The following is a 138,068-nucleotide window of genomic DNA, read 5'->3' as shown; positions in this document are numbered from 1 at the left end:
CAAAATTTGAGGCTTGGGCCTTGAGTTTATGGCCCAGATTTAGTTTGTTGGATTTCTTTTCTCAATAAATTTCTGAGGACAAATGCTTTTTGAAGTAACACGTGTATCATCCATATTCCAGACACAACAATGAAAAATTTCTCCTTTCAAAGATTTCTCTTTGATTCTTGTTCCTTGTTCATAGCAATTTTTTTTTGGTATTCGAAGCTTAGGGGGAGGGAGGGTTGCCCCATCCCAGGACCAGGGCATAGCACAAGATTTCTTTAAGGACTTACAGAGGGGTTATAGCCCATTTTTTGGTTTTTACAGATTAGTCACCAAGAGGGATTGCTCGCAGCAGAGCTTGAACCTAACCCTGCTTTAGTGAAGAGAACAATTCTTACCAATTCAACAAACCTTCGTTGGCTTCCTCGTTTATACCATTAAAACAGATAAAGGCAGACGAATTCATGTGGGAATTTGCTTGTATATCCCTTACTTGAAAATGAACAAAATATAAAAATTAAATTAATTGTAGAGTGATCAAGGAGAAGTGTACATATTGCTGTTGATATCCACTGCCTAATGCATTAATTTCAATTTAATCCATTTGAAAATTTCTAACCCTAAAGCAGTAACACCTAAAACACAAAGTATTGCGACATAAGGCCATTTCCAATTTGGAGGATGAGCTTGATTTTTGATTCCTTCAAATATGTTTGCTATAGTTAGAGCAATTAGAGCGTAGCCTAAAAGATGATGGCATATCTTCACGTACTTATTGGAAAATCCTTTTTCTTCCTGCTGCTTAGGTCGCCAAAACATGGCAAGCATCTGCAAAACCATAGAAAATGTATCGTTAATTCTCGAAGCTACTCACATTTGACTCGACCCCTTCCGACAATAGTATTGATCTCTTTATTTGGGTTACAATTTATGAGAGAACTAAATCATTAGCTTATCATAATTCTGACTCATTTCTTCGATCACCCTTCACATATATATTATCATACACAAACTCGAGATATAGGTAAACTGTACATGCTTATTTGGTACAGAATGGGACGAACACAGCCGCCCCTGAGGGTAGCCGAAGTAGGCGGCCTCCTAGGGCACCCACTCCGGAGGCCCCATAATTTTTATTTATTTGTTATATATATACATATTATAAAATTTGTGTCTGTTCAAATAAGAAGTTTACAGACTTTAAGTCTTGTCTAGATACAATAGCATATTGGGCTGAGCACAACATTTGTAAGATTCAATTTTTTTTATATAATTACTTGATAAAAAACAACAAACCTGTTTTGTACATAAAATGTTGAAAATTAGATTATGTAACTTAATTAGTACATTGACATCTAAAAACGGGAGACATGTAAAATTTAAGTAATATTTGTGTATCTTTATTATTCTAATATTAAATTTTAATGATGTTTGATGTAGATATAGATTTTTTCATGTATTTAGCGATTTTTTTTTTATACATATTAATGTACAAAGAGTTAGGGGTTAGAGAACTCTAAGGCCCCACTTCAAAGGCTCACTTAGGACCCCCAAATTCTTAGGGCCGGCCCTGAGGACAAAACCCAACAAATAAAATTAAACACAAAAATCTTAAATTAGCGGTCCAATACTAGAACTCTCGAACAGTTAAATTTGATAAAAATGGTCTAACAATCGATTTCATACATACTGCATCTATCTTTCTAATTACATGATAATAACGCATTGAGTTAGAAAGACACATGACTATCTTATTAATTTCAACACAACCCTTAATTTAATCAACTACAAGGAGTTTGAGACTTACTTGTATGGCGGTGAATGTAAATATAATAATCCCAAGAGTGCGATGCGTTTTGTTACTGTGTCCCTTTGAAGAATGTCCAAGCAACATACCAATAAGCCATCCAACTGTGCCTACAACGGATCCACCGGTTTGACACATTATGTGAACTGAATACCATTCCTTGCACTTAAATGGATATTTTCTGAAGTACCTTGCAGCTATTGCTCCCATCGGCAACAAAGTCCCCCATCCTATAATATTTAGAACCCCATGCGTCTGTCAATAATTTCTTCATTAAAATGGGCATAGAAAAATGGCCGCGCGATAAAAAATAAATGGCGCGAGTAGAGATGCTAGTTATACAAATAAATGACTCTAATGAAAACGTTTAAGCCTTAAACCAAGCTTACATTTCTTAGGTGATGCTGAAAAGGAGAAGGATGTTGAGCTCGCCATGTTCTTAGATGTGCTGTGACTTCAATCTCTGCAGGGCTATGAGTGTTCCCTTGGTGATTGCATGATGAAGGGAGAGGAAAAATAATAAAACTGAGGATAATCAGGCTTGGATAACTTATCATGCTCTCTCTCTCAAGCAAAAGTTGTTTGAGGGGTGGTGAATCTGTCAATTTTTTGAAGTGATAACAAAGTAATGAGAAAAATCCTAAAAAAAGAAAATATACTAATTTCACATATTATAGAAGTCTGTAAGTAGAATTGTATACGACTTAAGATATGAAACTGTTTTGTAGCTTGAAATTTTTTCTTAAGTAGTGTTGGCAGTTGAGAATATGTGCTTTTCTTTGCAAATTAGGGAATCATGTTTGGCTTGTTTTAGTGGAAGTAGGAAAAATCAGATTTTATTCCCATCTTTATTTTCCCTGCTCCCTTTTTCTTTTTAAATGTTTGATACTAAGATGCAATTTTTCTGGGCTTAGTTTACTTTTCAAATTGCAACATGAGGGTTTCAGTTTCATCATGGGGTTAAATTAAATATTACGTAAATCTATCATTGATGTGAAACTGTGAAAGTGAGAAAAAGGGTCGGTTTTGCAATTTTTATGTTCTTTTACTTAGACTTTATGGTTGGAGAGATTTTTCAGTGTTCTGAGAACACGGTACGGTACATCAAGTGTGATAATAGTTGAAAATCTGAATAAAAAAGTTTCTAACCAATTATTTTATGATACTTGGTGCATCGGACTGTGTTTACGGGACACTGAAAATTTTCTCTTATGGTTGGGATACAGAATCAATGGAAGGGCAACTTTTCTTTATGCCCAATCTATTGATTTCTTCATAGAAGATTTTCAGTAATTTGTAAGTAGCCTTTTGAATTGAGACCATTAGTGCACCATACAAATAAAGCAAGACTTGTACATTCAGTTTCCAATTGTCAACTCCCCCCCCCCCCCCCCCCTCCCTAATGTTACTATAAAACCCAATGTCACATTGATTCCTGTTAAGTACCTCCTAAGCTCCTACCCCCAACAAAAAAAAAAAAAAAAAGGAAAATCACTAGCTTCTAATTTAGTCATGGCCATGAAGTTGATGAACATCTTCTTTACCCTCCTAGCAGCAATGGCCATTGTTGGAGCTGAAATTTTCCGCGATGATCATATCGAAGACGTGGAAATGCAGACAAGTACTGAAACAGAAGCAACTAAATTTCCTGAAATACCAGATGAAGAAGAAGAAACTACTTCTCTAAGAGGAGTGAGCCGTTTTCTTTATAATCATCATAAAAATATACCACTGCCCAGTTATAATTGCGACAACTTTCCTAGGGTTTGTCGTGCGAAGAACAGCCTGGGGCCAGACTGCTGCAAGAAGAAATGTGTTGACGTGAAGACTGATCGGTACAACTGTGGGATTTGCGGCTACAGATGCAAGTACACAGAGATTTGTTGCAGGGGCAAGTGCGTCAATGCATCGTTTGACAAGAGGCATTGTGGTGGGTGCAATCAGAAATGCAAGAAGGGAGACTTCTGTGTTTATGGGATGTGCCATTATGCATGATTATTTCACAGTATACTACTGCTATACATTTGAGTAAACTGCTATACATTTATTCTGTCATATTAATTATGACAAATTATATGTAAAGAGAGAAAAATTATTCTTATATTTATATGACCTAAAGCATTATTATTGTTATTGTAAAACCATTGCAATTAATGGTTTCAAAGTAACTCATATGCAAAAAAACAAAATTCTCATATTGTAATTTGAATAAAATAATACAGTCATGAGACACTGTTTCAGGTACACGGAAACATTGACCATGCAAGCGTGGTGTGTATCTACACTTTCTATTTTATTGTTAATTGTACTTCAATCCCGCCCATCAGAAATCCTCCATCAAGAAGGGAATCGTCCGGCAACAAAATTATGTCAAACAAATATCACATTTTTCAAGAGCAATAAATGATATATATACTTGTTCCATAATCTAACTAGCTAGTGATTGAAAAGTGCAATTCCCTTGTTGTATTGCTATGTGCATATAATTTGCTGCAAAGTCGTTATTTTCATGTGCTTAGGGAAGGTACGCAGTATCTTGTTGTTGCTTCTTTACTGAACACGCAGTCGCTTACCCCTAATGCAATCAAGTTAACTTGCTTTGAATTTAGTTTCTTTCTATAATTATATAATTATAATGAAAACAAAAATGCTACTCTTACTATATTTTTCATACCTTATTTGTACCTGTTAGATACCTAGTTGGACTTGACTAACATTATAAGTATCTTTAGTTGCCTATACGTTATAAACTGATTAAGGAGTTGTAAGCGTGGAAAACTACTTCTTTAACTAAAGATACGTGGATAACATGCAGCAAATGATAACTGTTTATCCACTGCTCGGCGAAAACTGCCGACAACCGCAGGAAACTGATTTCCACGGTAGATGGAAGTTAGATGAAGGCTGTGTATATATAATCCAGTTCCCTACCCGTGAAGAAATGTTCTGTAAATCAGGGTTCTATCACCTTTGGAACTTAAAAGTCTTAAACGAGTAGAAGAACTGCAATTTTCAACCAGAAGCATGACTGCTCCAGGTATCGCAACATAGTTGAACTAAATGTAATCTGGGATACTTGTTATATAATGAACTTACTGCATTAATGTTTAACTGCAAATTGATAAAGTAAAATATATATATCGGTTTCCAACATTTGGTATCAGAGCCAAATAACAAGTCCTAGATTCGGTTCACTGTTTTATTATTGTGATAAAAGTGTGATGATATGTTTGAAATATATTATATATCTCTCGAGTAATGCAGTACTTGATGAACTTCAGATATTCATCAAAGTGAATATTGTTATTGTATCTCTTGGCTATTAAAGGGGTCTTAAAAGATTCATGGCATGTTCATATATTTCTCAAAAGGGAAATATATATAAATTGCATGAAGGTTAATAAATTGTATGAATCATTCCCTGTAAAAGTTTGCAATTGTCCAGTCCAAAGACTTGATGTATTTTTGCGATTATGGAATATTATAGTCAATATATGCAATATGGAAGGCAGTTTATGATTTTCACTCAAAAGTGCGATGTAAACTTGCAGCAGTAACTGCATACTCTTTTCTTTGTGACTAACGTTTCCATGACTGCTCCAGTGAATTCATCTGCTCTTAGCCTTTCATCTGTTGAACCATTAAGTGGTGGCAATTTCAAACGGTGGAAGCAAGATATAGAGATCTTGCTAGGACTCATGGATCTCGACCTTGCGCTCCGAGAAGATGAACCTGCTGCACTGACAGATGTTTCAACTGCTGAAGAAAGACACAAGCATGAGAAATGGGAGAAGGCTAACAGGATGTCACTAATGGTTATGAAAAGGACCATGAATGACACTGTTAGGGGTGGAGTTACAGGGTGTGACAAGGCCAAAGATTTCCTTGAGGCCATTGGAGCAAAATTCAAGGAGTCTGAGAAGGCTGAAATGGGAGAATTGATGACAACACTTACAACTCTGAAATTTGATGAAGGAAAGGGGGTTAGAGAGCACATTCTGAAGTTGGTAAACACTGCAACAAAATTAAAGGACTTGGATGTTCCAGTTGATGAGGCTTTTGTGGTCCACATGGCATTAACCTCTTTGCCTTCATGCTATGATCAGTTGAAGGTTACTTACAGTACACAGAAGGAGAAATGGTCCATGGATGAACTGATTTCAATTGCTGCTCAAGAGGAATGCAGGCTCAGGCGTAATGTCAATCATGCTGCAGTGAACTTGGTGCACACTGACAAAGGGAAGAAACCATTCTTCCACTCTGGTAAGGCCCCTAAACTGACCTCCAATAGTAGTGCTGCCATGACTGCATCCTCCTCCAAAAGACCTGAGAATTATAAGGATATAATGGACAACATAAGGTGCTATTTTTGCAAACGAACTGGTCACATGAAAAGAGATTGTGAGAAATTCAAAGATCTGAAAACTAAGAAAGGTATTTTAGTAAAAATTTTTGTGTGCTTTGAATCTAATCTTGTTGAAGTCCCTCCAAATTCTTGGTGGTTTGACACTGGTTGTTCGGTTCATATCACCAATTCGTTGCAGGGTTTCACAAGAAGAGGTACAACAACAAGAAATGAAGTTTTTCAAGTCTATGTTGGCAATGGGAATAAAGTGGCTGTGGAAGCAATAGGCGACCTCAAGTTCAAGTTGTCTAGTGGCTTTGTTTTAGATTTAGTTGATGTTTTATATGTACCTTCTCTTAGAAGGAATTTACTTTCAGTTTCGAAACTTGTAAAAACTGGCTTTGCTTTCGATGGAGATAACGAAAGTGTCAGGATTTACATGAAGAATAATCCAAGAGTTGTACTTGGAGTCTGTTTTCTAGTTAATGAATTATGGCAAGTACTTTGTATGGTTTGCAATGAAGGTGTTTGTTTTAATACTGAGTCATTTACATCAACTAAAAGACTTGTCTTAAATGAAAAATCTTCCATGCTTTGGCATAGGAGATTAGGGCACATATCTAAAGCAAGATTGGATCGCATGATTAAGGATAAAATTTTGCCTGCTTTGGATTTCTCAAATTTCGAAAACTGCATTGAGTGTTTTAAGGGGAAAATGACTAAAACTAAGAAAAAGACATCAGTTCGAAGTCAAAAACTATTAGAGATTATCCACTCTGATGTTTGTGGACCTTTCCCAACTAAAACAATATGTGGGAACATTTATTTCGTGACTTTTATTGACGATTACTCAAGGTTTTCATACCTTTATTTGATCTCAGAAAAATCTCCAGTGTTGAATTGTTTCAAAGTATTTAAAACTGAAGTAGAGAAACAGTTGGAGTTGTCAATTAAAATTCTAAGGTCCGATAGAGGAGGTGAATATTATGGCAGGTACACTGAGGCAGGTCAATCTAAGGGGCCTTTGGCTCAATACTTAGAGGATTGTGGTATACAAGCACAGTATACTACTCCAGGCACGCCACAACAAAATGGCATGGCTGAGAGGAGAAATAGAACGCTGATCGAAATGGTTAGAAGCATGATGAGTTGTTCAACACTTCCACAGTTCTTATGGGGTGAAGCTGTGAAGATGTCAAATTACATCCTGAACCGAGTTCCTAGTAAGTCAGTTTGCAAAACTCCTTTCGAGTTGTGGACAGGGAGAAAGCCAAGTTTGAATCACATGCATGTTTGGGGTTGTAGTGCAGAAGCTAGGATGTATAATCCTGCTGAAAAGAAATTGGATTCGAGAACAATTTCATGTCACTTTGTGGGATTTCCTGATAAATCAAAGGGTTATAGATTTTATGCATCAAATCTCTCAAATAGAATATTTGAGTCCAATGCTGCCAAGTTTATTGAAGATAAAGAAGCACTGAGTGATTTTCGAGTAACATCAGTTTTGGAATTTGAAGAGCAAGGTGATATAAGTGAGGGTAAAAGTCACGGGGAAAATTTTGATTCACAGCAATCTGTGGTGAATTTTCATATTGGAGATTTTAATTTGCAAAGTGGCACACCTGTTACAAATGCCAACACACCTGTTACAAGTGCTGATGCAACCTCTACTCCAACATATGCATCAACTAGTCAACCAATACAAGCATCAGTAAATGAAAGAAAGGTGATGCCACAAAGAGTTAGGAGGTCAGCGATACCAGATGATTATTTTGTGTACTTTCAAGAGGTGGAACTGAATGAAGGCATATCGGATGATCCTGTTACTTATCAAGAAGCTATGAGTGGTACACAATCTGAATTATGGCAGGAAGCAATGTATGATGAACTTAAATCCATGCAAACAAATAATGTTTGGACTTTAGTTCATGCACCAATTGATATCAAGGTAGTGGGGTGTAAATGGTTGTTCAAAACTAAAAAGGATTCGACTGGAAGAATTGAGCGGCACAAAGCCAGACTGGTGGCTAAGGGCTATACACAAACTGAGGGAGTTGACTACTCAGAAACCTTTTCTCCTGTATCGACTAAAGATTCACTTCGAATTGTGTTGGCCCTTGTGGCTCATTATAACCTAGAACTGCACCAGATGGATGTAAAGACAGCTTTCTTGAATGGTGATTTGGAGGAAGATATCTATATGGAACAGCCTATTGCTTTCATTAAAGAAGGTGAAGAGAACATGGTTTGTAAGTTGAACAAATCGTTGTACGGCCTAAAACAAGCCTCGAGACAATGGTTCTTGAAATTTGATGAAAAGGTAACTTCTTTTGGTTTTTGTGAAAATAAGATCGATGATTGTATTTATCTAAAGGTTATTGGATCTAGATTCATTTTGCTCGTGCTTTATGTGGATGATATTCTCTTGGCAAGCAATGATCTTAATCTTGTGCTTGAAACTAAGAGATTGTTGTCTAAAACCTTTGAGATGAAGGATATGGGAAATGCATCATATGTGCTTGGTATAGAGATCAAAAGAGATAGGGCTCGAGGATTGTTGGGACTTTCACAAAAGTCATACATTGAAAAGGTGTTACACAGATTCAATATGCAAACTTGTGCCAATGGAGAAGTACCAATGGGAAAGGGAGACAGGTTGAATAAGTCTCAGTGTCCGAGGAATGAAATTGAGAAACAAAGCATGGTCAATAAGCCTTATGCATCCCTAGTAGGCAGCTTGATGTATGCACAGGTCTGCACTAGACCTGATTTGGCATTTGCCATCAGTGTGTTGGGAAGATATCAGTCGAACCCCGGTGAACAACATTGGGTTGCAGCCAAGAAAGTGTTACGATACTTGCAAAGGACAAAATCCTTTATGTTGGTTTACAAGAAAGTAGAGAACTTGGAACTAGTTGGCTACACAGATGCTGACTTTGCAGGTTGTGTGGATGACAGGAGATCCACGAGTGGCTACTTGTTCTTCTTGGCAGGAGCAGCTGTATCATGGAAAAGTGCTAAACAAAAGGCACTAGCCACATCAACCATGGAGGCTGAATTTATAGCATGTTTTGAAGCTACCAAGAGAGGCTTGTGGTTAAGAAATTTAATCAGTTGCATGGCTATTGTTGATTCAATTTCGAGACCACTAACCATATACTGCGATAACAAAGCTGCAGTATTTTTCTCTAAGAATAACAAGAAGTCTGAGGCAACAAGGTTGATGGACATCAAATATCTATCAGTGAAAGAACATGTGAGAAAGGGTGAAATCACGATTGAGCACATTGAAACAAATTCAATGATAGCTGACCCTCTGACTAAGTCATTGGCAGTAGGAGCATTCAAGGATCATGTTTCTAAGATGGGAGTGATTGAATCTCTAGAATCTGCTGAAGTGTGGGAGTGAGAAAAACTTACTTGTTTTGACGATTGAACATGAATAATTCGAGGGATGCAACTCGATGAATGCTCAGGATTTTCCAAAGATGATCCATGAAATGACTGTAAGTCATATGTATATTTCAAATATGAATTCGAATGTCACTATGTTGTTCAATATCAAGACCTACTGTGCCATATGCATTTATTGAGCCTATTGGTTTTCTAAGTTGCTGACTGTATACATGTATATATGTATTCTAGTGTTTTGACGATTGAACATGAATAATTCGAGGGATGCAACTCGATGAATGCTCAGGATTTTCCAAAGATGATCCATGAAATGACTGTTTTGAATGAATGAAGGAATATAAATTCATTGAAAAGTCTAAAATTTCTTTCTACATATTAATCTTAAGTATTTGTAGTTTCAGGGTGCTTGTGTTGTCTATAAACACATGATTTTCTGAAGTTCGAATACTTGAATTAATTATAGTAGATGAAAGGAAGTTAGTAAGCGTGAAACTCGATGTGATCACATAAGGTATCAGTGTTATAAAAGGGCATGACTTTGATTATAATGTTTAGTCTGTGTCCATGTGGGAGAATGTTAGATACCTAGTTGGACTTGACTAACATTATAAGTATCTTTAGTTGCCTATACGTTATAAACTGATTAAGGAGTTGTAAGCGTGGAAAACTACTTCTTTAACTAAAGATACGTGGATAACATGCAGCAAATGATAACTGTTTATCCACTGCTCGGCGAAAACTGCCGACAACCGCAGGAAACTGATTTCCACGATAGATGGAAGTTAGATGAAGGCTGTGTATATATAATCCAGTTCCCTACCCGTGAAGAAATGTTCTGTAAATCAGGGTTCTATCACCTTTGGAACTTAAAAGTCTTAAACGAGTAGAAGAACTGCAATTTTCAACCAGAAGCATGACTGCTCCAGGTATCGCAACATAGTTGAACTAAATGTAATCTGGGATACTTGTTATATAATGAACTTACTGCATTAATGTTTAACTGCAAATTGATAAAGTAAAATATATATATCGGTTTCCAACAGTACCATCTCTTTTAGGCACTTGAGCCTGGGACTGATGAAATTCGGGGGGAGATATGGAACCGGTCTAATGGAGATGAGATCCACATTTGTTAGCGAGTATACCTCTATTAGAGAGATAGTACAAATATGGTAAGTGTAACATTACTCAATTCCTAAAAGTTTTTTTTTTTTTGGATAAACGATACGATATTCATTGAATGATAGGGAATACGTACATAGTTGAGGATAGGGTGCACAAATGAGCCTTGATAAAAACCTTGCCGAAGATTTCAATCTAGTAGAAGAAAAAAAAAGTGTCCCGCACAAACAACTTGAAAAGTTAACTATCCTCAATGTATTACAATTGAATAGTAAATCAACTAACGGGATTTATCTTCAATCAAGATGTTCGTGACTAAAGTGTGTGTATATATAGGGCCAAATAGTATCCTCAATTCCTAATGTTAGGCACAAACCAAAGTAAATATATATATATATTGCCGAATAGTATCCTCAATTCCTAGTTTTAATTAGTCAATACACCCACATGATCGACATGTGATTCTTCTCTTTTCACCATTTTCCATCTCACATTGGAATTTTGGCATCAATGGGGAACGTGACATCCCCTACCCGAGTCACCGAGTCTAGTCCTAGTCCCTTGATAAAGATCCCATATCATAACGGCTGACAATTAATACACATGCATGTCTTCATATATGTTATTTTTCCTAATTCGTTTTTGGATGATGAAGAACTCTTTTAGGTCTTGAAGAATACAAGAATTTCACCTCAAAAATTGACAAAATTAAATATACTTTATTTTGTGTGGTTCCACATAACTACAATGATATTTTTTTTATGATAAAAACTCTTATACCTATGATGTTGACGGTAATACAAATTGAAAGACAGTATAATCGTAGATTGAGACTTATCTTTTTAAAATCTTGACAACAAGTAAATTCAGTACAGCTGAATCTCTATAAGTAGTTCCAGGACCCCTTGCTTTTTATCACATCTAAAATTTCTCGCTTTCTCTCTCTGCCTTCCTCACATATTAATTTGCCCTTTGTTTTCGGTCCTAAGTAATTTGCACTATAGTTATGTCCATGAAACTGCCCAAGTTTTTGTTCACATTGGTGTTGATAGCGGACATAGCCATTTTCTCCTCAGCAACTCCAACTATTAAAGAGACACATGGTAACACCAAATCACAAAACCCTAGTAGTACTATCAGTCGGTTTCTTGGTTTGCACGAGTTTGTAGGGCATCGACATCGACCAAGGATAACTTGTGAGAGGAGTCCAAGAATTTGCTGGGCAATGGGCAGCCCAGGACCTTACTGCTGCAACAAAAAATGCGTCAATGTGATGACTGATAAACATAACTGTGGAATGTGTGGAAGAAAGTGTAACTATTCAGGACTGTGCTGCAAAGGGAGTTGTGTGTATCCCTCTGTGGATGAGAGACATTGTGGCAAGTGCGACAACAGGTGCCCAGCGGGAAGCTTATGCGTCTATGGGCTCTGCAGTTATGCTTAATTAAAAACTTAAAACATAATTTTATATATAGTTAAGAATATGTGTGATTGTTACAAATAAGGCCAAGTTATCTGTACTCCTGATGGATTTGCCGGAAGCCGGGACATGGATAACGTAGTGATTCGAGCCGGTCGAGAGTACAAGATTACTAACCGAAGACTACAAGATGGGCCGGCCGAAGACCTGCTAGCGAAGGAATGCATTCTGTTTACTTGAGTTATATATTGTAGTTTAAAAAATAATGTTATCAATCTTCGATATTGTTGAAATACATTACGAAATCGGGACTAAAAAAGTGTGTAAAAAAAGCGTCGTTGGATATAGATATATATACACATACACACACACGGATCAAGGTATGGAATACGTAATGTAAGTAGTAAGATCATGGCTTTATTATCCGTATATAATCGAACAAGTTAATGTAACGACTAATAGGTGGCATGCGTGGGGCAATTTTGTGTGTATACAAATTAAGGTGAAAATTGGAAAAAAGTGCAACTGCATCTGATGATATGATAAATTGATATATTACATACAGGTTGGTCCAAACAATATACTTAAGTATTGCGTGATGATGGTAATAGCATTCTTTAGTTAGCAATTCGAAACGATGCTGCGCGCACGCACATTACAAATAAATGCTTGGATACCACGAAAAACTATTTTGTCATAAAACTACATAAGATCAGGAACCATTGAAGAAATGAAAATCTAGTCAATCAACCACCACTTTTTTTGCTTTCAGCTGAAATTTTTTCCAAAGCATATATATATATATATATATATATATATATGCGAAGTAAGATATTGAATGTCTCTAATTATATATTTGGAAAACCGAATTAAATGAACTACACATAAAAGATATTATGTTGATAAAGAAGCGTTAACTTCATTTTGCACTAAACATATTTGTACCATCATTTGTATCATCTCTCTAATAGAGATGGAACCCACATGTGTTGGTGGGCCGTTCTCTATTAGAGAAATTGTATAAGTGATGGTACAAAAATAAATGAGAAGTGTAACACTACTCATAAAAAAATGAACAATATTTGACTACTGAATTTTTAGCAGCCACTCCTACTTTCACCCAATTAGATTTGAACACGTGTTTAGTTTGTGTTTAGAATTTCAATCGTTTGAACATGCGTTCAAATTTGATTGGATAAAAGCAGGAATGACTACTGAATTTCAGCAGCCAAGTATTATTCTAAAAAAAATAAGTTTTAAATCGAACCATCAAACTACAAAAACTGAAGTGATTGAAATGGCGCAAAGAAAAAAAAATTGACTTGCGACCTAAAACCAATACAGCATAAAGATACGGATGAAGAAAAATTATTTTAAAAATATCTAAATGTACTACGGTCTAGTAATATTCCTCTTCGTTTAGAAGTGAAAGGTCTTAGGTTCGAATCTCGTGGATGACGAATTCGATACCAAATTAGGCTGCCCATTGTGTGGCTTAGCCGAACTCCCTCTCCCCCTGATGTAAAAATATTGATGTACTAAAAAAATGTATTGCTTAGAACTTTACACTTTAGAAAAACACATTTCAAACTCAAGTAGTTTACATATAGTTGAAATGTGTTTAAATGTATATTTTGTTATGCACAGAACCAAATCTAAGCTAACGAATTCGAATTGGATGGTGTGGTCACTCTCCTGGAAGCTTCTTCGTTCATACATATTGGTCAATGGTCAGTTATGTGATTCCAAAAGTATACTAAAGAAGCAGAAAATGTCAACATAGAGGCTCCACAAGTGCTTCTGTAACGGTTTCCCCTTTTGTAGAGTGGACTAACTTTGGTTTCTTGGACCCCTGAAATAACAAGAAGGCGGGCTTGGGCTCACGTAGGCACCAACATATATGCAATATTATGCATGCATGAGTGTGATCAACCCAAGCGAATAAGAACACCACAGCGCCTAACCTGCCTACTTTATCATAAGTAAATTTCTATCTTCTTCTCCATAAGTCCATATCCACCTAATTAATTTGGAGTACAAAGTTTCTTTGGAAGCCTAACTTTGTTTACTTAAACGCTTCGTAGCCCTTTGATTTAGACCAACCCATTAAGTAGATGAATACTCACACAAATTATGAAATTAATACCATCCATAGCCCCCTCTCATTCTTCTCTATAAATACTCCAACCCTATATGCTTCTTCATCCAAAACATTCATACATACCTTCATCACCATCTTCTCTTCCTTCAGAAATCTCTCCCTTTATACATAAAATACACCCGACTACGCAAACAAAACATCATGAAAGCCTTCAAGGTTTTTCTTCTGCTTGCCATGCTAATGGCTTTAGCCATTACTCTCTCCGCAACACCGGACCAAGAAGAATCGTTCTTGGACGAGGATAATAATGATACAGATGATGCAACCAAAAGCATGCAGTCAGAAAAAACTACTTCTCTTATCGGAAGAAGCCGCTTCCTTGCCTCTCGGGCCGCTGTGCCCACATGCGACAAATACCCTAGAGTTTGTCGGGCGACGGGCAGCGCAGGGCGAGATTGCTGCAAGAAGAAATGCGTGGATACGAACACAGACAGAGTAAACTGTGGCAAGTGCGGGAAGAAATGCAAGTACGGGGAGACATGCTGCAAAGGCAAGTGTGTGAACCCTAGGTCTGACAAGAAAAATTGTGGGAGCTGCAACAACAAGTGCAAGAAAGGCAGTTCATGTGTCTATGGGATGTGCAGCTACGCATGATAATTATGATGTCTTCATGATGCCATCAGCAGATAAATTATTCTACTCGATCTATATATTGCAATGATAGTGTCTGGGGGGTACAACTATACTTGAAATTCTTCAGGTTACCATATGGAGGCTTGGCCAATTAATTATTGTTTATTATTAATTGATTATTTCTTTTATTACAATGTACCTAATGAATACGTAATTTGTTAGAGAAGGAGGATCCGACCCGGATTCAGTTTCCTCTTAGGGTTAGTATTGTGTTTCCTTGTTCTTGTGTGCTTTGTAATTTTAGTATGTTAAGAAATCTTGCTTTGTACTCCAAGTTACTGTTTTAATAAATAAGTACAATTATTAAATTAGAAAACTTCATCTTAATCCTTAAAAAAGATGAGTTTTAGTCTACAACCTTGTGTAAGATTAAAATCTAATTTTAGTCCCCGAGACATTTAATCATCTCATTTGTTAATTATATTTTAATGTTTTATTTCCTTTTTATTTCCTATTTTTAATGTATTAATACATTTAATTTTCATTTCATTCATCATAATATATTTTGATGTCTACATTTAGGTAAACTAATTTTTTTTTATATAATATATTCCGATACAATTTGTGCAATCTTCATTTAGGTACATTAATTCATTTGATATATTTCAGTACATCCATCTATACAAATATATAGGTACATTACTTCAATATAATATGTTTGTACCATACTTGACCAATCCTAAAATTACTGAGTACCGGTCAACTTTATACTGTCAAGGACCCAGAAGAGTTTCCCTTCAACCAGGAGGCCAATCACAGTGCGACACGTGTCGACATCAGAAGCCAATCACAGCGCGATACGTGTCAACATTAGAAGCCAATCACAACACGACACGTGTCAATGTCAAAACAAAGCTAGAAACTCTCTTCTATAAAAGGAGATCATTCTCCCACAATATTTCGTAATGTCATTTGTACTAAATCATTCACTAGTACTCACTCAAGGAGAGCTTGAACCTATGTACTTGTGTAAACCCTTCACAATTAATGAGAACTCCTCTACTCTGTGGACGTAGCCAATCTGGGTGAACCACATACATCTTGTGTTTGCTTCCCTGTCTCTATCCATTTACATACTTATCCACACTAGTGAGTGGAGCAATCTAGCGAAGGTCATAAACTTAACACTTTATGTTGTACCAAAGTCCTCACTGATTTTGTGCATCAACATAATACATTTTGGTACTTTAATTCAATATAATACATTTTGGTACGTACGTTTCAGTACACACATTTCAATATTAAAATTTAGGTACATTAATTCAATATAATACATTTCGGTACTGTCATTTGTATACTTATGTATTTACATATATATGTGTCACTAATTTCATTTAATATTTTCTCATTTATGTTCATTTATAATTGAAATAACTAATATGTGCATATTAATAAAATTAAAATTAAAATTTTAATGTGAAGACATTAAATACCAGAAATAGAATATAAATTTTAATAAAAGTACACTTTAAGGGATTAAATTGAATATGTAATCTAGCATCATGTTTTTTTGAAATTCTAATTTTTTGCAAGGACTAATGTTGAAAACCCCCTTATTAAATTCTCTCATTTCTACCTGGTATTAGAGACCGGTTCTTACGAACTAAGTGGATCTCTTTCTCTCTCAATTATGAGGGGAATTATTATTTCCCATTTAATTAATTAAGTTCTTATTTGGAGATCATTTTCACCGCTCGATTTGATTAGTTTGGTACTGTACGTATGTTAATTAGAAGGAAATTAATTTGTAAGCCAGTCGGGCATCTAATTGGATGAGATCATGTCTATGTTGCATTGGCCCCCAGGATATGATCGAACAATGAGAGAGTTAAAACTAGTTAAAACAGCATATGCCAAAAAATGGGTATCCTTTTCGTTAAAGGACATGTATATATACCTATATGTTTTTAAAATTCATCTATGTACGTAAATATTTGTATTTATGATCAAACAATGAGACAGTTAAAACTAGTTAAAACAACATATGCCAAAAAATTAGATCATGTATATATATATACCTCTCTTGGATGACGATTTCGATAACAAATTAGGTTGCCCATTGTGTGGCTTAGCCAAACTCCCATTCCCCCTAGTGTAAAAATATCGATGTACTAAAAAAAAAGTATTGCTTACAACTTTACACTTTAGAAAATCTCATTTCAAACTCAAATAGTTTAGAAGAAGATTTAGTGGAAAGATTAGAATTTACTTAGAGCATGATTATAATTATATATATATATATATATATATATATAAAGCGTTTTTGTTTTTATATAAAACTTATAGTTGAAATGTGTTTAAATGTATATTTTGTTATGCGCAGAACCAAAAATCTAAGCCAACGAATTCGAATTGGATAGTGTGGTACTCTCCCGGAAGCTTCTTCGTTCATACATATTGGTCAATGGTCAGTTATGTGATTCCAAAAGTATACTAAAGAAGAAGAAAATGTCAACATAGAGGCTCCACAAGTGCTTCTGTAACGGTTTCCCCTTTTGGAGAATGGACTAACTTTGGTTTCTTGGACCCCTGAAATAACAAGAAGGCGGGCTTGAGCTCACGTATGCACCAACATATATGCAATATTATGCATGCATGAGTGTGATCAACCCAAGCGAATAAGAACACCACAGCGCCTAACCTGCCTACTTTATCATAAGTAAATTTCTATCTCTTCTTCTTCTCCATAAGTCCATATCCACCTAATTAATTTGGAGTACAAAGTTTCTTTGGAAGCCTAACTTTGTTTACTTAAACTCTTCGTAGCCCTTTGATTTAGACCAACCCATTAAGTAGATGAATACTCACACAAATTATGAAATTAATACCATCCATAGCCCCCTCTCATTCTTCTCTATAAATACTCCAACCCTATATGCTTCTTCATCCAAAACATTCATACATACCTTCATCACCATCTTCTCTTCCTTCAGAAATCTCTCCCCTTATACATAAAATACACCCGACTACGCAAACAAAACATCATGAAAGCCTTCAAGGTTTTTCTTCTGCTTGCCATGCTAATGGCTTTAGCCATTACTCTCTCCGCAACACCGGACCAAGAAGAATCGTTCTTGGACGAGGATAATAATGATACAGATGATGCAACCAAAAGCATGCAGTCAGAAAAAACTACTTCTCTTACCGGAAGAAGCCGCTTCCTTGCCTCTCGGGCCGCTGTGCCCACATGCGACAAATACCCTAGAGTTTGTCGGGCGACGGGCAGCGCAGGGCGAGATTGCTGCAAGAAGAAATGCGTGGATACGAACACAGACAGAGTAAACTGTGGCAAGTGCGGGAAGAAATGCAAGTACGGGGAGACATGCTGCAAAGGCAAGTGTGTGAACCCTAGGTCTGACAAGAAAAATTGTGGGAGCTGCAACAAAAAGTGCAAGAAAGGCAGTTCATGTGTCTATGGGATGTGCAGCTACGCATGATAATTATGATGTCTTCATGATGCCATCAGCAGATAAATTATTCTACTCGATCTATATATTGCAATGAGTGTTTGGGGGGTACAACTATACTTGAAATTATTCAGGTTACCATCTGATGGAGGCTTGGCCAATTAATTATTGTTTGTTATTAATTGATTATTTCCTTTATTACAATGTACCTAAAGAATACGTAATTTGTTAGAGAAGGAGGATCCGACCCGGATTCAGTTTCCTCTTAGGGTTAGTATTGTGTTTCCCTATTCTTGTGTGTTTCGTAATTTTAGTATGTTAAGAAATCTTGCTTTGTACTCCAAGATACTGTTTTAATAAATTTAATCCTTAAAAAAAATGAGTTTTAGACTATAACCTTGTGTAAGATTAAAATCTAACTTTAGTCCCTGAGACATTTAATCATCTCATTTGTTAATTATATTTTGATGTTTTATTTCTTTTATTTCCTATTTTTAATGTATTAATACATTTAATTTTCATTTTCAGTTCATTCATCATAATATATTTTGATGTCTGCATTTAGGTAAACTAGTTTTTTTTTATATAATATATTCCGATACAATTTGTGTAATCTTCATTTAGGTACATTAATTCATTTTCGGTATATCCATTTATACAAATATATAGGTACATTACTTCAATATAATACATTTCGGTACATTAATTCAATATAATACATTTTGGTACGTACGTTTCGGTACACACATTTCTGTCACATCTCGGCCCGGGTCAGATCACTTCCCGGGCCCGCTCCATCACCGTAGCATGATATTGTCAGCTTTGGGCCCCGACCACACCCTTACGGTTTTGTTTTTGGGAACTCACACGAGTACTTTCCAATGGGTCACCCATCATGGGAGTGACCTCGTGCGCTACTCGCTTAACTTCGGAGTTTCGATGGAACCCAAAGCCAGTGAGCTCCTAAAAGGTCTCGTGCTAGGTAGGGATGAAAATATACATTTAAGGATCACTCCCCTGGGCGATGTGGGATGTTACAACTCACTGGCTTCGGGTTCCATCAGAACTCCGAAGTTAAGCGAGAAGGTGGCCAGAGCACTCCCATGATGGGTGACCCACTAAGAAGTTCCTCGTGAGTTCCCATAAACAAAACCATGAAAGCGTGGTCAGGGCCCAAAGTGGACAATATCGTGTTACGGTGGTGGAGCGGGCCCGGGAAGTGGTCCGCCTCGAGTTAGGATGTGACAAAATAGTATCAGAGCCAATCCTGGTTGGAAGTGTGCCGACGAGGACGTCGGGCCCTTAAAGGGGGGTGGATTGTAACATCGCACATCGTCCAGGGGAGTAATCCTTAAATATATATTCCTATCCCTACCTAGCACGAGGCATTTTGGGAGCTCTCTGGCTTCGGGTTCCGTCAGAACTCCGAAGTTAAGTGAGAAGGTGGCCAGAGCACTCTCATGATGGGTGACCCACTGGGAAGTTGCTCGTGAGTTCGCAAAAACAAAACTGTGAGGGCGTGGTCGGGGCCCAAAGCGGACAATATAGTGCTACGGTGGTGGACCCCGGGCCAGGATGTGACATTTCGGTATTAAAATTTAGGTACATTAATTCAATATAATATATTTCGGTACATATATTTAGGTTCATTATAATATATGTTGGTACAAACATTTCGTTACAGTCATTTGTATACTTATATATTTACATATTTATGTGTCACTAATTTCATTTAATAATTTCTCATTTATGTTCAAAGAACTAATATGTGCATATTAATAAAATTAAAATTTTAATGTGGAGCCATTAAATAACAGAAATAGAATATAAATTTTAATAAAAGTACACTTTAAGGGATTAAATTGAATATGTAATCTAGCACCAGATTTTTTTGAAATTCTAATCTTTTGAAAGGACTAATTGAAAACCCCTTTGTTAAATTCTCTCATTTCTACCTGGTATTAGAGGCCGGTTCTTACGAACTAAGTGGATCTCTTTCTCTCTCTTAATTATGAGGGGAATTATTATTTCCCATTTAATTAATTAAGTTCTTATTTGGAGATCATTTTCACCGCTCGATTTGATTAGTTTGGTACTTTACGTATGTTAATTAGAAGGAAATTAAGTTGGAAAGAAAAAGCCAGTCGGGCATCTAATTGGATGAGATCATGTCTATGTTGCATTGGCCCCCAGGATATGATCGAACAATGAGACAGTTAAAACAGCATATGCCAAAAAATGGGTATCCTTTTCGTTAAAGGACATGCATATATACCTATATGTTTTTAAAATTCATCGATGTACCTAAATATTTGTACTTATGTATTTTTGTGTACCGTATGTCCGTACTTATAAACATTTGTGTAACCATATATTCATCTATGTACCCACTTGTTGTCTACTGTTACATAGCTCCATCATTTTGAAATTTGATTTGAGTATTGCTCATTTAATAACCATTACTCTCTCTGCAAGACCAAATAACCACCAAGCAGCGGCATCAAGAAGCCGGTTCCTGGCCTCGAAGACTCCGGCGGGTAGGGGAGGATGTGGCCAAAACCCTCTTGTTTGTAGTGCCACTGAAGGTAGCCTAGGGCGTGATTGATGAACAATGTTTGTACGGATATGAGGGCAGACGCACTCAACTACGGGGTTTGTGGGAAGAGATGCGAAATGTCAGAGATATGCTGCAACTCTCATTGTGTCAAACCAATGTCCGACAATCAAAACCGTGGCAAGTGTTTCAACCATTGCAAGATAGGCATTTCCTGTGACAAAGGGTTTTGCGACTATGCTTAATTAGAAATCATCATGACACCGCCCAGATCGAATACTTCTACTCAACAATAAGAATCACAATAATGTATGCACGTGTCTGTGTGCATCCCTATCCGTTACGTAGTTAATGGTTTATGTATTTAATTGCATGTTTTTTCTCTCAAATTACAACTGTCTGTACTTAGGTTAAGGTTATGAGTCTTTGTGTGAGTGCATGTGCGGACTCGTACAATGGCTAGCTTGCTAGTGATCATCGACATGGGCTTTGTCATTTACTGTTTATTTAGTTTTTTCTTTTAATGATGTTGTGTGTGTGTGTGTGTGTGTGTGTTTGGCTGATGCATGTTTCTTTCTATTTTATTAGTTGAATTTTCTCATTTGCTTCAATGTAGCTAAACAATTTTTCGGTCATTCTTAAACACAATCACGTAAAGTTACTATCTTATTTAAATTATAACACATTAACTTAGTTTTTAATAATATACCTTAAAAGCGAGATCTATCAATCATGTTGATACAGCATGACGAAGAGAAGGATAGCAAATAAAAATCTTAAAAAACAAGTAATAAATTGGATTCCACCAAAAACATGAAAAAAAACCTAAAAATTTATTGAATGATAATTGAAAGATGACAATCCTAATACCTTAACGTCATCTAAACTACCTACTAACAAAACTCTCTTTGTCAATCAAAAGTGGATAAAAAGACCAAATTAACTCTATCAACAAAACTAAAGCAAAATAACCAAAATAAAAGTTAATAGAAATATAGTAAATTAAACACAAATTAATTTTATGGGTTTTTTTTTTCCAACACTTTACTGCGAGGTAACCATATCAGTTGCCTCTTCCACTTTTTTTTTTCTCAAATAAAATAATCCCTAATAACAAAATAGTTATTAAGAAACAGTTGCTAAAGATTTGAACAAATCTCTTTGAGGACGAAAAATTGTTTGAAGGTCATCATTTTGGACTCCATACAACTTAGGGCATAATAGGTATTTGAAAAATATTTTAAAAGCTTGTTTGTAAAATTAGGTCGACTCATTATTTTGTTTACTTTAAATAAAAGGTCAATGGACCCAACTCAACAAGCATGATGTCATGGACTAAAATTATGAAATAAAGTCAACGGACCTAAAATCATTAAGCATGATGTCTTGGATTAAAACTAATAGCTGACTATTTTTTTTTTGTCGGGCTGACTAAATTTTTGGAGTTATGTCTAATTATCCCTAAAAAATACCTAAAGCGTCTCTAAAACTTAAACCCCTAAATCAAAAATTGTAAACTATGGGAAATTTCGGAACCAAGTCATGCTACTTTTGTGAGTTTGATGCACGTATTTATTCTCTTTGAAACAAGTCATGGATTTTTAGTACAAATTTGCAAATTTTATTTTTGTTGCCCTTATTTGTGCTATTTGACTAGATCTTTAATCAATTTTGCCATTTAATTTATACCACATATCATTCACCCTTATTAAAACATGTAGAATAATAAACCACACTATTAATTATCAAAAAAAATCTCCAACGTAGCCTATTCCAAATGCTAATTAGTTAGGTTCAATTAGTCTTTTCTTGAATGCAGTATATATATCCCCTACAATATCCAGTCTATGTATCCAACTCTTAAAATAATACTCTCAAATTTTATTTTCCTTGACAGTTTAAGAGATTATTATATTTCCTTAATTTTAATAGGCCTCTCTGATTTAATAATTAATATTATGGTTTAATGATAGTTCTCTCACTTATATGTGAGAAGCCTTCTGACTTTTGTACATGAAAAATCTGATACAAAAATATTATTATTAACCCATCGTATAATTTAACTCAAATCCCCCATTTTCTTCATGTAAATATATCATATTCTATTAGGTCCGAAATTTTTACGTGCCCCTCACCATTCACTGAAACATATATTCTTGGCTAAGAATTTTATTTCTTTACATAACATAAGCAGGACGGTATACATTACAAAAGAAAGTCCACCAGCCTTAGTTCGTGCAACCACGTCTTGTATAGACCCAAAACTCTTACATACCAAAACATAAACAAAAGCACTCCCTATTTTAATCGTGTGCACAATCTTCTCATTAGTCATCACCGTATCCAATTCTCCCTATATATCCTCCTAATTCTGTTCGTTTTCTTAATCAACTCATAATTAAGCCATGGCCTCCCTAGCCCCTCTCGTATTATTTCTCTTATGTTTTTTAACTTATATTGCTCCAACATTTCAAGCCTATTCCCCAGACTACTACACCACCCCCAATATCACTCTCAAAAACATCATGAACGTGGTAGACTCGTGTTGGCGCACCAAATCCAATTGGGCCACCAACCGCCGAGCCTTGGCCGACTGCGCAGTAGGCTATGGCAAAGACGCATTGGGAGGAAAATACGGGCGTACTTATGTAGTCACAACCTCAAATGATGACTCAGTAAACCCTAAACCCGGCTCACTCCGTTACGGGGTGATCCAAACGCAGCCATTATGGATCGTTTTTGCCAAGGACATGGTGATCACGCTAAAAAATGAGCTCATTATGAATAGTTTCAAGACCATAGATGGTAGAGGTGCTAAAGTTGAAATTGCGTACGGACCATGCATAACGGTGCAGGGCGTTAGCCACGTTATTATACATGGAATAAGCATTCATGATTGTAAGCCTGGGAAGGGTGGGAATGTTAGGAGCACTCCTACACATATTGGGAAGCGTCGAGGGTGCGACGGAGATGCTATTGCTGTCTTTGCTTCTTCGCATGTTTGGATAGACCATTGCTTCCTAGCTCGTAGCGCAGATGGCCTCCTTGATGTCACCCATGCTTCCACTGCCGTCACCATCACAAACAACTATTTCTCTCAGCATGACAAAGTAAGCATAAAAGGTTAATTATGAGGTTATGAATTAATTTCCATTAATTGAGCCTTTTGTTTTCTTTGCTCGACTTATGTTACATTTTGGGCTAAATGAACAAGTTATTTTCTAGCTAGTCTGTTCATGTATCTTGTTTTATTGTCAATGGATGAGGGAATTAGAGCATGAGACCTCATCCAACGTTGAATAGAGGATACAACTAAATTGAGAGCTAGCTAGTTGTTGTGTATCGAATTTAACTAACTCCCTTGTGCTTTAATTTCAGGTGATGTTGCTTGGTCAACAACAACAACAACAACAACAACAAAGCCTTTTCCCACTAAGTGGGGTCGGCTATATGAATCCTAGAACGCCATTGCGCTCGGTTTTGTGTCATGTCCTCCGTTAGATCCAAGTACTCAAGTCTTTTCTTAGGGTCTCTTCCAAAGTTTTCCTAGGTCTTCCTCTACCCCTTCGGCCCTGAACATCTGTCCCGTAGTCACATTTTCTAACCGGAGCGTCAGTAGGCCTTCTTTGCACATGTCCAAACCACCGGAACCGATTTGCTCTCATATTTCCTTCAATTTTGGCTACTCCTACTTTACCTCGGATAACCTCATTCCCAATCTTATCCTTTCTCGTGTGCCTATACATCCCACAAAGCATCCTCATCTCCGCTACACCCATGTTGTGTACGTTGATGCTTCACCGCCCAACATTATGTGCCATACAACATCGCTGGCCTTATTGCCGTCCTATAAAATTTTCCCTTGAGCTTCAGTGGCCTACGATGGTCACACAACACGCCGGATGCACTCTTTCATCCATCCAGCTTGTATTCTATGGTTGAGATCTCCATCTAATTCTCCGATCTCTTGCAAGATAGATCCTAGGTAGCGAAAACGGTCACTTTTTGTGATCTTCGCTAGATTTCTCCGGTCATTAGTGTGTATAAGTATATAAATGGATAGAGATAGGAAAGCAAACACAAGATGTACGTGGTTCACCCAGATTGGCTACGTCCACGGAATAGAGGAGTTCTCATTCATTGTGAAGTGTTTACACAAAAGCAAACACAAGATGTACGTGGTTCACCCAGATTGGCTACGTCCACGGAATAGAGGAGTTCTCATTAATTGTGAAGGGTTTACACAAGTACATAGGTTCAAGCTCTCCTTTAGTGAGTACAAGTGAATGATTTAGTACAAATGACATTAGGAAATATTGTGGGAGAATGATCTCGTAGCCACGAAACTTCTAAGTACCGGAGTGTGGTATCGTCTTGACTTGCCTTATCTGTCTCATAGGTAGATGTGGCATCTTCTCTGGAAGTACTCTTCCTCCATCCAGGGGTGGTATCTGTAACTGGTGGAGATGCACAAGGTAATGTATCAATTTCACTTGAAGCTTACTTGTAGTTTCATGCTTGGTCAAGCGCGATACAAACCATGTAGTAGGAGTCCCCCAAGTCGCCGAGCTAGGGGATCTGCTGAAAGAGATGACAGACAAGGTAAGCAATCAGAGCTCCGGCTGATTGTTCACATTCTCCCTATCTTGCAGGCAGCATGAAGGATAAAGAGAAGAAAAATGAGGAGAGATGATATGGGATACTTTTGCTTTTGAAGAAGTAACTTTCCACAGGCTTATTCTTGAACTGGGCTGGAGGGTTTTCTGGTTTCCTCCAGAGTATAAGGCCGACTGAAGAATTTGAGAGTCAAAACAAGTCCATCAAATCTAGAGTACGTTCGACCCTGCTGATATGAGATACTTTTGCTTTTGACAGAGTAGTGGATGTATCGGCACGTGTGCTGTTACGCTTGTCTCCACATGCTTCCTTGTATCCTTCTCACTTGCCCTATCTGTTCCTCAGGCAGATGCGGTATCTTCCCTGGAAGCATAAGATGTTGAAGATGAGTACTCGAGAGCAATGCCAGGTAAGTAATCAGGTAAGGGGTTCCACGCAGTCAGTTCCTGGCTGGAAGCTTGATTCCAAGTGCTGACTGATTGCTCTCTTTCTCCTTGTCTTGCAGGTAAGAACAAGGCCAAAGGAAAAGACAGGAAAAAAGCATGATATGAGATACTCTTGCTTTTAACCCTGATGATATGAGATATTCTTGCTCTAGTATAGCTTGTTTACAGAGGTATTATCGGGGGGAAAGAAAGCTGAATATTTCGAAAGGCTTCGTTGGGAGTGCCCTCTCAGATAAGAGAAAGGGTTGAGCATTTTTGCAGGTCTGCCTGTCCGTTAGGGATGAAGGTCGACATATATAGGAGTCTCCCTAACATCAAGTAATAATGTTATTCCTTTACCCTGCTTAGTTATAGCACGGTAGTGGGAGCTGCCAGCTTCACATGTTTTAACTCTGTCAGAGCACTTTGAAAAAGTGGTCTGTGGTATCTGGAAAGCTGATGTTGCGTGTGAAGATTACAGACAAGCTTTATCCAAGGAGATCCAGCTCTTGAAGTTGGGAAAGTGGTGCCTCTTCGATTTTTGAACAAGCAATCCTGTCGGGGATCTGGCTCTCGAGATTCGGAGAACGATGCCTCTTCGATTTTTGAGAAAGCAATCCTGCTGGGGGTCTGGCTCTCGAGATTCGGAGAGCGGTGTCTCTTCGATTTTTGAGAAAGTAATCATGTTGGGAGTCTGGCTCTCGAGATTCGGAAGGCGGTGCCTCTTCGATTTTGGAGCAAGCAATCTTGTTGTGGGTGTTTTCTCGAATGTGAGTAAAGGTTGGGCGTGTTTGCTAGTCTATCTTGCCACGAAGCAGAGGTTGACACACAGGGACTTTCCAATTATCCAGCAGTGGTACTATTCCTTTACCCTCTCTTCGATTTTTTAGAAAGTAATCATGTTGGGAGTCTGGCTCTCGAGATTCGGAGGGCGGTGCCTCTTCGATTTTGGAGCAAGCAATCTTGTTGGGAGTGTTTTCTCGAATGTGAGTAAAGGTTGGGCATGTTTGCTAGTCTACCTTGCCACGAAGCACAAAGGTTGACACACAGGGACTTTCCAATTATCCAGCAGTGGTACTGTTCCTTTACCCTCTCTTCGATTTTTGAGAAAGTAATCATGTTGGGAGTCTGGCTCTCGAGATTCGGAGGGCGGTGCCTCTTCGATTTTGGAGCAAGCAATCTTGTTGGGAGTGTTTTCTCGAATGTGAGTACAGGTTGGGCATGTTTGCTAGTCTACCTTGCCACGAAGCACAGAGGTTGACACACCGGGACTTTCCAATTATCCAGCAGTGGTACTGTTCCTTTACCCTTGTGGGTAATAATATGGTAGCTAGACCTTCAAAATTTATGTGTTTAAACTTTGTTAGTATTGTTTCTTTGCAATTCTTTTACCCTTCTTGGTCAGAGCGATGTAGTGGGAGCTGCAAGCTTCAAGTGTCTCAACTTTGTCAGAGAACTTTGGCAAAGTTATCTGTGGTACCCATGAGCTACTGTTGCATGTGGGAAGTGGGTGATTGAACAGTGCGATTCATGTGCTTTCTACTTCGTCAGAAATCTTCGACAGAATGCCCATAATTTCCGCAAAGCTGAGTGTGCGTGTGACAGGTGCTGACAAGGCTGGGAAAGTAGGTGCCTCTTCGATTTCTGAGATCGGCCCTCGTGGTCTCTGAGCAGCCCAGCTTTTGAGAAAGCAAGCCTCTTCGATTTCTGAGATCGGCCTTCGTGGTCTTTGAGCAGCCCAGCTTTTGAGAAAGCAAACGCCTCTTCGATTTCTGAGATCGACCCTCGTGGTCTCTGAGCAGCCCAGCTTTTGAGAAAGCAAACGCCTCTTCGATTTCTGAGCAAGCGCCTCTTCGATTTCTGAAGCTTCGTCGAGTGCAGATTTTTATAGGGGCTGACATTAAGTTCCAAAGCACACTTGAATATCCACCAGTAGAAGCTCCATTCTTGCACTTCTAAGATCTTGATTTGTCCGACCTCTTCTCTCTTCAACACCTTTGAAAATGTCTGGCCCCTCCGACCGTCGTTTTGACTTGAACCTTGTTGAAGAGGCAGCCCCGCCTTCTCCAGACAACATATGGCGCCCATCCTTCGTCTCCCCTACTGGTCCTCTTACCGTTGGGGATTCCGTGATGAAGAATGATATAACCGCTGCGGTAGTGGCCAGGAACCTTCTCACTCCCAAAGATAACAGACTACTTTCCAAACGGTCTGATGAGTTGGCTGTTAAGGATTCTCTGGCTCTCAGTGTTCAATGTGCAGGTTCTGTGTCTAATATGGCCCAACGCCTATTTGCTCGAACCCGCCAAGTTGAATCATTGGCGGCTGAAGTGATGAGTCTCAAACAGGAGATTAGAGGGCTCAAGCATGAGAATAAACAGTTGCACCGGCTCGCACATGACTATGCTACAAACATGAAGAGGAAGCTTGACCAGATGAAGGAATCTGATGGTCAGGTTTTACTTGATCATCAGAGATTTGTGGGTTTGTTCCAAAGGCATTTATTGCCTTCGTCTTCTGGGGCTGTACCGCGTAATGAAGCTCCAAATGATCAACCTCTGATGCCTCCTCCTTCTAGGGTTTTGTCCAGTACTGAGGCTCCGAATGAGCCCCCTCCGGTGCCTTCTCTTTCTGGGGCTCTTCCGACTGCTGAGACTTCTCCTAAGCAACCTTTGTGAAGGCTCCCTCTTGTTTGTTTAATTTGACTCCAGTATATGTACATATTTGTAACTTATCGGGGATATCAATAAATAAGCTTTCCTTCATTTCAACGTATTGTGTTAAATACACCAAAGCCTTCTTCGCTAAGTTCTTTGAATTTTCTTTTGTTGAAGCTTGTATGTTGAAGCTTTGTGAGTGGAGCATATAGGTTGAGGTAGTGTTCCCTTAATTTCCCGAGGGAGGAAAACTTCTCGGTTGGAGACTTGGAAAATCCAAGTCACTGAGTGGGATCGGCTATATGAATCTTAGAACGCCATTGTGTTCTGTCCTGTGTCATGTCCTCCGTTAGATCCAAGTACTCTAAGGCTGGCCTTGTTGAAAGAATGCCAAGGTAAGCGCAATAACTTACCTGCAACTCTTTGAAAAGAGAAAAATACATGAGAGTACATTGTTTAATTAATTTATGCCATTGTTTTTGTCGTGAAAAAAAAAGGGTTAGGTTTGGGTATGCGCACCTGGCCAACAATAGATATGACGAGTGGAAAATGTATGCCGTAGGAGGCAGTGCCAATCCAACAATTTTCAGTGAAGGGAACTACTTCATAGCTCCTGAAACTTCTTATGCCAAACAGGTTACAAAGAAAGAGGCTGGAGGCAGTTGGAATAATTGGAAATGGAGATCTTCAGGGGATGTGTTCAAGAATGGTGCTTTTTTTGTTCAATCTGGATATGGAAACTGCTATCCACTTTACTCTCGAAAGCAGTCGTTTAAGGTCTTTCCAGGAGCCATGGTTCCTGCTTTAACCTCAAATGCAGGTCCTCTACGCTGCTTTGTTGGCAAAGTATGTTAATTTGCTTTGCCATATATATATATATACCCTTTTCCAAACTTTTTTTTCTTGTTTTTGGTCCTACCATTTAAGTTTTCCGTAATTGAAGCTCTGTGCGTACATTGACTTCTTGGATCTCTATTATCAATATTGAAACTCTTTGTTATATGTGTTGTGAGTCTATCCAATTTGTGTTCCTACATAATGTTAGAGATGGCACAACATAGAGTGAGGAATTACTGAACTTTTTATTATTAGGATGCATGATATATCTCCGATCCAAGAATTTTGTTTTAGTGAGATGGCTAGCTACTGACATTGTCACAAGAAAATTTGACAATATTGATGAAAAGCACTAAGTAGCTATTGTCGCTTTTGCTTGCAGGTTTTCGTATAAAAAATTTGGGTGTTATAATATCAGTGCACGGCACTGTTGATATTTCAGTAGTAACAAATAGATACAAATAATATAACATCACTAGATTGTTCAAGCAGAAAAGTTACTCTCACGCTTCATTGGCTGTCTCAATGTTGTATATAAACAGGAAAAGAATCAAGAGACGTAGAAAAGCATGTCGATGTGCAAAAAGCGATTAAAAAAAAGTAGAAAAGGTAAAGAAAGAAGGCGGATGCTTTTACTTTGGTTTAGTGTCTTTAGAAAAGCCTATTCTCATTGCTCTGAACCCCACATGTTACTGGTGATTTAGCCCTCATTTTCTTCAAGTACCAAATTCCTGCTCCAACTCCAAAGGCTCCTGCAACTGTCACTCCACTAATCGTCCCTGCAACATTAAAAAAATAAAATCCAACTTATAGTTAAGCACACAACATCCAAGCTATATATACTTGAATTTATGAAATTTTGTTCGCGCTAAAAGCCTAAATCTCAGAAGCGAATCACCTGCAAGTACTCCATTCCTCCTATTCTGAGAAATGCTGTGATCTGCATCATTGTAATTAAATAATCAACAATCATAAAAATTATTAGAAGGGAAATTAATGTTTGATACAATGTAATGACTAAAAAACTTTTTTAAGTTACATCGGAGAGTTTCGAACCTGAACCTAGTCCACTCCTACCCATCACCCTATACACTCTAACAACAAGGCTAATTAAATGGCTCAAAAACGTACCTTTACAATACGTAGTGACATTTCCTCTATCACATAAGCACCAGAAGTTGAGTGTTTTCGTGTCAAATCCACATGTCCCGCCTCCTTTAGATGTGTCCTGACACTGAAGGCAACGGGTGGTCACCGGAATATCGAAATTGACACGAATTCCGTATTCAGGAACTTGATCATCCGGCTGATTTTCACCACTGCTTCTCCAATACACACTAGTATAAGTAGCACAATACTTCAACATCAACCTCAGAGACTCAGTGGCTTTGGGATAGTAAGAGCAGCAAGAACTTGTCCTCAACGCTGAGGCGCACTCAGGCAAGTGCCTGCAAAGATAACTAGAACTGTCACACGAAGAGTCACATCGCTCCGGAAACCTCTCACAAAACACAGGCTTTGGCTCAATGATCACATTTTGTTCACTACAATTAAAGAATAGGTAGTCGTTTTGAGGAGAGAGAGATAAATGCGTGCTCGTGTCGAGGCTAAAAGGTCTTGTGGCTCGGAATGTGTCACCGTCTAGGCAATTCCACATGAAAGGATCGATGAGAAGAATGTGAGGGTCGGAGTAGCTTATGGATTTAACGGGGTATCTTCCGGAAGGTGTTCGGAGTTCGAGTTTAGAGGATTCGGAGCATACGAGGATGTTTTTGTAGTAAGGACTCCCACAGCCCTCATCGATGCCGAAAGGGTAGTTGATGGGAATGTTGCCGCAAGAAGTTCTGCAGAGGCTGGCTTGAGGTGCCGTGAGGCTGACAAACGGAAGGGTAAGGAAAATGAGCAGGACAAACGGCATAGGAGTTGTTAGAGGAGACATGAGAGATGCTAGCTAGCTAGGTTAAGCTTGAGTGATGGTGTACATCCCAACAAAAATTTGGCAGTTTAAGCAAAGTAGCTAGATGAGTAAAGTGAAGTGTGATCTGAGTAGTAGTTGGTGGTGTTCACTTTAATGTCTTTTTCTTTTTTACTTTATTTGCTCTTATGTATGCTTTGTGACTGGTCTGTTTGTTTGGTGCTTTTGCTTTATGGGAATATTTAGTGAGATGAACATTTTGACCAAGTAATCATGATAGAATAAATCCCGGTATTGTATTTCATTGCAATTTAGCTTTTATTATCTTAATTACCACGAATCGTAATCCTTGAAGCTGAAGGCTTTTTGTTACCGAAAGATTTTTTTTTTTAATAAAAAAAAAAAACTCATCATGTTTATCTCTTTTAGAATATTCAAGAGATTATACATGTCAAAAGAATATCACAATCTTACAATTACAAACACACAAAAAATACATTATAATTATTCAATCTTGGAGGACCCTGAGCCTAAACCCTAAACCCTAGTTGCGAGAACTAAAACATTAATTGCAGGCTCGAGAACTATTGTAGAGGCTTCACGAGGAAAAGACTACACCAATCTCTGATGATTTTGCAATTGTTGGCAAAAAGCTCTACTATGAGTCCCCTCCAACAAACGTCAAGTTTCCTTCTCATAGTCCTTTGACGAGCACACAATGTTAGCATAAACACAACACCAAGATCATGCAAAGCAAGTTACCGTGACTAAAACACAAAACCATAAACCATAAAGCAGTGCACAGAGAAAAGACATACCTGTGGAAGAACTTGAACCGGCTGCCATGCTTAATCTCTGCAACAAGACACAGTGCGCCTTCTCCACTCTTCAGTGTTCAAAGGCTCTTAACTAACAATAGGTCTTAGTCCGGAGTTGAGCACACATTGCGAGAGCAGAGGCCACTATATATGTACTACATAATCCTAGCCTTCTTCCATAAGGATTTCCCTGTTAAAATCCATATAGAAAAACAATTCATATGAAATAGTAATTCAGCACCAATATGGATTCACAAATCCAATCCCGATAAGACTTCCTATTCAGACTTTAATCCTGTAACTAAGTTCACATATTCATACTTATGCTCACATTCTTACATTCTCCCACTTGAGCAAGTATGAACCAAGAAACCAGTTCGATTAAGACTACAAATAGGGTGATCACTAAGCCTTATGAGCAACATCATAAACAATCTACCTATGCATCTCAAAACAAAGAATCTGAAAACTCATAGTCACAACCATTATGCAACCGGCGCTTTCAAACCACTTATGTCCAATCTGCACATATAACATTATGATCATGCTGATACTTAATGGACCTAAATATCCACTCCCACTATTTCTTAACTTAATTCAAAATAATCAAGTTCATCACAGACAATAAACTGTATGTCCGCAATTCCTATGAATTCAAAACAATTACCTGAGTCAAATCACAAAGATTTCTCAAAGCATCAACTGAATCCAAAACACGTATATCCTTCTTATAACTTGTCAAGGATTTCCTATTGCAATCCTTATAGAAAACAACTTATGTTTTCCAAGCCGTATCAGTTCAAACATTTTTAACAGAATCATTCACAAACAAGGATTTGTTCACAGCTTCTCATAAGGCTTTCTTATTCTAATTGAACTTAACCACTCACCGTAAAAAACACTCAATCTCATGTTCATTTCTTACATTTTCTCCCACTTTAACATGAGATCAGTTTCAGACATGAATTTCTCCAATTAAGAAGTGATCACAGAGCCTCACCTGAGAATCCATTGTTATGACCATCATTCTATTACACTCCAAAACATGGAAACAGAGAATCATAAACCACAACCAAAATGCAGTATTGATTCTAAGTTCACACATATCCAGACTGCAAATATGACACATAACATAAACTGATATTAAACAGTCAATCGCATAATATGTTCCCACTTTTCAAGAAAACCAAAACATAAATTGATCTTATAGGAAAGCAACATAACATTGACTTAAAACGATTTACTAATCATAAGCTTAAAACAGCCAAACTATTTCCAAAGCATCAAACAAAACTTCCTCTACAATAAGACCACCATCCAAAACTACAAAACTTTAAAATTTTAAAGTAACAAGCCTTGGGAAAAGATTGTTATTGAAACATACACTAAATTACACTATAGCAAAACATACCATTTATTAAATGAGTACCAATACTCAGCAGCAGAAACATATATATATATATATATATATATATATATATCAGACCAATCAATTACAAAAATTGAATCTCTGAATGCAATAAACCTAGCTAACAATTATACTAATTGATAATTAAACTAGCTAAACATAAACTTAACTTTAGAGAAGAACATTACTGCCGCACTAGCTCTTCAAACTTCACAGTAGCAGCACTTCTCAAACTTTATTTTGCAATTGTCCTTAATGCAGTAATTGCTCTTTGTAAAACAGAATAACAAACTACTCCCACTGATCAAAAGACTCTTCACAGACATTAACTACCTCTTTGCCATTAGCTTTCAGATAATCCTTAAACAGTTCTGTTGACCCTAAAAACTACCAAGCCTACGTGGCGCGCATACCGAGTAATTAGTAAACTAACTACGTCATTCAGTTGTGTGCGGGGCGTGCCAACTCGACGGCCGAGCTCGGCCGATGAGTAAAATTTGTTGATGTTGCGTTGGGTGCGCAGCTGACTTCTGCGTCTTGCGATTGCTACCGAGGAAGGAACACGTCTCAGCCTCTTGGGTTCTCGAACCTGAAGACAAGGCTACTATTCTTACGAAGTTCACGAATCGTTGTCGTTGGATTCGGTCACAGTGATGGTATTCGTCAGAGTAAACTCACGCCGAATCGACACCAAAGTGTAAGGGCACAAATACTCAAAGCGGATATAAGTCTTAATGATAACGTGGTTCGGCCGTCTGAATGCCGAACTCTAAATCCCACTTGAGAGTATCCAATCATAAAATAACTCGGCGTGCAATGCGCTGAGCTCAGTAAGCTGTAACACCTCACTTTGCCAAGAAGGCTAATGAGATGACCTCGATCAATAAGGATTCAGAAATCCTTCTCAACCAAGACTTGGATAGGTAACCAACCACCATCGCCGCAGTGTTGTTGATGCCAACGGAAGATGCTGCGAGATCAGCTGATTCTACGGCGACAGAGCTATCTATGCCGACTAAAGATATCACCGGTTGCTTTCACAGTGTTGTTGATGCCAACGGAAGATGTGTCAGCGAAAAGAGAAAATAAAAATCTCAAAGTTGTTGAGAGAGTTTGCGCATGGCAATTGTGTGTTGAGTTGGAGGGCTCTTTTCGTTACCACATCTGTATTTATAAGACTGAAGTACTTGACTTGCATGGTCATATAATGTTGCAGAGTCTGACTGCAACTCTTCCTCGCAGAATGAAATCTGATCTGTGGCATAAGTTGGCTGACTTTTCAAACAAAATATAAAAACTATTTAGGCTTATCCCATCATGACCAAAGACCTAGCTTACCTAGGCTTCTCTCTCCACCATCAAATCCTAGGCTTATCACATCACTACCAAAAGCCAAGCCTACCTAGGCTTCTCTATCCGTGCATGCATTAGTCCATTTGCAGTTGTATGACTATCATCTGCATGCTTCCCTATCTAATGTCACGCATATCCCAATTTAATTTGAACTGTACCACTTGCTTAGAGATATAATTCGCATCTGTCAAGATAATTAAAAGATAATTATTATGATAAAAACCATAATATTTTCTTTTAACAACAACAAAACTATCTTCACTTTTCCATCCAACGGTTGAGAGCTATGCTCACTTAACGGCCTTGATTGCACATGTCGATGGTGTAAATTTGGGCCCAAACAAGTTCACAATCCTTTCTTAGATAACCTCGAGTTTTGCAGAAAAAACACTTAAGCTTGGCAACATTTTTAATTTTTGGTTTAAGATTGTTAGACCCTTTAGAAATATCAAATATTTTAGCAGAAGTACCAGTCTTATCAGAAGGTTTGGAGCACTTGAAATTCTTACTTGAATTATTTCCAGCATTGTTGAATTTCTTCCCTTTTCCTCCTTGCACAAAATTCACAGTCTCAACATCTTTGCCTCTTTCTTACTGTTGCCGAGTCTCCTCTTGAACACATTGTGCGATGAGCTCATCTATATCCCAACTCTTGTCTTGTGTATTATAAGACACCTTTAGCTAAGAGTATTTGATTGGAAGAGCCTGGATAATCATGAAAACCAACTGTTTTTCTCCAATATTGACATCCATTGAGTTCAACTTCTCAGCAGCATCGATCATCTTCAGTATGTGATCTTGAATTGAACCAATACTATCAATCTTATAGGTTGTCAGTAAGGCCATGTATTGACTAATTTCAGCCTTCTGAGACTCCTTGAATTTCTTCTCAATTGCCTTCAAATAATCCACAGCTAACTCATGTTTCTTGATCCCACCTCGAATGGTATCAGTCATACCACTCTCTAAGATAGAAACCGCCACCTTGTTGGCTCTTGACCATCTCTCATGATCTGCCTTTTCCACCCTTGTACTTTGATCAGTGATTACAGGCTTGGGATTGTCAATTGCTATATCAAACTCATTAAGAGTTAATAGAAATCCAATTTCCCTTCTCCACTTCTTGTAGTTACTACCACCAGTGAGAATTGGAATGTTGGCCAAATTTAGGGTCTTCATTGTTATTGCAGACACTGCGGAAGAAATCACAAACATGAACCAGTTAGGTTCCTGATTTCCTTTACAGTTTGCACATCACAATTTGCATCAATGATTCATACATATAGTCTTAGCAACACATCATTGATAAGCATACATAGAAAAACTGACTCATTAATAAGAAGATATGCAACAATAGATAATCATGAGATGTCTCATGCATTATAACCATTATTCATGGTTTAACATACAACATAAAGGTGCATTAGTAATCTACAGATTTTAAAACAATTGCAGATAAAACATGATCGAACACCCAAGGTCTAAGTTTCTGCATAATAGTTTCAATTTCAAAGAAATCCATATAGATTTTGTTATCATAATCTTATATATAAACCTTCGATTCAATCTGCAGACTAACTGCAGAAGTAGCCAAAATAAAACTTGCAATTTATCAATCGTACCTTGCACAGATCCAAATTTGAAGCAGCGCAGCGGAATAACCATTCAAATCAATCATATATGTTGCAAGATTGATAAAATTATAACCCAGAAACACATTTTGTTGGATATTATTCTTAATCGAAAACCCCAATTCGAAAGAAAACCCTTCGTATGGATTTGCAGAGAATCCAACAACAACATCCTCTTAAATTCCAACGGTTATATTATTATTATAATCAAGTTTTGTCGTTATTTGCAAGGATTAATACAAGAACCTGTGTTCGATTCTCCCACCAAGCAATGAAGACTTATTTCTCTCAAATATTATTTATGTTTTTTTGGAATCTACTGGTTTCAATCACATAACTTATAATTTATGAACCTTGGGCTCTGATACCACATGTTAGCATAAACACAACATCAAGATCATGCAAAGCAAGTTACCGTGATTAAAACACAAAACCATAAACCATAAAGCAGTGCACAGAGAAAAGACATACCTGCGGAAGAACTTAAACCGGCTGCCATGCTTAATCTCTGCAACAAGACACAATGCGCCTTCTCCACTCTTCAGTGTTCAAAGGCTCTTAACTAACAATAGGTCTTAGTCCGGAGTTGAGCACACACTGCGAGAGCAGAGGCCACTATATATATATACTACATAATCCTAGCCTTCTTCCATAAGGATTTCCCTATTAAAATCCATATAGAAAAACAATACCTATGAAATAGTAATTCAGCACCAATATGGATTCACAAATCCAATCCCGATAAGACTTCCTATTCAGTCTTTAATCCTGTAACTAAGTTCACATAGTCATACTTATGCTCACATTCTTACACACAAATCACAAACACCATTACCTCATATTTGAACAACAATCACCACTCGAAATCTGAGAATGAACAAACCATGACTAGGAACACAACCCCAAAATCTCTCCTCGACAAAGTGAAAAAGTGACCACAATCACGAACTGAAAGCTCTCCTCAACATAGAGAGAGAGAGAGAGAGAGAGAGAGAGAGAGAGAGAGAGAGAGAGAGAGAGAGAGAGAGACTACAAACTAAAATCAAAGAGGAAAAAAAAAAGATTAAGAAGGATTGCTTTTCTTTGGGGAGGGTTTTTCTCTTGCTTTTCTTTGGGGAGGGTTTTTTCTCTTGCTTTTCTTTGGGGAGGGTTTTTCTTTTTTGAAGCGGAAGACTTGTGTGTGTGTGTGTTATTATTTTTTCTTTCAATTATTGAAATTGAAGGTCTATGAATGATTATGATCCATTTCATTATTTCTATATGGTATCTACTATCAAGAAACCTAAGTTTTTTTTTTCTCTGTTCTTTGCCCTATACCAAACCCTAAACCCCAACCCTTCTAGTCAGCATGCATGTTTGGGAAGACAAATTCTGATCAGAGTGACCAAGTTTTAACTTGTTGTATGGCAGTATTATAGTAGACACTAGAGTAGTGTGGCACCACTAGACTAGAGTGACCATTTGGTTTAGAATCACTCTCTTTTTTGTTTACTTCCCTGCACAATCATCTTTGATTCTTAACGAAAGCCATGGGTTTGGGCTTGTCCTGTAATTTGATATGTTTGAGTAGATCATGTTTGAGTTTGGAATAAGATCATGTGAGAATTCATTATACAGGCTTACACATATAGTTAACTGTGGAGAGGCCCAAGTCTACTAATGACCATTACGTCATTGCCCATTCTCATTTTTCTTTCTGTCAAAAGACTATTACCCACTCGAGGACTCCATAATGTGGTCCTTCATGCATCTGACGAAAATAGCAGTAGACTAGTAGTCGACGTAAATTCTCATTCTTGACTGGCAGATGTTGATTACGTTAGCTCGACAAGTCTTGATAATGAGCATACAAGTTCAAATATCTCCTCTCTTAAATGAGAGACGTTTATAAAATGTCAAGAAAAGAAAAAATGAGTAGATATTTTTGACTCAATTCTATATTTGATTTTAATAAAATATAATAGAATGCATGAAGTTGGGTTTCTTAAGATGTTAAGGTTCCTTGCTGCCTACGTTAACTGACATCTTCGAAAGAGGAGAAATATCCGTTGGTGGCAGCCGGCGTTTTTATATATAGCCAAACTGTATATCTTTAGGTTGATATATAATATTCATACTCACAAAACTGGCAAGAAATTAGGCACTTAGTTATAAGCTACAGCAAAAATTGGGTATGCTTCTGTGCTCGATCGCGTTAATTATTCGTAGGTAAATTTTGACAAAAACGTGAGATATTTTTGTACTTTTATTCCATCAAGTTTGAGAGATGCCTTTATCAGACTGTCTTCGTATTTGATGACATGGCCTATATATGGCGATTTATTATGACAGTCAACATTATCTATCTATATAAGGGGAGAAGACAAAGATAAAAAACAGGTGAAACTTTCATAATTTCAAAATTATCCTCTTTCTATTAGAATTTCAAAGGAAAAAAAATGAAAAAACACCCACCTAGTGAGACTGGGTGGTTAATATTTTTAAAATACATTATTCATTGTTTTACATCTTTTTTCAAACAAACAAATAAATAATAAAATAATTACCACACGTGTAACAAGAGGGCTAGTTTAATTTCATGTGAAAAAGTAGAAATGATGGAAAAAGAGTGGACTAACTCAAGATGTTAGGCAGACAAGTGGTAATGGCATTGAAAAGTATTAGTAGCAGTAGTAAAGAATATACGGCGCAACCATGCATCCAATCAAGCCTCTAGATATATAGTTATGGTTTGATTGCTTGATCTCAAAACGTGCTATCCCAAACAAGAAAAATCTCCGGATACTTTGGCTGAAAATCTTGAGAACAAATTAAACCCAAAGAAAGCAAATCAAAGATATATCGGAACAGACAGTCTTGTCTTGAAGTGGGAATGAAGACATGGCCAAAAAGTAGGTCCCGAAATTTTAAAAGCAAGAAAATTGGTGTGAAAGGCATATATCTAAATTCGTATGGCAATTGGCACCTCCTTCTCTTATTATCAGAAAGTCTACAATTAAAGGAGTCCACCGTCATCTGCCCAATCGTCTACCCAAAGTCTACGAACCGCTGATCTTTTCATTAGAGAGGTCCAAAAGTACGCAAGAATACCATTGGCTTCAAAGACCCTTCAATTCTACTTTACACCCCCACTAATATTTATAACGTAGTGATTACTACTTTTGGGTGAGATTAATTATGAAGTTTTATGGTGGAACCTTAACTTTTTTCATGATATTAGAGCAGGTTGTCCCATATGTGAAGCTAAATGGCCACACATACTTCAAGTCACTTGTTTGTATTGTTCATGTGTTAGGCTTGAACATTCGTCACGTGAGGGGGTGTGTTGAGAATGAATCACACATTGATTGGATAATGACCTTGCATAGCTTATGAGTAAGTGGTGTTAATCTCTATATTGCCAATTTGCTTTTGGTGGAACCTCAACTTATGTTTTTATAGTAGGTTGACCCATATGTGAAGCCCAATGGCAAAATATGCTCAACATCACATGTTTATTTTGTCCATATGCTAGGTTTGAATATTCGTCACACGTAAGGGTTCGTGTTGAGAATGAATCACACATGGTGAGAGAATGGACCTTGCATGGGCTTATACATAAGTTAAGCTACTCTCAATTTTGCCAATTAATTTTATGATGAAATCTCAACTTTCTTCAAATACATCAAATTAATAAATTACTTAATCAATTCCTACTTTAGACCCAATATTCGTGTTGAATGTAGAGAAAATTCAGAACAAAGCAAAAAAAAATCCACATGAAACTCCTGCTAGCTTGATAAAGTCGAGAAAATGTTGTTACTTATAAGATCTATAGGTCATTGTATATACACCCGGTGGTGATGCATAACCTTTCATTAAATGGTGACCATCGCCAGTGCTAATCCTTTTAATGGCCTGCTACACCAATTGCATTATCTTTTGACTGAACAAGCTCATAAATCACAATATAGGATACGTGCCACGCTAAACATTGCATAATATAACACGTCCTTCTATATTATAGTGGTCAAATCAGATTAGTGAAATCAAATCATTTTCTCTCGCATTAGGTTTATCATGATAATGCAAGTCATTTTCGTATTATTGATAAGATCATTTGGACCTGAATCCTCCACCAATCGTAACCCCAAGCAATTTATCACTTCATGCAAGCCCCAGGCCAAGTGAGCTGAGGTGTTCGAACTACATCTCTATCAACTATATCTCTTTCAAAGTTAAATTTCATGATCAACTTGACCTTAACCTCATTTTAAGTTTAAAATAAAGATGACGGTAGTGTGCATATACATACATACATATATATATATATATATATATATATATATATATATATATATATTATAGAGAGAGAAACACGCAATTATTTATGGAAAATAATTTTCACTATTTTTTTACTCCTGCACAATCATGTTTATTGCTAATTTTTTAATCAAATAAAACAAAAAAAAAATCATAAAATAAAAAGTAAACATAAACAAAAACATTAAAGACCAACAAGTGTTTCTCTCCTTTAAGTTGCACAATGTCACTTGCATCATCAATTTAATCCAAGGCTTGGAACATCAAATCATGAAGCTATTCCAAATTATTTTTCTTTCGGTGAAATTCCAATTTCTTACACATATGATGCTGACAATTGACGACTAAAATCACGAGCGGTGGTGCTGCTTAAGTTGACAATGAATGATGGGTTTTCCTCTGATTTCATCCAGAATATTATACAAATTTGTTTGTTTGATCTCAAATTATTTATACCTGTAATTGTCACAGATTTGTCGGCCAAAAATGGGTTTGAAATTTGAGAGAAATTTGTTTGAACCGCGTTAATAAACAAATAAAATTATAACCAAATGAAGGCCAAGTTGTTGAAGAAGAAGAAGAAGACTCAAATTATTACTTGTCAAAACAAATTAAAAAATATCAAGGTAACTGTTGCACAAGAAGCCCATTGGAAAGTAGTTTTCTTTAAAAAAAAAAGTATTTCTATACTGTGTGAAAGGATACATCAATTTCGTACTAAATTTGTTTACGTAATGTATCACTAACAGAAAATAAATATATTAATTAATACTTAAATAATGATTTAAGCATTAACAACTATGTCTTGTAATTTATTAAATTTGATTTAAATAGAAGATCTCTCTAACATTACCATGTGTGAAAAACATCATTGAAATTATAAAGGTGTATATGTGCAAATTTTATTGTTTTAATCAGCGCCGTTTACAACATGATTTTCTAACACTATGTTTGGATGAAGAAATTTAAGATTACTAAGGAATTTCAAAATGACGGAAATTAAAATGACAAGATTTTATTTTCTAGAATTTGTAAATTTTATTGTTTGGTTAACCTAAAAGAATAATGAAATTGAATACGGAATTTGTTATTTTTAAACTTTTAATCATAGAAATTGAAAAATGACACATATTTACATGGAATTTGAACTTGGGAATTGAAGGTCCCAAATTCCAAGTTTTTTTTTCTACGCGGAAATTCTAAATTTTCATGTTTATAAATCCAAACAAGGGAATTTGTACATGTCAATTTATAAATGCTAACTTTTACCAAAATTTTAAGTTTATGTCCCTCGTCCAAACATAATGTAATAATCCGCTTTCCTTATTTTTTGAAAAACCCTAGCTGTCAAACCTAACCTTACAACAAGTTTCTACGTCATGCAAGTAAGCCACGTGGGAAGCATCCTATGGTCAACTCAAATCTTAGTCAACTATGTCTTTTTCTTCTATGTTGATTTCGTCTATTGATCGGCGGTGATCACCTTCAATTACTGGCAGTTTTATACTAGTTTAATGTAATCGTACAGAGCTAATTGACATTGGAATTGCCAGCTATTTTATGAATTCTTTTTATAGACATACGAGATCCTATAATATCTGATCTTGTGGCTAGAACAAGATGAGTTAGTAAACTCGATAAATTTAATTTGTTTGTGACTGCACCTTATGTTGATACGAATTCACAAGTTAAGTTATGAGTGAGCAATAGATTCATACTTCACAATTTCAAGTTATAACATTTATAAATATACATTTATTGATGTAGGTTGATATGCAACACATTTACGTGTTAATGTCACACCAAAAAATTCATTAACTAACTTGTTGTCCAATTTTCATTTTAACGAAAAGAAAGATTTTCACTAATTCGTATACTCAAACTTACAAGTTAAATATAGTAGCCTTGGGTAAAGCTTTACCATATCCTAAAGTTATTACAATCCTTTGATGATAAATACTTTCATCAAAATTACTTTTTTTTTTTTGTTGATAAGGAGACATAAGTCCAAAAGAAAAATTATATAAGCATATCACGAGGCTATGAAATTCCAGCTATATCTATAACTAGCAATCGACGACAAGAACGAGAAGCTTGTTCAAAAAAGATTGAACCCAAACTGCATATTAACCAAAACGAGCCAAATCATGATCAACAAGTCATCAAAATTACTTTAGTTTTTCAGTTTTGGTTTTAATTTTCCAGAACTTTAGTTTCTCGAAGGAAAGTGGGTTGAAGGAACATTCCACATGTTTAATATAATTAGTTTCACAAAAATATACTTTCACGCTTTGATTAGATTGAAGATGTCAACTTTTAAATCAGAACTAATTAACACAAAATTCTGCGTATTAAGACATTGCATTTTGCGCACAGATTCAGAAACTCAGAATTAGATCGACTAAGTACGTAGAGAATATAAAAGTAATACAGCATCTTTACATATGCATGCATCAACCACTACAATTACACTTTAAAGTGCAATCTTGATTTCTCTTTTTGGGCGCCGTAAGCTTGAAGTTGTGTGTTCTCTGTACACATCAACATATTTATTTGCCTTTTTTTTTTCTTCTTTCTCTGTGTTAAGTCCCCCCGGTTAATAAGACAAACCTAGCTGCCCATGCATGCAATTGCAAAGTAATTAAAGAGAAATTATCCACGACTCCATACGGATTCTTAATTAGTCCACTAACCCCACCCATGAGTTAGGCCGACTCAAAGAAAAAAGGAAACATTTTTTTTAACAAGACGATATTATAAACTATTCTATATTAGAAAAATAATGAGCAATAGGTCGAATTTTTATATAAAAAAGAATTATAAACTGTAGTTTTAGAGTTTGGTAAAAAAAATTAAAGCGACAAAGTCACTTTTGGTTTGATCTAGGTGATGAATTAAAAGTCTGGTATACAATAAACTTGGTTTTGCTATTTTTTCGCGGAGATTTGTTAGAACAGAGAGCTCGTGATACTTGCTATCCACCCTTCCTTATCTACTTTATTTCTAGATTTGGTGCAACTTATTGAATATATTATTCTACCCGACTATCGTAATTTACGTTTGCAACTGAACCGAAAAAAATGTTACAGCTGATAAATAATTTTAATAAATAAAGTGTAGTCATGTTTCCACATGGAAATATCAATTAATGCATGGTAATAGTGAAAGTGCATGGAAAGTCTTTAGATGATCAAACGTGCCGAGAATCCTTTTTTTGGCCGAAGACTAATACTTTTTTGCACGTTAAAAGCTTAAAGGAGGTTCAATGTTGAAATTTCTTTTTCAAAAGTAAACTCAATTGATCATAAGTCAAAGTAAACGAAAGGAAGCTGGTCGAGCGTTGGCCTTTCTTTTTTGGGTACACGATCGATGCAGTCATTTTTTCAAAAGAAGCATTTACTAGAACTAACACAACAGATCAAGAACGTTTGAAAATTGGTACACCAATCACAAAGTAAAGGGATTAGGTATACAAAATTAATAATAATCAACCGTACTTATAGGGGATGGATTTTGTTTTATCTTTTTTTTTTCTTTGATTTGAAAAGAAATATATAATTATATATTAATGTCAATGAATCATAGCTATTTAATGATCGTATTTTTGACCGTATCTTACCGTTAACAACTTATTATAATAAAAGTATTTGTCTTGTACAAAAGAAGACATTTATGATTGTTAATAAGCTTTGGTTTAAGTGAGATAATCATATGGATTTCGTACTAATCTTCAATCTTTATTTAATCACTTGATAATTTTAATAGTTGCCGTATGTTGAGATCAATCCATTAGTTTACTCAAGTTTTCAATGGAATTAAATGTGTGGATTTTGAATAAGAGGCCAGGTACTGCCGATTAAAACTATGCGTTTTATAATTCATACTTCAGGTATTATTTACAGGATCCAGATAAGAATCGAAGGGAGGAAGACAAAGTAGATGGAATGATCAGACAACCAATGGGAGATTAACAATTTATTTAACTTAATTAATAAATTAATGGAGTCGTAATTACAGTCGATAATAATTGAAAGAAAAACCAAAAAAGTATGCAAGTGACTCGGTCCCACAGGTAAGCAGTCAACATAGTTCCCGGACAGATCTGAAACGTGGAGAGTAATGTCACGGTGGGTGGGGTCAAGGGAGACTAGGCCACTGTTTCACCCGGTCATCAGTCACAGCAAGAAAGATCGAGAGGCGGGCCGTCAAAACCATTGACTTGGTTCGGGCCCAGTTGGGCCCACTTTTGGCGTTTTTTTCTTATTTCCTCACGTGGAACGCGCCGCGCGGTTCGGGGCGGTGCAGTTCATTTCCTTTTTCTCTTTCTTTAGCTGTGTCTTCACTTTCTCTTTTGATTTATGGGAACGAGTCAAACTCTTTCTTGACGAAATGTGGAAGAAACCCCACCCAACTAGACACCCTTTTGCGTTTCTTTTCTACACACGTCCACACATAGCAATCTTTTAGTATGTTCGTTACGGCATTGAGTGATGTTATTAATTAACGTGTTTAGATAAATAAGTTTTTGATCATATCGAACATTTTGTCTATAAGAAATACTTTTGTCCGACTAATTGTGCACATCGATAAAGAGAATCGACTGAAAAATGATAGACTTTGTTTATGTTTTTGTTATCATTAACCACATAAATCAGTAATTTGTGAATTAATAACACGGTGTACGGGTTTGAAGGTGTTCATAAAAGTTTAACAGTACGTGACAATTTGGTCGTCGTAGTAATCTTCACCGTCTAACGCTTGTGAGTTATGACTCTTTGTTTATTGGGACGGGTCTAACATTTAAAACGGGGTGGCCCAACGTTGACAGATGGCAGACTGACGCACCATCTGACGCAAGTGATGAAAACTAAAGTAATAAAAATAAATGAATAATCCCATGAATTTCTCACAAATCCAATCTAGTTGTTTTAAGTTTGGTCCACGTCCATACCCTTTTTATAGGCGATCACGTTACACCGGTAAAAGACTTCAAAGACTTCACCACCCACACATACCCCTCATCTCTCCCTCCCTCTCTCTCTCTCCTCTCTCTCTCTCTCTCTTAAAACCCTGCTCCTTCATCTTCTTAATCTCCTCTTCATCTCTCTCTTGATTACCACTTGTTCGTATCGTCAAAAGATTAATTAAATTTTATGGACAAAGGATGGGGGCTCACTCTTGATTCTGACTCCTTCGGCTACCTCCTCAACAAGCCGCCCACCGCCGCGGTTAAGCTCGACCACCACAACAACAAGAGAAGCAGTTTTTTTGGTGGGGAAAGGATGTTCCAGGGAATGGAATTCCCCGTCAAACTTGGCCGCCGGGAAGAGCAGGATGCATCACAGCCGTCCAATGACAACAACCGGATGGTTGTGGATGAGGTGGACTTCTTTTCCGATCGTAAGAACAAGCTCAATACCAATAGTACTGATGACCATCATCAGGATTCGAAATCCAATGGTGCAGTCAGTGTCAAGAAGGAGAATTGGACTGGTTTGGATGTTAATGTAAGCATTTCCCCTTTTATGTATTATTTTTCTGGATTTTTTGGCGATTTATTGTTAGTGGTACTTAATTATTTTTCTGTTTTGGATGTAAAAAATATGTAGACTGGATTGCAGCTTGTTACTGCGAACACCGGAAGTGATCAGTCGATGGTTGACGATGGGATTTCTTCTGATCATGGGGTTAACAAAAGAGCAAAGAATCATGAGGTAAGACTTTTGAATTACACGATATTTCGAGTTATTCAAGTATTATCATCTAAAAAAATATAACATATACGTAATTGACTTGAAATATTACTATTTTTTCTCTGAGGAAATAAATTATCTGAATTTCTTATTTTTAGATTAAAGTTGAATTTTCTATTTTTAGACTAATGGTTTATTCTGTGGTGGGGGTTGATTATGATGATCAGCTGGCACAGTTGCAAGTGGAGGTGCAACGTATGAATGCTGAAAACCAGAGGCTGAAAGAAATGCTTGGTCAAGTGACCAACAACTACAGTGCACTGCAGATGCATCTTGCTGCAGTTGTACAACGACAAAATCACACTACTGCAGCTCCAGCTGATAAGAGATCACAATTAGATCATGATCAGGTAATTCATTTATTTCCGTAATCATCGCAATCATCTTTTTAAGATTACGATATTTTAAATTACCCTAATTTACAGAAAGATAAATTGCCTAGCCAACTAATCGAACTCACGTCTCTAGAATTTTGAAATATATTGACTCTTTTTTGGTCTAATTATTTATCTTTGGTCTAATTATTTATCAGAATGCTGAAGCAAAGTCTGATCAAGAAAAGAAGCAAGGATTGGTGCCAAGACAATTTCTGAATTTGGGTCCGAGAGCCACAGCCGAGACGACTGATGACCAAGTTTCCAATTCTTCATCGGAAGCAAGAACCGGATCAGCTTCACCACCCCAAAACATCAATGAAGTTGCGAAAAACGATCAGATTGGTCCGTTGGATCCGCCAAACTCTAATAATTTCCGTGACGGGAAAAGAGTTGGCGGGGATGAGAGTCCTGAATCTCAATCACAAGGATGGGTGCCCAACAAGGTCCCCAAGCTCAACAATTCTGCGGCTCCTAAGCCAATTGATCAATCAACCGAGGCAACCATGAGGAAAGCCCGCGTCTCCGTCCGAGCCAGATCAGAAGCCCCTATGGTAAATTAATCTAATTCAATTCAATTTAATTAGTAACACTTCAAAATAGTCCTCTTGCGATCATGCTGAATTAAATAAATAATGAACGAAGTAGTATAATAACTCGATTATAAGTCTCTCAAGTTTCACAAAACATTAAATTTTGATTAATTACAGATTACTGATGGATGTCAATGGAGAAAGTATGGACAGAAGATGGCAAAAGGAAACCCATGTCCTCGTGCATATTATAGGTGCACAATGGCTGTAGGCTGTCCTGTTCGCAAACAAGTACGTATACATTTGCAGAAATTTTCTGTGCAGAACGTTCGTTCTCTATCGTTTTAGTATTGTTAAAAACATGTCGATAACATTACTTATGAAAGTACTAATATGTTTGTGTTACTATTTTGATAGGTACAACGTTGTGCTGAGGACAGAACCATACTGATCACAACATATGAAGGCAACCATAACCACCCACTGCCACCCGCTGCAATGGCCATGGCATCCACCACCACGGCAGCCGCCAGCATGCTGCTTTCGGGGTCCATGGCAAGTGCGGACGGGATGAATATGAACCCTAATAATTTGCTAGCCAGAGCAATTCTTCCTTGCTCATCGAGTGTTGCCACAATTTCAGCCTCAGCTCCATTCCCAACTGTCACATTGGACCTCACCACATCTCCATTACAATTCCAAAGACCAAACACCCCATTTCAAATCCCTAATTTCCCAGGGCAACCCCAGAGTTTTGGGGCAGCTTCACAACAACTGCCTCAAGGTTTTGGGCAGGCCCTCTACAACCAGTCTAAGTTTTCAGGACTTCAATTATCCCAGGATTTAATGGGGTCTACTAGTTCACAACAACAACAAATGCAGCAAACTCAGTCTTCCTCGTTTGCTGACACAGTGAGTGCCATCACGGCTGATCCGAGCTTTACTGCTGCTCTCGCGGCCGCTATCACCTCCATCATTGGTGGAGGAGCTCATCCGAGCAACAACAACAACAGCGCCTCTACCACGTCCAACAACAGCACCGGAGCCAACAGCAACAAGAACATTAGCAGCTTCCCGGGAAATTAATTAGAAATGTGGGCGTCTATTACTTTTTTTTTTGTTAATTTTGTCCTTTGGGTTTAGAAAATGTTGGTAACTTGTCAATACCTTTTGCTGTCTTTTGGGGAGGGTTTAGAATCGGTAGATGGATCCCAACTTCATTCTTTCTTTTTCTTTCAGGTTTTATTTTAAATAATTTGATTCAAATTTTTCAGTAAATACACAGAAGGAAAAAGATTTAGCTTAGATTATGTATTTACTATTCCAATCAATGACAAGTACATGCACTACTACATGTTTCATCTTCTATATATTATTTAGTTAATTTACTCCTAATCTAATCCATGATGATTATGTTCAATTAAGACACCATTGACCATAGCAAAGACAGAAGAAACTGTTGTTTACAAGGAAACCCTAAGAAAAAAACTCGAAGAAGATGAGAGAGAGAGAGAGAGGAAACGTGGAAAATTCTTGTACGTGTGAGGGTGTGGTTGCAGTCAACGAAATCGGCCATCTTTATTTGACACGTAAAATAAAAACCCTGGACTTTGAAGAGACTTCCAGGCAACTACGTGTGTGTTTGAATAAGTTAGGGAAAAAATGAGGTCAAATTCATACAAAAGTAAAGAAGAAGACAACTTTGAAGTGTCGAGTAGGTTTCGTGGATTGTGGGCTGCTAATTTCCAATTGGGTACGTTGTTGACTTTTTGTACACTTTGTTTGACATCACGTCACTGCCATTGAATTTTGAATCCAAATACCAATCAATCAAGTTGATAAAATCACAAGAAAATAGCAAAACGTGGAGCATTGTGGGCGGCAACCGTACCTCATCCACCGTACGAAGGATCTTCTACTCTACATGGACTCTCTGGATCCATGGCCTTCGTCTTCGTTGCCATGTTCATGGTGGTGGATAGGTGTGCATGTCTTTTATGATCCTCACGTGGATGCATGTGGCCAAAAACACCTTGACTCGTATTATTGAAAGATAGTTCGATGTTATTTTCACATTTATAGGTTGATCTGATAAATTTTCTCACAATTCGTTAACTCAACACAAAACGATGTAAAAATAAAAGATTTTGAGTTAATTTGTTAATAAATCAGATTGTTACCGAATTAACTGTTAAGAACTTATTAATATTATATGATCATTTATTAAGAATCCGATACAATATCGTTTTTCAAATCTAAGACTTAGGCATGGTCATCTCTTAAATAAATTTTTAACTCAACATAAAATGATACGAGCTGTTAACGAATTTAGTCACTATAGGTCACCATATAAGAACTCATTAAAGAAACGAATTTGCCACAACAACAACATAACATGTTTGCCAAGCCTACTTATATGTGGTGGTTGTAATTCATTGAGAGTTATCATATTGAAAAAGGATAACTGAGAAATATTGATTTTTATTTTATGGATATTGACATGGAGGCAGATTGTTTGCCCTCCTCTTACCATGTCCTTCTTATCTCCTCCTAGTTGTGCGGTCACGGTTAAGCCACGTCAACATTTTATATTGATTTTTTTATAGAGATAATAAGACATGTTAACGTGATTTAACCGTGACCGCACAATGTAGAAAGGGATGGGAAAGGCATGGTAATTAGGGGTGGGTTCAAAAAACCGAAAACCGAAAAAAACCGAAAACCAAACCGGACCGAGGCCGAAAAAAAATCGAACCGAAAAAAAACCGAACCTAAACTGTCAAACCGAACCGAACCGAATCTAGTCAGTTCGGTTTCGGTTTTTGAGGTTCGGAAACCGAACCGATATAAATATTTAATTTTTTTTTTTCAATATTATAAATCGTTTAGTCATACAATCATAACAAAACATAACCTGTTGCCAAGTTGGTTTCTGTGATCCTTTTCAAACTGCAGGGCATGGGTTCGAACCCTCATGCCTTCAGGATTTCAGAGAATTTTTTTTTTTTTTTTTTGAGAAATCTACAATACCCTTTTAACCCTAGCCAGCCACAGCAGCCACACCTTTTATCTTTTTTCATTCTTCTCTTCTCTCTCTCGTGTTAAATTCTTTAACCCTAGGCAGCCACAGCCGCCGCAACACCCTTTAACCCAGTAACCCTCTCTCTCGGTCTTCAACTTCAATCACTCTCTGTGAGAAAATCTTCAAGACCAAGTGCGATCAGTGCCATACCGTCGACTCGTCGAGAAAGGCGCCGGTCACAAGCAGGGTAATTTCATCTTCTCTCCCTTCAATGAACCTTGTTTTTCCTTTTATTTTTTGGCTTTTGATTTCGATGATTTATTGATTTTTGTTTGGATCTGACAATTATAATCCCTTTTTTGCATTTGGTTTTTGGATTTGTGTATTTGGATATTTGTTTCAATTGTTATTTGGATTACTGATTCGATCTCTGCTGCGTGCCTCTTTCGAGGTCGTTCCCGTCATCTCACGTCGTCTCGCCCCCGGCTCCGTCTACCGCAGCCCCCAACTCTATCGGAAACTAGTTGAATAATAAGTGTTTCCGCTTACTGAAGATATTGTGTAACGCAGAGTGCAAAGACGAATCTTAATGTGGAGCAAGTTTTCTTTTCGATAGCAAGAGACATAAAGCAACGGCTTGCAGATACCGACACTAGGGCTGAGGTATTTCATTTGCTTTCCTGGTTTTGTATTAAAAAGATCTACATTTATTTTTTCGAAACTCGCTTGTTCAAGGACACCCTGGGATCCATTCTGTACTCCATAGGAGACCTTGAAGAGGGTCGAGGGATGGTTACAATGCTCTTTGCAGGGCATCTTGCATACACTGGAATGCACGTTGTCGATTTGTTCTACAGAGCTGTAACAGGTCTTCAGTGTCAACCGACTAATTTGATGAAAGCCTTACATACATCCATGCATAAAAAGAGTATTCTTGACGAGCTAAGAATTATAATTGAATCATATATAGGGTCGGAGGAAGAAGACAAAAAGAGACGGACGTTCCAGTATGCAAGACTGTTTGACAGTCAAATGTTCGGTAATCTACAAACGAAGAATTGTGCCCATCTAGTCTGTATCTTAGCATACCTTTGTCAACAATGTGGAAGTGCAGGAACCGGAGACGCAACTCAAATTGCAGTGATAGCAAACATGGGGCAAGGGGCCAAGGACATGTGCAAGGCCGAAGCAATCAACATCTACAATTATATTGTTACCAAGAATGACCTTGGTTTTGTTCCGGCGTTGTAGGTTTGGCTGAGTCAAATGGTTATATATACATTGAGGCAAATGGTGGTCTAAATTAGCAGAGGACTTCAGTAAGTTTCCTTTCAGCACCCAATAAAAATTTATTTTGGTATGCCCATCCCATGTTTTTAGTTTTATCATTTACTTTATGAATCTCTCATGTGGACCTACATGCTTTGTTGGTTGGTTCTATTATATGTTTCAGTCTGTTTGAACACTGGAAATAATGTTTTTATTGTCATAAAGGTGCAAAATTTGTGATTGTTAATTCATAAGCTGAAGGAAAATTATGTTTGTTTGTGCTCAGGGGTCGTCAAAGGCAGGAAATCGTGATTCGAAGGCAGCAAGGGAACTAAGCAGCTAGGCAGCTAGGCTTTCAGTTTTTTTCTTTCTTTTTCGGGCTCAACCCTTGGGTTGGGTTGTTGTGCTGGCCCATTTTTTTGTTTGTGTTTAGTTGTGGGCTTTTGATATGTATGCAAGTTTAATGAAAGTTTACATTTTATAAAAAAAATAACCGAACCGGACCGAAACCGAACCGAAAAAAAATCGAACCGAAAAAAACCAAAAAAAAATTGAACCGAACCGAACTGAAATTTCGGTTCGGTTTCGGTTTTAGCAAAAAACCGAACCGTTTCAAACCGAACCCAGCCCTAATGGTAATGGGAGGAGGGCAGACAATCTGCCTCCTATTGATACGCGAACGTGCAGTTTCGATCTGTACGACTGATTGATTGAATAGGGTTTTGAAATTAACCATGTACAGCACCTATTTTTGGAATTCATCGAAGATAATCTTAGTAAAAAAACGTTAATAATTTGAAGAAAATAACAATTTTGAATATTTTACATATTCCCTTCAATTTCCATCGAAAGGTACGTGCTGACTCATATTTTGGGATCTTTGAACCTTTTGGTTTCACACTTAATATTTTTTTTTATTTTTTCCACACATTTTAAATAATGATAGAAGTAAAACATTTTGCAAATTAATTAGTTCCTTTAGGCAGCTTTGTAGGAATAAAGAATGAACTGCAAAATTTAACATCTACTATATAAAATAAAAAGAAATGCTATGCAAGAAAGGTGCCTATTCGAAGAATTTTGTTTCCTCTATTGCGACGGTATGGACGATTGTTTCCATTACTGACCAGAAATACATCAAATTCCCCATTCGAGCTCTAATTCCATACTTGATTGAAGCAAAGGTGAAAAAATATTGCATGTACATTGTTATTTGTTAATTGTATTTGTGAGAAAATTAATAAGCACTAAAGCTAGTTTGTAAGTGTTTTTAAAATAACATGAAAACATTTTCATTAAAAATACTTTTAGAACCAATCTTTAGTTAAAATGCAATTAAATCTTGCGAAAACATTTAAAATACTTAATGAAATAAGTACTGGTACTTCTGCAGAAAACAATTCAAATTGTCTTTTGGACATGAATAATTGTAACCAATTATGAACCATGTCCATAGAATTGTATGGATTGGTCCCCATTCTATTTCCGAATGATGTGTAGGGCCTAAGCTTGTTGAGGCCAACCAAATAATGGGCTTCAAGAAAAATAGGACTCATTGCATCCGAAAAAGGGCATATGACGGTTCTTCATTAAACTTGACCTCCAAGTAATCTTCTTTTAATTTCCAACTTTCCACTTTAAGCATTGCATATTGTGAGAGTGATGGGCACAATGTTTGCTTGCCTTAGAGAGGACTATTCTCTTTCCTGCACTCAGCAATAACCTATGGCCTAATGGTTAGGCTGTCTTTGCATCATTTATTTTGCCTTTAAGAGGACTATTCTCTTTGCTTGCAGGAATCATCCTAATTAATTTGTGTATTTTGAGACCTGTGTCGATCCACTACACAAGTTTCGAAATTTAAATTCATTTAACGGTGCTAGATAGAATGGTGAGAGCATCACCATTACTTGAGGGTAGTGAGTAAAAATATTCCCTAATTAATAACCAATGATATCATACTTCAGTACTTTACTTTTTATTAGTTATAATGATATCCACGTATCATCAGTTGTATATCCATAATTCGTTTCCATATCCAAACAAAACGTGCATAACTGCATTTGATTGTAAAATTTTAGTTGATTTAGTGTAAGGAAAACGTGAACATCGTCACACAAAATTCATGTGCAAACTACACCCCAAGCTCACGGTGGGCCCCAAATACGAAAGATTTTAATGTTCAGAACACTGGATAATATATCATATATTATTATAAAACAAGATGAAAATTTATATCTTAAGCATTTCTCTCATTGTACAATAACATATAACGTAAGCATCCGTGCTCCCTGAGAACACTAAAATCTCTCCCCAAATACGGAGGCGTCGCGTGGTAAGGCAACCAGGAGGTTTATATTACACGTGAGCGTTCAGTTGCAACTTCCAATTCTACATTTCCACGTCGTTTTACTCGCACTATCTAAACCCGTCGTCATCTACCCACATCATCCACGCCGTCTGATCTTTCTCTTAACTCCATAATCACCGTCCATTTTTGTAAAACTCCCTCCTCGAACGAGACCATCATGCCTCCACACAATATTGACCGTTTAAATCCCAAAGATCAGACGGCTCACATCAAAAGAATCAGTAGGGGCCTACCTTTTAGATACCATACAGAATGGAAAGGGATCCCGGATCCCTTTCACCTGAGCCTCTGACCAATAAATTTGAATTTGATCAAATTTTAAGAATCCAAATTTGTTGGTCAGGAGGTTCAGGTGGAAGGGATCCTCACCGGATCTCTTTCCATACGGAATATAGGTAAGGGCTGAGCTGGGCCCCACAGTAAACGCAAAGAGTGACAGGGCAGAAGAAGGTCCTCTGTTTTAAAAGCCACTCTGTTCCTTTGAGTTTCTTCACACCAACTTTCCACTGGCTTTCTCTTCCTCCTGCAAACAATTTAATCGCTGAGTTTTATCTAATTTTAATTTCTTAATTGTATATGTTTGAAAGTTTTAATTTGGTTCTGTGATTCTGCGTTTTGGAGCTATAGGCAACATGGGAACCAGCTTCAAAGCACTTCTGTTCCTTACAAGCCTGTTGTTTTCTCTTGTATCCTCTGCACCCAATGATGGGTTGTCCAGGATTGGACTGAAAAAGGTGAAACTGGATTCGAACGACTGGGTTGCTGCGCAGCTAGAATCCAAGAATGGATTGAGAAAGTATCGTCTCCCTTCGAATCTCGGAGAACCCGAGTCCGGGGATGTCGACATTGTTTCGTTAAAGAACTACATGGATGCTCAGTACTATGGTGAGATTGCCATTGGCACCCCCCCTCAACCCTTCACTGTCATTTTTGACACTGGAAGCTCGAACTTGTGGGTTCCATCGTCCAAGTGTTATGTCTCGGTGAGCTTGAACATTTACACTTTGCTGTAATTTTGAAAAATTGGAACTTTTTGGATGCTTAGAAAGCTTGGTCTGAGACAACATGACCATGGTTTTGTTGCATTTGGATGCAGCTTGCATGCTTCTTCCATGCCAAGTACAACTCGGGCCAATCGAGAACATACAAGAACAACGGTTTGTTTTCCATGCTTTTCAGTAATTGTTTCTGAATCGTGTGAATGCTGCAATTTGGTTGCGTTGGCTGTATGGTGTGTAATATATGTCTACTGCTGTGCAGGGACTTCTGCTTCCATCCAATATGGTAGCGGAGCTATTTCAGGCTTCTTCAGCAATGACAATGTTAAAGTCGGGGACATCGTTGTTAAGAACCAGGTAATCATATTTCTGAGCCCCCCTCCTTTTCCGTCTCCCAGTCTAGTGTTTCGGTTTAACTGTACTTGTTATTGGTGGTACATCTACATCATCAGGATTTCATCGAAGCAACTAGTGAACCCGGTCTCACATTCGTGACCGCCAAGTTTGATGGCTTATTGGGACTTGGGTTTCAAGAGATTTCGGTTGGAGGTTCTGTCCCAGTGTGGTATAATACGCATTTGCATCGTTGATCCTCACCGATCATTTTTTTTTTCCAGAAATAATTAAATGAATAATTTCAGCATTCATTGCTTGATATGGAACACATGAATATCTTCCAGGTACAACATGGTTGAGCGAGGTCTTATCAAGGAACCGGTGTTTTCCTTTTGGCTCAATCGCAACGCACAAGATGAAGCAGGTGGTGAAATTGTGTTTGGCGGAGTTGATCCGAAACACTTTAAGGGCAAGCACACATATGTTCCAGTAACGAGGAAAGGCTATTGGCAGGTTGGTAGTGAAAACAATCAGGTCCAATGTGAGAGTGTCTGATGCTTTCTTTTCTTTTCATTTTTGCCCTTCTAATATTTCACCTTTCTTTTTCCCTCTTTTCTTACTTGCATCTCTCCCTGGCAGTTCAACATGGGTGATGTTCTTATTGGTGGTAAACCAACTGGTATGTATCCTCTTGGCTCTTGATGCCTAAAGCATTGTAGTTCAATAAAATGACATAGAAATAGAGTAAAGCGCCCGCCCCTGTGTATGTATTTTTCACAGGATGGGGGACAATGATACGAATGTCGTATATATTGCCCCCGTTGTTCTGACTTAACTATTCTGCTGTTCAGGATTTTGTGCTGGTGGCTGTTTCGCAATTGCAGACTCTGGAACTTCTCTTTTGACAGGTCCATCGGTATGTAATCCAAATTTTAGTTGTTACTTTGTTTTTTTATTGATTAATCCTTTGATTGGTGCATGTTTTGTGTAAATAATTTTATCTAGGTTGTTGGATTAGCTAGGTCAGGTTCACTTTTTAACTTCGCATGATGAATGTTCTGATTGAAGCAGAAAGAGAGAAATATGAGCACGTTACTGACCTTTTTTCGTGTATATAGATTGAATGAAGTACTTGTGCTCGTTATGTTCTTCCAGCTTCTGTTTGCGTTGCGTCCGTTTGTTTTTTGCATAGTTTTACAAAGCTGCATTAGTAATGACAATCTCCCTATCGATAAATTTCTCTATACGTATATACAAAGACTTCAATTACGAAGATAAATCAAGCCATTGGAGCCAGCGGTGTTGTTAGCCAGGAATGCAAGGCGGTTGTTAACCAGTATGGGCGAACCATTCTTGATTTACTCGTAGCTCATGAGGTAAATTCAAGATTTATGTTATTCCAGTTTGCACTTTGTTTCTTGTGCACACGAGTGGAGACGATTGTAATTCATTTGGTTTGCGTACTTTCTCCAACAGGTCCAACCAAAGAAGGTTTGTTCTCAAATTGGAGTGTGCACCTTTGACGGAACTCGTAGTGTAAGGTCAGCTCAAAAGATGTCCTTTTATTGCTCTTATTGTTCTTGGGCTTGCCTTCATTAGGTAATAGTTTATTGTTTTACTGTTGTGCTTGTTCAGCATGGGCATTGAGAGCGTGGTGGATGAGAAAAACGGCAAATCTTCTGGCATTCTTCATGATGCTTCATGCTCTGCGTGTGAAATGGCAGTTGTCTGGATGCAAAACGAGCTTAAGAAGAATATTACGCAAGATCGTATTTTGAACTACGTCAATGAGGTGCAGAAATTTCACAAAACTTGATTATATTTGTAACCCGCATCACTTCTCTTTCTGACTCCACGATGTTATAACTCCGCAGCTTTGTGAAAAAATGCCAGACACATTGGGACAATCTACTGTCGACTGTGGAAAGCTTTCTTCCATGCCTCCCGTCTCCTTCACCATTGGCGGTAGGGCTTTTAAGCTCACTTCAGATGAGGTACGACAACATCCCAATTTATCCTTTAGCTACATGCTTGTATATCTCTTAAGACCATCTATGTAATGCTATCTGGTTCCCTTTGTTTAAGATCAGCGAATGAGGAATCTAATGTTCTCTTTTAGTACACTAGAAAAATTAGTGTTTGGGTTCTATTTACCCATAGTTTCTCGACGAATAGTTTAATGTGCGTTTTCATGACAATACTGGTACACTTTTCCTGTGGTTTAAGGCGAATTTTGGTGTGAATAAATTTGCATGACTAAAGTTGTAGTGCAAGCTACCTTTGCGCTTCTGCTAATTTCTCCGTTGGTTTGAGCAGTACATACTTAAGGTCGGCGAGGGTGCTCAAGCTCAGTGCATAAGTGGATTCACTAGCCTGGATATCCCTCGTCCCCGCGGACCTCTCTGGTATTATCACATTAGTCAACACTTGAACTCGTTTGTCGAGCTTTATATACGATAAAACCTGCTTTGATTCTCACTTTGCGGTGGTGCAATGCAGGATCTTGGGAGATATATTCATGGGTCGTTACCACACCGTGTTCGATTATGGCAAGATGAGAGTCGGATTTGCAGATGCTGCATAAAGAACGGCCTTGGGACCGACCCCTCTTCTTGATATTATTTGATGCATATGCTCATCTTTGTTTACTTTTCATATATGTACCTCTGTATGTAAAGGGATCCAGTGGTTAAAACTTGCAAATTGCAATTAGTTGTGGTGTTTGTTGGCGTCGGCGTAAACCTAGTGTTTGTAAATACAACTGTTTGTAATCTGGTATCATATGTTATAAGTTTGAGAGCATGTAGTAAATTGTGCAATGTTTTCTAGTAATATCTCAAAATTACGGGCTTCAGCTGTTAAGTAGAAGCATTAATCTCCATATTTTCTTCAACCATATGAAATTTGCTCATGATAAAACTTTACATTACTGACGCATATAGGTTGGTTTTGGTCGATAGCTGAGTGAAGGCAACGATTTGTTTGAAAAATAAAAGAGCGTGGAGGACCCAATTTGGAGAAACTTGTGTGGAGCCTATGAGGCAACAATCTACTCTTGGTGGGAGCTCAGCATGTAGGTCTCACCAAGTGCTGCCCCGTAGAGTAGCCGAACTCAAGACATTCTCCCCCACATATTGTACTTGGGATGAATATTAGGTTGTAATGGGATAGAACAAACTTAGACGTTACGCAAAAGTTTGTGTTGACGTGAATTGGTGTATGATCCTTGATATGGTTCCATTCCATTGGCTTTGAGGCCAAGTTATTCGCATGATGAAATTCATTCATCATCTCACAGCTCATTGAGTGATATATATATTGGCCCAATGAGCTTGTGTAGCTCCACTTTAATCACCTCATGTTTTTAGTATAAAGTTTTATAATATGGACAGGAAATTAAGGTTAAACTGTAAAGTGATAGAGAATGGAGCGTCTGACTTTGAACAACCGACATGTTATTTAAAAGTGTTTGTACTTAATAGGTGTTTGTAATCTAGAAAAACTGAACCTAATCATATATAAAAAGGTAATGCTAGAGAGACTAAATTAGGAGATAAAATTTATAAACTAAATGATGTATCATCAATAGGAATAAACACATTTATCAACGCGTAATAAGCCACTTACGTAATAAATCAATCTCCTTTAGTTTTCAAAATTTTGTCTATAATTTTCATCTCTCTACCGTTACCTTATCTAAAAGGAGCCTAAACTAAAGAAGGAATGATGTCTTTTACAGTAGGTGTGCCGCACAAGTTCAGGAAACGTTTTGTCACGCATGATTCACGAAGCACAAAGGTGGGGCTAAAAAGCTTTGCCAAAAGCTGACAAATAAAAGGGAGGTGGAGGACGAGGAGGAGGGCAAAGAAAAACAGAAAGAAAGAAGGGATAGGTGGCATGCATGCATGTGAACAATAATATGATAGGGTTGCTTGGAAGCGACATAAATCACAAGGTACGATACCGAACAAACACACTCATCAATCATGATTCATTTTCGTGCATGCACATTGACACCATATATTTTGCGCACGCAAAGCAAAGAAAGGCCAAAGGTTACGTTACAACGTTGTGAGCTGCAAACCATCTACGGTTGCAAGTTTTCAACTCACTTATTAATTCTAGGTTTCTACCGGACCCACCTGACCAGACCAAGCTGGTTGGTGAAATCGTTCGGTGTTTGGTTTGGTTCGTGCGGAGACGAAGAAACTGAGAGGATGCATGTAAGAATATGAGTTGGGGTTTTGGTTTGGCGGCTTTTACAACTAAATTATTGGTCATCCCTACTGTCCACCTCCTTTCCTATGCTCCTTTGCACAATATGCACTCACTTTCCCACTGCAACACAAAAAATCCTTTTAATTGCCTTTTACATCTCAACTATACCCTTTTCTTTTAGGGTGTGATATCCACACACCCCATTTTACTTCTCACACACCTTTTTAATTTTCGGCCGTCGGATCGGATGAATTGAAGAAGATCAACGGACAGAAATCATCAAGAGGTGTGTGAGAAGTAAAATGGGGTGTGTGGATAGCACACCCCTTCTTTTATCTACATAAGTCCATTTTCCTTTGTCTATTATATGTTTGTTTTTTTTTTACTTAAGGGTTAAGAAATAAATATCATTCATGTGTTAACTATGAACTAGATAAGTAAAAGAATTGGGAAGCTTAAGAATATATAAAAGAAGCAAGAAATGAGAACTGGATCAACTACTTCCATTAGTTACCGACCTAATTCCTGATTTTGAAGTCAAGAATTAGAATATTTGTCGCTAGTTTACTGCTCTAGCAACTGTTGTTTATAATATTTGTGCTCAATACATTTTCCAATTCACTGAAGAATGAATATCGCTAAACCAAATTATCATGTAATTATTTAGCGGTTTTTTTCGTAACTGTTATTCATACTACATCAGCTCAAAATATTTCCACCAAATTATCATGCCCATACTTTTGAGTATTAGAAATTCTCCAAGAAAAGTACTCATTTTTTATCATTTAATTAAAAAAGTTGTACCATTTATTTATGTATTTGGAGGCAGATTGTCTGTCCTCCTGTTATGGTGCCATTCTCATCCTCTTATATTTGTGCGGTCACGGTTAAGCCACGTCAACATTTTATATTCCTATTGTTTTTTGTCTTATTATCTCTATAACAAAATCAATATAAAATGTTGACATGGCTTAACCGCAACCGCACAAATAGGAGGGGATAAGAAAGGCACTATAACATGAGGACAGACAATCTGCCTCCTATGTATTCAACACTTACCAAACCATATCCTAGACTTGCCAAACTTATTACTAAAATGGGCACAAATTATGCATCCAACTCGGGAGAAAAATGAGTTCGCTGTTGCTTAGTGGGAGTTGTACTAGAGAGTATTCAAGTCAATCCATTTTCTACATAATTAGGCCTCATACATCCCACCAAACAAGGAGAAATTCTCATTATGTCTGAAACACGAGTAGTACATCATGTGTCATTATATAACTGGAGATAAGTTTTAATTTTGAAGTTGTTAATTTTTTAACACAAATATCTCACCACTCGATCACTTGTATAGTAAAACATGAAGTACCACTTCATGTTGTGGACACACTAAAAACTCTCTCCCAAACAAGAATATTCCATTCATTTTCTATTCGCACCCCAATGCGTAAGGACTACGTAAGCAAGTCCCAAATGCGTGGAATTTACTTTAACCATATCCCATTCGTCCCCAACGCCAAACTTACGTAACCGCCGGCCAAAAACAGTTTGCACCCTCCTTTTACCACGTGGAGGCCTCAGATGAATTAGAGAAGACGGCGGCCCGCCCTTTGGTCCGAAAAAAGCCGAAAGAGTGAGAAAGGTGTTTGAAAAGGCATTAGCTTCGCTCACCAGGCCTCAAGCTAAAGCCAACCCCGCATACCAAACCACGCCCACAAGACTACTCCTCACATTTTTACTCACCACCACCACCTTCTCCACTCATATATATTCCACCTCCCAAATCCCAATCCAACCAAAACAAACTTTAACACATACCAAACTTGTAACTCCTATCTGTTGTGTAGTTCTGTTCGTCTAATCCTTTGTTATCGTCATTAAATGGATTGGACTAGGGGCCGAACCATCGGCCTCGGCTCCTCCGCCACGGTCTCCATTGCCAAGTCACATGTCTCCGGCGAGGTTTTCGCAGTCAAGTCAGCCAAGCTCGCACAATCCCAATTCCTCCAAAAGGAGCGAGCAATTTTGTCTACGTTGAGCTCTCCCCATATTGTACATTACAAAGGCCACAACATCTCAACTGAGAACGGCGACGTTTTGTACAATTTATTTTTAGAATACGCGCCTGGTGGCACAATCTCCGACGCAATCCGACGGCAGGGCGGGTGCCTGGACGAGGCCGCGATCAGCTGCTACGCGAAGCAGATTCTGCTCGGACTGCAACACCTCCACTCCAATCAAATCGCTCACTGCGACGTCAAGTGTCGGAACATTCTGGTCGCGGAAAATGGCGCCAACGTGAAGCTCGCCGACTTGGGTTGTGCTCGCCTCGTGAATTTTGATTGTGATTCGCCGATTGGTGGGACCCCGCTGTACATGGCGCCGGAGGTGGCGCGCGGGGAGGAACAGGGGATAGCCGCCGACGTGTGGGCTCTGGGATGCACAATAATCGAGATGGCCACCGGGCGGGCGCCGTGGAACGACGTTTGCGACCCGGTATCGGCGCTGTACCGAATCGGGTTTTCCGGCGATGCGCCGGAGATACCAAGCTCTCTCTCGCAGCAAGGCAGGGACTTTGTCGCCAAGTGTTTGATTGGGGACCCACTGGAGAGGTGGTCGGCGGGTGAGCTTCTGGAGCATGGATTTGTAGTCGAGGCACCCAATGATCTTCTAAGTCCCACCACCGTGTTGGATCGTCGTTTGTGGGAAGAGGAGGAATTTGAATCGGACCAGATTTGGCATCCGACCCGTGAGAGCAGTGGTTCGGTTTATTCAGCTAAGGAGAGGATCCGAAAGTTGGGTGAAGGCATTGCGGCGTCGTCTCGACAAATTCCCAATTGGGCTTCGGATGAAGAAAATTGGGTCACAGTTAGAAGTGACAACTTCAACAAACAAGATGTAGCACAACCACACACCATTTTTCCGCTTCTCGCCGCCGGGCAGTCCAAACACGTGCCGCTGTGCCTCTTATCGCCGCCAAATGAGGCCAATATCTCGTCACAGTATACCAAAAGTATTTACGACAGGCCAACAAATACGAATCCGGATACAAATACGGATCCTAGTAGTTGCTTGGGTTTGGGTTTGGAGGCTTGTGATGCAGCTAGCTTTAGCATTAGGCATAGTAAGAGAAAGGCTTGGATGGCCTTTAATTGTAAAAGTTATGTATTTTATTCAAATCTTAATTTTGTAAACAAAAAGTTATGGTTGTTTGTGCATGCTTCTTGTTTTACCTTTTCTCACCATTTTTTAATACAGCAAACAAGTCTATTGCCTTTTGAGCTTGCCCATCTTGGTGCATAACATTTTTTTGCATTTAGACAAAATCCGAAGATTGCGTTTGGGCACCCGCCTTGCCGTCTGATTATGCATACAAGGCGGGCGCACAAGCTGAAAGAAAAAGAGAAGACTTGACAACATAAATTGGCTAATTAGAATGTGAAAAATACAACTAGCACTCAAACAAAATAAAAATAAAAATAAATCTCAATTGGTCTGCAATCCCTCCCTTATCAATCGTCGCTACCACCTTCTGAGTGCTTGGCAGCCTCCCACTTCAGTCTTCTGTCTAAGATCTTGTTCTCGTCAAGTAATCGAACATACTCTTGGAAAAAATAATCCGAATCTTTGTTCACAGCCATAATTTCGTCGTTTGCGGCACGAAGATCCTCCGTCTTTGTTGCAACTTCGTATTCGAGCTTTTTTAGTGTAGTGAATGATGCCTGCAACCAACTCTGTAATGTTCTATTTTTCTCGTATACCTCATCTTGATCATCAAGTAATCGTCCAAATAGATTCCTCATAAAATTAGCATCGTCTTCTGCACCATTAAGCTCAAATTGTAGTTGGTCGAGCTTTGTTTTCAACGATTCCAGTTCGTCCTTTTTATACGCAAGCATACGGTCGTACTCAGTGAAAGCCTCTTCGGATTGTTTCTCTTGCACGATCGCGCGGTCCTTTGCAGCGTAAATCTCTCCTGTCTTTGTCTCAAGCTCATGTTGTAGCTGTTTGAGCCTTGTGTCCGAAGATTGTAGCTCCTTTTGTAAACTTTGGTTTGCCTCGATTGCAATACCTTGCGCATCAAGTAGCTCTCCGAATGCGTTGCTTAAATTCCTTAAATTTACTTCTGCATCATTCAGTTTTCCGGTTGTGGTCTCGAGTTCAGATTCTACTTGGCTGAAGCTAATGAGCTTTGTTTTCAAAAGCTTGTTTTCTTCAAGCAATTGATCAAGTTTGAGTTTGGCGTTTGACGACAACTGTAACTGCTGCTTTAAACTCTCATTCTCTCCATGGACAAGACTCTGCTCCTTAATTACATGTCCGATCAACTTGTTTAGAACAAGAACATTAGCTTGTGCGACATTAGTGTCTTTCGCCTTAATGTCGCGCTCCAATTCTGCGTTGTTGACCCTTGTTCTCAAGGATCGCAATTGGTCATCTTTCTCCCCAAGCAACCGATCAAACCCGACAAACATATCTTCCGATTCCAACCACTTGTGTAGACGTTTGTTTTCTGCAACCCCCAATGCGTTTCTTAGATCAGAAACATCTATTGTTTTGGTCTCGAGCTCGGATTGAACTTCGTCGAGCTTTGTGCTCAACGATTGCAATTGGTTTTCTTTCTCCTCAAGCAAGCGATTATTGTTTTCTTCAAATCTGTTGCGCAGTTCCCCCATCAATTTCGTTTGTCTATCAAGTTTTTTGACATCCTCGCATACTCGGTGCAAGATGAAATCAAGGACTAGGAACAACCCTGTAGATAAGCAACTCAAACGTGTTAATATATAGTAAAAACAAATTAGATAGAGCAAAATAACATGAAAGAAAGAGAAAACCCAGCCTAAAAAAAATGAAGACTACCGATGAGAATGAAGTCGAGGAGCAGGCAGTAGTAACTGACAATGCGCTCGAAAGGTGTTTGGATCATCGCGACGTAGTGCACGAAGAAGAGAAACTGGAGCATGCCCTTTGCGAATTTCAAGCCGAACATGCTAGTGAGAGTTAAAAGCTCCATGAGTGATATCCCCAGAAGGCTTCGACAAAGAAGCTCGTTAGATGGGTCTGGTGGTTCACTAACTTTCCTTGTACAAATAGTGCAGACATGTAGAGCGTATATATATAAACATAAAGGGCCTGTATATTTATACATGTGTGTGTGTGTGCGTATGGTTACGATACTTAGGCTTTTGGGTAAGTTGGTTTGGAATCCCATGGAAGTAAGGGATTTTACAAGCAGAATCCGGAATGTGTGTCAAGAATTAATCCAGCTCTTGACTGGTTTGATTTGTTTCCCTTTTTTTTTTCCTAGTAGCTAAAACGCTGGTTTTTTGGACTTTTCATTCCTTTTCTTTTCCCTAGCCGAAGCCGGTTTTTTATTTGTGATCATCATCAGTACTAGTAGCCAAAACACAAAGGGGGTAATGGTTAAATCAACCGTGGCAAAGGAAATCGCTACGAAACGAATCCAGACATTTTCTTCTTCAATTCAAATCACACAATAAACCCGTCTACTTCTGAGTGTAATCAATTATAAAACAAAATAGCTCGTTTGAAAATGCTTTTAAAATAACTGAAAGTACTTTTAATGAACTTTTTTTAGAACCAATCTTTAGTAAAATAACAAGTGAATCTTAAAAAATCCACTTTATTGCTCCTTGTAAGAAGCACATAACTACTGCTTCTTGCAGAAAACCGTTTTAAGTGCTTTTGTAATAAAACTCAACATCTAATAATAGGTGGTTAAGTTTGACATAATATCGTTGATAGATTTGAACAGCCCTACCAAGTTTATCAAGACAAAACGGAATAATTGATCTATTCTACTTCAACACTCAACTTTTAGTTACATCAACCATACCAAGTGGTAAGCCTCTCTCTCTCCCTCTCTCTCCCCCCATAATTAGCATATATGACAAATTAATGTAATAAATAAACCCATCTCAAAACACTCACAAAAACAGTTCAATGGAATTACATAACAAATTAAAAATCTCAAAATGTGGGCAAAATCCCTTATGAATCTTTCTTGCTACCTGAACGTGACACTCTCCAGTCCAATGACTTCAACTGATTCTTTAACTTTTGGTTTTCTTCAAGTAAGCGGTCATACTCGAGAAGAAACCCTTCCGATTGTTTTCTTAGAGCGAGGACGTTGGACTCTGCAGTATGAACATCTTTTGTCTTTGTCTCGATATCTGATTCCAGCTGTTTGAGTCTAGCCCGCAACGTAGCCATCTCATTCTCCGAAACTTTCATCTGATCCAAAATGCTAGATTTTCCATCCTCAGATCCTCTGTTCTGTTTCTTAAGGGCTTCCATACTCTTTCTGCGTAGACGAAGTTCTCTAATGTAGTGGTGTAGTCTGTCTATCATAAGAGCAAGAAATAGGGAGCATCCTGCAAATGGGAGACACAAATGAGTCGATGACTAACAAGATTTTGTCACTATCAGAGAGCAACAGGAAGTCATGAAACATGAAACAGCCTGCTGAAATAAACATCTGGTAAACAGAAATTGTACCAATATAATCACAACGCAAATCACAACATGCATTATTAAGGCTAACCCGACTAGGTGATTATCTTTTATTGTCAGCAAACACAAGCTACTACACATATTGTCAAAAGGGGAGAAGGAGCATGAGAAACCACTTGAAAATTAATCAAATATGTAGGGCATGATCAGATTGGTTGCTTCTCATTTCATCCTCATCAAAAGGATGGGAAGGAGATAAAAAAGGAGTGAACAAAAAATAATTCAAACTCCATGAACATTAGCTACTGTACAAACAAAGCCCATATTTCTTCACTGGTTTTATTTAATATATCTAACTACTGATGACCTAATGAAAACCGAAAAATGCACTTAAGAAAGAATAAGGAATCCAGGACTCTAGCAGCAAACAAATTACTTCTATGCTGATACAACCTATACGAACAATAGTGCAGCTGATATCACCAAATTGCTGTCTACAATATCAATATCATTTCCTGACAGAAGGACCTATAATTTTCCTTAACAGATTAAATTAGTATTAAGCCTCCAACTTAATTAAACGAAAAAATATCCCAGTTTCTTGCTCTAAGGGCTGTATGGTGGTAAGTAGGCAGTAGGCACATTCCGGACATTAACCATAGTCGGCAACAAGGTGAACAAGACACAAAATTCACCAGTAGCTCTGAAAATTACATCTCGAATTACAAAATGTTCCTCAACAACCGTAACATTGAGCATTCAAATTAAGTGATATATTTCGACCCGATTATGTGGTAGTATTGGCGAATATGAAACTATTTGTGAGCAATGAGCATACACAATTTTTGACGGCCTGTGCATATAACTAATCTGAAAACCACTGAACTCAGAATCAGGTCACTATAACAACATAATGCCTCGAATTTGAGTTCTCGAAAACAGGTTCTCAGAAACAACTAATTAAGATCCAGATAACCTAGTAAGTTACTTTCTCTTACAAGTTCGTGTCATCAATGTAACAGTGATTTGAGTATAGGAATGCAAAAAGTTACAATCTTTTATCACCCAATATCATTCCCAAATCAAAGAAACCACATTTCAATCACAACTCACAAAACAACAAAACATTAACAAGAACAAAAAAAAATTGCACATTCAAGAATTCCACACTAAAATCTAAGTATCAGAGATTATGTCACTAGAAGTCTAAAACAAAAAACCAAGAATTACCCAGATAGCAATTGAGTTCTAGAAATTAACCCACAACAAAAATTAAAAAAAAAAAATCATAAAATTGAAAATTACCCATGAGAGTGGCGTCGAGAAGGTGCTTGATCAAGAGGACCTGATCGGTGGGACTAAGAACAGCAGCTTTGTCGATCCGGCTCGCCCTGATCTTAACTACGCCGTAAACGTTGGTCATCAGTACCACAAACACCGTCGCCGCCACCGTCGCCACCACGACGGGGCCGCGGCCGCGCTTGATCTGATCCAGCCCCAAAATCACCAGCTTCCTGAAGGGGGTCTTGAACAGAAACGCCAGTATCATAACCATTTCTAATAAAATCACTACGAACAGCAGCTGAATCATCTTTCTGGTGTTTTTGTTTTGGTGGGTAAGCAGAGTGTGTGAAAGTTGAAAGCTTTTGAAAGAAAGCGTCGGTTTGGTTAGAAGAAGAAGGACGAAGTGGAGAAAATATTGTTGCGACAGAATTCGAAAAGGGCCAATTGGATTATTAGTCCCGTGCTGATGGGTTCACAGAAGATAGCTTATGGGATAAAATAATTAAGATTTAAATACTTGTAGTAAAGTCGGTTGCTATTTACCTTTTTCATTAATTCTCTTACTTGTTAGAGTACACGTTAAAACAGAATTTTTCAGTAATTGTTAGCACGTGCAAATAATTAATAAAAATTTGACAAAATTTTTAATTTTTGATCTAAATTTTAACAGACTTCACAATATGCGTTTAAATCATAATACGACATGATTGACTAAAAAAACAAGGGAACTTTAACGAAAAATTTTTGGTACTACACTTTAATGAAAAACCATATTTTTACACTAAAGAGTTAATTCTGGTACTATTTACTTTATCCTTTATTTTGCCATTATCGTTAAAACGCAAAGTTTTCAAACCATTTTTATTAGTTTTCCTAAAAAACAATATAGGTCTTGCATTTGTAATTATTACTATATATAGGATGAAATAGTAAATTTATTCTATATCATCTTCGTTTGCTCTCCACAATTGGACGGTTGGAGTCATCATGGAAATCACGTTAGGTTAACCATCGAATCATAGATGCATCATGCCTTTTATTCTTGACTTTAATTTGCTTTTTTTTTGGACAAAGTTGTTTTTACATTGCTAACTTGGAAAATTTTGGTAGTGTCCCTCTACATTCGTAACACTTTTCGACTTTAATTTAGTTACTTAGCTTCTAAATTTTAAGATTTAGTTTGGCATGATTCAAAATTATTACATTAATTGGGGAGTAGAAAAATTTGTACCTTTTAATCTTTAAAACGTGCTGCTTAAATAGTCAAAAGTAACTCCCAATTTGATGAAAAGTTGATCTATCTAACAAAAATTAAGATTATAAAGACGAAAAACTAAATTGAAAGTCGAAACGACAATTTTGGAGGAGATACAAAGTTTCAGGCTTTGATAAATTTCATCCTTATTGCTAATCGCTACATTTTTTTTAAGACAAACGAGGCAAAGCAACAATGGTGAAGGAAGGAGAACCGAACTCATAATCTCTGATGTCAAAATAAATGTTTTTAACTAACTAAATTATAAACACTTCGATATTATATCTTAGTTTACACATTAGCTGGTTGGTGTGATAATCCAGGTTCATCATTAACGGCAGTTGGCGACCAAAATGGTTAACTGGCTTTTGGCCTTTGCTGATTGCCAGTAGTGTGTTTTTCAAGGAATCCATGGTGACAGATTAACAAATGAGTTGCCACTTGGGGAAAATAAATACGGCTGCTGTGGTGAGTGGGGAAGGTAACATGCCAACATGGCTACTGCAGAAAGCAGATGCCAAATTAATCATGAGCTGCAATTCCATTTGCATGCCTGTTCCTCTCCTACAACAAAGATATTGAACTCAATACCAAGTAACAGAATGGATTTGGGCCTAAAATTTTTGAAGTTTGATTTTGGGCTTTGAGACTATCTCCACCATTGTTTAGTTATATTCTAGTGAAGAGCGTTAAGACGACTGATGCGCAATTTTTGTTAGGTAGTGTTATTCACATACTTTTTTCTTTACCTTTCATACACTCATGTTAATATTGTTCATTGATTTCTTCAATTCAATCGACCCGACGGTTGAGAATTGAGAGGGATGTGTGAGAAATAAAAATGACCGTGTGGATAGCACTACCTTTTTTGTTTAGTTTAACTGTCTTAAAAGCACTAATTCATGCAATTTTTCATTCAAAGATCGTCCTTATAAAGAATTAGAGGAATCCAAAACTCACCAATACATTTAGTTGTAGCCAAGAGTATAGGCAAGTACATTATGTCAAGGAAACACTAAAATGACTAAAATGACATCACTTAATTGATGGTTTTTTACAACAATAATTTTTGGGTAAATTACATAGTAGCCCTCAGGTTTGAGGTCTATTGCAATGTTATACAACATCTTTAAAACATTTCACTTTCATACCTTAAGTACTATTTTATTTTAATTTAATTTCATACAACCATTACATTTTCCATCCATGGATCTATTAAATGCTGACGTGGCTGCCACATATATGACACGTGGCTACCAAATGTCGGCCACGTAGCAAATAAAATAATTTTTTAATTTTTTTTTTTTTAAAACCTGTCTGCCACATTTCTTCTTCTTCTTCTCCTCCTCCTCCTCCTCCTCCTCCTCCTCCTCCTCCTCCTCCTCCTTTTTTTTCTTCTTCTTCTTCTTTTTCTTCTTCTCCTCCTCCTTTTTCTTCTTCTCTTCTTCTTCTTCCTCCTTCTGGTTCGGTCCTTTCTTTTTGTTTTTTTTTTCTTCTTCTTCTTCCTCCTCCTCCTCTTTCTTCTTCTCTTCCTCCTCTTTCTTCTTTTCTTCTTCTTCTTCTCTTCTTCTTCTTCCTCCTTCTTCTTCTGGGTTCGGTCCCTTTTTTTTTTTTTTTTCTTCTTCTTCTTCTTCTTCCTCCTCCTATTTCTTATTCTCTTCTTCTTCTTCCTCCTTCTTCTTCCTCCTTCTTCTTATGGGTTGCAGGGGGTTCGGTCCTTTTTTTTTTCTTCTTCTTCTTCTTCTTCCTCCTCCTCCTCTTTCTTCTTCTCTTCCTCTTCTTCCTCCTTCTTCTTCCTCCTTCTTCTTCCTCCTTCTTCTTCTAGGTTGCAGGGGGTTCAGTCCTTTTTTTTTTCTTCTTCTTCTTCTTCCTCCTCCTCCTCTTTCTTCTTCTCTTCTTCTTCTTCCTCCTTCTTCTGGGTTGCAAGGGTTCGCTCCCTTTTTTTCTTCTTCTTCTTCTTCTTCCAATTTCAGGTTTTTTTTTTTTTTTTTTTTTTTTAATTTATTTGCCACGTGGCAGACATTTGGTAGCCACATGACATATATGTGGCAGCCACGTCAGCATTTAACAGATTCATGGATGAAAAATGTAACGGTTGTATGAAATTGAAATAAAATAGTACTTGAGATATGAAAGTGAAATGTTTTAAAGATGTTGTATAAAATTGCAATAGACCTCAAACCTGAGGGGCTACTATGAAATTTATCCATAATTTTTTACAAAGACCTAAAAACTCAAAAGTTTGGATCATTAAAAAGCAAACTGACACGATTAGTCTTATTTTTAATCAAGTAAGACATGGTGATTATTTGTATAAACAAGTTAAAGTTACACAATAATGTACAAATTACATCACAAAATTGGCAAAAACTAACCGAATTGGAAAAAGCCAAAACCAACCCATTTACAACCACCCTAGAATAGCTTGCTTGCAAACTTTTCAGAGAAAACAGCAAGATGACTGAGTTCTGATAAGCTCCTTCCAAGCTGCAAAGCCACCTTCAACTCAAACAGTCCCCCATTCTCTCTCCTCTCAACTTGTTTCTCTCTCAAATTTGATTCGATATTCTCTTGCATCAGCCTAAAAAAACCAGCATTGCTCCTATACATTTCAACCACCATCCCGACTTGCCCCCCATGCTCCAATGTATTCACAACACTAGCCAAAGCTCCACAAACCACCCCTACCATTACTCCCCACACCCCAAGATTGCTACTTGAACCCACAAAAACAGACCCCAATGCTGCAAGGGCAGTTAAAATAGGACCAGAAATAGCCAAAACTTTGTTGACTTTCAAGGCTATTTCAGTCAATCTCAAGTACTCAGGCACATCCTTGCTCTTCAAAGCCCTAGCAACCTCTCTCATCTCCCCTTCCAACTTCTCACTCCACCCATTATTTCCATGTACTAAATTACCTTCAACCCCCTGAACCCTAATTTGATGATTCTGTACTCTTGGCCACCACACTGTGGGCTCCACAGTTTTCGGGAACTTGTCAAGCATTTCACCTAACAAAGGAAGAGGGTAAGCCCTGTCCAATGCCAACACTTTCTCTATTGTTTCATTCACATTAATTTTACTCACACTGTTATTGTTGAGAGATAGGGTTGTTTGAATCTGTGCATGGAGCTGTTTGAACAGCCTTGCCCCGTTCCGCTGCTCCTCAGCGAGCTGGGACGGTTGGATTTTGTTCGTCACCGCCAGCATGGCGGCGGCGGATACGTAGAGAAGAGTGGAAGATAGCTTGAGAGCCATAAAGGGTGCTTTTGCAGTAGAAATAGCCCTAGCAGCTGCAGCTAGTCCCGCCATGGTTGCAGCAGTGAGAGTGATTGCGTTGATGGAGATTAAAAGGAGATGGTTCCAGTTGTCACGCTGAGCTCCGATGTTTTTGTGCATCTCCACTCTGTCTGCAATGGTATCCATGATTGCGTACAGCTCAGGAATCACCGTTGGATCATCAGAACTATGGCTAGTATTGTTGGTGTTGATTGGAAAGTTGAAACGGTCATTTTCCAAATTCTGGATCAAACTTCTGGTTGGGAGTTTGGGAGGAGGAGAAGTTGGACTCACATGGAATTTGGGTGTATTATTGGCGGTGGCTTTAATTACTACTCCTTTAGGAAAACGGATTTGATTATGTGAATCCATCAAGCAAAAGATTCTTGAAGCTTGAAACGTTGCCATACTTTCTTTGGGTTGATCGAATTATTTCTGTTTTTGTATATGAGCAGTATATTGGTTGTGGGTTTCTAGTGAGTGTTGTGGATTGGCTTTAGGCATGGAGGAGGATGTAGTGAAAGATAAAAGCAATTCGTATGGTATTTATACAACAACACTGCCTTGTTACTTATTTGTTGTAGGCCTATAATATTGCATATAGAATGACTTACTTGTTGTAGGCCAATTAACTGAAGAATTATAGAGGGGGAGAGATAGAAAGCGATGGCAAGAGAGAAAAGAGAATTTAATTTTGAGGTGTATTATCTCACTCATTGTGCGTTTATTTACAGTAGTTAGTAGAGATAATCCTTGTTTTTCAAGTAATACATCTAAAATAAAACACTATTTAAAAGATACTATAGAATCCTGATAAGATTTACATACTTACATTTCTAATTAAACTAGATTATGACTGCAACATTATCTATATTTTGGATGCCATCATATGTTTAACACAATAATATGTTATCTCTTGTTTAAAATACTGTCATAATTTTTTCTCCGATATTGATAAGTTTCTCTTCCTTACATATAGTCATTCATGCAAACCTCATTAAAACGGTAGACACGAAACAAGGTGTTGTTGAGAGTTCCTTCTCCATCTCCATGAGTAGGAGTCATCTAATCTCATGGCCTACAAAACCATATCATCTCTTCGGGGTTTGAGCCTTTGACACAATGGGCTACACAAATTGACTTATCAACAGCCATAACGAGTAGATCGTTGATGCGCATCCAATGGAGTCGAGACAAAATGTGACTTATCTTTGCCAATTGCCTTTGTTTAATTAAATTCAAAGACCAAAGGAAACTAGTACCATAAATTAATATTACCTCCTAACTTTGTGCAGAATTATTTCATGAAAAAAATTATATTTGTAATGAAAACATGTTACCTAATCATATTATTAGTTTTACTTTAATTAAAGTTTTTCCCATTTTATAATTCATTAACGTGGTTCTGTTATATTAAAGGACAATTTGTGCAGGTTGAAAGAATATTTGGGATTAATTTTTCTTGAGAATTTCCAAATAATCCCAACACACCTATACTAAATTACTAATCCAATATTTGTCGTAAACTATTGGTGTACATTTTCTCAATTAGTTTATCACATAATTTTGGTAATGGCCATGTAGCCTGCTAGTGGCAGTGATCCTCCTCATCCTATGACATCGAAGGGATCCTGTAGTGGTTCATTCAACTCCTAATTATTATTTAGTGGTTTTCTTCATTATTTGGAATGGTGCAAAGATGATGTGTTTTTCACAATAGTGATGGTTTTCTTTTTCGGTAATACTAAAGAGACCAAAATTTTAAACAGTCACATAACGTGGAAGTTGATGGTTGAATTCCTTCGTTAAATTATTAAAAAAAAAATCCAACCATCAACTGTACATCATGTAGTTTACAAAAAATGATCCAAATTTTTAATCTTTTGAACATCCGGGCTAGTTACTTAGTATATTTTGTAAACGAAATATTTCAATATCTTGTATTACAAGCATCTGACTTGGGGATGCGCACACCAAAGTTCATTTTAGACATGTTTTTTTCAATAACAAAAACCAATTCTCTAATCTTCCATGCCTAACACACTTAGATCTAATTTATAGTATGACATAACCAAAAAATTAAAATAAACCCTGCTTTACTAATAACTTGTGTATAATTCTAATATTCTTTTTTGTGTGTAGCTATAACGATATATTTAAATTGAGGAGTGAGAGAATAAAGTAAAGTCAAATTTACTATCTACGAGATTCAAACCTAAAAGTCACGTCAGTGACTCACTATAATATTATTCAACGCTCAATTAAAGGTGAGGTCGCCAACGTGTTAGATTAATGTTATTCAAAAAACATTAGAGACCGAGTCATTTGCCCTCCAATCTCCATGCTTGTTTGCAACATAAGAAAATCAAAAGCCTTTTGTTGTATTAATTTCATGTCCCCTTGCTCTGAGAGCTTTGACCTCTCACGTTCACATGCGATGATGCAATGTGTGGTCTCCAACACCAACAGGGTAAGCAAAATACATCTTTGACTTGGAATAGTATGCAGGCAGCGGCGGATGTACAGACCAAGGTGGTCCTAGGACTATCCGTAAGTCTACGAAATATACATGTGAAGACCTTTTAGGGACCTTTCGAGTCGATCATATGAGATTTAATGTTTTCAGTTATATGACACTGCGCCATTAGCTTGAGATGCTAGACAGTGACATTCCCGTTGCATTCATGTCATTCCTCTTGGACTTGTAGCATGTCATTTCACACTTGTTACGCAATAAATAATCGAAACAGATCACTCACTTTATTCATTTAGAATATTTTCTAAAATAATCCAGCATACATGAAAACGGGGATCCATGACTTATATCTAGCATATAGAGTTCATAATTGTTCAAGAGCTAACTAGAAAAACTCATAGGGACAACTATCATCTGAGGCCAATCCAAGAATTTCGTCGGTTTCACTTGGCCTTTGGTAGTGCCACAGATCTTGCCTGTAAATTTAGGAAAATTCCCCTGAAAAAAGAAAAGTACAAGCCAGTTTGTTAACGAATCAAGAAAGAATGAACTAAATGCATATTAGAGAGCAAAATGGAGGTTATGTTTATAGATCATACCAGCCAAAAGCGACCAAGCTGTGGAAGATGACGCGGAGGTGAAGTGGCACATACTGGTGATTTATCCACCCCAGAACAGGCCAGAACTGCATTTCGACGCATCAAAGTTTTATGGTTATGAAATTTTTTACATTTTTCGTATATGTCCTAGCATAAATCATACAGAGACAGGATTATATACCGTCCACGATGTGTATTGCACTTTTGGGTAGTCCGACTTAATTTTACTTTTCACTTGCACCCAAGGTCTTCCTGTCTTTCACATCTTCGTTAGACAATTAAGCAACAAAGTTCACATCATCTGTTACACTAACTTAAACTAAACACTCATATCTGCCCCATGTGCTAGCGTGAGTCTTCCAGGCTGGCTTTCTTTGAAAATTTAAGAGATGTTTGAGTGATGCGTAATATTTTAATCTCATATTTAAGTACTACAACTTTTAGATCTTAAACAAACAAATCTTAGGGGATGATGGGTACTACTGCATTCCAACTGTATTTCTCACATGCCAACATATCAAACATAAACAAAATAATCGAAGGTTTTCACATGTACTTACCCTCCACAACCAAGCCATAGTAAAGCATGAAAACCAAGTTATTCCATGGAGAAGCCGTCAGCTGCTCCACCAATACCTGAAAAAGTTTCACCAAGAATATTAGAATGGTCAATATGTTCTTCCACTTTTTCTTGGAGACAGGGGAAGGGAAAATGGGAGCATGAAGGAAAGTATAGCCTACCTTCTTTGCTACTGTTTTTGAATCCTTCTTCCCCTTGAAAATCTTATCTAGTATTGTATGCAGGAAATGCCCAAATGGTCCAAGATAAACAGCTCCAAGAAGCTGCACTTAGAAATGCTAATCGTGTAAAACTTATGCCACAGTAGTTATACACATTAAAACATCTTAGCAGATTAACAATTTTCAGGACAAGCATATACCGTCTTAAAATGATAATACTTATTCATCACACCAAACTTCTTACAAACAACAAGAAAGTATATTATCACCTGGTAATAATAGTAATTACTGCTGCTAGATGGATTTTAACCATCATCTCCGACAGTAACGCAGCATATTTTGCATTTTCTCATGTTAGAGGCTTTAACCATCATGCCCCACTCAAACGTTAAATGAGAGGGGAACAAAAATTCCCAACTTTCACCGAAATTTTGGTACTAACTGATATTTAGGTTCAAGTCCATAACAAAACTAGCAGCCATTTTTTCGACAAAGGCATAAATTAGGTTCAAAAGATCGAACAACATGTTTGTAGACATGTAAATTTATTTCGTGTTTACAAACTTTACAGTGTTACAACAACTTTACTACTTTCCAAAATCCCATCCTTCTTTCATATACAGTATACCACACATACGAAGATGAAAGAAACACACTTTTGTAAAATCGGCAAACGCAGAAACCACAAATAAAGATGGAATCCTAATGGACCTTACCACTTTGAGAAGAAGCCGTCTTATCTGAAGTTTCTGAATGCCAGTGAGCTTCTGAGACACTATGTCACTGAAGGCCGACAAAACGCCCGCTGTAATTGCCTGTTCGGATAACAAACAAAATGATCATCACCAAAGATTCCCAATTAACAACTTGTTACACCATATTGCTCAGCTCGAAACACCAATTAACTACTAATCACAATTAAGGAATTTGAGCTGAAAATACATCATCTTTGAAAAACCCCAGATGAGAAAGCAATCTAAACACACAAAATATTCAATCTTTGGGGGTTTCCTCAACTTTCTCAGGAACCAAACAGGGGTTTAAGAAGAAAAACGGAAATCAAGATAACCCAAAAAAAAGTAAGACATAATTTCATAAAAGGCATAGAATTTGACCTTGGTTCTGAGCGGATGATGCTGAAGCTGAAGCAAGTACTGCTGCAACCCCTTCTTTGCAATCGACCCCATGAGATTTTCTTCGTTACAAAGTCGTCCGATTTCTTGAGAGGAGCTGATAAAAATGGCGGCTTTACTCTTGAGAAATATATGGGGGAACTAATGGGAATAGGTTCGAAGTCAGGACAGTGAGAGTGACAGAGGTTCATGTGTTCGTGGGTCCCGCCTCGCCGGAGGGGAGAGCAGGGGGCGGAGTGCCCAACTAAGTCAACACTGTTGTGTTATTATAATGTCGTAATAATGCTTCGCATATTCTCCGTCTGCGGTTTAACCAATCACTCAGCAACCATAAGCAGGCGAGAGGCATCTTCTCTCTCTTCTTTCAGGAAAACGGGTTCGGAGTGTGAGGTTGACAAAAATGGGTTTCCGATTTTCAGCTTGAAATTATTGAAAAATTAATTTTGGTCCAAATTAGAAAAATAAAAATCTTTATTTATTTTTACAGAAATAAAGATACCGAAAACAATGCAAGTGATGGATTGTCTTAATTAAAAATTATTAGGATTTCATATTTTACTCAATATATCTCTGTACACAAATCCCTCTAACTGTACATTAGTGTAGAACAACGTTGGTGTTAACAAAATATTGCAAACAACAATAATGATATTCTTATTATTTTTTTGTATCACAATTTTATACCACCTTAAGTGGTATCTGATATTGACAGCCACATCATCTAAATTAATTAACATTTAATTTCAAAATGTTAATCACTAATTAATAAAAAGATTGTTAATTAAATGATAATTGTGGTATACAATGAGTCTCATTTTTCCACCTAAGATTATTTAAGTGTTTTAATTAATAAAAAATTGAAATTAAATGATGTAACTTGTCCAACTCATCTACCACCTAAGATGGTAAATAAATGTGGTATAAAATTATGGTAAGAATAACATTACTCTTCAAACAATTATCAAACTTTTCATACAAACAATATTTTTACTCTAAAAGGAGGGATGAAGATTTAGCTCGAGACACTATGAATTGAAGAGGGAGACCATAACTATTAAGACAATCCACTGCTTATAATCTTTTTAATGGATTTGGATCATCTCCTAAACTTAGGAGGCTGAGCCTCTACAATTATTATAACTTTTAGAAAACCCTTGTTTGTGGTCGTGGGCAGTTGGATTTTGATCCAACGACTACAAACATGAGGCTCTCTAAAAGCTATAATAATTGTAAAGGCTCAACCTCCTAAGCTCAGAAGATGATTCAAATCCATTTTTAATTAAAAATTGACACACCCCGTCCCGAAGGAGGGCATGCTGGCCGTCACGTGAGAGTGACGTAACCATTTACACAGTACGGAAGCTTTAAGATACAATTTATAAGTTGATACACCCGAAGGTGAGTCCTAATTTTGTCCAATCTGTCAGAACACCGTCAAATTCCTCGTAGTCACCACACCTTTGTGATTCCTGAACCTGGAGGGGCGCAAAACCAAAATTGAGTGGGTCAGTAAAACAATTCTTTTCCAAATCCAAACATTTCTCAAAACGTTGTAACCCCTCTCCGTAAAACCTGTATACTTTCCCAGAAATGTAAAATATAAATATACATATATATTCTCAAGACTTCAAGTCATTAACTCAACATTTTCATCATAATTATGCCATGCCACATCATCTCAACATTTCTCATATTAATTATGCCATGCCACATCATCTCAACAGTAATAAGGTATGAATGCATCAACATAAATCATATCAGGTGCAATAAAGTAATCAACCGGAGGCCCTCTAATGGCCCTGTACGGTTGAACCTAGAGCTCAAAATCTATCACTCTCACTCTGCCGGAGTCACCAACTGTGACCTGTACGGCCTATTGCCGGAGTCACTAGCTGTAACCTGTACGGCCTTCTGCACATAAGTCGGAACCACCTAATGTAGTCTGTACGACTTAATGGTTAATATTACGCTCTAGTGCTTTCTCATCAATCATCTGTGCACATAATCTAAGGTCACCCACCAGTCGAAATCTCACTAACACTCTTCGACTGGCCCGTCGCACCCACTCCGCGTGGACTGTGCGACTAGCATCTACTTGGATCCAAGGCGAGCGTGCGATGCGGTGAATACTATAAGCACTAAACCATGGTGCAGGATTTGAGCTCAATATACATCAACATCATCATAACAGAAATAAATACTCACCTGTGCGTCCACCGCACCATTTCATACATATGCATCATAAATCAATTCTTACCTGTGCGTCCACCGCACCAATTCATACATATGCATCATATATTAATTCTTACCTGTGCGTCCACCGCACCAATTCATACATATGCATCATATATTAATTCATGCATGGCATTTCAACTCACATTTCTATATACTTTTCATATCAATTCTATGCATGGTATTTCACTTCCCGTTTTTCCACATAACTCATATGCATTTCATTTTAAACATATTTTCATTTCAATTCAACTTCTGGGAAACGTCAAGTATATATGTATACGGAAAACAAAACTGCCCACTCACCTGGAGTTCGTCCAACAACTCCCTAGCACCACACATCAAGGCATCACGACGATCGCCGCCTAGAATAGTAATCAAATCCAACCTCAGAATTCATATCGATAGAATATATAACTTATATAAAATACGTCACTACGTAGTTCGATCCGGAGGATCCGCCACTCAGATTTTAAATCCATAACTTCCAGAGGTCCACAATATATCTCTAGGATAACCTCCTAAAATTTCATTACCATCCAACGGTCGGATCGTCAATTCACATTTTTACCTAAATGTGAAAACTATAAAACGTTATTCGAACACCTAACCAACAATCCTTAATAACTTTCTCATACGGTGTTCAATTTAGGTATATGAATATACCACAGTGATCTACTCGACGTCACGGACGTCGACATATTTTTAAAATAATTTTTTACTGTAGCACGCGCCCCCATGCGCCAAGGAAGGCACGGACCTACGCGCCCCCACGCGCACCTTCTTCTTCCTTGGGTCGCCGGACTGGTTTTTCCGGCGGCCGTTTTTCAAATTGCCATAACTTTGTCATTTCTCAACGAAATCAAGTGATTCAAAAACGAAAGTTGTAGCCCTTGAAGAGAAAAAGATAATGGTACCTTTCACAACACCTAGTTCGCCGTGGTTTGGCCGGAAACTGCCTCGAAAGCCTCGGAGGTCGCCGGAAACTGGGTATTTTTCAAATGAGTATAACTTCTTCAATACTCAACGAAATTGAGTGAAACAAAAAGTAAAGTTGTAGTACTTGACGAGACGAAGAGATTGATACCTACCTCGACTCCTAACTCGCCGGGAATGCGCCGGAAAATGCCTCGAAAGTTCCGGCCAAACTTTGAACTTGTCGATCTCCGTGTTCTTACGTCCAAAAACTTCCAACGAAGCACTCCGAGCTTCCTTGGGACCTCACTAAGCTCTCTGTGATCTTGTTTTATCCTAAAACGTAGTCATTTAGAAGATCATGAACAGTACCATTTCACGGGAACTTTGAAACTAGGGTTTTCCGAAGCAAAACTTACCTGAAATGGATACCATCGTGATCGTGGAGTCTTCAGGGTTCCAATGGTGGTCTTAGATTCGTCGTTGGTATAGATTTAGAGTGGTTTTGTGGTGGTCCGTGTGAGTTCGAAGGAGAGGGAGAGAGAACTGAGAGTTTCGTGAGGGAGGAGAGAGAGAGAGAGACAATGTTACGGGTTATGGGGAGGGTTTTGAGGTGTGGGGATCCCACGTGTCCAACCCAATCCCAATTTCATAAATTCCAACATAAAAATCCAAACTTAAGCCTAGTTTAAGTTCCTAAAACCAAATAACTTAGGAACTTTAAGTAAAATCAATTGTTAAATTTTCGCCCCTTAGTCCCGTTTAAGGGCATTTTCATCTTTTCACGTCCTCGGAATTAAAATTCCGGGACGGGCTGTGACAAAAATGATAGCAAAAGGGGTTAAGAAAAAACTTAAATAATTACTAAAAAATCGTATTTATTCATAAAAAAAAAAACAATGAAAACGTGCATCGCAATAATCTTCGATGAACAAATTAGGTGACTTGGAATTTTTGTGAAAGTATTGTCATAGTTTAATTCATGACGTAAAAGATGATATCCACAAATTGTCTTGAAAATGATAGCAAAAATGGGTTAAGGAAAATACTCAACTTCATTTTTTATTTATATACAAATTAGATTTTATATACAAATTAAAATTTGACATGTATCTATGAATATTTTTTTGTTCTATTAAAATATTAATAATTTACTTTTATATATATCCATATTACATTAGATTGTAATTTGTAGATAAAAGACATTCATAAGTTAATGAACTCAAAGCATGAAGTGCAAGGTTAAGCCACAACTTTGGGTGAACGAAACGTGAGTAGTGCAAGTTTTACAAAAATATAATAATTAAGAGATAATTGCAGCAATGGTCTATGAACTTTAACTCAATTGAAACTTTAGTTCATGAACTAAAAATTCGTGAGTATTGATCCCTGAATTGTTATAGTGTGGAACAATGGTTCTTTTAGCTAACTCATTCAGAACTTCTATCCATTTTTTCCTTTTAAACCTTTTATTTTGAAAGAAGAATCTAATGGAGTTAGCCAAAATGATCATTGCTCCACATTATAACAAGTTTGGAAACCAATACTAATGGATTTTTACTTTAGGAATCAAAGCTCTAAGTGGGCCAAAATTCAAGATAATTGCTCTATTTTTCTCAACAAATTAAAGAAAAACAGAAGGAGGAGGATTGCATTTAGAAAATTAGAATCTGATACATTGAGGCTTGAAAACGAGTAGTTGGGAGACCTCTTCAAATCGCAAGTAGATTATCAAAATTGACCGCTAAAAAACCAAGTGATGAAGAGAGACCTCTTCAAATTGCAAGTAAATTGATCAAATTGACCAAAACAAAGAGTTGTCAGTTTTTTAAAATATTGCATTTGTGAGGGTGAATCAAATGCAATGGTGGACGAAATTTTGAAAAACATTTGAGCTATTATAATTTATAAATTTGTATATTTGGTCGTTAAACTTCTTATTAAATAATATTGACAATGTTTTGTTTAGTCGAATGTGACTTTTTTTTTTGTCAAATAATTGTGATATATTATTGTAATATTACTTAAAAGATGACGCTCCGGAGAGTGAGTCTTGAAAATGATAGCAAATTGGTTCTAAAAAAGCACAATAATTATAGAAAAAAAAAACGGAGAAATATGATATTTATAAAAAAGGGACAGAAAGGGACGGATCCATGACACCATTGTTATTTACATAATTTTTGACATATGTTTTGTGGGGCAAACTTTGTAATATATTTCAACGATCTGAACCATTTATCCTTTAAGTTTCCCCTCAAAGATCAAGTCTATCAAAATTACTCAAATCTGAAATCATGTGACGACATGACCACTGGGTTTAGGATTTCTTTATAGAAATTAGTGCGTCAATTTTCTACACTACAAATGAATGTCTTAATAATTTTGAATTTATCCATTTTGTTTTAAAAATGATCTATGGATGATGTTCTAAAAAATAGATTGTAGAGATTGTTAAAACATATTATAGAGTAGACCCCACAAAAATACCATGCAGGTGAGAAGAGACAGAAAGACCACTTCAATTTAGAGGTCAAAAACTTGTAAGTTGGACTTTAGATTATTAAACCAAATTGTTAAATAGAGTACAATGCAAGTAAACGTATCCTCTAATCACTATACAGTATACATTAGCGGTGAACACAGGTAATGTTTTGGTTTACTCCTTTTATATTTTTGTTAATTAATCAACGTGTAAAACACTATAGAGACGAGAAACGGTATATCATTTTACTAAATATTTAATTATCAAAATGCCTCCTAAATTATCACGGACGTATCTCTGTACCATATGTTTTCGCAACTGTATCACTTAATCTAATATCATTTTGTATCTCACATAACACCGGTTTGCAAAATTCGTCAATTAACGAATAACTTTTGCTCCACGATATGACATGATATTAATAATATGAATGACATTTTGATGATATATTAAGTATCTCATATTAATAAAATTAGTTAATTAGTTAACACACGGAGTTGATGAACTACGGTAATGTGAATTACAAATTGAAAGTTTAGAGGGGAAAAGTGATACAGTTGCAAAAGGAGAGGATGAAGCCATACTTTTGAAATACTTGATGGTGCATTTTGATAGTTAAGCATTTTACTAAGGTAATGTTGATTGAGCAGTGTTAATCGTATTGTTTTAGTTGTGTCCACATTAGGGTGCATTTTGATAGTTAAGCATTTTACTAAGGTAATGTTGATTGAGCAGTGTTAATCGTATTGTTTTAGTTGTGTCCACATTAGGGTTGTCGTGTAATGTATGTTGTATGAAATTTTTGTTATAATTTTGACTCTCCTCTGGATCCTGTTCTTTGATGTATTCGGCAATAAAATAAACTTAGCAAATTAGAGAATAATTTCAAATACGCAAGATTTATACTAATTAGATAGAACTTTTGCCTACGTTTAGCTGTGATTTCTCTTAATACATGAATCACGGCTTCTTTGATCATACAGTACTTTTGCAAACCCTACACTAATCCCTCTTTTCTTGGCTGTCTTGGGTTTTTCTCTCTTTTATTTCTAGCCTTGCCGCACCCTATTTATAAGTATAGAGTGTGATTTACATGCCTACTTCTTGTGAAGTTTCCTATTCTATGTGGGATAGAAAAATACATTTTCTAAGCTTTTTCTAATTGTACTTCTCAGATTTCCGCTCTAAATTGTAAAAAGAAAGCTAATTCTTTCCTAATACAATTTTAAACAAAATAGGACACTAACGTTGACGAGCTAAATTTCGAACTATTCTTATCCCTGCTAATACTATACGGGTGCATTTGTTTGCCTTCACTGGCTTTCACTAGACTGGACTGGACTAAGTATTAGTCCAATCTCGTGTTTGTTAGGCGCTGAGATTAGTTTTAATGAGACTAGAAGGGACTCGCCCAGACTAAAGGCTTCTCTAGTTGGTCTTAGCGAGACCCCCCCAATATTGAGCGGGCTGCTAATCCGCTTCGCCCCTTCCTGCTTTGTCCCTCTTATCAACGATTGTAGACTTCCCCATCTCCCAGGCAACCCAGAAGAGTAAGTCTGCAATTACCCTTAGCCACCCACCTCCCAAACCAGTAACCACCTCCAAAGTTAACAACTATCTCTCTCTTCTTTCTCTCTAAATCGATGGAATCCGACGTATAACCCAAAAATAAAACCCACCGACATCCAAGCACAAACACCATAAGAGGAAGATGAAGAAAGTAACCTTCCTAATCAGTCCAGCCGTCCAAGCCGTCATCCAATTTGTCCCGGAACACCGAGAAAAAACCCACCTAAGTGGCCCATTTCTCATCTGGGTTCAACCCCACCAAGAACCCAAACCCCAATTCGACCAAAACCGAAATCTTTGAATTGTCGTGCCTTCTAGAATTTGTTAGAGAGAGATAGATAGATATTCTAGACAAAAATGGTGAAACTGGGAGAGGGGAGAGGGGAGAGGGGAGAGGGGAGAGGGATAGTGGCGGAGGAAAATAGGTTTTGTGAGAGATAATTCTAGAAATAAAAAAATATTGGCCATTGGAGAGAGGTAGATGATTTCATAAAATAATAAAATAAATAAAATTATAATATAATATTAGATATACAATAAATAATATAATATTATAGTTAATTAATTATCTTACTTTTTAGTCTGACACTGCATCAAACGCTTCACTAACTTAGTCTAGCTTAGTCTAGTCTAAACCAATCTAGTTTAGTCCCTGAAGCTAATTCAGTTTGAGATAGTTCGGTATAACAAACGCACTATACATGTCTGCATGGGGACGAGAGAGAGAACGAGTGAAGGCAATGCTAAATAGTGGACCAAATATTGAAGAGGAACTTAAAAAAATAGGGAATGGGTCACGCTGCAGCATCAGGTCAGCCAATAAACCAAGTCCAGTCAATATTTCCAAATCTGACCCATTCTGCCCTTTTCAGTTTTCAGCTCTCCTCCTGCATATAAATACCCACCAAATCCCACCCTCTTCTTCCATTCCCAACACTCTCCTCTCCACCTCCTCCTCCAAACTGAAAACTCATCTGAGATCCTCTGGTCTCAACACTCTTAACAAAACACAGCACCCCAACCAATCAAATGGCTTCCCTCCAAACTTCATCTCTTCTCTTCTCTTCTCCCTCACGTTGTTCTTCCTCAAACAGAACCATAAATGCCGCCATTCATGTCCGCAAGTTCCCAAGAGTCCGCTTCGCTGACCCGAAACAAACCACGAAGCTCGTCCTCGAAGGCCTCCAGTTGAAGGAACAAGTTCTGAAACACGAAAACACCGATTTGTATAACAACAATCACTCTGCAGCAGCAGCTCCTACAGCTTCCACAACTCAGCTCTACGCGCTCTTAGAGGCGGTGGCGGACAGAGTGGAGATGCACGCAAACATCGGCGAGCAGCGCAATAACTGGAACGCACTCTTACTTAGCTCTATCAACATGATCACTCTCTCCGCTTCCCTAATGGCCGGAGTTAATGCAGCCGCTGGAACTTCCGTTTTGGCATTGAACATTTCATCGGCTATTTTGTTTTCCGCAGCTACCGGAATGCTGCTTATCATGAACAAGATCCAGCCTTCGCAGCTCGCCGAGGAGCAGCGCAATGCTACGAGGTTGTTCAGGAAGCTCCAGAGCGAAATTGAGACGGTGTTTGCTCTTCGTGATCCTACTGAGAAAGATGTGAAGGAGACAATGGAGAAGGTTTTGGCCCTTGACAAAGCTTACCCACTTCCGTTGCTCGGTGCCATGCTCGAAAAATTCCCCAAAAAATTTGAGCCGGCTGTTTGGTGGCCTAGAAATGTTGTTCAATCTCAAAATCCAAGGAAACCGAAATCCCAGATGGGAAATAATGTGAATGGATGGAGTGAAGAACTTGAAAGCGAAATGGGAGAAATTATTCAAGTTGTGAAGAACAAGGACATTGAGGACTATGAGAGATTAGGAAGCTTGGCATTAAAGACCAACAAGATTTTGGCAGTTTCGGGCCCTGTGCTTACTGCGATCGCGGCTGTTGGATCCGCTTTTGTAGGCCATGGATCAGTCATTGCCACGGTTGCAGCAGTGGCTGCAGGCTCTTTGGCTAGCACAGTGAATGCTTTTCAGCATGGCGGGCAAGTAGGGATGGTGTTTGAGATGTACAGGAACTGCGCTGGCTTCTTCAACAAGTTGGAGGATTCAATTGAAGCAACACTTGGAGAACGAGACTGGGAGAAGAGAGAAAATGGGGTGGTTTTTGAAATGAAGGTTGCAATGCAGTTGGGAAGAAGCTTGGAGCAGCTCAGAGAACTTGCATCGAAATCAGCTTTGTATCGTTCGAACGGAGAACCCATAGACGAATTCGGTTGCAAGCTTTTCTAATTAGTTCATCAGATTTTGTACAAACATAACAAAAGGAAAAATTCCTTGATTCTTTTAGTTACTTGTAGAATCTAGCAATTCATTTGATTCTTTGTACAACGATGTAACATAAAAAATTTAGTGTTAGCACTCAAAATTTTCACATTATAATTTGTTTCTTTTATTGAATTAAGCTTTGTTTAGCGTTAAAACAACTGCGGTTTGTGCTTAATGAGTATTATTGAAAACAAAATTTTATGTCCTCGTTGAGAGAGGGAGTTCTGAGTTTAGTAGTTAATTTTGGTCCAAATTAGAAAAATAAAAATCTTTATTTATTTCTACAAAAATAAAGATACTCAAAATAATCCCTCTAAGTATACATTAGTGTAGAACAACGCTTGTATTAAAAAGATAATGAAAACAATTATCAAACTTTTAATACAAACAATATTTTTACTCTAAAGAGAGGGAGAAAGGTTTAACTTGAGACACAATGAATTGAAGAGAAAGACCATAACTATCACAGTAGTCCACCGCTTATAATTTTTTTATTAAAAATGATAGCAAAAACAGGTTAAGAAAAAACTTAAATAATTACTAAAAATTCGTTTTTATTCATAATAAAAAAAAAACAATGAAAACGTGCATCGCAATAATCTTTGATGAACAAATTAGGTGACTTGGAAATGATAGCAAAATGGGTTAAGGAACAACGGATTAAGGAAAATACTCAATTTCAATTTTTATATACAAATTAAAAATTGAGATGTATCTATGAATATTTTTTCCTATTATAATTTTAATAATTTACTTCCATATATCCATATTATATTGTATTGTAATTTGTAGATAAAAGACATTCATAAGTTAATGAACTCGAAGCATGAAACGCTAAGTTAAGCCACAACTTTAGGTGAACGAAACGTAAGTAGTGCAAGTTTTAACAAAAATAATAATTAAGAGATAATTGTAGCAATTATCTATAAATTTTAACTCAATTGGAACTTTGGTCCGTGAACTAAAAATTCGTGAATATTGGTCCTTGAATTGTATAATGTGGAGTAATGATTCTTTTGGCAAACTCCTTTAGAACTTTATCCATTTTTTCCCCTTTAAGCCCTTTATTTTGAATAAAGAATCTAACGGAGTTAGCCAAAATGATCATTATTTCACATTATAACAAGTTTAAAAATCAATACTTATAGATTTTTACTTTAGGAATCAAAGCTCCAAGTGGGCCAAAATTCAAGACCATTGCTCTAATTTTCTCAATAATTAAAGAAAAACAGAAGGAGGAGGATTGCATTTAGAAACTTAGAATCTGATACTTTGAGGTTTGAAAACTAGTAGTTGGGAGACCTCATCAAATTGCAAGTAGATTATTAAAATTAACCGAGAAAAAAACAAGTGATGAAGAGAGACCTCATCAAATTGCAAGTAAATTGATAAAATTGACCAAAACAAAGAGTTGTCAGTTTTTTAAATATTGCATTTGTGAGAGTGAGTCAAATGCAATGGTGGACGAAATTTTTGAAAACATTTGAGCTATTATAATTTATAAATTTGTATATTTGGTCGTTAAACTTCGGAAAGGGATCCTCTCCGGATCCCTTCCACTTAATCCTTCTCATCAAATAATTCAGGTCCTTAAAATTTGATCTAACGGTTAAAAACAGAGGCACACTCTAAAAATTATAATGACTTTAGCCGTTTGATCAAATTTCAAGGGCCCAAATTATTTGATGAGGATGATTAGGTAGAAGGGATCTAGAGAGGATCCCTTTCCTTAAACTTCTTCTTTAAATAATATTGACAATGTTTTGTTTAGTCGAATGTGACATTTTTTTTTTGTCAATAATTGTGATATATTAATGTAATATTACTTAAAAGATCACGCTCCGGAAAATGAGTCTTGAAAATGATAGCAAATTGGGTCTAAAAAAGCACAATAATTATAGATAAATAAAAACATAACGACGAGAAAGAATAAGGTATTTATAAAAAGGGACAAATTCGTGATACCATTGTATTTACACAACTTTTGACATATATTTTGTGAGGTAAACTTTGTAATATATTTCAACGATATGAACCGTCTACCTTTTAAGTCTTTCCTTAAAGATCAAGTTTGCCAAAAATCACTCAAATATAAAATCATGTGACGACATAACCGTTGGGCATGACCAGCCCTGAGGGTAGCCCAAGTAGGCGCCCGCCTAGGGCCCCCACTTCGGAGGGGCCCCCAATTTTTTATATATTCTGCAATTAACATGTAAATACAGAAAAAGCAAAAAATATCATAATTTATTTGTTGGTGTAGCGGAAATCTTCGGCTTCCTTTTTTTTTTTTGCGGTGTTGAGTTCGAAACATGGAGCTACCTTTTTAGTCACTAGTTTATTCTTGTTTTTCAAATTTACTCTTAATCCATCTGTCCAACTCCCAATTTACTCAAGTCCCCTTGCAATCTTTTTTTCTTTCAACTTTCCATACTCTCCATTTATATCGAATGTTTAAATCAACAATCACATGGTCTTGAAGATTATACTTTAAGGTAATCAAAACTATGAATTTATATGTTGCTTTTTATTAATTTTGTATTCAATGGATTATTTTAATATTCGATTCGTTAGGGTGATGTTGATTTTAGAAAAAAACAAAGACAAACAATTGGCGTTGTTGAAATTATTATACTTGTCAATCAAGTTTTCTTGTTCTTTACTCTCTTGATCATCAAGTTTTATTGTTCTTCACTTACCATCTTAGACTCTTGACTACAAACATATAGTACATTTGCGTCTAAAAACATGAGACGTGTGATATTTGTATATTTCTCTTCTTTTGATATTAATTTTAATGATATTTGATGTGGAAATAATTTTTTTATGTATTTAGTGAATATCTTTTATACATATCAATGTATAAAGAACAGGGGATCATAGAACATTAGGGCCTCAATTCGAAGGTTCGCCTAGGGCCCACAAATTCTCAGGACCGGCTCTGCCGCTGGGTTTAGGATTTCTTTATAGAAATTAGTTCGTCAATTTTCTTCACTACAAATGAATATCTTAATGGTTTTGAATTTGTTTATTTTGTTCCAAGAATGATTTATGGATGATGTTCTAAAAGATAGACGATACAAATCGTTAAAACATATTATAGAGTAGGCCTCATAAAAATACCATGCAGGTGAATAGAGACAGAAAGACCACTTCAATTTAGTGGTCAAAAACTTGTAAGTTGGACTTTAGATTGTTAAACCAAGTTATTAAATAGAGTACAACGCAAGTAAACGTATCCTCTAATCACTTTACAGTATACATTAGCGGTGAACACATGTAATGTTTTGGTTTAATCCTTTTATATTTGTGTTAATTAATCAACATGTAAAACACTATAAAAAAGAGAAACGTACGGTATATCATTTTACTAAATATTTAGTTATCAAAATGCCTCCTAAACTATCACGAAAGTATCTCTTTACTATATGTTTTTGCAACTGTATCACTTAATCTAATATCATTTTGAATAACACATAACACCAGTTTGCAAAATTCGTCAATTAACAAATAACTTCGTCTCCACAATATGGCATGATATTAATAATATGAATGACATTTTGATGATATATTGAGTATCTCATATTAATAAAATTAGTTAATTAGTTAACACACGGAGTTGATGAACTACGGTAATGTGAATTACAAATTGAAAGTTTAGAGGGGAAAAGTGATACAGTTGCAAAAGGAGAAGATGAAGCCATACTTTTGAAATACTTGATGGTGCATTTTGATAGTTAATTAAGCATTTTACTAAGGTAATGTTGATTGAGCAGTGTTAATCGTATTGTTTTAGTCGTGTCCACATCAAGGTTTATATTATTATAAGTTTTCAGTCGTGTAATGTATGTTGTATGAAATTTTTGTTATAATTTTTACTCTCTTCTTGATTTTGTTTTTTGATGTATCCGGCAATAGACTAAATTTAGCAAATTAGATAATAACTTGAAATACACAAGATTTATGCGGATTAGGCAAAACTTTTGCATACTTCCAGGTGTGATTTCTCTTAGTACAGAAATTATGGCTTCCTTATTAATAAAGCATACAATACTTTTGCAAATCCTAAACTAATCCCTCTTCTCTCGGCTATCTCGGGCTTTTCGCTCTCTTGTTTCTAGCCTTGCCGCACCCTATTTGTAAGTGTAGGATGTGGTTTACATGCCTACTCTTGTTAAGTTTCCTATTCTATGCGGGATATGAAAATACACTTTCTTTTCTTTTCCAATTGTACTTCTCGGGTTCCCACTCTAAATTGTAAAAAGAAACTTAATTCTTTCCTACTATAATTTTAAACAAAATAGGATGTTAACGTTGACGAGCAAATTTTCGAACAATTCTTACCCATGCTAATACCATTCATGTGTGCATGGGGACGAGAGAGAGAGAACGAGTGAAGGCCATGCAAAATAGTGGACCAAATATTGAAGAGGAAAATAAAAAAAAAAGGGAATGGGTCGCTGCAGCATCAGGTCAGCCAATAAACCAAGTCCAGTCGATATTTCCAAATCTGACCCCTTCTTCCCTTTTCAGTTTTCAGCTCTCCTGCATATAAATACCCACCACATCCCACCCTCTTCTTTTTATTCTTTTAGTTACTTGTAGAGTCTAGCAATTCATTTGATTCTTTGTACAACGATGTAACATAAAAAAAATTTGTGTTAGCACTCAAAATTTTCACACTATAATTTGTTTCTTTCATCGAGTTAAGCTTTGTTTAGCGTTAAAACAACTGTGGTTTGTGCTTAATGAGTATTATTGAAAAAAAAAATTTATGTCCTTGTTGAGAGAGGGAGTTCTGAGTTTAGTAGTTGAACAAAATAAAGTTGTTTGCAGCCTAGTTGAATATTTCAACGAAATGCCATTTCGTATCAAAATTATATTATGAAGTTTGTCCCACATATGTTTTGTAGGGCAAACTTTGTAATATATTTCAACAATTTGAACCGTATATCTTTTAAGTTTTCCCTCAAATATCAAGTCTACCAAAAATTACTCAAATCTGAAATCATGTGACCACCTGACCACTGGGTTTAGGATTTCTTTATAGAAATTAGTTCGTCAGTTTTCTTCACTACAAATGAATGTCTTAATAATTTTGAATTTGTTTATTTTGTTCCAAGAATGATCTATGGATGATGTTCTAAAAGATAGACAATACAACTCGTTAAAACATATTGTAGAGTATGCCCCACAAAAATACCATGCAGGTGAATAGAGACAGAAAGACCACTTCAATTTGGAGGTCAAAAACTTGTAAGTTGGACTTTAGATATTATCAAACCAAATTGTTAAATAGAGTACAACGCAAGTAAACGTATATTTTAATCACTATACATTAGCGGTGAACACAGGTAATGTTCCCTTTATATTTTTGTTAATTAATCAACACGTAAAACACTATAAAGACGAAAAACGGTATATCATTTTACTAAATATTCAATTATCAAAATGCCTCCTAAACTATCATGAACGTATCTCTTTACCATATATTTTTGCAACTGTATCACTTTATCTAATATCATTTTGTATCTCACATAACACCAGTTTGCAAAGTTCGTCAATTAGCGAATAACTTTTGCTCCCCGATATGGCATGATATTATTAATATGAATGGCATTTTGATGATATATTGAGTATCTCATATTAATAATAAAAATAATAATTAGTTAACACACGGAGTTGATGAACTATGGTAATGTGAATTACAAATTGAAAGTTTAGAGGGGAAAAGTGATACAGTTGCAAAAGGAGAGGATGTAGCCATACTTTTGAAATACTTGATGGTGCATTTTGATAGTTAAGCATTTTACTAAGGTAATGTTGATTGTGCAGTGTTAATTGTGTTTGTACCATACTTGACCAATCCCGAAACTACTGAGCACTGGTCAACATTATACCGTCAAGGACCCAGAAGAGTTTCCCTCCAACTAGGAGGCCAATCACAGTGCGACACGTGTCGACATCAGAAGCCAATCATAGCGCGACACGTGTCAACGTCAGAAGCCAATCACAACACGACACGTGTCAATGTCAGAACGAAACTAGAAACTCTCTTCTATAAATAGAGATTATTCTCTCACAATATTTCCTAATGTCATTTGTACTAAATCATTCACTAGTACTCACTAAAGGAGAGCTTGAACCTATGTACTTGTGTAAACCCTTCACAATTAATGAGAACTCCTCTACTCCATGGATGTAGCCAATTTGGGTGAACCACGTACATCTTGTGTTTGCTTCCCTGTCTCTATCCATTTGCATACTTATCCACACTAGTGACCGAAGCAATCTAGCGAAGGTCACAAACTTAACACTTTCTGTTGTACCAAAGTCCTCATTGATTTTGTGCATCAACAAATCGTATTGTTTTAGATGTATCCACATTAGGGCTGTCGTGTAATGTATGTTATATGAAATTTTTATTATAATTTTGACTCTCCTCTGGATCTTGTTTATTGATGTATCTGGCAATAGACTAAATTTAGCAAATTAGAGAATAACTTGAAATACACAAAATTTATACTGGTTAGACATAATTTTTACCTACATCCAGCTGTGATTTCTCTTAGTACATGAATCATGGATTCTTTGATTAATAATAAAGCATACAATACTTTTGCAAACCCTACACTAATCCCTATTCTCTCGGCTATCTCAGGCTTTTCTCTCTCTTATTTCTAGCCTTGCCGCGCCCTATTTATAAGTATAGGGGGTGGTTTACATGCCTACTTCTTGTTAAGTTTCCTATTCTATGTGGGATAGGAAAATAAACTTTCTTTCATTTTTCCAATTGTACTTCTCAGATTTCCGCTCTAAATTCTAAAAAGAAACTTAGTTCCTTCCTAATACAATTTTAAACAAAATAGGATACTCACGTTAAAAATGTCGTATCCAGTGCACAAGACTCCCGTTTTACGCATGGTCTAAATTTCGAACAATTCTTACCCATGCTAATACTATACATGTGTGCATGGGGACGGGAGAGAGAACGAGTGAAGGCCATGCAAAATAGTGGACCAAATATTGAGGAGGAAAATTAAAAAAAAAGGGAATGGGTCACGCTGCAGCATCAGGTCAGCCAATAAACCAAGTCCAGTCAATATTTCCAAATCTGACCCCTTCTTCCCTTTTCAGTTTTCAGCTCTCCTGCATATAAATACCCACCACATCCCACCATCTTCTTCCATTCCCAACTCTCTCCTCTCCTCCTACTCCTCCAAACTGAAAACCCACCTGAGATCTTCTGCTCTCAACACTCTTAACAAAACACAGCACCCCAACCAATCAAATGGCTTCCCTCCAAACTTCATCTCTTCTCTTCTCTTCTCCCTCACGTTGTTCTTCCTCAAACAGAATTCATGTCCGCAAGCTCCCAAGAGTCCGCTTCGCTGACCTGAAACAAACCACGAAGCCCGTCCTCGAAGGCCTCCAGTTGAAGGAACAAGTTCTGAAACACGAAAACACCGATTTGTATAACAACAATCACTCTGCAGCAGCAGCTCCTACAGCTTCCACAACTCAGCTCTACGCGCTCTTAGAGGCGGTGGCGGACAGAGTGGAGATGCACGCAAACATCGGCGAGCAGCGCAATAACTGGAACGCACTCTTACTTAGCTCTATCAACATGATCACTCTCTCCGCTTCCCTAATGGCCGGAGTTAATGCAGCTGCTGGAACGTCCGTTTTGGCATTGAACATTTCATCGGCTATTTTGTTTTCCGCAGCTACCGGAATGCTGCTTATCATGAACAAGATCCAGCCTTCGCAGCTCGCCGAGGAGCAGCGCAATGCTACGAGGTTGTTCAGGCAGCTCCAGAGAGAAATTGAGACGGTGTTTGCTCTTCGTGATCCTACTGAGAAAGATGTGAAGGAGACAATGGAGAAGATTTTGGCACTTGACAAAGCTTACCCACTTCCGTTGCTTGGTGCAATGCTCGAAAAATTCCCCAAAAAATTGGAGCCGGCTGTTTGGTGGCCTAGAAATGTTGTTCAATCTCAAAATCCAAGGAAACCGAAATCCCAGATGGGAAATAATGTGAATGGATGGAGTGAAGAACTTGAAAGCGAAATGAGAGAAATTATTCAAGTTGTGAAGAACAAGGACCTTGAAAACTATGAGAGATTAGGAAGCTTGGTAGTATTAAAGACCAACAAGATTTTGGCAGTTTCGGGCCCTGTGCTTACTGGGATCGCGGCTGTTGGATCCGCTTTTGTAGGCCATGGATCAGCCACTGCCGCGGTTGCAACAGTGGCTGCAGGCTCTTTGGCTAGCGTAGTGAATGCTTTTCAGCATGGCGGGCAAGTAGGGATGGTGTTTGAGATGAATAGGAACTGCGCCGGCTTCTTCAACAAGTTGGAGGATTCAATTGAAGCAACACTTGGAGAACAAGACTGGGAGAAGAGAGAAAATGGGGTGGTTTTTGAAATGAAAGTTGCAATGCAGTTGGGAAGAAGCTTGGAGCAGCTCAGAGAACTTGCATCGAAATCAGCTTTGTATCGTTCGAACGGAGAACCCATAGACGAATTCGGTTGCAAGCTTTTCTAATTAGTGTAAGAGTATAAAGAATGGTTAGGATCATGCCACTTGTCATAAGATTGTAGGCCTAAATTAGTTAGTTAGCTAGAGACTTGGTTCTCTATATATACATCAATGTAATAGTAAGAAATGAAAGCATAATAGATTAATGCAATACTTCTCTCTCTAAGATTCTCTCTCACTCTTCTTCTTCGATCTCTCTTTCTCTCTAGTTCTTGAAACCCTAGCTATCTTTCTCAATCTTCTTACATTAACATGGTATCACTTGCCATTGATACTCACGTTGCAATCTCCGATCCTCTAGCTTCTTCCGCTCATCTTCTCCGTCTGTAATTCTCCAATCTGGTATTCTTCTTTGTCTGCAACTTCTAGGATTTCTGCCATTCGTGATCTTCTTGTGCACTCCAGGTGTTTGTAATTTTTCCTCTGTTATAAATCTTTTCATTTCGCTACTACAACTATGGTGACTGCATCGCAATTACAAATTTTACAATCTCCGATCATTGGTCTTATTTCTACAATCTCTACATCTGTGAATGTGAAGCTTGATGATTCTAATTACTTGAGTTGGCAATTTCAAATGCAATTATTACTTGAGGGCCATGGAATCTTGGGTTTTGTTGATGGATCACGTGTTTGTCCCCTCGATATGTTACTGGTTCTGCTAATTCTGATAGTTCTGGTCTTGCTGCTGCAAATTGTTATTCTCAATCTGAGAATGAAGACTATATTGTTTGGAAGATGCACAATCGTGCTTTATGCAGTTGATCACTGCTACTTTGTCTCCAGTAGCAATTTCATGTGCTATTGGTAGCACCAGTGCCTGTGATCTGTGGACTCGATTAAAGGAACAATTTTCGGTTGTCTCTCAGACTAGTATATTTCAACTTAAGTTGAATCTTCAGACTATTCGAAAGGGTTCGGATTCGGTGTCTCAATATCTGCAACATATTAAGGAAGCTAGGGATTATTTGTCTGCTGCTGGGGTCACTTTTGCAGATGAGGATATTGTTATACTTGCCCTCAATGGCTTACCTCCTCAATATAATACCTTCCGCAGTGTTATAAGGGGTTGTGAAAATGTTATTTCTCTCAAGGAATTTAGGGTACAATTGCTTGCTGAGGAGCTGATTGTTGATAGCAATGTGAACTCACAGATTCTTACTGCCATGATTGCTAACAATTCTAGTCCTCAATCTCCCACAGCTCAACCTCGATCTGGAGGTTCAGGTCTTGGTTTCTCAGGCCACACTAATGGTTTCAATAATGGTTATTCTGGTTCTTCAGGAGGGTATCGATCTTTTACCAACAAGAAGGGCAAAGGCAAATTTCATCAAGGGTATAATTATCCTAATCCTAATCCTTGACAACAGTTTCACACTACTTTTCCTAATTCAAACCCTGGTGTTCTTGGTCCGTCTCCACCATAGTACTTTGGTCCTCATACCACACCACATGTTCCTTGTCAACTGTGTAATACATTTGGTCACACGACTCCATTCTGTAACTCAAAACAAATGGATAGGCAAGGTTGTAACATCCACGATAAAACAAATCACACTACCTGGTATTGCTTCTTTAATGACAAATGGCCTAATTTTGGTGGTCCACATCATTCTACATCAAATACGACTGTATATGCTCATTCTACACCAACATTTTCACCTCAGTCTCATAAGCAAGCTATGCACACAATCACTTCTCAATCATCCCCAGCTTTCACATCTCATCATCAACCACATATTTGGATTACTGACTCAGGTGCTACAAATCATATAACAGCAGACCTTAGTAACTTGTCATTGGCTTTTCCTTGTCCCACAAATGAAACTGTGCAAAATGGTGAAGGTTTGCAAATATCTCACATTGGTAGCTCCATTATTCAAACACATGTACATCCAATAAAACTCAATTATGTTCTCTATGTGCTTAGACTTTCAAGCAACTTGTTATCAGTTCACAAAATTTGTCTTGATAACAACTGTTGATTAATATTTGATGCTTATTGTTTCTAGATTCAGGACAATGCCACATGGAGGATATTATACAAAGGACTATACAGTAATGGACTCTATCCTATCTCTTCACCCGTCCATCATCACTTATTACACAGTCCAGGCACTCCTAAAGCTTCTGCATTTCTTGGTCAGATTGTTAGTTCTAATCTCTGGCATAGTAGGTTAAGTCGTCCTACTAATAACATAGCCAAAATAATGCTACATAAGTCTTCCATTTCTTGTACAAAGGATGATGTCCCATTGATGTGTCATGGTTGCTTAGAGGGCAAGTTTACTAAACTGCCTTTTCAGTCTAGTGATCATAAATCTGTAATTCCTTTTGCAACTGTACACAATGACCTTTGGGGTCCTTCTCCATGTAATTCCATTTATGGCTATAAATACTATGTGCCTCTTATTGATGAGTGCACTCGATATTGTTGGTTGTTTCCCCTTTTCAACAAGTCGGACTTCTTTGAAACCTTTGTTGTTTTTTATTCTTTTGTACAAACTCAATTCTCCGTGTCTATCCAAACATTACAAACTGATGGTGGTGGAGAGTATAACAGTGCTAAACTTCAATCTTTCCTTCATAGTAAAGGCATTACACATCATAAGTCTTGCCCACATACCCCAGAACAAAACGGTTTGGCTGAAAGGAAACACATGCACATTATTGAAACCACTGTCACATTTTTACAATCTGCAAAATTACCCTATCATTTCTGGTCTTTTGATTGTCAAGTAACAGTGTTTCTTATAAATCGTATGCCTACTCCTATCTTGAAGAATTGTTCACCTTCGAGTCTTTGGTTGTTTTTGTTTTCCATTATTGAGACCTTATATCAAAACAAAGTTACAACCTAAAACCACATAATGTGTTTTCCTTGGGTATGGCTCAAAGTACAAGGGTTTTATATGTTTTGATGTCTTAACGGGTAGAATTTATATATCTCGACATGTTGTCTTTAATGAGTCTAGATTCCCATATCCTCATTTGACTGTGAAACCTACATCCACACCTGTCCAGGTATCTTTCCCTTAGTCTTTACCTTTATATCATGTACCTGATATGAATAACATCTTAGTTCAGCCTCCAATTACATTCTCAACATCATTATCTATGTCATCAAATGGTGTCATCTTTTCATCATCAGTTCCACTGTCTCCTTCATACATAACTTCTTCTTCTGTATTAGTACCATCCCCTAGTACACTGTCATCACCAAAGAATGTTGCATCTCCGTCCCTTACTGCACCTGCAAGTTCTTCACAATTACTCAATGTGGATCCTGAGTTTTGTTCTAATCTCCTTCAAGTGGTATTGTGTCGCATCCCAGTTCTGACTCCACCGTAGCACGATATTGTCCGCTTTGGACTTACCATTCCCTCACGGTTTTGTTTCTGGGAACTCACGAGCAACTTCCCAGTGGGTTACCCATCTTGGGATTGCTCTCGTCTAAACTCGATTAACTTCGAAGTTCTGATGAAATCCGAAGTCAGTGAATTCCCAAAAGACCTCGTGCTATAGAGAGGGGAGCATGTACATATAAGGCATATCACCCCCTCTCCACTGGTCGATGTGGGATGTTACAATCCACCCCCCTTAGGGGCCTGACATCCTCGTCGGTACACTCGCACCACAAGGCAGAGTGGCTCTGATACCATTCTGTTACATCCTAGTCCAAACTCCGTCGTAACACAATATTGTCCGCTTTGGGCTTACCATTCCCTCACAGTTTTGTTTCTGGGAACTCACAAGCAACTTCCCAGTGGGTCACCCATCTTGGGATTACTTCGAAGTTCTGATGAAATTCGAAGCCAGTGAGTTCCCAAAATGTCTCGTGCTATAGGAAGAGGAACATGTACATATAAGATACATCACCCCATCTCCGTTGGTCGATGTGGGATGTTACATATTGCCTATAGCACCACTTAATCTACATCCTATGCAAACCAGAAGTAAAGATGGTATAATAAAAAAAAAATATTATTGCTCAATAAGCTCCATGATTCTAGTGGTGTTGATTTAGCTCAAGTGGAACCTGCTACCTATAAGTCTGCTTTGAAAGCCCCAGTTTGGTTGAATGTTATGAAAGAAGAGCTGGATGCATTTTAGCATCAACACACATGGAGTTTAGTTCAATTACCACGTAACAAGAATTTGGTGGGTTGCAAATGGGTGTTCAAACTCAAAACGAACTCCGATGGTTCTATTACTCGACATAAGGCTCGCTTGGTTGCCAAGGGGTTTAATCAAGAACCTGGTTTGGATTATGGGGAGACCTTTAGTCCAATGGTTAAGCTAACCACTGTGAGACTAGTTCTAGCTTTGGCAGCACACTTTAATTGGCCTTTGAGGCAGTTGGATGTAAAGAATGCATTCTTGCATGAAGTGTTAAATGAAGAGGTATACATGGCTCAACCTCCTAGTTTTGAAGACCATTCTTATCTTGAGCTAGTTTGCAGACTTCACAAGTCCTTATATGGATTAAAACAGGTTCCCCGAACCTAGAATGAGAGGTTCACAAGTTTTCTTCAATCTCTGGGATTTTAGTCTACATATTATGATTCTTCCTTGTTTGTTAAAATTGTTGGAAGTAATATTGTCATCCTATTACTTTATGTGGATGATATTATTATCTTTGGGAGCTACTTTCGCTATTCGGCAGGTCATTCAATCTTTGACAACTGAATTCAATATCAAGGACTTGGGAGAGCTGCATTACTTTCTGGGGATTCAGATTACCAAAATTGATCAAGGTTTATTCTTGTCACAGTCAAAGTATATCCAAGATTTATTGGAGAAGGTTGAAATAATGGATTGCAAGGCATGTGACACTCAATGTCTTCCCTACAATAGACTATTAAAGGATGATGGTATTCCATACAACAATCCAACAGTATATAGAAGCATCATTGGAGCTTTACAGTATCTCACTTTCACTCGGCCTGATATTGCTTTCTCAGTTCATCAAGTTTGCCAATTTCTGCAGTCTTCAATGGTGTCTCATTTCACAGCAGTGAAACGTATTCTACCATATATCAAGGGTATCTTATCAGTTAGTATTTCTTATACTCGGGGTGTTTTGTCATTAAATGCTTTTAATGATGCAGACTGGGCTGGGGACCCTAATGATTGTCCGGTCAACTACTGGCATGGTTGTCTTTTTGGGCAATGGCCCTATTTCGTGGTCCTCCATGAAGCAAAACATGGTTTCCAGGTCATCTATAGAGGCTGAGTATAGAGCTATGTCAACCACAGTTGCTGAGCTTGACTGGATTCAGCAATTGTTACAGTTCATGCATGTTAAACCTCATGATGCTCCTATGCTTTTCTATGATAATCTTTATGTCATTGCATTGTCGTTCAACCCTGTTCAACATCAACGGACAAAGCATATTGAGATCGATGTGCACTTTGTCCGTGAACGAGTTGCTAAGAATACACTACTGGTTCAGTTTGTTTCATCTCGGGAACAATTTGCAGATATACTCACTAAAGGTCTCAATGCTCCTCTATTTCGCTCTCATTACTTCAATCTCATGCTTGGTTCCTCCAAGACATGAGTTTGCGGGGGGATGTAAGAGTATAAAGAATGGTTAGGATCATGCCACTTGTCATAAGATTGTAGACCTAGGTTAGTTAGTTAGCTAGAGATTTGGTTCTCTATATATACATCAACGTAATAGCTTCTACAGTAAGAAATAAAAGCATAACAGATTAATGCAATACTTCTTTCTCTAAGATTCTCTCTCACTCTTCTTCTTCGATCTCTCTTTCTTTCTAGTTCTTGAAACCCTAGCTATCTTTCTCAATCTTCTTACATTAACAATTAGTTCATCAGATTTTGTACAAACATAACAAAAGGAAAAATTCTTTGATTTTTTTAGTTACTTGTAGAATCTAGCAATTCATTTGATTCTTTGTACAATGATGTAACATAGAAAATTTAGTGTTAGCACTCAAATTTTTCACACTACAATTTGTTTCTTTCGTCGAATTAAGTTTTGTTTAGCATTAAACAACTGCGGTTTGTGCTTAATTAGTATTTATTGAAAACAAAATTTTATGTCCTTGTTGAGAGAGGGAGTTCTGAGTTTAGTAGTTGAACAAAATAAAGTTGTTTTCAGCCTAGTTGAATATTTCAATGAAATGCCAGTTCGTACCAAAAATATATTACAAAGTTTGCCCCACAAAACATGTGACCACATGACCACTATATCTGAACCGTCTATCTTTTAAATTTTCCCTCAAAGATCAAGTCTACCAAAAATCACTCAAATCTGAAATCATGTGACCACATGACTGCTAGGTTTAGGATTTCTTTATAGAAATTAGTTCGTCAACTTTCTTCACTACAAATGAATGTCTTAATAATTTTGAATTTGTCTATTTTGTTCAAAAAATAATCTGTGGATGATATTCTAAAAGATAGACGGTACAATTCATTAAAACATATTGTAGAGTAGGTTCCATAAAAATACCATGCAGGTGAATAGAGACAGAAAGACCACTTCAATTTAGAAGTCAAAAACTTGTAAGTTGGACTTTAGATTATCAAACCAAATTGTTAAATAGAGTACAACGCAAGTAAACGTATCCTCTAATCACTATACATTATTAGCGGTGAACACATGTAATGTTTTGGTTTACTCCTTTTATATTTTTGTTAATTAATCAACATGTAAAACACTATAAATACGAGAAACAGTATATCATTTTACTAAATATTTAATTATTAAAATTCCTCCTAAACTATCATGAACGTATCTCTTTACCATATGTTTTTGCAACTGTATCACCTTATCTAATAGCATTTTGTATCTCACATAACACTAGTTTGCAAAATTCGTCAATTAACGAATAAATTTTGCTCCGCGATATGGCATGATATTATTAATATGAATGACATTTTGATGATATATTGAGTATCTCGTATTAACAAAAAAAAAAATTAGTTAACACACGGAGTTGATGAACTATGGTAATGTGAATTACAAATTGAAAGTTTAGAGGGGAAAAGTGATACAGTTGCAAAAGGAGAGGATGAAGCCATACTTTTGATATACTTGATGGTGCATTTTGATGGTTAAGCATTTTACTAAGGTAATGTTAATTGAGCAGTATTAATCGTATTGTTTTAGTTGTGTTCATATTAGGGTTGTCGTGTAATGTATGTTGTATGAAATTTTTGTTATAATTTTGACTCTCTTTTGAATCTTGTTCTTTTATGTATCCAGCAATAGACTAAACTTAGCAAATTAGAGAATAACTTGAAATACACAAGATTTATCCTGGTTAGATAGAACTTTTGCTTATGTCCAGCTGTGATTTCTCTTAGTACATGAATCACGGCTTCTTTGATTAATAATAAGGCATACAGTACTTTTGCAAACCCTACACTAATCCCTCTTCTCTCAGCTGTCTCGAGCTTTTCTCTCTTATTTCTAGCCTTGCCGCACTCTATTTATAAGTATAAAGTGTGGTTTACATGTCTACTTCTTGTTAAGTTTCCTATTCTATGTGGAACAGATAAATACACTTTCTTTCCTTTTTCCAATTGTACTTCTTGGATTCCCACTCTAAATTGTAAAAAGAAACTTAATTCTTTCCTAATACAATTTTTAACAAAATAGGATACTAAAGTTGACGAGCTAACTTTCGAACAATTCTTACCCATGCTAATACTATTCATGTGTGCATGGGGACGAGAGAGAGAACGAGTGAAGGCAATGCAAAATAGTGGACCAAATATTGAAGAGGAAAATTAAAAAAAAAAAAAGGGAATGGGTCACGCTGCAGCATCAGGTCAGCCAATAAACCAAGTCCAGTCAATATTTCCAAATCTGACCCCTTCTTCCCTTTTCAGTTTTCAGCTCTCCTGCAAATAAATACCCACCACATCCCACCCACTTCTTCCATTCCCAATTCTCTCCTCTCCTCCTACTCCTCCAAACTGAAAACCCACCTGAGATCCTCTGGTCTCAACACTCTTAACAAAACACAGCACCCCAACCAATCAAATGGCTTCCCTCCAAACTTCATCTCTTGTCTCACGTTGTTCTTCCTCAAACAGAACCATAAATGCCGCCATTCATGTCCGCACGCTCCCAAGGGTCCGCTTCGCTGACCCAAAACAAACCACGAAGCTCGTCCTCGAAGGCCTCCAGTTGAAGGAACAAGTTCTGAAACACGAAAACACCGATTTGTATAACAACAATCACTCTGCAGCAGCAGCAGCCGCGCCTACAGCTTCCACAACTCAGCTCTACGCGCTCTTAGAGGCGGTGGCGGACAGAGTGGAGATGCACGCAAACATCGGCGAGCAGCGCAATAACTGGAACGCACTCTTACTTAGCTCTATCAACATGATCACTCTCTCCGCTTCCCTAATGGCCGGAGTTAATGCAGCTGCTGGAACGTCCGTTTTGGCATTGAACATTTCATCGGCTATTTTGTTTTCCGCAGCTACCGGAATGCTGCTTATCATGAACAAGATCCAGCCTTCGCAGCTCGCCGAGGAGCAGCGCAATGCTACGAGGTTGTTCAGGCAGCTCCAGAGCGAAATTGAGACGGTGTTTGCTCTTCGTGATCCTACTGAGAAAGATGTGAAGGAGACAATGGAGAAGGTTTTGGCTCTTGACAAAGCTTACCCACTTCCGTTGCTCGGTGCCATGCTCGAAAAGTTCCCCAAAAAAATTGAGCCGGCTGTTTGGTGGCCTAGAAATGTTGTTCAATCTCAAAATCCAAGGAAACCGAAATCCCAGATGGGAAATAATGTGAATGGATGGAGTGAAGAACTTGAAAGCGAAATGAGAGAAATTATTCAAGTTGTGAAGAACAAGGACATTGAAGACTATGAGAGATTAGGAAGCTTGGCGTTAAAGACCAACAAGATTTTGGCAGTTTCGGGCCCTGTGCTTACTGCGATCGCGGCTGTTGGATCTGCTTTTGTAGGCCATGGATCAGCCACTGCCGCGGTTGCAGCAGTGGCTGCAGGCTCGTTGGCTAGTGCAGTGAATGCTTTTCAGCATGGCGGGCAAGTAGGGATGGTGTTTGAGATGTACAGGAACTGCGCCGGCTTCTTCAACAAGTTGGAGGATTCAATTGAAACAGCACTTGGAGAACAAGACTTGGAGAAGAGAGAAAATGGGGTGGTTTTTGAAATGAAGGTTGCAATGCAGTTGGGAAGAAGCTTGGAGCAGCTCAGAGAACTTGCATCGAAATCAGCTTTGTGTCGTTGGAACGGAGAACCCATAGACGAATTCGGTTGCAAGCTTTTCTAATTAGTTCATCAGATTTTGTACAAACATAACAAAAGGAAAAATTCTTTGATTCTTTTAGTTACCTGTAGAATCTAGCAATTCATTTGATTCTTTGTACAACCATGTAACATAAAGAATTTAGTGTTAGCACTCAAAATTTTCACCCTATAATTTGTTTCTTTTGTCGAATTAAGCTTTGTTTAGCTTTAAAACAACTACGGTTTGTGCTTAATAAGTATTATTGAAAGCAAAATTTTATGTCCTTGTTGAGAGAGGGATTCTGAGTTTAGTAGTTGAACAACATAGAGCTGTTTGCAGCCTAGTTGAATATTTTTATGATCATACTTCCCAGAAATGGTCTAGATTAGACGGCTTAGATTCACCTAAAATGTTGACTTTGAAGCCCTGTCTTACCTTGAATGGTTTGACTTGGGTGAGCTACATTGTGGTCATTGTATTTCTCTTAATAAATAAATTATTTTAATATAGACAGCACTCCTCCTCATGTTTCATGTTTTGACATGCTGGTTTAGCTGTGAAACTAACAGTAAAACATCATCCACGTCGGTAAGAAACAGTAACAGTAAAAGATCATCCATAAGCAAGTAGCATTGACAGAAACAGTCAAGTTTTAGCAAGAAATCAAAGGGGAAACTGATTAGAAACCCGATGATGATGTCGCGCGCTTGAATTATGATGGCTTGTAGTATTTTGTAGGTACAAAAGGCATTTTCGTGACAGCTCCATCGTAGGCCTTTCCTCGGACAATAATCTTAACTTTGGTTCCGGCCTTGTGTGATCCAGACTTCACGTACCCCATCGCTATGTTTTTCTTCAGGCAGGGGCTAAATCCTCCACTTGTGACTTCCCCAATGGTTTCACCCTTCTCGTTCTGAATCTCGCTGTGGCTTCTAGCAGGCGGGCCTGAAGAGATGAAACCAGCACGCCGGATTTTAGGACCTTCCTCAAGTTGCTTGAGTATTACCTCAGCACCAAGAAAGCCGCCTTCTGCCCTTCTTCTCTTCCCTATAGCCCATGTGAGTCCAGCCTCCACAGGTGTTGTGTGTTGCTCCATATCATTGCCGTATAAACACAACCCAGCTTCCAGTCGGAGACTGTCGCGAGCACCCAGACCTGTCAGCCTCACCTTCCCCTCGGATTTCTCCAAGATTGCTTTGGCAAGATCTACTGCTTTCTCATCAGGAACCGAGATTTCAAATCCATCTTCACCGGTGTACCTAAAATTCTCAGTGAAAAGTACAATCAAATGTCAATCACAGCTCACTCAATAAGACAGTAGAAATGCCAAATTCTTATATCACCAAAGAAAGGCACATAACAGAATAAAATTGCTTCACTTGTCATCTTCAATTCCTTTTCTTAGTAACTACATGGGGGGAGAGAAACGACTAACTAAGTCTGAGAACTCGCAAAAAAAACCTTAAATTGGTATAAACCAAGGGTCATCAGCCGAATTCTCAGATGGAAAACTATAATCCCCACACCGTCAAAAGTAATTTGCTCGCTTTGGAAAAGACCACAAAAGAGACAGGGGAAACGTACCCAGTCCTTGTGAGAAAGCAGTGTGCACCATTGATATCCAAAATTCGGAACTCTCCAAAATATAACTTGCTCAAATCCTCTTTTGTCAAGTGTTGAAGAGTTGGGGCAGCAAGAGGACCCTGCTCGAAAAATCAGAAAACTCTTGGTGTTACAATAAGGAACATTAATCAGCTATTGAAGCAAAATCAAACTGTGTCCAATTGTGAGCCTACTTCACTATCGTAACTGCAGCAGTTTTAACTAATCGAATTATTTGTCAAATCAACATAAATAAGTTTCAACTGAACTACAAAAACCTACCTTCTAATTACTGTACTTAGCTCAAATTTCTTTTAAACTGGATTTTTTAATGTAAGAGGAAAAAAGCAGCAATTGAATCAGACGATTCCAAACTCAAATGCAGTTGAATAAGACAAATTTCAAATATGCAACACCCCAATCATACACACCAGTTCTATCAAATGAGGAAGTGAATATTTAAAAAACACGAGTATATGGCAGATTCGGTACAATAACAAAATGAATCAACAAAGACGAGTAAATATTTGATCAAAGGATTGACCTGGAGAGCTAGAAGAGATCTCTCATCATGGATGTGCCATGAGACATCTCCGCCTTTAGCCTTGAATGCCTTCATATGCTCTTCAATGTGAGCAAGATCTTTATCCCTACATCCAGCATTCACCACCAGGTATATGTGGTCATCGGTAACCTTGGTAATCACAGAGTCATCAATTGCCCCTCCCTTCTCATTTGTAAAGACAGTGAGTGTCCCCGTTCCAGGGGCAAGCGAAGCAACATCCGCAATGACAAGCTTTTCAAGGAATGGAATGGAGTCCTTCCCCTTAAGGCTCAGCCCACACATATGCGAGACATCAAAGAGACTACCATTCTGCCTGCAGTTTATAGTGGAGTCGATGATCGAGTCCTTATACTGAATAGGCATTCCCCATCCAGCGAAAGGCACCATCTTTCCACCATTTGCAATGTGGAAGTCATAGAGGACTGTCTTTTTGAGTTCAGCTTCTGAGGCAAAGTATCGACGAGCTACAGCCTTCTTGTCACCCTGAGCAATACGCCGGGTGATTGACTGGCCAAGTTGCCACAAACCCGCTCCTCTCATCTTAGCTGAAATATCTGAGACACATAATCAATCATACTGACTTTTAGGTTCATGTTACAAAATGGAGATAGGTCTGCTATACTAGAAATGACATGCCTCTATAACTTGTCCTACAAACAAAGCATATTCTAAATGGGCACCAAACGATCCATATCTCAAAAACAACAATAATCAAAGCACGGTAGGGCGTCATTAGTTGCTGTGAGAAAGAAACCAACGAGAGATAAATCGATCAAAAATATTGCATTGCATTGCAATTCATACAGTTATGTTAGTGTGGTTGCATCGAGACATTACCCTTAAGCATCAAATTTTTGAACTTTGAAGTCGAAAGTCATCCAAATGGTATAAAAACACAGAGGAATTGATCAAGCCGGTCTCTTTACAATACAATTTTCAAACTTTGCATTTGATAATCCACCAAATCAACATAACAAGTTTTAAACCACTGAAAAAATGCTACAAATCAATCAGAACCTCTTTCAAGAACAATAAAACAATTGAATATTAAGCCATTGGGACCTCAAATATCAGAACCATCAAGGAGAAAGCAAACCAACCACACAGATCTCTTAATCTCACATCATCTAATCTAGAGAGAGAGAGAGAGAGATGCATTAAAAAAAAAAATTCCCAGAAATACATACCCAATGAGATGCAATTACAGAACAAGGAGAGAGAAAGAATAAGAAACTCACATGCTGAGATGGGTTGTCTTCTCTGTTATCAGTTCTTTCAAAAACAAGCAAATCTGAGACTGAGAGCCCAAATGAGCAACTGCAAACTCAGAAAAAAGGTGGCGTTTTTATATTTATGAGTCCAAGTACGAGACAGTCGCAGAGACAGATAAATTAAAAAAAAGAAGGAAAAAGGAAAAAAGAAAAGGGTTGGTGGGTATGTAGTGGGTGGAGGAGGGTTTTCCCCTTCCTAATCGATAGAGCACCCCATCGCCAGTCAGTGAGTGGTGATGGCAGAACTTGACAAAATAACCCCTATCCCCTCTTTTCTATGATCATATCGCTTTCTTCACTCCCCTCTTTCAACACTAGGACTTGTGGGTCGGATCGGATTCGGGTTTTGCCCCTTTTTATTTGCGTTCGTTTTGTGTTCATGTAGGGTGAAGATGAAATTTACTATCAATCAACTCGTAACACTCACTATTATTGATGCTTTTCACGAGGTTTTACGAAATGAGTTATGAGGTTTTAATTTTCCTCAAATGCATTATGATTTAAAATCGTATCAATTTATGCTTATTTTTTGGTTAACAGTTTGATTCAACATTAAATTGATGTGTAGTAGATATGTGACTTAGTTCTAGGTTACGTATAATCTACACTTGCACAATTAAGACAAATTAGGTGAATATTTGTCGTTTGGGAATAATTATGCATTTTGAAGAGAAGTTCAAGCTCGATGATAACTAGTTTCGTTTCCAAGTAGTACTATTGTGATTTCCACACCAATACATAAATGAGTCACACGCTAATCATGCTACCAATTTAATAATAATCACAAAAACATACAGTTGTACAAATCGTAGACACGAAGGATAGGGATGATTTAGATGAAAGACTGACAATAATAAAACCTCATGGGACATTTTGACTTTCTAATACAAGTGAGCCTCATATACAATAATAGCATGGCCCACCTATATTAAAGTGTCAACAAATGTGTCAGTTTTGTGTGTTTAAATAGAATTATTGTTATACTCTAACAAAAAAAAAGTCTCGTTGCAATAGGAAAATGATTTATTCACACTTTTTTAATTAATGCATATTTTATTTTTTTAGTTATTAGATTGAACGAATAAAAATTAAATAAATGATGATAACCAAGGAAAAAAAAGTGTAGAAAAGATGAAATTTGGACCATTCCAATCTTACATAGAGCACAAAAGCATGAGGCTTACTGGGCTCATAGATTGCCCTGGCCCAATGTTCCCAACATTTCTACTCAAGATCCATCTAAATATTGCCATGCAAAATAAAAAATTAAGAACAAAACAGGGATAATTAATCAAAGATAGAGAAAATTCAAATTTGGTAACTTAAATTAATTATTCCATATCTAGTACACCAACCATATATGATGAGCACAAATTAAGCAACTAGTATTAATTAATTGATTCAGCTAGCTGCATGCATATATAGTGCTCAAGTCGATCCACCACCAGCTCCTTGCCCTTCAACCGCCCCCGTTCCAGCTGCAGCTCCATCCGCAGCTCCAGTTGCAGCTCCGGATTCAGCCCCAGATGCAGCTCCGGTACCACTACCATGGCCTACTCCACTTCCGAACCCACCTCGAAAACCAAATCTTTTACCATATGGATATCCATAACGGGGAAACTTGTGATGGAGATACGTCTTTTCATCATCAAATTTAAATGCACCGCCGACGATACCCTTTTTGCTCATTGCAACGTCCCTCCCAGCCTCCGTGGTGCTACTGAGTGTAGCTAGAGCACCCAAAAGCACCAACATGATCAAAACCTTAGTAGCAGCCATGATCTCAAGCTATTCCTAGGAGAGAGGTAATAAGCTAAAGATTTGTGTGTATTCGATTTGGGACATTTCCCTTCAGGTTGGGCGACTGAATTTATAGGTTGAAGAACAAGACTAGAGAAGATGAAGGTTGAAATTAGGGAGACACTTCATGTACGTGAGTAACCTATATTTTTGGTTTACCAACAAATTAATACAACCACCCCTAAACATTGTTTGTGTGTGTTTGCATCAAAATGATCTTTTTTTTTCATTTCTAACCTCTATTGCCTCTACGTAGTTGAGAGAGGTTACTAAATTCGTATCCCTCGTGGTTTGAAAGTCAAATGTAAAATCACACCATCGACATGCATGTTTGTGACGTTAATTTGAAATGAAATATTTTAAGTCACGTTATTTGCACTTGGAGCTATTTGTTAATCACTATACACACTACAATAAAAACTGACAACTACTGATATTAGTTGTACCAAATGAGGTGCATAAAAAGCATATAAGTGACTAAGTGGGTTAGCCACTCAGAGGCCTTTTACTCACCCCATTTTGTAGAGGTAAATGTTAGTGATAATGTCAATTTAAGGTATCCGGTCATTAATCAAATTGCACATGAAGCATATATTCGAGGACAATATTGAAAAGAGGTACAAATTAAGTCCAGAGTCACTTTTTTTTTTTCAAGTTTCGCACATTGTCTGCATAAAAATGTGCATGATGATTTTAAGTGTTAAGAGTGAGCTCAAGAGAGACATCATTCGCATCTGAATTCCCAGAGGCTTTGCTGAGCCTCAACAGTTCACGGCAGGCTTTCGTTGATGACGAGTTGAGTGATAGAAACATTCTTGCATCATATTCACTTTCGGTACCGCGTAAATCTTCCAAATGTTTATGATTGCTCTCCTGAAAGTTCATACACATGGAATGGAATATTAAAGGACTGTTCAGAGACAGAATGTCATAGGAGAGAGGGAGAGAGGGAGAGAGAGAGATAGAGAGAGAGAGAGAGAGAGAGAGAGAGAGAGAGAGAGAGAGAGAGAGAGAGAGTACTTGTCCAATATTATCACTGCATCTTTTGAGTAGATCATTGAATATAATGAAAGAATTTGGTTTCTGCTCGTATCTTTTACTTGATACTTGATAGGGTACTAATGGCTTCGTCTCATCCTTCCTGTAAATATCATGAATGTAAATCTCACATAACTAATAATGTCAATTAGGAGATAAAAAAGAATTAATTAATTTACAATTACCATTTGGCCTGAGGGCTGGTGTTCTTGGTAGCAAGGTCTTCAATGTAACAAGTTTCATTGCTTTGGCAGGGTCCATAATTGTACATTTTTATCACCCCATCGTTCTTTTGGTGACAAACAGGTTGGGCAATATTGATTGCTTTTAAGTAGATTGAGTTGTTAGAGTGCTCAGAGACCAGAAAAACACCATTCTCCTTTGCTGCCATAGCCGCTGCTGCACAAAATTTCAATTCAATTATTAGCTAGAGCTTAAAGAATGATAAAAACATTCATGATTACGCAAATTTTAAATGAAAAAGAGAGAAGGAGAAAGAAAAACCAATAAACTCGTGTTGCAAATCAATTAGGTCTTCTTCAATTTTGACTAATCTTGAAGGTACCAAATATCATAGAAAAATCATACAAATACATTATTCCTAGGAATTACAAATCAAGAGGAATTTTGAGCAAATCGACTATATATATTCACATCTAGTTCAACAATACTTTTTTGTTGCTATACATATATAATACATGATGAAGGGAAATATATATATATATATATATTGTGCAATAAATTAAATGACCAAAATAATGATGGAAATTAGTCCAGAGTGAAGAGGAGAGAGGGCATGCATGTATGTACGTGTGTACCTTGTATGCCTTGCTCATGCTTCATATTCCTGTACAACTGTCCACGGTCACAAACCTAAACGTTAGAAAGAATAAAAAAAGAAATTCCAAAGTAATTAAGGTGCTTGCTATGAAACTGCCTCTCATCTTTTCTTTGAGTGCTCTATTTCTTGTCAAAGTTTGGTCTGCTTGCTTAGTATGGTTTTGCATGTCATCATGCTTTCATCAAGACATGGATAATTTTTTTGGGTACCCTTTGGTTTGGTTTGTGGTTTTGGTATTCAGCTGGTGGGGCATGATTGGTGCTGGTGTTATTTAATTTGGGCTCGTATTTATTTACGTTTTAGGGGTGAACTACAATCAGCCTCCTCTCTTATACGAGCAATCAAGCTCCAATTAATTGAGGTTACTTCTATTAATAATGTTTCCATGAAGAACTCTGTTGATGTGCTATGTATTCTTCGGTCAATTGGTGTGCATGGTCGTCCTACTAAGGCTCCTCGTACGGTTGAGATAGTATGGAGTCCTCCCTCTTCCTGGGTTAAGGTGTACATAAATGGTGCAACTAGGGGCTCCTGGCTTGGCTGGTATTTTTGGAGATCACAAAGGACTTGCTCTTGGTTGTTTTGCGAGTTCGCTTAGGTCAGCATCATCCTGGGAGGCTGAGTTGCATACCGTTATTCAAGCTGTCTCTTTTGCTTGGGACAAGGGTCGGTAAATTTTATGGATTGAATGTGATTCTTCTCTTATAGTTCATTTTCTTTCGACTCGAGTTGATGATGTGCCTTGGTCATTCTGTGTTCAATGGCATAATTGTAAGGTGCTTTTATTTTTTATGTGAATCCGATTTTCTCATATTTATGGAGAAGGTAATCAAGTGGCGGATTACTTAGCTAATTATAGAGTTGATCATCCAGGTAATTTTGGTGAGACTTTTGCTCTCCTTGTGTTGCTGCTCCATATCTTCATAATCTATCTCAACTTTCCTGTTATAGGTTAGTTGATACTGAGCTTTGTTTTTCTATGATGGGAGGTGGTTTATTAGCATTTTGCTTTGCGGTCTTGGACTTTGGTTCGAGGAATCTTCGTCCAGTTTTTCTTTTTCATTGATGTATTGATTTTTTTTTTGCGGGTTTTGGCTTCGTCTCATGCTCGTATTTATTTATCATCGCTTTTTATTATTTAATGAAATTATGGAGATAGGGGATGGGCTCATTCTATCATAAAGTTAGCTCTTTCTAATGGCTTTGAGTTGGAAAGAAGTAACCTACTTTATAGTTGATGACTAATTCTCGGGGTCTTGGTTCTTTTTAACCGTTTGTATGGATTTGGAGAGTAAAACTAATATGGTAGACCAATGACCAAGTATTTTATATAGTTCAACTTCGCATAAATCTATTATCATTCTTTTATACCAAAAACAAAATAACAAAAAAAGCAAAAAACCCTATACTCGTCGTCGTACCCAGTGCACAAGGCTCCCGCTTTACGCAGGGTCTGGGAGAGGTGAATGTCGGCTAGCCTTACCCCCATTTATGGAGAGGCTGCTCCCAACAAAAAACCCTATACTACCCAATTAATTAATTGGAAATTTCCTCTTCAAAATAAATAAGTAGAAAACACCAAATTAACAAAAAGAGCTTTTTCTACGCTTAACAAGATCTAGCTATCTCTTGAACCAAAAAGAAAGAAAGAAAAATGTAGTTATCTAGCTAGATCGCAGATTACCTGAAGATGGCTTTTAACGTGCGATATAGTGAGGTCTTTCACATTCATGATCGGTAAAACCATCTTTGGAGTGGCTCCTGTAATTAATTGAACACAACCATAAATTTTTATTAACAATTTGCTATGTATATATATATATATATGTGTGCGCGCGCGCGCGCGCGTCTGTGCTGGGAGAAAAGCTGAAGTTACTTTGTTCTCCTCCAAGCCTTTCTACTGCATGCACAAAACAGCGGTGAAGATCAGGCGTCCAACGAAGCCGAGGCATTTTGGACCGAACATAAGGTCTCACCGGAACCGATGATGACGAGGATGGTTTCAACAGGCTGCCGCTCATCTGACGATGACTGGGCGCGGCCGGAAAATGGTGGGGATAGCCGTCGACTACTAGCTGCTTCCCTAGAGTTGTGCTTCTCATAGGAGTAACACCATCACCATCACCATCATCAAATGATGACGTGTAGGGTTTCTGATCACCATTGTCAACAGAAGAAGAGGGAGACCTCTTAAGAGATGAGGATCTCTGGTGATGGTGATCATCTCCTTCAACCCTCTTCATTGCCTGATCTTTCATGTTAGATAGAGAGATCTAGATATATACGAGATGGGGTCTCAGAGAATATATATGAATACAAATCAGTTGGACTCTGTTGCTGATATGTGTCTTCTAGTGGCAGCTTTTCTCTGGCTCAAAGGGACACTTCATTTTTTCAGTCCTTGGAGTTTCAATTGGAAAAAGGAAAAAAAAAAAATACTCCCACAGAGAATTTCAGACTTTGTAGTCTAGCGCAGGTTGTGGTTTTATGTTTCAAAGTGACTTCATGATTGGGTGAAAATGAACGCTGAAAAGTGAAAAATTATATATAATATAATTCAATCTTAAAGTTCTTGGTGATATAATTTTTCTTGACTAATCAACTACCTAGCTAACACATTCTCTAGAGAAATTTTTAGTTGTGACGAGAACACGGGTGGAACACCACTTGTTTTTATTTAAGTGATGGGAAATTTTATTTTTTAAATTATTAACTTTTTAACACACATATCTCATCATTTACATAACAACATGTAGTATATCATCATGTATGATGGTCACACTAAAAAATCTCTTTATTCTCTGTGTCTTTTCTGCACATTTTAACTTTGTGAAAAGAAAAAAAGGCAAAGCTGGGTTTCTGGAGCTGTGCCCAGCCCAGCAAAACAGGAATGATTAAAAAGTTGAGTCAAGTCAATATATAATATAAATTTGTTCGACCAAAAAAACACATTTATAAAAATATATACAATATGGTCTGGGAATCAGCTAAGCAAACGTCCGTTATAACAAGAGAAATAAATAGGGTTTGACAAGAAAACAGAGGAATGGCAAACGCACGTTATAACCTCCATGTATGAATCTGATGGGTGACACATATTTGACATAAAAATAAAATAAAATAAAAAGATGGGTGACATAAGCAATTGCATCTTCAAAGCAAACCTACGAAAACAAAACCACCCAAAATTTTCAAACCTCTACTCAGTCCTCACTCCTCACAGTCAAGTTAGAGAAAATTTTGATGTTGTTGTCTGAGACTAGGGGTAATTCTTATGCATCGAGCAAGATTAATGTGAAGTTGAATAAAGTGAGAGAAAACTTTGATAAGACTGACTGATTAGAATAACTCTTATAACGGGTAAAACTGACATCAAATTAGATAAAAAAAAGAATAATTTATAAAATATATCATACCAATTACGTGGTTGGCGTTCCTACACCAAATTATTCTTTGAGTCAAGTCCCCTCTCCCTAATTCCAGCCGAAAAAGACTATCACTCCTTCACAAGTCACATGGTATTTTTTTCAACTAATTAATGAATGGAAGACTCAAAGTCTCTCAATTCACACACAAATCCCTAAGCACGGCATAGAAATAGATGAACACAAAATGAACAATAAGCTGGAGGGGAAAGTGATGGGGAGAAATAATATTGAAAAGTAGACATGCTTCGCATGTCGGGTACTCGGGCATTGCTAGCTGGGGGACACGCTGGGGATGAAAACGTCATTTAATGGGGGTTATACGTAAGCACATCTGCATTGCATGCAGAGTGCAGTTAGGGTTGTGGAATTTGGATGGAATTATTTTAAAAAAAATATCTTTAATTCATTAAATTTGAATTTATTTGTTTGGACACAGACAAAATGGCTGAACTAAAATTCATGACATGGATGGAACTTTGCCTCCATGGACACACTCATTCAGTAACAGCATCCAAAAGAGAGAGAGGCGGTTTCAAATTTGGAAGAATATTCCCTCTGTCTCTGTTATCAGAGTGTTTCTGTGACAGTGGCATGCATTGGCATGGACGATAAGTGTTGTGTGACATCGTAAGCAATCGAAGTCATTTTTCTTCTTTTTACAGATATCTTCGTATGTCACTAAAGGTAGATAGACGAAATAAAAGAGTATATTGGGTGTATTGTGTGACCTTTTAATGCCACTAAAGCTCAAGGACGATAATAAGGTCAGTAATGTTTTACGTCATCGATTGGGCAGCCAAGAACTAACACTGAAAAAAATGAATGTAACGGAGATGAGAATGCTTCGTTGGATTTGTGGGCACACAAGAAAGGACAAGATTAAAAACGAGGATATCCGAGGTAATGTAGGAGTGACTGCAATTGAAGATTTCAATAAGATGGTTTGGACATATGAAACAAAGATCTACAAATACTTCCGTTAGAAAATGCGATTGTGAGACAGAGGCTCAGGGCAAAAGGGGTAGGAGAAGACCTAGGAAGACTTGGAAAGAAACTTTAAGAAAATACATTGAGTACTTGGTGTTGGAAAATATTAGTATTTATGTTTATTTTAGTATTTGGGTTTTCTTATAAGTTTATTTTGGGCCTAGCCTGTTAGCATTAGGGTTAGGATTAGTTTATTATAAATAGAGTGTTTTGTTATTCATTAGAGAATAAGTTATTCACAATGTAGCTTGTTAGGGTTTTTGTAGCCGTTTCGTCATTCTCTTTGGTTTAATAATATATCTATTAGTTTATAGTTTTGTTTGTTCCGCATTCTGATATTCAACTTGGTATCAGAGTAGGTTCAATCCTTCTGGATTTAATCTGCTTGGTTGGGTTGGTATCTGTTTGTCAGTATGTATGTATGCTAGTTTATTGTCGTTGGTTTAGTTAGCAGAAAAACAAAAAGAGGATTGCTGAAGCTTTGTCATGCTTTGCCGCACACCGTTCCTATCCCACATCAGATCACCACGGCACAGCCGTCGCTCCACCTCGTCGCCCCACAATCACGACTCCACTCTTGAATCGATTCCGCTGTCATTGAACCCGCTTGCACCCACACCCAGATCTGTAGCCGCCGTTGCCCCATGTTGTTGCAGTCTGATCCGTTTGCATCGACACCTTGTTCCTTCCTGCACTCGCATCGTTTTCTGACGAAGCTTGAAACCCAGCTTTCTGCACTTGCATGTTTTGCAAGGTTTGTCTGGAGAAAACCACAAGAAAATGGGGGAAGAAAAAGAAAAAGAAAAAAAAGAAGAAAGAGGAAGAAGGAGATATAAAAAAAATTTAAAAAAGGAGAAAAAAAATAGAAAAGAAAGGAAAAAGAAAAAGTTGGTTTTTTTGTTTGAGGCCCACACGGGCAAAAGAAAAAAAAAGGTTTAAGTTTGTTTTTAGGCCTGCATGAATTATTGGTTGGCCTATTTGGAATTGTTTTGTGACTATTATTTGAGTGTTGAATTGTGACCACTCGAGTGATAGTATTTGTGTTTGGTTGTTTGTTGCTATAATTAAGATATGAAAATCTCGTCCGTTTAGTGACGGGTTCTTTCAATACTCTCAACACTAGCCAATTTGAACCAGAATCAGTTTGCAAGCAAGAATCAAGAATCAAGAACCAGTTTGCCAGTCAAGTCAAGTCAAGTCAAGAATCAAGTCAAGTCAAGTCAAGAATTAAGTCAAGTTCGCCAGTCAAGTCAAGTCTAGTCAAGTCAAGTCCAGTCAAGTTTGCATGCCTGCCAGTCCGCCTAACGGAGCCAGTCCGCATCTGCTTGTTTGCAAACCCATGTCGTATACCGCCATGAGTTTGACGGGGGGGTGTTGGAAAATATTAGTATTTATGTTTATTTTAGTATTTGGGTTTTCTTATAAGTTTATTTTGGGCCTAGCCTGTTAGCATTAGGGTTAGGATTAGTTTATTATAAATAGAGTGTTTTGTTATTCATTAGAGAATAAGTTTGTTAGGGTTTTTGTAGCCGTTTCGTCATTTTCTTTGGTTTAATAATATATCTATTAGTTTATAGTTTTGTTTGTTCCGCATTCTGATATTCAACTACCTAATAGAAGACTTGGTGCAAAATCAAGCACCATTATGCATCTTGAATTTAGTAATTATGCACCTTGAATTTAAGATATTCATTCTATTTGCTCCGTCAACTTTGAATTTGGTTATGAGTTCGCATAACTTTTTAAAATGTATTACTGATTGTCTAGTCTATACAAATTCTGTTAATTTCCTTACTTGAAATTAGGATAAAAATAGAACTCTACATGATAGGAAAAACTAGAATGTAAAGACAAATTAACACACTCTAACACTAGGAGGGTTCAAGGTCAAATTAAAAGCTCATAAGAGACCCGAAATAAAACCCTAAGTTTGTAGGGCATTGCTTAAATTCTCTTTAAACCAAATATAAATTCTGAGTTTTTAGCTATTTGAAAATCTTTTTTTGTTTGTGTTTGTGTGTACCCCTCAATACTATCATTTCTCTCCCTCTTCTTTTGCTTAGAGGAAACAAAAACTACCCTTTTGGAGAACTACAAACATGGCAGAGCAGTTATAGCCTTTATTTTATTTTTTTATATACACGAGATCTTTATAATCTTAAATTGTGTGGAGAGGGATTCGAATATCAATGCATAGAGAGCACATCCAGTTCAGCCAGTGCATCCATATCTGCATGAGCCCTTATATTAAATCTCAATTTAGGATGCATATTATTATTATATGTTGTAAGATTCCACATCGCCTAGGGGAGTGGATCATATAAGTCTTATATATATATATTCTCATCTTTACCTAGCACAAGGTCTTTTGGGAGCTCACTGGCTTCGGGTTACATCGGAACTCCGAAGTTAAGCGAGTAGCCCGCAAGAGCAATCCCATGATAGGTGACCCACTGGGAAATTCTCGTGTGAGTTCCCAGAAACAAAACCGTGAGGGCGTGGTCGGGGCCCAAAGCGGACAATATTGTGCTCCGGCGGAGTCGAGCCCGGAAAGTGGTCCCGCCCGGGCCGAGATGTGACAATTTGGCATCAGAGCCAATCCCTGACTAGAAGTGTGCCGACGAGGACGTCGAGCCCCTAAGGTGGGTGGATTGTAAGATCCCACATCACCTAGGGGAGTGGATAATGTAAGCCTTATATGTATATTTACATCTTTACCTAGCACGAGCCCTTTTGGGAGCTCATTGGCTTTGGGTTCCATCGGAACTCCGAAGTTAAGCGAATAGCGCGCGAGAGCAATCCCATGATGGATGACCCACTGGGAAGTTATCGTGTGAGTTCCTAGAAACAAAACCGTGAAGGCGTGGTCGGGGCCCAAAACAGACAATATCGTGTTCCGGCGAAGTCGAACCCGGGAAGTGGTCCCGCCCGAGCCGGGATGTGACATATATCCCTTTACTAGAGGTTCCATCTCCGACTCTTACAAAATAGAGAGCTTTGTTGGCTTGGTGTCGCCCTTTTGTTATATATAACTTTATTACTCTCGCAAAGCCGAGAGCCTTGTTAACTTGGGGTCGAACCTTTTATTATATAGCTTCATTACTCTAGGTTATTGAAATAAATAACCCATCCAGTAATGCTAATTATGGAACAAAAAGAAGAAAAATTCTGGGAAGCTCAAGAGGAGCTCCTAGTAAAATGAATTGTTACAACTCGCAACAATATGCTTAGTCCTCGCCTAATTAACATAAAACTATGTCACCCTCTCGTGACCAAAAGGCGACCAGTTTTCGATAAATTATATTCAGATTTTCAGAGAGGCCTAGTGTGACGGCCTCTCGCCCTTCCACAAAGAAGGGCATTTCTTGGAATTGGGTATTCATCTCTCCATGAATGTGCAGGAGAATACACTCTCAGATAGAACTGCTGCCCCAAGTACTGCCTCTCCCAATTTTGAGACCTGACGTTCCACATTCCCACATTGTCCAATGCTATGTAGATTGCAGTCCATGCCCTAGGATACACCTGCATCCGAAATCCCAATATGTCAGACAAACCCAACAATGTTTCCAGTGGATCACATATATGAAACCAATTATGGCATGTTTACTTATAAGAAAAATAGGGAATCGGAAAATAAAAAAAGTGGAGAATTGGGAAATTCGGATTAAAGGACAAAAGAATAAGAATTGGATCAACTATTTCCCCTACTTGATCTTATTCCTGATTTTGGGAGTGTTTGATTAGTGATTTTAAGGTGGGAATCGCATAAGTTTTTATTCGTTAAGTATTAGTAAGCGTTGGAAAAGTCAGGAATTGAAATGATTACCCTTCTTCTCACTCCCATCTTGGTAAGTAAACATTAGTATTAACTTATGATATAATCAATCTACTCAGGTTATAACAAGTGCATGACATGTTAATTCACACTATATCTTAAAGTATAAAAACTCTGTTGTGCACCCAAATTATAACATGTGAACTTGCAACACCAAGTCACGATATTCACGTATCATGCAATTTCCAATATTTCTCATACCTGAGTTGTGGAACGTGCAACTGTGTCTCTGAAATTGTAACGAGCTCTACTTGCAGGTGTCCATTGTCCTCCTTCCATCCTGCAGATTCTCCCACCATTCTCAAAATTAGTTAAATGATTAAAACCCCAACAAATAATTCAAGCCTAGTCATGAAAATAAGGAAATTCAAGAAAATTCAAGCTATACGCATGATCTCACCCCATGACAAAGAATGAATGGCCATCAATGTGCCATGACTGCACTGTGTCTTCCCAATTTTGGAACACAATCTCGACGTATTCTCGGAAGTTAGCGTGCATGACTGAAGTCTGGAGGTAGCCGCTTCCGCCTGTGGGGTTGGTCGGAATGCTTCCAACACTGAAAACTCCCTGAATGTTGAAGTGGTCAGCAAGTTTTAAAGGAGTGTCCGGTTGAACATATGAGACACTGTTGACAGCATATCTCTGCTTGCCGTTGATCCAAGGAGCAGAGTTTCCAAGCATGATTGTCCTGGCTGGCTTGATCAATCCATAGTGGTAGGAGCCTTGCGGATTAGGCCTTGGCCCGCTCGCTGTCAAATTCCATCTGTTCAATCGAAAGAGCACGAAAATGATCAATGTTAGAAAGTATACACTGCTTCTCTTATCCAATGAAAATCCGTAACAATACGAATATTTGTCGGTATCCCAAACTAATCACTATCACGAAGGAAAGTTAAAACACATGCAAAAATGCAGGATTAGCTTGGAAAAGACAATTTAGTAAGAATCCATATGTACCTTATAGATCTCGCTTGGCTTACAGACCAAGCAATCTGTGTGGTAGGACCCCAAGGGATAGGACCCGAAACTCCCTTGCGCGAATTGCTATAGTGAAGAACGGCTGTTGTGGTGAGTACCCGGCGGGTGAAGCGTGAAGACACAACGACGTAGTAGTCCTGGACAGGCTGATTAGCCGTGACCAAGACGGATAAGGACTGTCCGAGATGGATGTCAAGGGAGTCATACATGTTCTGCAGTGTATGAGATCCTTCCACCTCAACAAGTTTCATTTTGTGTCCTTGAATTCTGAAATTAATGGATGCCGTAAGCCCCACGTTTGATATCCTAAACCTATATGTCTTGCCTGCAAAACAAATTGTTCAAACAATGAGGTGAAATTTGCCTTCATTCGTAAGCACAAAGAGGCGGTTACATTACTGTCTTGGTCAACTAGCCTAATTAGCGTTAGCAAAGAAGAGAAGTTCATTCGAGGATACCTTGATCAACGGTGAATGTATATCCATTCCATCCACGACCGTTGATGAGAATCCCGTCAGGGTTGGGAAGAGCTCGGCCTCTATCCAAGTAGCCCCGTCTCAGTATCTTGCATTTCCAAAACAGAAAATTCAAAGTATAAATTTCAACATTTTATGTGACGAAAATATAGAAGTTTAGTAGGTTAATTACATAATGATTAGTCTTGAACCAGTCCCCGGCCAGCACGGTGAAGTCTCCGGCAGGATTAGGGAAAGGAACGGGAATCTTAGGACGGCTCCAGATTCTGATGCCACCAAAACCTCCAGCGGCTTTGTGGAACTTGAGGGAGGGAAAGTAGAAAAAGCTACCAATCTGATCCTTGACTTGGATATTGTAAGTAAAGTTCCTCCCCGGCGGGATTGGACAGTTTGTTCCAAAATTTCCGTCCTGCCATGAGTTCCTTCTCTGCTGTATGCCATCCCTACAGAAGAATCACAGGACACGAGAGCCAGATTGAAACTAAACTGCGGCAGTTCAACGGTTACAATTTAAATGCATCACTTGATCATAGATGAAATTTTGACATTTTTAAGTTTAAAAAGAGTTTACCATCCAAAAAAGTTCTGTTAGTTTTAGTGTGGTATTGAAACACGATCACGTGTTATAATTAATCTCCTTTTATTATATTATATGAGTAATATTCATGGACATCACTTTGTTTTCACTTGTATCATAGCACGGCAAGGGATTATACCATATAATCGTAGTCTGGTACCATACATTATTTTTTACAAGGTAATACTACAGACTATTCTAATTTATAGAACTAAGGTTTAAACTCGAGCATAAGGACATTTACAGAAAGAAGAATCAAACTCGAGTGTAAGAAAGTAACATTGGAAAGGATATACACTATCTAAATATAGGTGTGATCCTCGAAAGGGATAGATCTAACCTAAAGCATGTGAAGGACCATATTTCACCACACGAGGCCAATTGCCTCAAACAGAACATTTAAATTAATTTCATGCAGTAGTGTAGTCATGCAATAAACTATTAACGAATATTACATATATTATATTTTAAACTATTTTAATTTACGATAAAATAATACTAATATTACTAATGGGCTTAATTCACATCTTAGACTGTTGAGAGATTAAGACGCGATTTAATTTGATAACCGAGATTTAAATATTAAACAAAATTCTAAACAAAGAATAAGAAGTTTCCAAAAATAAAAAATAAAAAAACAAAGAATGAGAATCCTCTCTGGATCCTCGTTGCGAGGATCTCAGAGATCTTCAAATCGTATATCGTGCGGTTAGTTTTTCTTATATGCTGTTTATGTTTAATTTTAAATAAAAATATTTAAAATGATTTTTAGTCGCACATTACATGATGAACAGACACAATTTAAGAATTCTCGTAATCCTCACAAGGAGGATATCCTCATTCCTAAACAAAGTCAGTTCCTCAATGAATTTCTGTGCCATAACTTAAACAAAACCAAACCGACAAAATGATACTTAATTTAATTATTTTTTACAGTTTTTTTTTAGTGTACAAAAACTCTTTTATTGGCAAACTTGCTAAAATGACCCCATCGTCACATGCTTGAATGGACGCGAGATTTCTACTTATTTGCATGTATGCAAGGAGATATTAGTCATTAGGAAATAATTAGCGGGAAGAATAGTCTGATAAGAAAGTTTGAAGCCATAGATCTGGGCAAAAAGCTTTCTAATTTTTTACATAAAAACGTTTTCTTGGTACTCTGTTTGGTAGCTGAGAAAGTGGAGGGAAACAAAATGAAAATAAGCATTTTGGAATTACATGCTTTTTCAAACACGAGTTTTCTCAGGAAACAAACAGAAATTAGGGCGATAAGATAACAGAAATAGAGTATATTTACCAAGAAATGAGGAATGGTTCCCTCAGGTAGTTGAAGACGCTAATGACCAAGTTATCGTTTGTAACAGCATCGATCTGAGGCCCTGGAAATTGCCCATTGATCAAGATCCCCTGCAGAAGCACTTTTCTATTAAAAAAGCACTTAATAAAGATAGTGGCTTTTCTGCCTCATTTAGTAAAAGAACTGTTGGAAAAAGCAGAAAATGTACCCGTTGCTTAACACCAAGAGGGTAAATGTCGCCATAAGTGACTTTCCAAGTGAAAAATCTATACGGGTCTTCGCCAATAACGCCATTAACAAGAAAAAGAACTCCAAAAATGGCAAAAGAAAGAAGCTTGCAGTCTCTCATTTTTCTCCGTAAAACCAAAACTTGTTGAAAGATCGTGTTTTAACTTATAATGTAGATCTAGAGAGAGTGTGTTCAAAGTGGAAATGGAAAGCAAATGGATTTCTCTCTCTCTTCACCAAATCTAACTGTGAATCTTTCTCAAACAATCTCTTTCTATCTTAACCAATGTGGATGTGGTGCTTCTGTGGGCAGTGCTTCTGAGAGCAAAGCTTTTTAGTTCTGTTTTTGTAAGCAAGTAGAGAACAGTAGAAGCTGGCTTCTTGTGAGCTGTCAGTACGGTTTTCGGTCCAGTGCGTGAGATGAAGTGGTGCATGTGAATGCTGAGTTCTTGATGCGCCAATCATGGACAGTTGAATTTCGAGTGAGCCCTACCTGTCACACGGTTGAATTTTTTGTGAGGTGACACCATGACATTGATCTGCATATTCATGTTATAAATTGAGCCGATTGATAGTACGCTAGACAGTGTAGCTGTCACATTCAAAATTTTATTCCGACGTGCAAGTGGAGAGATTGAAACTTTGAAGAAATTTTGTTTGTAATATTGTTAAAAAACTAAATACATTGGAGATAAAAATATTGCCCACTCGTTTCCATGGATGTGCTCTACTGTTAATACTTTTTCTTGTCTGCAGCATTGTACTAAACTATTTTAATTGACGAGTGAGAAAAATCAGATTTGAGTGTTAGAATGCATTCTCTAATCAACTGACTTAACTCACGTCTACACGACTACACTATCGTTAACATTATGGGCACTTTCACATTCCTTTGTAATGCTTCAACTTGAAGCCTTCAACTACGTAGAATTTGGTGTTCTTCAACCATGATCTAGAAAATGATATTCCTGTAACCATTTTCTGTGTTACAAACTTATAAGATATAAAGAGTAAGAAGAAAGGGTGAAGAAATAAATCTTTCCTTCTGCCATGGCAAAGATGAAACTGAAATTGAGAAACCAAGGTCCCCATGAAAGTTCATGTTCCCATGCATATTGAAATTGTCGGAAGGAAAGCGGATAAGCGTTGGCTATGTGCCATGATATATGGGATGTGCAATGGACAGTGAGCTGGTCAAGCTTACAATTTTGAAGCCTCAAGGGTGTTTAATTTGCATCTCTTTTAGATGTTAAGTCAAATGAAATCACCAGAAGGTAAATCGATGACGCAAAAGCTGAAAAAAATCATGGAACTTTGGAGAGCATTGTATTTGTTATGGTTCTATGATTTATATAGATTCCCTCTGTTTTAGTGCTGGACTCCTACACGGGGAATGTCAAGCGACGCAAACACAAATGTCGTTTATATGGGAAGGACACTAAAGTTTACACTTGCATTTTGATTGAGTGATGTACAAGTAATATCATTTAAACTCAGATCAAATACATGTGCGGGGATAGCTCAGTTGGGAGAGCGTCAGACTGAAGATCTGAAGGTCAGGTGTTCGATCCACCTTCACCGCACTCTTATTTTTGTTTTTTTAAGTTTGTTTTCTATTTGGTGATTCATATATATATTTTTTTTAACAATGCAAAATTAATAAAACTATTATGGTTTATGAAAAGCGAGATTCAAACTCGAATGCAAAAGAACAAGCACACTACTGTGACCATTAACATGACCCACATCTTGTTGATTTACATCAATCACTCATCATTCCTCCCTTTTTGAAATGGTAGTTTTCCTCAATCTATATATCCATCTAACAAAAATATCACCAGCAGTTAGAGATGGCAAATCAATTCATTGATTGTTAATAGTTAACCATTAAGACCCATTGTTTGATTTTCTCAATACACCATCATTACCAATATCAATCTCAACACCATATTACGGTTAAATCAAACTAAATGGGTCATAACGGTTACTCATTAACAACTCAATGAATTGATTTACCTACCAACAGCAGATTACCAACTACTGATTAGAAAAAAAATTCCAGAAAAAAAAAATGATTTTATTTCAACCTCAGCATGGAGTCACAAAAGGAAAGAATAACAAACTGTAGAAGATTACAACAAAAAATACGGATAACTTCTCGCTGATGGCACTTATTCTGCTGCTGCCGAAGGCAACAAATCTTAATCTGTCTACTCCGCTACTGGAATGTGTCGAGTTCACCGTCTGCCTCGTCTTGTTGCTCACCTTCTTACTGCACTCAAAATAAAACATCCATTGCTAAGAACATTGAAGGAACTAGCATGCTAAATGAACCAATTTACAGTATGTAGCAACAAAAGAAAGCTTCTCAAGACTTACCTTCCGGGAAATATACAGCTCCCGTGACCTGCGATGTTCCCACGAACAAAGAAAAAACGAAAAGAAAACGAAGTTATTATTCATATCTGCAGTATAGAACCAACAGAAAAGTATACAAAAAGAGTGGAGCCCCATTAGGGCCAAGGCAAACTTTTCAAAAGATCGTACATATTATTAGTGCAATCTTGCTCGCAAGAATACAAAAACAGAGAGACATCTTTCTGAAGGCAATCTTAGCCCTGGCCTCCGAATCTTTTCAAGTGTTGTGCCCAGGACCAATATCTAAAGGAAAATCAGCGTTTCCACCTCCCTTCCATGTAAGAAATGCAAATTATTACGCTCCTTTCCCCCTCAAAGGTGGACATCACTCACCATCTCACAAGTCACCAACATTCAAACTTGTGACTATTAAGAGTAGGAAATGATTTCCGCACACCACTCTTACAGGTGTGTGGGAATTATTTCGCTCAAGGGTCATGTTCCTCAAAATTAGGCAATAGAATCTAAGCATTTTTGCAGAGAAAGTGTATTCTAGTCTAATCTAAACTACAAAGAGGGAAATTCGAACTTACTTCCCTAGTCTGCTAGGTTATGCTTTAAAGTATTATTCCGTTGTGATTTAACCAAATCGAGTCTCACATTACTTCTAATCAAGGTCTCAAATATCTAAATCGGCAGCTAAGCTACACTACAAACTCTAGAGAGAACTCGGCCCTCAGAATCATTGAATGGAAAGACAAAAATTAGAAATCCGAACAAGCTATCGGCCATTTTGCCTCAGCTTGCAAACTCCCTTGATTAAGCAAGTCAAGTTGTTTGTTCGAGCTTCGGCTAAGGAATAAAAACCCAACGATAATCGGATAATGCAGAGGTAGATGAACTTACTTGGGTCAGTGGTGGTAATGGTGGCTACGCCATTGAAGTCACAAGACCCGGCAGCCCTCCCTTGCTTCTGGTAATAGCTATCAAATGCATATGAAGCATGGCTTTTCACATTATTCGGAGAGTAACAATCCTCCCCCGGCTGAATCTCCGAGCAATTTGCCCGCCCAGGTCCACATGCCCAATCCAATGCAGCCTGCAAACTCTTTCCATCCATCCCATCCATGGCAATGCAGTATGTCTGGTTTGTTGTGTCATTAGCCAAAAAAGACCCACTCCCTGATACGTGAAGCAAATACACCGCACTCGAATTCCCATAAAACAGGCCCCAATTGGCCTCGGACACTGGCGGAGACCTCAAATCCTCATTGAACAATTCATAAATGTACACATCTGAAGTAATCTCAGGGTGCAAAGGGGTTCCACTACGATCCAAAACATGCTTGATAAGATTTGAATTGTATGTATCTGCATTGTCGATAGTAGCATAAGGCTCTTTAGAATCCCCCTTCGAAGGCCATCCGCTCTCCGAAACAAGAACCGTCACATCAGTAATATTAAGGTTTTTCATGGAAAAATAAGCAGCATCAATCATGGCATCCAGCACATTAGTATAATGTAGCAAAGTATTGGGATCCACCATCTCTTTCGACGGCGTAAGAGGCTTGAAAAGCGCATTGTCAAGAGGCACCACACCTTTGTTCTGCATAAACACATAGTAAGGATAGAGATTCATCATCAGCGGCGACCCGGTTTTCGACAAGAACTGAAGCAATGGGAGAACAATTTGGGTTAAGCTTTGGTTGAAGAACGCCTGTGACGGCGGAAACGGATCGAGAATTATCGAAGCGGCGTGAGGGGTCGAAATTTTCACATGGGTGTGTAAATTTGCAGCCACTAAAGCACTGTAAAGCGACTGAATTGCCGGAAGAAGCAGAGGAGCTGAAGAAGGCACGGTGGTTAACACCTCGTCGCCGACCGCAATGCCAGTGATGAGGGTTTGGGGGTAGTAAGCGACGACGTTTCGGCCGACCCAGGAAGCGGCGGTGGTGTTGGAAGAGCCGATGGCGAGGAGCTGGTTGTTGGGGACGCTGATGACGACCCGGATCTTGGTTTTGGACAGGGCTTTGAGGATGTCCGGATCGGCATCGTAGAGGCGGACGTGGTTGATCTGCTGGAGTTGCAGAAACGAAACGAGGTCCGACGGAGACAGAAGATTCGAAACGTCGGTGCCAATGTTCACTCCGACGAACGGCTCTTTTTCTTGGTCCTGATTTTGCAGCTTGGTGGTTTTGAATGTCGGTGGAGAAGATGTGGCTGAAAGTGAAGAAAACCCAGCAAGAAAAATGTGAGAATTGACCGAGAAAGTTGCTTGCTTTCATTAAAGTTTGGAAGTACTGCTGGGTTTAAACTTTAAGATGAAGAAAACCCATCAAGAAAAATGTGAGAATTGGCCGAGAAAGTTGCTTGCTTTCATTAAAGTTTGGAAGTACTGCTGGGTTTAAACTTCAAGATGAAGAAAACCCAGCAAGCAAAATGGTAGAATTGGGCCAATTGGCCGAGAAAGTTGCTTGCTTTCATTAAATTTTGGAAGTACTGCTGGGTTTAAATTTCAAGATGAAGAAAACCCAGCAAGCAAAATGGTAGAATTGGCGAGAGAAGTTGCTTCCTTCCTCGATTTTTGGAAACTGTTGGGTTTAAACTTTGAAATGAAGAAAACCCAGTAAGCAAATGTTAGAATTGGTGAAAAAAGTTTCTTGCTTTCTAGATTTTTTTTTTTTTTTTTTTTTTTGAAATAACGGAGAAAACCCAGCAAGAAAATGTTAGAATTGGTAGAAAAGGTTACTTGGTTTCTGTGATTTTTGAATTATTTTGGGGTTAAAACTTTAAGTGCAGAAAACCCAGCAAGAAAATATTAGGATTGGGTGAAGAAAGTTACTTACCTTTGGATGCAAAGACGAAGAAGAAGAGGAGGGTTGAGAGTGAGAGAAACTTAGTGACCGCCATTGGAGAGGAGCTTGAGCTTTGCTGCTTCCTCATCCTCTGTTTCTGGTTCAGCAGCTACAGATCCTTGCATTATCTTCCAAAAGACTTCTTCTTTTTCTGCTGTTGGTTTTATTTAATTTAATCTCTTTTTTTCTCTGGGTTTTTGGTTGTTGACCCAAAGAGATCTAACTTTCATGAGAGAGTGAGTCAGTGAGTTGTTCTGAGGGTTTACTGGATCTTTGCAAGGAAAATAAGGGAGCTGCTTCAATTAATTTACCAAAATGGCCTTGTTTTCTAAGAGGGTTTGGTGCACTTTCTTTGATTCTCTTGCCTTCTGGTTGGGTTGCCCCCCAAAGGCAAATAGTATTGATTGAAGAAAGGGAAATACTTGGAAATTTAAAGCACTTTCTGGAGCTGGTGGTACTGTTGGTTTGCCACTTGCCAGTCGAATGTTGGGACTTATATTAAATGAATAATTGGCCAAAAAAATTAATACATAAATAAATAAAAGGACCATAAAGTTAAAAAAAAAAAATATATATATATATATATATATATAATGTGGCTTACTTCTGCACCCTTGAGAAGATGTTTCTAACTTTCTTGCATTACAGGCTGGCTTCCTGCTTTTCTCTCAAGTGTGTGGTTCACATTTTTGACTTCAAATTTCTTTACACTATGTTTGGAATGAGAAAATAAATTTGGAATTTAAATTAAAGTCAGAATTTATAAATTAACATACATCAATTTTTTTATTTTGATTCATAAATATAGAAATTTAAAATTTCCGCATGAAAAAAAACTTGGAATTTGGGATATCTAATTCCTTAGTTTAAATTCTATATAAATATGTGTCATTTCCTAATTTCTATAATTAAGATTTTAAAAATAATAAATTTTGTATTCAATTCCATTATTTTTTTTTTGTTAACTAAACAAGAAAATTCACAAATTCTAGAAAATAAAATCTCATTATTTTAAAATTCCTTAGTAATCTTAAATTTCTTCGTCCAAACATAATGTTATGAATTTACATGCAATTAGAACGTAAATGTAATTGAAACATAAATGTGGTAGTATTTTAAGTTCATCACTCAATTTTCACATGTTTTACTTTACTCACATATATAACATCATGTGATTGCTTGAAATATTTTCATTTTAAATTCACGATTTCATGCAAATTTCTCTCAATAACAATGTTACTGTTAAGAATAGTGTTAAAGCATTAAAATATACAATATTTTGTTGTTGTCGTGGTATTTCAAACAAATCACTGACTGTTGTACATTTTAAATTTTTTACATGACAGTGGAGAAAAGGGAAAAGACATTGCCAGCCAAAAATGTCTTTCGAAGGACGAGCACCCGCAGGGTTTTCTTGGGTAGCAAACAAAGCACAGACCAATAAATTACACGGTATCTACAGTACTGCAGCAGTGGGTCACGAGAACAGTAGTAGAACGACAGCTTACAGGGTGAGGCCGTGAGGGTGGGTCACCAAATACAAATGCCTTCTCTTGTTTTGCACACTATCAAATTAGTTTGATAAAACAAGACTCTCAATCCCACAGGTTTCTGCATTTTTGTTTATAATTAGGGTAAATTACATAGTAGCCTCTTAGGTTTGAGCTTTATTGCAATCTCATACAACATTTTTAAAACATTTCACTTTCATACCTCAAGTACTATTTTATTTCAATTTCATACAACCGTTAGATTTTCCATCCATGGATCTGTTAAATGCTGACGTGGTTGCCACATATATGACACGTGACTGCCAAATGTCTGCCACGTGGCAAATAAAATATATATATTTTTTTTTAAACCTGAAATTGGAAGAAAAAAAAAAGAAAAATAAAGGTCCGAACCCATAAGAAGAAGAAAGAGAAAGAGAAAGAGAAGAAGAAGAAAAAAAAAAAAAAAAAAAAGAAAGGGGTCCGAACCCAGAAGAAGGAGGAAGAAGAAGAAAGAGGAGGAGGAGGAGGAGGAAGAAGAAGAAGAGAAGAAGAAAGAGGAGGAGGAGGAGGAGGAAGAAGAAGAAGAGAAGAAGAAAGAGGAGGAGGAGGGAGAAGAAGAAAAAAAAAAAGTCCGAACCCAGAAGAAGAAGAAAAAGAAAGAGAAGAAGAAGAAGAAAGAGAAAAAAAAAAAAAAGGACCGAACCCAGAAGAAGAAGGAGGAAGAAGAAGAAGAGAAGAAGAAAGAGGAGGAGGAGGGAGAAGAAGAAGAAGAAGAAGAAGAAAAAAAAAAAAAAAAAGGTCCGAAGAAGAAGAAGAAGAAGAAGAAGAAGAAGAAGAAAGAGAAGAAGAAGAAGAAAGAGAAAAAAAAAAAAAAAGGACCGAACCCAGAAGAAGAAGGAGGAAGAAGAAGAAGAGAAGAAGAAAGAGGAGGAGGAGGGAGAAGAAGAAGAAGAAGAAGAAGAAGAAGAAGAAGAAGAAGAAGAAGAAGAAGAAGAAGAAGAAGAAGAAGAAGAAGAAGAAGAAGAAGAAGAAGAAGAAGAAGAAGAAGAAGAAGAAGAAGAAGAAGAAGAAGAAGAAGAAGAAGAAGAAGAAGAAGAAGAAGAAGAAGAAGAAGAAGAAGAAGAAGAAGAAGAAGAAGAAGAAGAAGAAAAGGGACCGAACCCAGAAGAAGGAGGAAGAAGAAGAAGAGAAGAAGAAAGAGGAGGAGGAGGGAGAAGAAGAAGAAGAAAAAAAAAAAAAGTCCGAACCCAGAAGAAGAAGAAGAAGAAAGAGAGAAAAAAAAAAGTGACAAATATGTTTTTTTTTTTTTAATTAAAAAATTATTTTATTTGCCACGTGGCAGATATTTGGCAACCATGTGTCATATATGTGGCAGCCACGTCAACATTTAACAGATCCATGGATGGAAAATCTAACGGTTGTATGAAATTGAAATAAAATAGTACTTGAGGTATGAAAGTGAAATGTTTTAAAGATGTTGTATGAGATTGCAATAGAGCTCAAACCTGAGGGGCTACTATGTAATTTACCCTTATAATTATATTCCTCACCAAACACTAATCACTATGCAACTATATGCATGCATTCCTCGTTTATATGTAACCGGAAAGATGCCCCCTCTCTTCTCTCTTCGCATGAGTGCGGTAAGAGATGATAGATATATCCGGTTACACTCAAATTTTTTTCACCAGCATTGCCTTTAAGCATTATTTATCGAAAAGAGAACTTTAAAGGTAAAAGGTTAAGTTTCAAACTGCAAAAGAATGTAATTATGTTTATGTAAATGTTGTTCACCAATAACATATATAAATTCCATGTTTTCTTAACGGTAACATGGAGAAAGCTACGCCCTCTGAATATAATCATGAAAAAGGGGTGGGTAGAGGAAAGGTGTTTTTGGTGGGTTAAAGAAACATGGAAAGAAAGGGTGGAGATTCTCAGACAGCAATTTGGAAAGGGGATCCTAAGAATTTGGAAGTACAACAAATATTTACTTACATCCTGTTAGTTTGGATTTACAACAATAACTATGTCGTTGATTAGATCTCATTCCTTAACTAGGACTAGGAGTTGCATGTGTCTTCCATATGCTTGAAATGTCTTATCTACTGTTCAATCTTATTGATGGACTGTTCTTTTTATTGTGTTTGGACTAGGGATCACCAACTAGCGAGAGATTCAATATTAGCATAGAAATACCTTACAAAAGCTCATATAAGGTTCGGGGTGGACACTTGAAATAAAAAATTGAAAACGAAACACAGAACAAATCGGATCATATCGAACGATTCGGTTTTTGTGGTTTTGAAACAATTTCAGTTTGAAACCTAACTGCAAGTTGAAAAAAAAAAAAAAACGGTTTGGTTTGGCTTCTTATATCTAGAACTTAATCGAACAGCATAATATAAAAAATATTTAATTTAATAGCCAATTAGGTGGTGGGGTGTAATTGGTTATTTTAAATTTGTTTTGCCACTTTTGTATGCATTTTAAAGTTTATATTAATATAATTTATATTTTTTATGTTTTTGTAATGTAGAGTTGGCCAATTCGAATTCAAGCATCGCCTCTTACTCTTAATTCATAACCACAATAACAAATTCCTAGGGAATCTCAAGCTTTCAACTCACAAGGTTGAATCTTGAATGGCTTCTCATCCATCTGTTTCACTTCACAAGATCTAAGGTCTAGACTTCTCAAGCCTGTTAACAAACTCAAATGCCTCCTAAACCTTTAAAGAGTTAGTGTCTAAAAAAAAAAAATAAAAAAAAAAAGGTTGAACGATTCAATGTAATGACTTTAAACACCAAAATGTTTATGTTGAATTACATGAACAATTTACCTTTTCAGGTTTTTTCAGGTCATAATAATGCCATAAGACATTTTGACGTGGAACTTTGTTTGAACTTTAGTAGTTTTGCAATTGCTTGAATGTAAATATATTCAGCTATTTATCATTTAACTGGTTTTTTTTTTTTTTTTTTTTTTTGAGAACTAGGAAAACATGTTCCAGGGCAAAGAAACCAAACAGGAGCAAGAAAGCCTACACAGAGGCAAACACCACGAAAACTAAACCAGAGCAAAGCAATGAGCGGGGATACAAGCCACAGACACTTGAACTAAGTTAAAGTGTCACCCCAAACCCACCACACCAAGCTAATGAAGACAAGGAAAACCATCATTACATAAAACATGAACTAACGAAGATGAGGGTCTGTCAACCCACACAAAATCACACATCTCTGTAAGACCAACTGACGTAAGAACATCCGCTGCCATATTGGCTGATCTTGGCACCAAGACTAGCGATAGTTCTGGAAAGCCTCACCAACCTTTGAGCCCAACCTTTGAGCCCTAGCCAAAATGGGGAAAACCTCCCAACTGCCATTTTCAAGAGTAAACTAGTTTGGCAGAGCACAAAGTTAATAAACTTTTACCAAGAACAATGCCGCAGCAAAAATGTCAATGCCACAAGAAAGCATAACTTTTATCCATTTCCAAAATCATAAATCACTCACTGGAGACCAAAAGGAAAATTACAAGAGCCCTATCTTCTTGTCCCAAAAAAGAACTGACTAAATTGACAATAAACTATGCCAAAGGCGTTGTGACATTCTTTTGAGAAACAGAGATATTTCTAAAACACAGATTCAACGAAGAAGAATCGATAGCATTCATCCGCGATGGTTCGCCAACGAATGTTGACTTCACCATTTAGGTATGGAGATGAATGGCACCGGGATTACTTTCTACAAACGTTTCAAAACTTCAGTTGGTTACCGAAGGGCATTGACGAACGCCATCAATGAATCGACGTCCCTCTTCTCCGTTGGGTACTTGATCGGCTGAGAAGAGTGTTTGGGGAAGAAGAGTATTGTGGGGAAGCTTGTGAGCTGCAGTTCTTTCTGGGCAAACTCCTTTTGCTCTCCATCTGCTCTGAACTTCCCCACTTTCACGCTGCTCCCCGCCAACTTGTCAGCCAACTCAACGAATGATGCTTCCATTGCCTGGCAAAACGGGCACCACGGTGCATAGAGCACTACAATCCATGGTTCTTTCCGGTCCTCAAGCTTTGCCAAATTTTCTATTCCAGTTCGGGTTAAGGTGACTAGATTCTGGGAAGTGAATATATCAGTTTCCGTGGCAGCACTATTTGACTCTGCAGCCATGCCATTTTGGTCTCCTCCTTCCTGTTTAATATTGCCCTTGTGAAGACCGCATTCCTTAGCCTTGGCGTCCTCCCACCACCACCTTCCTTCTCTCTCATGTTGCCCCGGTAGGACTGACCTTGTGCATGGCTCGCAACCAATTGAGATGTACCCTTTCGAGTGCAGTGAATTCACAGGTACATTCATGGCACGCAGAAAGTTCCATATGTCATGACCCGCGACATTTGCCACCGGGTTCCACTTCACCAAGCTGCCAGCACCACCATCCAGTCCCTCGAAAACAGGGTCGACCTGGACAACCGGAATTTCAGATCTTGTCCCCGGAGATTGATCTTTCCTTTGTCCGGTGATCCAGGCACGCAGCCCCTTGAGAGCCCTCCTCAGGGGTCTCACCTTCCTCACGCGGCAGCACTCCTGATGCCCATCCTCATAGAAAGAGAACAGCCCTTTGGTCCTTACTAATGCCTGAACTTCAACAGCATCCGGAAACATGTATTCAATGTGGATACCATAGTGCTTCTCGACTGTGTCAAAGAACTGATATGTTTCGGGGTTCAGCCTTCCGGTATCCAAGCTGAAAACCCTATAGGGTCTACCGGTTAAATGCGCATACTCAATCAAAGCAACATCCTCCGCTCCGCTGCAAAAACCGAGTTTTTCGTTATTAACAAGAACAAAATGGCTAACAATCAAATCCATTTCATTTGGCGCCTCAAGCAATAATCAGAATGCATAAACTATACAAAACTCCTGGCAATCAGATCAATTCATCGTAAAACCTTAGTTTTCGTTAACATATTAGAAACACACAAACACCATTTGAGGCAAAGTGATGAGACAAGAATATAGCAGCCGGCCTGCTGACATCAAATCCCCAAATGTAGTTTACTATCAGCAAAATTCCGTCTTTTATCCGTATTGCCACTGCATTCTAGATGGAGTACGCCCACATTTGATGAGATCCTTAATCATCTATACAACGACGACATCCCACAAGCATTCATTTAATTTTTTGACACAATAATTCTTAGGAGGCATTTTAATTGACAATATATATTTTATCTTCAAACAATTTCCACCCTCAATGCATAATTCCCTCATCACCATAAAACTATACAATATATTCTCATAGCATACAGTCATACAATACATTCATGTTTAATCCGATGTTGCCAAATGACAATTAACCCAAAAAAACGTTGCACATTCGGCTTTTAGCTATACATTTCACTAACATTCATCAAAATTAAGTTAGAAAATGTACTGCAGAGGTTGGACTACCTGAAAGCAATGGCGATATCGTTGCCGAATTTCTCAAGCGCCTTGTCCATAATCTCAAGAGGGGAAGCATTCTCGAGCTCTTTAGCCAATTGTGCATAGTCCTCCACCTCTACTTTCTCAACCACCTCTGCAAAAATCACAAATTTTCAGTACAACCCACAAAAATTTATAAAAAATAAAAATAAAAAAAACCAAAGAAATCTCCAAAAAGTGAAACAAATTTCCAATCTTTACCAGGAGCAACGGTTGTCGCTGCGGAAGGAACAATGGACTCGCTCCGCTTCCGCTGCACATTCACCGGCCTCACCGAGCTCCTCCGCTGAGAAAACGTCACGGCTTGGCTTTGAACCTGACCGTACGATCGATCAAACACCCGAATAGAACCCAATTGCGGGGCTGCAAATTCCAAAACCCGAAACCCAAACTCGTTAATTCACATCCCAAATCAAAATTTCCAAGCTTCTCAGTCCAGCAAAAAAACTAAAGAAAAAATTAGGAAAAAATTTGTACCTTTGGGTTCTGAGGAGGGAGTGAAGGTGCGACCAGAGATCGAAGCAGATGAAGAAGTAGTAACAGCGAGGGCCATTTTCAGAAACGATTTTCCGAATTCGAATTCAAATCCTCTGTTTTTTGCTCTGTGATTTCGGAAACACCCGGTTTATGATTAGCAAGCTCATGTCAATATGTTTATATAAAGAGGGCTATTAACGGGGCGGCCATTCAGGTTCATTGAACCTGGACCTTATTCCGTACCAGAGCCCCACCGCATATAAAACCTGCTTACGTGACGGCTTACGATTCGTGGGCTCGGTCTATGTAGTCATCGCTTTCGTCACGTGGTGTGGGCCCGGGCCGAGAGAGTCCCTTTCCTCCCCGCCCGGTGGTGGGAAAGTACATGGAGGAGAGAGAGCAACCTTTCCCTTCTCTTGGTGGTCCATTTTTTGTCATATTCTTCGGGGCCTTTTTCTAAAATTCCAAATTATTAGTGACCAAATGAAAATCCACATTTTCCCATAAACAAAAGGGAACTTTAACGAAAAGCACCCGATACTGTTCACTTTAACGAAAAACCACATTTTTACACTAAAAAGTCAATCCTGGTACTATTCACTTTACCCTTTATTTTGTCCTTATCATTAAAACTCAAAGTTTTCAAGCCCTTTTCATTAGTTTTCCTTAAACAAAAATTGAAAATCCACAATGTTTGTTAATTTCTAGACCATAAGACTATAGGTTGGTTTTCCTTTGCGGGTCCGGATCCTCTTTGTGAGATCCTGGTAATCCAAAGAGGATCTGATAAAAATCCATGAATCGTTTTCGTTTATCGTACATTGTACAATCAGAAATTATTTTAAATATTTTTATTTAAAAATAAATATAAACAGTACTTAACAAAAATAAATCACACGATGTACAATTTACTGATCCTCAAGATACTCATCAAAAGGATTAGGAGAGGATCATGTTGGTCCCTTCGCCCCCCCCCCCTCAAATTTTCATACAATTCTTTGTGGTTGAGCTTATAACAAAATCTGCATTGGATTACGTAAGGTCGGGTATAAAATAAGAATATGTAGACCTGGCATTTTGGATTTGACTCGTTAATATTAGTATTTGGGGGGATGCTTAATCGGTTGGGTCGCTAATGGGTGAACCCATTAAATAACATGTCACTTTGGGTCAACCCGTTAGTTGATGATGTTTTAATAATTTCAGTAAAGCCTTAACAACAAAAAATAAACTCTATACAAATAATAATAATAATAATTGTTAAGAGGTGTTAACAGGTGAAACGGATGAAACGGGTCGAGTTCGGATGATCCGTTAACTTAACGGGTTGGATTGAACTCGACCCGTTTACAAATCTAAGAATATGATAGTATTGTATTACAACAATATGTGCATAAGATTCAACTAGTCTCCATGCACGCGCTCACGCGCGTGCATAAGACATTTTTTGAATTACGATATGTTATGCGTGATTTACATGTTTTAAATGTATTTATTAATATAGATGGAAATGAATAATAAATACATTTAATAAAAGCAATCTTTTAACTAATCAAAGCAGCTGAATCCATATTAATAAAAGCGGTCTTTTAATTTCCATTTACATTTTATTGAATTTACATTAAGATTAGAAAAAATAATATTTAATAAACAACTGATTGTTAGCCAATTATGAGACTAAACTCACTCCCTCCCTTTAGTGTAGATAACATCGTTTGTTAAAAAAATGATCATTTGACAACTAATTAAATTAAATTATTATGCATGTGCTAAAGACTTTTTTTTTAACTGACACTACGCACCTCTTAAGTGTTTAAAATTTGAGAAATAATATTTAATAAACAACCGCGTACAAAATGTATTTTTTGAATCACAGCGCAATGCATGCCTTAGACATTTTAAATGTATTTATATGCGTGAATTGCTTCAATATTTTTTTATTTTGTTATTTTCTTTTTTTATCAACGGCGTTATACGCCTCTTAAGATGTTTTAAACACAACATTCATGATTTTTCTTATTTTTTATTATATTTTTCTTCTCCATCACTTGAGCATCATCAACTTTGTCATTTGTTTATTCTTTTCTCTCTTCCCTTTCATTTTTTTATTCTTTTCTCTCTTCCCATTTATATTTATATTATATTTTATAATGACCAAATTACCTACTTACCCTTGCATGATTTGATATATTATTTTGGGTAGGTTTTGAATTTTTTTGGCTGAG

At 37.6% G+C, this 138,068-nt stretch overlaps 23 protein-coding genes, 1 long non-coding RNA gene and 1 other non-coding gene across 27 annotated transcripts in view; 12 read left to right on the top strand and 13 right to left on the bottom strand.

Moving 5' to 3' along the window:
• The window catches only part of LOC103434482 (uncharacterized), a 2,096-nt gene extending 2,093 nt beyond the window's left edge, over positions 1–3 (bottom strand). For both annotated transcript variants that reach the window (XM_029103335.2, XM_008372845.4), the window contains exon 1: positions 1–3. This exon is cut by the window's left edge and continues 437 nt beyond it. The gene's annotated coding sequence lies outside the window, so the exon portion shown is untranslated.
• Positions 4–3,304: 3,301 nt separating this feature from the next.
• Positions 3,305–3,787, top strand: LOC103419632 (stigma-specific STIG1-like protein 3). The gene has a single exon (XM_008357731.4). It carries the CDS (start codon positions 3,305–3,307, stop codon positions 3,785–3,787), a length of 483 nt encoding a protein of 160 aa, XP_008355953.2.
• A 10,647-nt stretch (positions 3,788–14,434) lies between these two features.
• LOC139196298 (stigma-specific STIG1-like protein 1) lies at positions 14,435–14,848 on the top strand. Its single transcript, XM_070821991.1, has one exon. It carries the CDS (start codon positions 14,435–14,437, stop codon positions 14,846–14,848), a length of 414 nt encoding a protein of 137 aa, XP_070678092.1.
• A 2,887-nt stretch (positions 14,849–17,735) lies between these two features.
• On the top strand, positions 17,736–18,686 carry LOC139196599 (stigma-specific STIG1-like protein 3). Its single transcript, XM_070822902.1, has one exon. The coding sequence runs from the start codon at positions 17,872–17,874 to the stop codon at positions 18,322–18,324; it is 453 nt and encodes a 150-aa protein (XP_070679003.1). The 5' UTR covers positions 17,736–17,871; the 3' UTR covers positions 18,325–18,686.
• A 4,516-nt stretch (positions 18,687–23,202) lies between these two features.
• Positions 23,203–29,549, top strand: LOC103408803 (putative pectate lyase 2). The gene is made up of 4 exons (XM_070821990.1): positions 23,203–23,958; positions 24,227–24,239; positions 28,861–28,942; positions 29,045–29,549. The coding sequence occupies exons 1-4, from the start codon at positions 23,254–23,256 to the stop codon at positions 29,400–29,402; spliced, it is 1,158 nt and encodes a 385-aa protein (XP_070678091.1). The 5' UTR covers positions 23,203–23,253; the 3' UTR covers positions 29,403–29,549.
• Positions 29,550–29,864: 315 nt separating this feature from the next.
• Positions 29,865–31,452, bottom strand: LOC103434486 (uncharacterized). The gene is made up of 3 exons (XM_008372851.4): positions 30,516–31,452; positions 30,283–30,324; positions 29,865–30,163 (listed from the first exon to the last, which is right to left on the bottom strand). Exons 1-3 carry the CDS (start codon positions 31,321–31,323, stop codon positions 30,036–30,038), a joined length of 978 nt encoding a protein of 325 aa, XP_008371073.3. The 5' UTR covers positions 31,324–31,452; the 3' UTR covers positions 29,865–30,035.
• Positions 31,453–45,718: 14,266 nt separating this feature from the next.
• LOC103427789 (probable WRKY transcription factor 31) lies at positions 45,719–48,823 on the top strand. Its single transcript, XM_008365867.4, has 6 exons — positions 45,719–46,318; positions 46,421–46,525; positions 46,732–46,914; positions 47,097–47,492; positions 47,649–47,762; positions 47,889–48,823. Exons 1-6 carry the CDS (start codon positions 45,965–45,967, stop codon positions 48,555–48,557), a joined length of 1,821 nt encoding a protein of 606 aa, XP_008364089.2. The 5' UTR covers positions 45,719–45,964; the 3' UTR covers positions 48,558–48,823.
• Positions 48,824–50,690: 1,867 nt separating this feature from the next.
• On the top strand, positions 50,691–52,251 carry LOC139195995 (uncharacterized). The gene is made up of 4 exons (XM_070821662.1): positions 50,691–50,740; positions 51,064–51,156; positions 51,229–51,812; positions 52,049–52,251. The coding sequence occupies exon 3, from the start codon at positions 51,283–51,285 to the stop codon at positions 51,742–51,744; it is 462 nt and encodes a 153-aa protein (XP_070677763.1). The 5' UTR covers positions 50,691–50,740; positions 51,064–51,156; positions 51,229–51,282; the 3' UTR covers positions 51,745–51,812; positions 52,049–52,251.
• A 2,358-nt stretch (positions 52,252–54,609) lies between these two features.
• LOC103434487 (aspartic proteinase) lies at positions 54,610–58,299 on the top strand. The gene is made up of 13 exons (XM_008372852.4): positions 54,610–55,116; positions 55,230–55,290; positions 55,394–55,488; positions 55,584–55,696; positions 55,812–55,980; positions 56,107–56,146; positions 56,319–56,383; positions 56,727–56,843; positions 56,944–57,008; positions 57,103–57,259; positions 57,342–57,461; positions 57,784–57,872; positions 57,967–58,299. The coding sequence occupies exons 1-13, from the start codon at positions 54,766–54,768 to the stop codon at positions 58,049–58,051; spliced, it is 1,527 nt and encodes a 508-aa protein (XP_008371074.2). The 5' UTR covers positions 54,610–54,765; the 3' UTR covers positions 58,052–58,299.
• Positions 58,300–60,944: 2,645 nt separating this feature from the next.
• LOC103434588 (mitogen-activated protein kinase kinase kinase 18-like) lies at positions 60,945–63,003 on the top strand. Its single transcript, XM_029103614.2, has one exon. It carries the CDS (start codon positions 61,567–61,569, stop codon positions 62,986–62,988), a length of 1,422 nt encoding a protein of 473 aa, XP_028959447.1. The 5' UTR covers positions 60,945–61,566; the 3' UTR covers positions 62,989–63,003.
• A 194-nt stretch (positions 63,004–63,197) lies between these two features.
• On the bottom strand, positions 63,198–64,699 carry LOC139196297 (uncharacterized). The gene is made up of 2 exons (XM_070821989.1): positions 64,546–64,699; positions 63,198–64,438 (listed from the first exon to the last, which is right to left on the bottom strand). Exons 1-2 carry the CDS (start codon positions 64,697–64,699, stop codon positions 63,198–63,200), a joined length of 1,395 nt encoding a protein of 464 aa, XP_070678090.1.
• A 784-nt stretch (positions 64,700–65,483) lies between these two features.
• Positions 65,484–67,933, bottom strand: LOC103434488 (uncharacterized). The gene is made up of 2 exons (XM_008372853.4): positions 67,465–67,933; positions 65,484–66,080 (listed from the first exon to the last, which is right to left on the bottom strand). The coding sequence occupies exons 1-2, from the start codon at positions 67,748–67,750 to the stop codon at positions 65,698–65,700; spliced, it is 669 nt and encodes a 222-aa protein (XP_008371075.2). The 5' UTR covers positions 67,751–67,933; the 3' UTR covers positions 65,484–65,697.
• Positions 67,934–71,113: 3,180 nt separating this feature from the next.
• Positions 71,114–72,385, bottom strand: LOC103408805 (probable F-box protein At4g22030). The gene has a single exon (XM_008347624.3). The coding sequence runs from the start codon at positions 72,383–72,385 to the stop codon at positions 71,114–71,116; it is 1,272 nt and encodes a 423-aa protein (XP_008345846.3).
• A 2,330-nt stretch (positions 72,386–74,715) lies between these two features.
• LOC103419609 (peroxisomal membrane protein PMP22-like) lies at positions 74,716–77,328 on the bottom strand. The gene is made up of 7 exons (XM_008357710.4): positions 76,909–77,328; positions 76,510–76,608; positions 75,794–75,895; positions 75,613–75,688; positions 75,234–75,304; positions 75,053–75,138; positions 74,716–74,951 (listed from the first exon to the last, which is right to left on the bottom strand). The coding sequence occupies exons 1-7, from the start codon at positions 76,978–76,980 to the stop codon at positions 74,897–74,899; spliced, it is 561 nt and encodes a 186-aa protein (XP_008355932.2). The 5' UTR covers positions 76,981–77,328; the 3' UTR covers positions 74,716–74,896.
• Positions 77,329–78,335: 1,007 nt separating this feature from the next.
• LOC139195994 (uncharacterized) lies at positions 78,336–80,631 on the bottom strand. Its single transcript, XR_011581088.1, has 5 exons — positions 80,493–80,631; positions 80,250–80,409; positions 80,076–80,144; positions 79,465–79,523; positions 78,336–78,401 (listed from the first exon to the last, which is right to left on the bottom strand). It is a non-coding gene; the product is annotated as an uncharacterized lncRNA (long non-coding RNA).
• A 4,440-nt stretch (positions 80,632–85,071) lies between these two features.
• On the top strand, positions 85,072–86,559 carry LOC103434590 (probable F-box protein At4g22030). The gene has a single exon (XM_008372948.4). It carries the CDS (start codon positions 85,157–85,159, stop codon positions 86,423–86,425), a length of 1,269 nt encoding a protein of 422 aa, XP_008371170.2. The 5' UTR covers positions 85,072–85,156; the 3' UTR covers positions 86,426–86,559.
• A 7,106-nt stretch (positions 86,560–93,665) lies between these two features.
• On the top strand, positions 93,666–95,148 carry LOC103427807 (probable F-box protein At4g22030). Its single transcript, XM_070821580.1, has one exon. It carries the CDS (start codon positions 93,753–93,755, stop codon positions 95,007–95,009), a length of 1,257 nt encoding a protein of 418 aa, XP_070677681.1. The 5' UTR covers positions 93,666–93,752; the 3' UTR covers positions 95,010–95,148.
• Positions 95,149–102,937: 7,789 nt separating this feature from the next.
• LOC103408804 (probable F-box protein At4g22030) lies at positions 102,938–104,426 on the top strand. The gene has a single exon (XM_070821661.1). It carries the CDS (start codon positions 103,025–103,027, stop codon positions 104,285–104,287), a length of 1,263 nt encoding a protein of 420 aa, XP_070677762.1. The 5' UTR covers positions 102,938–103,024; the 3' UTR covers positions 104,288–104,426.
• A 418-nt stretch (positions 104,427–104,844) lies between these two features.
• Positions 104,845–108,013, bottom strand: LOC103419610 (aminomethyltransferase, mitochondrial). The gene is made up of 4 exons (XM_070821579.1): positions 107,651–108,013; positions 106,392–106,966; positions 105,830–105,948; positions 104,845–105,504 (listed from the first exon to the last, which is right to left on the bottom strand). The coding sequence occupies exons 2-4, from the start codon at positions 106,950–106,952 to the stop codon at positions 104,958–104,960; spliced, it is 1,227 nt and encodes a 408-aa protein (XP_070677680.1). The 5' UTR covers positions 106,953–106,966; positions 107,651–108,013; the 3' UTR covers positions 104,845–104,957.
• Positions 108,014–109,111: 1,098 nt separating this feature from the next.
• On the bottom strand, positions 109,112–109,462 carry LOC103434592 (glycine-rich protein 5-like). The gene has a single exon (XM_008372950.3). It carries the CDS (start codon positions 109,460–109,462, stop codon positions 109,112–109,114), a length of 351 nt encoding a protein of 116 aa, XP_008371172.3.
• Positions 109,463–110,176: 714 nt separating this feature from the next.
• Positions 110,177–113,620, bottom strand: LOC103434591 (transcription repressor KAN1-like). The gene is made up of 6 exons (XM_070821987.1): positions 113,239–113,620; positions 113,047–113,123; positions 111,340–111,394; positions 110,707–110,920; positions 110,504–110,624; positions 110,177–110,356 (listed from the first exon to the last, which is right to left on the bottom strand). Exons 1-6 carry the CDS (start codon positions 113,618–113,620, stop codon positions 110,177–110,179), a joined length of 1,029 nt encoding a protein of 342 aa, XP_070678088.1.
• Positions 113,621–118,837: 5,217 nt separating this feature from the next.
• Positions 118,838–123,611, bottom strand: LOC103429243 (L-ascorbate oxidase homolog). Its single transcript, XM_008367389.4, has 8 exons — positions 123,158–123,611; positions 122,950–123,059; positions 121,245–121,515; positions 121,055–121,160; positions 120,576–120,921; positions 120,016–120,381; positions 119,817–119,895; positions 118,838–119,302 (listed from the first exon to the last, which is right to left on the bottom strand). Exons 1-8 carry the CDS (start codon positions 123,296–123,298, stop codon positions 119,090–119,092), a joined length of 1,632 nt encoding a protein of 543 aa, XP_008365611.1. The 5' UTR covers positions 123,299–123,611; the 3' UTR covers positions 118,838–119,089.
• Positions 123,612–124,687: 1,076 nt separating this feature from the next.
• Positions 124,688–124,760, top strand: TRNAF-GAA (transfer RNA phenylalanine (anticodon GAA)). The gene has a single exon. It is a non-coding gene; the product is annotated as a tRNA-Phe (tRNA).
• Positions 124,761–125,240: 480 nt separating this feature from the next.
• LOC103429268 (glucan endo-1,3-beta-glucosidase 1-like) lies at positions 125,241–128,947 on the bottom strand. 2 transcript variants are annotated; one of them, XR_011580904.1, is made up of 4 exons: positions 128,382–128,857; positions 126,403–127,755; positions 125,557–126,316; positions 125,241–125,449 (listed from the first exon to the last, which is right to left on the bottom strand). XR_011580904.1 is itself a non-coding variant. In XM_029103331.2 (4 exons), the coding sequence occupies exons 1-4, from the start codon at positions 128,476–128,478 to the stop codon at positions 125,266–125,268; spliced, it is 1,623 nt and encodes a 540-aa protein (XP_028959164.2). In that variant the 5' UTR covers positions 128,479–128,947; the 3' UTR covers positions 125,241–125,265. The 2 variants fall into 2 exon arrangements, 1 of the variants encoding a protein (XP_028959164.2); XM_029103331.2 differs by having other exon boundaries at positions 125,557–125,584; positions 126,442–127,755; positions 128,382–128,947.
• A 4,396-nt stretch (positions 128,948–133,343) lies between these two features.
• On the bottom strand, positions 133,344–136,091 carry LOC103408766 (5'-adenylylsulfate reductase 3, chloroplastic-like). Its single transcript, XM_008347595.4, has 4 exons — positions 135,844–136,091; positions 135,568–135,729; positions 135,334–135,460; positions 133,344–134,692 (listed from the first exon to the last, which is right to left on the bottom strand). Exons 1-4 carry the CDS (start codon positions 135,917–135,919, stop codon positions 133,660–133,662), a joined length of 1,398 nt encoding a protein of 465 aa, XP_008345817.3. The 5' UTR covers positions 135,920–136,091; the 3' UTR covers positions 133,344–133,659.
• Between the last annotated feature and the right edge of the window lie 1,977 nt (positions 136,092–138,068).

Source organism: Malus domestica, chromosome 05 (assembly GCF_042453785.1).
Source record: "Malus domestica chromosome 05, GDT2T_hap1".
Lineage (NCBI taxonomy): Eukaryota > Viridiplantae > Streptophyta > Magnoliopsida > Rosales > Rosaceae > Malus > Malus domestica.
This window is presented reverse-complemented; position numbering and strand designations above follow the sequence as displayed.

Coding starts and splice junctions, on each gene's coding strand:
- LOC103434591 (XM_070821987.1), bottom strand. CDS start 113,620: ATGAAAGATCAGGCAATGAAGAGGGTTGAAGGAGATGATCACCATCAC. Junction 113,124..113,238: donor AAGGCTTGGAGGAGAACAAA/GTAACTTCAGCT, acceptor AATTAATTACAG/GAGCCACTCCAAAGATGGTT. Junction 110,625..110,706: donor ACCAGCCCTCAGGCCAAATG/GTAATTGTAAAT, acceptor TGATATTTACAG/GAAGGATGAGACGAAGCCAT.
- LOC103434592 (XM_008372950.3), bottom strand. CDS start 109,462: ATGGCTGCTACTAAGGTTTTGATCATGTTGGTGCTTTTGGGTGCTCTA.
- LOC139196298 (XM_070821991.1), top strand. CDS start 14,435: ATGGCTTTAGCCATTACTCTCTCCGCAACACCGGACCAAGAAGAATCG.
- LOC103419632 (XM_008357731.4), top strand. CDS start 3,305: ATGGCCATGAAGTTGATGAACATCTTCTTTACCCTCCTAGCAGCAATG.
- LOC103434588 (XM_029103614.2), top strand. CDS start 61,567: ATGGATTGGACTAGGGGCCGAACCATCGGCCTCGGCTCCTCCGCCACG.
- LOC103419610 (XM_070821579.1), bottom strand. CDS start 106,952: ATGAGAGGAGCGGGTTTGTGGCAACTTGGCCAGTCAATCACCCGGCGT. Junction 105,949..106,391: donor GATCTCTTCTAGCTCTCCAG/GTCAATCCTTTG, acceptor TTTTTCGAGCAG/GGTCCTCTTGCTGCCCCAAC. Junction 105,505..105,829: donor TGCTTTCTCACAAGGACTGG/GTACGTTTCCCC, acceptor TGAGAATTTTAG/GTACACCGGTGAAGATGGAT.
- LOC103408803 (XM_070821990.1), top strand. CDS start 23,254: ATGGCCTCCCTAGCCCCTCTCGTATTATTTCTCTTATGTTTTTTAACT. Junction 28,943..29,044: donor CTTGTTGAAAGAATGCCAAG/GTAAGCGCAATA, acceptor TGAAAAAAAAAG/GGTTAGGTTTGGGTATGCGC.
- LOC139195995 (XM_070821662.1), top strand. CDS start 51,283: ATGGTTACAATGCTCTTTGCAGGGCATCTTGCATACACTGGAATGCAC.
- LOC103434487 (XM_008372852.4), top strand. CDS start 54,766: ATGGGAACCAGCTTCAAAGCACTTCTGTTCCTTACAAGCCTGTTGTTT. Junction 55,291..55,393: donor GAGAACATACAAGAACAACG/GTTTGTTTTCCA, acceptor ACTGCTGTGCAG/GGACTTCTGCTTCCATCCAA. Junction 57,873..57,966: donor CGTCCCCGCGGACCTCTCTG/GTATTATCACAT, acceptor GGTGCAATGCAG/GATCTTGGGAGATATATTCA.
- LOC103427807 (XM_070821580.1), top strand. CDS start 93,753: ATGGCTTCCCTCCAAACTTCATCTCTTCTCTTCTCTTCTCCCTCACGT.
- LOC103408805 (XM_008347624.3), bottom strand. CDS start 72,385: ATGGCAACGTTTCAAGCTTCAAGAATCTTTTGCTTGATGGATTCACAT.
- LOC103408804 (XM_070821661.1), top strand. CDS start 103,025: ATGGCTTCCCTCCAAACTTCATCTCTTGTCTCACGTTGTTCTTCCTCA.
- LOC139196599 (XM_070822902.1), top strand. CDS start 17,872: ATGAAAGCCTTCAAGGTTTTTCTTCTGCTTGCCATGCTAATGGCTTTA.
- LOC103408766 (XM_008347595.4), bottom strand. CDS start 135,919: ATGGCCCTCGCTGTTACTACTTCTTCATCTGCTTCGATCTCTGGTCGC. Junction 135,730..135,843: donor TCCCTCCTCAGAACCCAAAG/GTACAAATTTTT, acceptor TGGAATTTGCAG/CCCCGCAATTGGGTTCTATT. Junction 134,693..135,333: donor GATATCGCCATTGCTTTCAG/GTAGTCCAACCT, acceptor CGGTTTTTGCAG/CGGAGCGGAGGATGTTGCTT.
- LOC139196297 (XM_070821989.1), bottom strand. CDS start 64,699: ATGGAGCTTTTAACTCTCACTAGCATGTTCGGCTTGAAATTCGCAAAG. Junction 64,439..64,545: donor CCTCGACTTCATTCTCATCG/GTAGTCTTCATT, acceptor GCTTATCTACAG/GGTTGTTCCTAGTCCTTGAT.
- LOC103434488 (XM_008372853.4), bottom strand. CDS start 67,750: ATGATTCAGCTGCTGTTCGTAGTGATTTTATTAGAAATGGTTATGATA. Junction 66,081..67,464: donor TCTCGACGCCACTCTCATGG/GTAATTTTCAAT, acceptor TCCCATTTGCAG/GATGCTCCCTATTTCTTGCT.
- LOC103434590 (XM_008372948.4), top strand. CDS start 85,157: ATGGCTTCCCTCCAAACTTCATCTCTTCTCTTCTCTTCTCCCTCACGT.
- LOC103429268 (XM_029103331.2), bottom strand. CDS start 128,478: ATGAGGAAGCAGCAAAGCTCAAGCTCCTCTCCAATGGCGGTCACTAAG. Junction 127,756..128,381: donor CTTCGTCTTTGCATCCAAAG/GTAAGTAACTTT, acceptor CTTCACTTTCAG/CCACATCTTCTCCACCGACA. Junction 125,585..126,441: donor CATTACCACCACTGACCCAA/GTAAGTTCATCT, acceptor GGAACATCGCAG/GTCACGGGAGCTGTATATTT.
- LOC103429243 (XM_008367389.4), bottom strand. CDS start 123,298: ATGAGAGACTGCAAGCTTCTTTCTTTTGCCATTTTTGGAGTTCTTTTT. Junction 123,060..123,157: donor CTCTTGGTGTTAAGCAACGG/GTACATTTTCTG, acceptor GTGCTTCTGCAG/GGGATCTTGATCAATGGGCA. Junction 120,922..121,054: donor TACATTCACCGTTGATCAAG/GTATCCTCGAAT, acceptor TTTGTTTTGCAG/GCAAGACATATAGGTTTAGG.
- LOC103434486 (XM_008372851.4), bottom strand. CDS start 31,323: ATGTCTCCTCTAACAACTCCTATGCCGTTTGTCCTGCTCATTTTCCTT. Junction 30,325..30,515: donor TGTCACTACGTATTGTAAAG/GTACGTTTTTGA, acceptor ACAATGATGCAG/ATCACAGCATTTCTCAGAAT. Junction 30,164..30,282: donor GAGGAATGGAGTACTTGCAG/GTGATTCGCTTC, acceptor TTAATGTTGCAG/GGACGATTAGTGGAGTGACA.
- LOC103427789 (XM_008365867.4), top strand. CDS start 45,965: ATGGACAAAGGATGGGGGCTCACTCTTGATTCTGACTCCTTCGGCTAC. Junction 47,493..47,648: donor CCAGATCAGAAGCCCCTATG/GTAAATTAATCT, acceptor GATTAATTACAG/ATTACTGATGGATGTCAATG. Junction 47,763..47,888: donor GCTGTCCTGTTCGCAAACAA/GTACGTATACAT, acceptor CTATTTTGATAG/GTACAACGTTGTGCTGAGGA.
- LOC103419609 (XM_008357710.4), bottom strand. CDS start 76,980: ATGGGGTCGATTGCAAAGAAGGGGTTGCAGCAGTACTTGCTTCAGCTT. Junction 76,609..76,908: donor ATCATCCGCTCAGAACCAAG/GTCAAATTCTAT, acceptor TTATCCGAACAG/GCAATTACAGCGGGCGTTTT. Junction 75,139..75,233: donor TGCAATACACATCGTGGACG/GTATATAATCCT, acceptor GTCGAAATGCAG/TTCTGGCCTGTTCTGGGGTG.